Source organism: Asterias rubens, chromosome 16 (assembly GCF_902459465.1).
Source record: "Asterias rubens chromosome 16, eAstRub1.3, whole genome shotgun sequence".
Classification (NCBI taxonomy): Eukaryota; Metazoa; Echinodermata; class Asteroidea; order Forcipulatida; family Asteriidae; genus Asterias; species Asterias rubens.
This window is the reverse complement of record NC_047077.1, coordinates 7,832,477-7,947,144: the sequence shown is the minus strand read 5'-3', so window position 1 is coordinate 7,947,144 and position 114,668 is coordinate 7,832,477. Positions and strand designations below refer to the sequence as shown.

General features: G+C 39.0%; 4 protein-coding genes, 1 long non-coding RNA gene and 1 pseudogene across 10 annotated transcripts; 2 read left to right on the top strand and 4 right to left on the bottom strand.

Moving 5' to 3' along the window:
* Positions 1-6,134: 6,134 nt before the first annotated feature.
* LOC117300785 (MFS-type transporter SLC18B1-like) lies at positions 6,135-24,125 on the bottom strand. Of its 5 annotated transcripts, XM_033784583.1 has the most exons (15): positions 23,963-24,125; positions 17,301-17,438; positions 15,579-15,962; positions 15,122-15,217; positions 14,058-14,131; positions 13,459-13,606; positions 13,198-13,266; positions 11,646-11,733; positions 10,420-10,556; positions 10,014-10,112; positions 9,539-9,630; positions 9,074-9,169; positions 7,368-7,442; positions 6,942-7,085; positions 6,135-6,480 (listed from the first exon to the last, which is right to left on the bottom strand). In XM_033784583.1, the coding sequence occupies exons 2-15, from the start codon at positions 17,343-17,345 to the stop codon at positions 6,414-6,416; spliced, it is 1,614 nt and encodes a 537-aa protein (XP_033640474.1). In that variant the 5' UTR covers positions 17,346-17,438; positions 23,963-24,125; the 3' UTR covers positions 6,135-6,413. The 5 variants fall into 5 exon arrangements, with proteins under 5 accessions (XP_033640474.1, XP_033640477.1, XP_033640476.1 ...); XM_033784586.1 differs by lacking the exon at positions 17,301-17,438; XM_033784585.1 differs by lacking the exon at positions 17,301-17,438 and having other exon boundaries at positions 15,579-15,981; positions 23,963-24,124.
* Positions 24,126-29,474: 5,349 nt separating this feature from the next.
* On the top strand, positions 29,475-36,251 carry LOC117301165. The gene is made up of 3 exons (XR_004520265.1): positions 29,475-29,536; positions 29,628-34,336; positions 35,410-36,251. It is a non-coding gene; the product is annotated as an uncharacterized LOC117301165 (long non-coding RNA).
* A 3,764-nt stretch (positions 36,252-40,015) lies between these two features.
* Positions 40,016-66,524, bottom strand: LOC117300668 (splicing factor 1-like). Of its 2 annotated transcripts, XM_033784379.1 has the most exons (14): positions 66,153-66,524; positions 65,049-65,177; positions 63,236-63,308; positions 59,652-59,804; positions 58,601-58,690; positions 56,671-56,854; positions 53,049-53,167; positions 51,356-51,602; positions 50,276-50,455; positions 48,284-48,680; positions 45,378-45,533; positions 44,545-44,610; positions 42,583-42,633; positions 40,016-42,393 (listed from the first exon to the last, which is right to left on the bottom strand). In XM_033784379.1, exons 1-14 carry the CDS (start codon positions 66,436-66,438, stop codon positions 42,050-42,052), a joined length of 2,475 nt encoding a protein of 824 aa, XP_033640270.1. In that variant the 5' UTR covers positions 66,439-66,524; the 3' UTR covers positions 40,016-42,049. The 2 variants fall into 2 exon arrangements, with proteins under 2 accessions (XP_033640270.1, XP_033640271.1); XM_033784380.1 differs by lacking the exon at positions 44,545-44,610.
* A 9,002-nt stretch (positions 66,525-75,526) lies between these two features.
* Positions 75,527-83,670, bottom strand: LOC117300569. The gene is made up of 3 exons (XM_033784227.1): positions 83,569-83,670; positions 78,521-81,078; positions 75,527-77,866 (listed from the first exon to the last, which is right to left on the bottom strand). Exons 1-3 carry the CDS (start codon positions 83,654-83,656, stop codon positions 76,292-76,294), a joined length of 4,221 nt encoding a protein of 1,406 aa, XP_033640118.1. The 5' UTR covers positions 83,657-83,670; the 3' UTR covers positions 75,527-76,291.
* A 1,300-nt stretch (positions 83,671-84,970) lies between these two features.
* LOC117300570 (protein adenylyltransferase SelO-like) lies at positions 84,971-96,770 on the bottom strand. The gene is made up of 10 exons (XM_033784228.1): positions 96,076-96,770; positions 94,974-95,221; positions 94,417-94,481; positions 93,326-93,481; positions 92,141-92,296; positions 91,301-91,443; positions 90,627-90,840; positions 86,866-86,992; positions 85,846-86,065; positions 84,971-85,197 (listed from the first exon to the last, which is right to left on the bottom strand). The coding sequence occupies exons 1-10, from the start codon at positions 96,404-96,406 to the stop codon at positions 84,995-84,997; spliced, it is 1,863 nt and encodes a 620-aa protein (XP_033640119.1). The 5' UTR covers positions 96,407-96,770; the 3' UTR covers positions 84,971-84,994.
* LOC117300571 lies at positions 85,086-108,244 on the top strand (annotated as a pseudogene).
* The last annotated feature ends 6,424 nt before the right edge of the window (positions 108,245-114,668 follow it).

Genomic DNA, 114,668 nt, shown 5'->3' with positions numbered 1-114,668 from the left:
GAAAGATGACTCTGATGAAGGCAGACTTGTTGTATCAATGAAACAGCATGGCGTGTTTCAAGATGGCGGTGGCACATTGCAGAACATAATCACCAAGGATGTGGTCACGCCTGTGATTCAAGAATCTCTGCTTAGTGCGGAAAAACTCGGACAGGCGCAAATGACAGTCTTTGTAAACAAACGTCTGTGTGAGCCTCCAGAAAGTAACCAGCACCTGGATCTAAAATCACCCATTCAAAAAAATAATGCCAAGACATTTGCCTCGTTGTACGAAGTTGTGAAACCTTCCAAAAGCAAGCAAAACACTATCAAAGTGGACAGGAACATTCTGCAAAGGCTTTTAACAGCTTATAAAGCGGGGCGTGAGGTTAACCTAGAAAACATCCTCCAGCATGAACTTATGACCATCCCACTATCTTTGGCCACAACTAGTGGTAGTCTACATTCTACCAACAAGTCTGTGTTAGCAAACATTCTGACACAACAAGTCCAAACTCCAGCAAATGTTACACTCAATCAGCCCAGCTGCCTGCTTATTGATGGCCAAGCACTGGTAATGGCAGTTGGAAAGCCCCCTGTCATTAGAACGTTTGGAGACTATGCCAACACATTTGCTAACACTGTGTTTAAGATGGGAGCAGAATACCAGAGGATCGACGTAGTCTTCGACAGGTACCAAGGAGAGTCAATCAAAGCAGGTACAAGGACCAAACGGAAGCAGCGCCACCGACCAGTACGCCGTGTAATAGAAAATGAATCTTCAGTTCCTCTCCCGTCAGACTGGTCCAGCTTCATGGCTCTCGAGGAAAATAAAGCAGACCTCGCACAACTACTTTCAAACCACCTGATTGAATACAACCCGACAGATAAACCAGTGGTTGTAGTAGCTGGGGGGTTCGCCGAAGCGACCACTGTCAAGTCATCTGATCCAGATCTTGCAGTTTCCTCTCTGAGAGCTGACCACGAAGAAGCTGATACCCGGCTGATTTTGCATTGCATCCATGCTAATATGAAAACGATAGTTGTGTCAGTACGTGATACAGATGTGCTTCTTTTACTTCTAGCACATTATGACAGAATGGGATGTACATCTCTCTACATGAAAGCCGGGACATCGAAGGCTCCAAAGTATTTCCCAGTTCATGAAATTCGAAATCTGTTATCTCCAGATCTAGTGGACACACTACTTGCATTCCATGCTGTAACCGGCTGTGATAGTGTTTCTCAGTTTAGTTGCCACGGGAAGAAAACAGCCTGGAAAGTGTTCGAGCAGCATCACACTGATCTGGTTGGCCTTGGCAGAGGCCCTCTCACAAAAGAAATCGCTATATCAACCGAAAAATTCATCTGTAAAATATATGGCGTCCCTAAAGTAGATACATGCAACAAAGCACGAGTCAAGTTGTTTTGTATTGGTCATGCACAAGAGACTCTGCCACCAACCTCAGATGCAGCAAAGTTTCACATCATGCGTTCACACTATCAAGCAAGTGTCTGGAATCAAGCACACTTGCCGCATCCTGATCTTCCTCCAGTGACCGAAATGGGATGGATGCACCTGGACGGTCAGTTAGTGCCACGGCTACTCTCTCTGCCACCTATCCCTAAAGCTTGCAGGGAGATCACCTCATGTGGTTGTACAAAGGGGTGCCTTAGCCTGCGCTGCAGCTGCAGGAAAGCTCGCATGAAATGCATCGAGGCGTGCAACTGCAGGAAACTTGATGACAACTGCCGGAACACCCATGACGACCAGGAATGAGTTCACATGTGCACATCTACATCTACCGCAGATATGGTAAGCTCATGTAAATTACTCACAATTAAAGTTTTGCCATTGCTGTCATTTTACAACAAAATTTGCATGTCAAATTTTGGTTTAGGTATAAAGTGTGTGTCAGTGTTACTTGGAGGTTTTCCACTTAAGCCAAATATATGCCCTTTTAACCAAATGGACTGTCGTTTTATTTGTTTTTGCTGTTCAGATGTGCTTCCTGTCAAGCCGTCTATGTTCCTGGTGAGGAAGGAGAACGATGAGCCTTCGGATCTTTGGTCGAAAAATTAACAATCTTTAGAGAACTTTTTGCATTAAATACAACTTTAAACCAGTTTCTCACAATGTTATCTCAAAACTGCTTGTGGCATTGGATTCCCCGTACATGATAACCGTAAAAAGGAAATTTAATTTAATTTTCTACCTTGTTTAGGATTCTTAGGATTAACGTACTGGAGTTTTTTTATTTTATTTTTATTTTATGTAAATGTTTAACAAAAAAACACATTTTTTGGCATTAAATATGAGTTTTAATCAATTTCTTCATATTTTATTGTAAAATTGTTGATTTCATTGGATTCCCCATACATGATAACCTACAGAAGGACATTTTATTTAAGTTTCTACCTTGTTTAGTAAAAAAGATATGCATATTAATGTATTTTAACGTGTCAGTGGCGGCCATCTTGGATTTTGGGATTTTGAGGCATTATGGGACATTTTTTAGCTTGGCATACAGCAAATTCGAGCTCAGCACCCCTCAATACCCCTAAAAAATGTGTATGCCATAAATTAACACAATTTGCCTTCAGCACTTTAAATATGCACATTTTCACAATTTGTACCCAGTCTAAAAGATGTGATCTGTACTGTTGTTTTGTGGACTCGACCAACCACATCCTACTTCTTTTGCTGCAGGAGAGCTCATTGACCATCTTCTGAATTGACTAAAGGCTGTGTGTGACTGTGTGTGTGTGTCTTCATGCTCTTGAGGCCATTTTTGACTGATGACACGTAAATTGGCGATGAAGAGATAAATGTTAATTGCAGAGTGAACTGTGACGCAAGCGTTCTGTCGGCTGTTGGGCTTTGAAAACACCTAAGGTATCGCACGTGCTTCTAAATATGCCTGTGCGTGGCGTCCTGCGGTTGTAGGCTACAATTCTCAGAGAAAGTAGAAGTGTACAAAACAAAAATAACACTGTCCAAACGTCCATTTCAACTGTCTTGAAGAGGTTAAAGCTTCATTTATTCTGGTTACTTAAATCATACAATAATACTTCATAATGCAAAGATTTAAATAATACCAAGGGTTGCAATTGCAAAGATCTAGAGGGTTGTAGTTAACCGCCTCAGTACAGTCAACATGAACAATACCGGAGGCAAACAAGGGTAGATAATAATTGAGTGAAGTAAACTGCAATGTAAGTGTTTTTAAGGGGCCATGAAAATACCAAGTGTGTTATAAAGTTAATACTACCAATTTAAATATTTGAGGAAAAAAATTAAAGGATGGAACTTGTAAATAAAAAATTGTTTGTAAACAAATATATGGAACAAAAAGTGTGACAAGTTTGGATTTATTTTCAGCAAGAGTTAAATTATGTGTACCAACAGTTATTAATGAAACCTTTAAACTCTCACCATAAAATGGGTCAAATAATTACAGATGCTGGTTAGATTGTGAACAATTGTTTTCACACCAACCCGGGAGTTAAATTCACAACATGCATGATATAGCATTCACAAACTAGAATTTGTCACAGGTTTTATATATAGCTGCAGTTTTATCATGGCGCAGTCATCTTTAGATTCTATTCCAACCTGTGGGTGTAGCAGATAGTCTGACCCTTCTTCTAGAGTCTTTTTGTGAACAAGGACTCTGACATGCATGACGTGTTTGCCAAAGTTGGCTGCAGCTTAATAAAAATCAATCGTTTTAATGTTGGCTTTGTGAAGTCATGAGACAGCTTAATACATACAAATTGCCTCTGGCAGTACTGAACCCATTATTAGTCGGGCCCTGAACCACCTGACCACAGTGCCAGTCTACTTACTTGTTAATTTAAATCCAAATTTTGAAGATGCAGAGTTTGCAGAGAATCACATTTAAGTGATCACAATACTTCTTCTTTGATGGCAAGGTTTGAAATGACTTTTCCCCCCACTTAAACTACAAAATGAGACCTATCAGTATATAAATTTAGCATCAGGTTTAACAGATGTACAAATATAGCCTATTATTTATAAAGAATATAAAAGCGAGTTACTGTATACATAGTCCTCTCAATATGGCTTTCTATTAGTCTATCATAACCAATTACAGATACAATCGAATCAAGACAATGTAACCATTGATGGGCTTTATCCATAGAGCTATATCTAGACTCTAGTCTATACCAGGAATAAGAAATGATTGTATTTTTTGTAAAACAGTCATGACAGTCCTCGATCATCATGACCTTGGCAATGTTTCTCTGTTTTGTAACAGAAAAAAAGTCTTACTTTTGTCATGGAGGTCGTCCATGATTTTGTCGAAGTATTTATCAGCACAAATCGGAGTCACTGGTGGGAAGTTTTGGTTGTTATTTCCGATCCCTCGAGGGTGACTGATGGTTGCGGGAGAGGGTCACTGATCCGTGTTGCAACTTCTCGCCATTGCCCTTGTCAATGTCAGACGCCCTACAGACGTAGACGGGCAAACCTAAAAACAGTAATTTTATCGCGAAAAAATGTCGCCTTTGGAGTTTGTCTTTAACTACTATTCACTTTAGCTAAAGATTACCTTAGTTCGTCTATGGCAGAACTATTTATTCTATCAAGCAGCTCTTTCTCGGTCACTCCTGCCACATCCATTTTGCAAACCGATCGATCGTGTACGAACGTTGAACGTTGTTTACTTTTTTGAGCGAGGTGCCAAATTTTTCCCACAGTCCTTTGCGCGCACATGCGCAGTTGTTCAAAATTGCTATCTGCAATAAGGTCTATAGAGCTATATATATTGACTAGAGCGCTAACACCCCGTTATACACGCACTAAGGTTCTGAAGCCGTGTGGGCGCATCCATGTTTATGTACAAACCAATACAAAAGCTTGAAATTCTGTACGGCAATTGTACGGCTATTTGCATGATATATCGTGCGTCTGTTCTTTTTAATGTGACATCGAAGCAAAAAATGCAGTAAATGTGAACGCACAATCTGCTGATCAGCGCACAAACTGGGAGCGTCATGTGCGTCATGATTAAAAGGCGCGTTTACCTTTTTTTAGTACGGCAACCAAGTCGAAGTTACGGTTTTCGTAGCGCGGACGTACGCGAGTGGACAGTTGCGTACGTATACGCACACGCCGAATGTAAAGTAATGGCGGCAATGTGTGTTCTCTTAAAATTCCGAATTCACGCAACACACCAAACATGTCTGCGCCCAGGGTTGCTTCAAAACGCAGAGTAAGTTAGCGCTCTAGTCAATATATATAGCTCTATGGTCTATACCTACCTCGGGGAGCTATTATCGACTAGTCACCCTCAAACCATGCTATATTATAATTTATACTAGTCACCCATAAACCATGATATATTTGTATATTGCTCGACATTGGGAGCTATATAGACACAAGGAAATACTTTGAGATACAAATAATAATATATACAATTATTTATAAAAAACATCTTCACTGGTTAGCAAGTTTAAAATACTTTATTGGAAAACAAACATACCTAAAGTCAGTATGAACCAATGGTGGACATGAATTCAAGCACTTTTGCAATGGAAACACAAAGTGCCTGTGAAGGGAGCCATAAGCGAGTGTAATAATAATGTATGCTAAAAAAATCAAATCTACAAAACAGAATACTTTTGAAATTCGTAAATCCTTCAATAATTCAGTACTAAGTGGACCTTTCAAGTATATATGAGGCAGCACATACCAATGTTGAGACTCGATCTCTCTTATACAACCAATATTTCTTATAAGTTCTTCACCTATCATGTATAATAATTATACAAAGTTATTAATAACGAATACTTGTGATTGTAAGGCGTTGGTAACCGTCAAGAATGACGCTCATATAAAATGCTTAAAAACAAAGGGCGAAACTAACAACACTCAGAGGGGAGAGTGAAATCATTTTACATTTTTAAACTAAGAGATAGCCGCGATCAGGTACTCGGTGATGATGGTGTTTCTCTGTAGTGTACATTTATTGCGGCATTCTTTTTTAATTTTAACACCCTCCCTCTCTCTTAAAAAAAACCCCCAAAACATATAGAGGAGTGTTTGTTTGTTTGTTTGTTTGTTTGTTTGTTTGTTTGTTTGTTTGTTTGTTTGTTTGTTTGTTTGTTTGTTTGTTTGTTTGTTTGTTGGGGTGTTTGTTGTGGTGTCTAATGGCGGGGGGGGGGGGGTATGTTTGTCGGGCTGACTGTCCCTTGGGGTTTGTTTATATGTTGGGGTGTTTGTTTTTGAACCCGTTGATGGAAACAGAAGCAACGGCATGAGGAGAAAACAATCCTAGATCAGCTGAAGAAAGACGAGCACATCAAGAAACACCTGAGCTTAGGACGCTGATTCTGGACCGGGATACGTGGAAGACAACCATCAGAGTTTCCCCGAGAAGATGTTGATCGGCTGAAGATCCTCCCGCTTAACTGGTGAGTAGCACTGTCTCTGATTCTACATCTACGTGTAGACGTGTCGGGGGTACACGCCTCCTAAACAAAAGAAAGTTAGATTTAGAGCTAGTCACAGATAATTTAATTATGGTGTGTTGGTGTAACAAGAATCAGTCCAAACTAATAACAAAATAATAGTAATACAAAATACCTATAAGTAACAAACTTGTAAAACAGTTAATTTCTTTACCCCCACCCCCCAAAAAAAAAAAAAAAAAAAACCGGATTGAAATAAGTTTATAGCCTCTTCCTGAATTAAAAAAAGTGTCACTTTTGAGTAGGCTTGATGAGATTTTGAAGTAGTAGAGCATTTGATCTAGATAGCTGTAACAAATAAAAAACAAAACCAGTTCCAACATTCCTAAAGAAACACAACATTTATTTCGTTCGTAAAAAAAAACAAAAAAAAAAACTGTAGTCTTCAACAGCTTCGTGTAGGAAACAAATTGTTTGAATAAGCAAAAATAATTAAGTGGGTTTATCTAGACAATGTTACTAACCCCTTTCCACAGCGGAATTCCCACAGTCCAAAGAAACATATCACGAGCATGGTTGCTATGTAAACACCGGCAAGGACTGTCCCTGCATTGTCAAATCCAAGATGGTCGGTTAATACGCCCCCTAGGAGTGGACCAAGCATTGTTCTGTCAAATAAACAAAACACATGGTTACCATGGCAACATCCAGCATATTATGTGTTCTAAAAATTGCTTGTACGGGCAAAACTTCACAAAATTTTCTAAAACGTTGTACCTGCTACAGAGATACGAAAAGCGTCCCCTGGAACTATTTGTTTTACTCCAACAACCATCGAGGTATCCTAACTTGATTAGAAAACCATAACAACCAGTGGTTTTACCACCAACGAAAAAAGTTCGTAAACACAACACTCAGATTAAGTTAAATAATAATAATAATATACTTACCCTATTGCGAATGCTGAGACCCAAAGTCCTGATATAACACTTGTGTCTCCCAAACCTTGGGATAGTCCATACCATCTAGAATAGGGGAAAATATATTGTGAGATCAATTTTATAATATTAACTATAGACAGCAAAAAAAGTTACTCGGCTATTGTAAAAGCACTAATAATTTTAAAATGGTTACTCGTATTCTACAAATGAAAGTACCAGGAGACGGAAAATCTAATACGGTGATTTTGACACCTTGTTTGTAACAATCGGTCGAGTATTGTTGTCGCGGTATGTGCTTAAAGGTGTAAAGTGCAAATTTCGATTGTTGCAGTAACTCCTTTTGACAAGAATAGCTTTAAGAGATCAATCATGTCAATAGGAGTTACAATGGAAGTGGGCACTTTTCACCTGGAAGCACATACCGCAACAACAATACTCGACCGATTGTAACAAACAATGTGTCAAAATCACCGTAATAAAATTGTCCGCCTCCTGGTATTTTCATTGTTAGAATATGAGTAACAATTTTAAAATTATAGGTGCTTTAAAGGCAGTGGAAACTATTGGTTATTACTCAAAATAATTATTAGCATAAAACTTCACTTGATAATGAGTAATGGGGAGAGGTTGATAGTATAAAACATTGTGAGAAACGGCTCCCTGCGAAGTGACGTAGTTTTCGAGAAAGAAGTAATTTTCCACGAGTTTGATTTCGAGACCACAAGTTTAGAAATTTAGGTCTCGAAATCAACCATCTAAACGCACACAACTTCGTGTGACAAGGGTGTTTTTTCTTTTATTAATATCTCGCAACTTCGACGACCAATTGAGTTCAAATTTTCACAGTTTTTTTTTATGCATATGATAAGATACACCAAGTGAGAAGACTGATCTTTGTCAATTACCAATAGTGTCCTCTGCCTTTAAAAACAGCCGAGTTAGTTTGTTTGTTGTCTTTATGAAGCAGACTTATAGTTAGCTATAAGAAAGGATGTTTAGTTACATCTCAACCCTTCTCTTACTAGGCTAATTGAGGTGGTTTTGAGTCTCTCTGTTGTCAATTGTATTTTTTGCAAGACTTTTTAGTTTAATAACAATTCATGAAGTGTGAAGCCCGAATTAAATTTACGCCTTGATATACTTATCTGTCAGAAGTTATTTTCACTTTCGGTTTTTTATTTATTTATTTGTTTATTTTTTATTTGCTTATTTTTCTGTTTTATTTTGGGGGGCTGATTCTTTCCAACCTGAAAAGATTGGATGCTATTGGTAATTTCTCAAAACTGGCATACAAAGAGAGAGCTGTATAGAAACATTGTGAGAAATGGCTCCCTCTAAAGTGACGCGGCTTTTTAGGAAAGAGATAGAGGTAAATTCTCACCCAAATAATAAAAGACCTCAGCTGAGCCTTTTTAAAGCATAAAATTGGGCTGACAAAGTAAAGGTGTTTCTCCTTTCATTATTCTCATGTAACTTCAATTGAGCCGAAATTTAACAGGTTTGTCACGTTATGCAAATGTTGAGATGGACCAAGTGAGACTAATGGACTATAACAATTGTCAAAGGTGTCCAGTGCCTTTAATGACTCCTGACTTGAACTCTAACCCAATTATAATACCAGTTTAAATGTTCAAATTTTCATAAAACAAATTGATTGCTGTGGAAAATGTAAACATATAATTTTACTTTTAAAACATTAATTACATTGAACTTACTCAGCCGTAATGAACATATCAACCAGTGTAGGTATAACAAATAATGCAATGGAGGAAGCTCCCAGAGCTATTGCGATACTAGCGAGGTACTTCTGCCTGTATTAATAACAAAAAGTAGTGACACTAAATCACTATAGCAAACAGAAAAAAACTAGTCTCTTTTTACCTCGCGTTAAAACATGGTAAAAATGTGTTTTTCTTCCCGAAACACTCCATGCCAAAAGTCTGAAAATGTGAGATCAAATATTCCTAAGAGAACGTATGTAAAGCAAGTCCATTTATTCGACCTTTCATCCATTAATCGTCAAGAAAACGCTAGCTCAATGAAACCCATCGTCTAATGAACCAATCAGTGGATCTAGCTTGTGTGAAGTGGGCGTGGCTTACAATGAAACTCGGCTTACTTACAAACATAATTGAAAGGCAGCTTGAAAAGAAACATGATATAATGGTCATTACACTTACGGAGTTATATTTAGAAGTGGGGATGGTCCGATGAAAAGGAAAAATATCGCACAACCAAACGCTCCAAGTGCAAGCATGATCCTGGTTGATTTCTGAAATGATAATAAATGTTTATGATCACACATTACGGTACATACCATGGTGAACTGTAATAAAAACATTGCATTGGACGATAGGCCTACTTATTTAAGGCACGGACATCTTGGGCAATTATTGTCAAATACTACCTGAGGTCTCGAATTCCATTCAAATGTTATTTTTATGAGAAATTACCTCTTTCTCGAAAACTACATTATTTCGGAGTGAGCCGTTTATCGCATCGTTTTATAATATCAGCAGCTCTCCACTGCTTGTTACCAGGTACGTTTTTATGCTAACAATTATTTTGAGTAATTACCAATAGTGTTAAGTGCCTTTAAGGGTAGTTCAGAAAAGAAATGAGCTGAATTGATCCACACATTTTGTAGTACCTTACCATTTTATCTGCAATGTAGCCCCACACAAAAGAAGTTAATCCATACACTGCACCAAATACAGTGAAAATTAAGCTGATTTCAACCACATCAAAATGAAGCTGTAAAAGTAACAAAATGAAAGGTAGAGTACATTAATACATCAATGACTCTGAATCTACACTTAAAAAACACTTCCTATTTATTCCTGTGCACACAAAAATGCTGCAGTTTTACAGTGTAAACCCATTAACATAAAACAAACATTTTAAAACAATATTTGTATTTGTTGGTGGTCAAACTGTCTAAAAAGTAGGTTAGCTTTGCAAAAAAGAAAAAAAAAATGTGGGATCAAAGGAACCCAATTTGACCTAATTTAAAGTGATAGAGTGTGGTCAAGAAACACAAATGAGAATAACCCAAACTGACCTCTTTAAGATGAAGTGACAAAGTGGGGTCAATAACCCCAACAGCAACTGACCCAAGTGTAGATACAATCAATAAAAGCCATATCGCTGGAATGGTTAAGACTTGCTTTAATGAACCCATCTCCTCAGTTTTACAACCTGTATGAAAACAAAGAGAGAATTGAAGTAGAAAATCATTTAAAACAAAGTGAATATGAAGTAGAAGTTTTGTTTCACCTTAAGAAACCTGGAAAGTGATGAGATGAGCTGCATTGGCTCGGTTTCCTAAGTCACTAAAATTGTATTGTGACATCACACCTTGCTTGGCAATTATTAGATCGATTCCAATAAAAACCTTTAGTGTATTTACACTGCCATTTAATCAACCGTTAAATGAAGCATTAGTTTTACTCAGCGGGCGATGACTTCTAGAAAATACACGGTGCATGCTCATTGGCTACATTTGGTTAGTTTTGTTAATAATTGGTCGATTCCATTGTTTGGTATGTTGTTGTGTGGCTTGGTGAAAATGGTTTATTCCAACACCAACCAGGGTCATCAGAGAGCTGCCGTTGGTAGGTGAACATAATAGCTCATCCCCTAAGACATAGAGTTTGAGTGTCATGGGCAGGGTTGTTTACTCGCTGGATTGTTTACAACATAGACTTGTCCACTGTATCAAGGATATACAACTGTCTGTCGTTTAGTAATCACAGAGTTTGACACACCTTACCCAACCTATGCAAATCGTAATGGGTCAGCCACCTTTAGAAGACACTGGCCACTATTGGTAATTGTCAAAGGCCAGTCTTCTCACTTGGTGTATCTAAACATATGCATTAAATAACAAACCCTTGGAAATTTGAGCTCAATTGGTCGTCGTAGTTGCGTGATAACAATGAAAGAAAAAACACCCTTGTCACAAGAAGTTGTGTGCTTTCAGATGCTTGATTTCGAGACCTCAAAATTTAAATTCTAATTTATATTCTAATTTAAATTCTAAGTTAAAATTGAATTCTGAGGTCTTGAAATCTAATTCGTGGAGAATTACTTCTCTCTCGAAAACTATACGTTACTTCAGAGGGAGCCATTTCTCATCATGTTTTATACAATCAAGAGCTCCCCATTACTCATCACCAAGTAAGGTTTTGTGCTAATATTTTTTTTTAGTTCGAACCGAAAGTGTCCATTGCCTTTAAGGAAAACACTGTTTTTTCCAAACTGTTTACGTGCCTAGTATAATCTTACCTGGCTGGGGCATTGTGAACAAGTTGAGGGCAACGATCAATAAATCAAAGCCTCCGAGAACATAAAAGGGAAGTCCAAAACCTCCGGCCTGTTGATGGAACATAATTTTGTTATCACATCTAAAGACAATGAATCAAATAATAGCACAGTAGTAGCTAAACGCACCTGTATAAAGTAATACAAAACTGCATTCTAAAGCAAAAAATGTATACATTTGTCTTAAAGCAGATCCCAGAGCGTGGGTTCGAGTCCCAGTCGTGACACTGAAATGCACTGGACAGTTGGTAATCGTCCGAGACCAGTATTCTCACTTGATGTATCTCAACATATGCATAAAAATAAATAACAAACCTGTGAAAAATTTAACTCTTTGTCATCGAAGTTGCGAGAGAACAATGAATGGAAAAACACCCTTGTCACACAAGTTGTGTGATTCAGTGCTTGATTTAGACCTCAGCTGAGGTCTCGAATCAGTTTAAATGTTTTAGTGAGAACTACAAACATAACGTTATTTCAGAGGGAGTCGTTTCTGAAAATATATATTTTTGTTTGACTATCAATAGTTCTCCATTACTCTTTGAATATACCAAGTAAGTTTTTTTGCTAACAATTCTTTTGAGTAATTGTCAAAGACCAGTCTTCTCACTTAGCGTATCCCAACATATCCATGAAATAACAAAGTCAAAGTTTGAGCTCAATTAGTCATCAAATTTGCGAGATAATAATGAAAGAAGAAAAAAACACACCCAATTGTCTTTCCATAGTCACACGAAGTTCAGATGCTTTATTTCGAGACCTCAAATTCTAAATCTGAGGTCTCGAAATAAAATTCGTGGAAAATTACTTCTTTCTCAAAAACTACGTCACTTCACAGCTCCCCATTACTCGTAATCAGAGAGGGTTGTATTATACTAATTATGTTGAGTAATTACCAATAGTGTCCACTGCCTTTAAGCAAGACATTTAGGCATTATTAATTCGTCGGTTGTTGAGTAACGCCACGTTAAAGAACCGAGTGCAATTATCAAAAAGAGAAGGGGTTCACCCCGGTGTTCCTGGCTTGATGTGGCTGCATATTGGTTCACAGCACCGTGTACAACGTGACGGTGCTGTTAAGGATAGACCCATTATACCTTGCAAGAAATACTGTATGTTAAAGCGCCTTGAGCGACCCAAGTAGTTCATTGTTATGACGCCATCATGCAGCTACCCGTTCAACATTTGAACTTTTCTATTTGTTAATTTCAAAGGAAAATAGAGCCCAACATTAACAATTGCCCTGGTGACGCTGGACTTGTCTGATATTTACCTGGTAGGGCTGATATTGACGAGTGTTTCTTTAAACGCTGCAAATTTAATAGCATTGAAAAGCAACACCCAAACATTATGTCTATTGGCAGGGGTCTGGCAGCTGGTTGTACACATTCATAAGATGACAATTTTTATACTTTTGTAAAACCTTGACAGCCCCTGTCCAACTTACACTTATTGTGTACTATGTCTAAAGAGTAAAGTAAATAATACTCAATAAAAATGCATGATGTTTACTCACATTGTATAACAAACCTCCGAGAGCTGGCCCAACTGCGAACCCTATCCCAATCATCATCTCATTAATACTCTGTGGAATAAGACAGTTTCATTCAAGTTATATTTAGTTCGTCTTGTCCAGCAGAGACCACATAAACGACGGCCATTAAAGACCTCATGTCCAATAAAATTATTTTGATAGTTTTCACAATTTTTGTTTTTTAAGTTAAAGCTGAATTTATTTTATAAGATAAGACTTGTAGATCTTTGACTAAAACCTTACCACAACCGTTCCCACATTATCAGGGAACGTATGAGCCAATATGGCGGATGATGACGTCAGACTCGCAGCCGCTCCCAAACCTTCAACAATCCGTAGCAGGAAACAGTAGACTGTAAATGAAGTATCAGTCGGCATGTCGCCAAGCAAACTGTAAAAGTAAACAAAATCTCATCAAGTGAACAGAAAAACATACCGTGATTTCAAATTCTGTATCTAATCTATTTACAGCGCCCGCATCGCCAGTAACAAGAAACGTTCACAACCGTTTATACACTGGTCATAATAAAAGGTATAAATGCCCCCAACGTGACGCGCTCTCCACCAAACTGTCTGAGGTATTTATGAACTGAAATTCATAACTTTACTGAATCTGTGATACCTTAATTTTAAAGTTCAATTGACAAACAGTTGACCTTTCATATTAAATAGTTATTCCTCAAGAATTAAAACACGGATCAATTAAAATACAAAGGTCATTCTTTTATATTGTTTTTATATGATATGCATTAAATTGTACTTTTGTCATTTGTCATGTGGAAATGTTTTTGCGAACATAAATGTGAATTTAATTGAATTGATTTATAAAGATGAAAGCTTACCCAAAGAGAATGTTGGATCCACCAGCCATAAAGGAGCCAGCCAGAAACATAAACCGAGCTCCAATTAAAGGTAGCTGTAAACGAACAAACCAAGAAATATTATCCATTCTACCTATCTTATCAAAGTCTAATATTTAGGTTTTTGGTTGCCATGAATTTGAATACTAAAAGTAATCTACCCCAAAAACGTTCACTTCTGAGTATGGGGCTTGGCATCTTTTTACAGACCAAGCTTCTGCACGTTGGGTTGAATTATTCACTGGTTGGAGTGTGATTCTTATCAGTTGTGTTGTCAGTGGAAATTGGTTGTTTATTTTGGATTCTAAGCATCCACCCTGAAACCCATTTACCCAAAGTAGGCCATAAGCAAGTGACGCTATCGGGACTACTTGCGATGTTAAAAAAACAAAAACAAATCGTTTAGCAGAGAAAAGCAGAGATAATGGGTTTATATTTCTTATAAGATTTCTCTAGATATATTTGGGAGATTGTTATGATTCAAAGTTGCTTTCATACTGATATGTAGCACCTTTTCCAAATACTTTATGAATTAAGAACATGTGAAATTTTGTAGATATTATTTTCATTAACTTTCAATGAGATAAAAGAGAAAACAAAAATGTTGGAAACTTCTCATTCTAAAATTAGTGTGCAGTATTTTCATAGGCAAACTTTGGTACACTTCAACAGTGTGTTGATATTGTCGAGTGTGTTCGATTGATTTGATGTTGTACCCGAATCACCCACTTACAGAATGAAGGTGTATCAATAATAAAATGGAGTATTTTGATGGATGTGGCATTGTGGCCTCATACACTATTCCCTTTTTTTCCCAACATGAGGCAAACACATAAATCTTATCAGAGTCCGAATGTTTTAGTGTTGGGTTGCCATAGAGTGGGTTAGTTTGATGGATTAAGCTTCGTCCCCCAGCCCATTCACTCTGAGCAAATGAGGTCAAGCAAACCATTCACATCCAAAGGGGACAGGGTGGAATGACCGAGGTGTGTTAGGTGGTTCCTGGATTTGCAACATGTTTAAAAGAGGGTATAGAAGAAACTTACAAACTTTCCAAAAATTGGTGAAAATACACTGGATGAGAGAGCATAAATGGTGGAAACCAGCCCGATAACTGTTTGTGACATTCCTTTGGCCTTGGCCTGCCAACAAATAGACAAAATCAAATGAATTTATATAAAAATTAAAAAAAATAGGTGACCACAAGGTCAAACAAACAAGTGTCATGGTAACAGGTGATCCAGGGAACAGATACTTACTTTGAAAATGTAAAAAAATAAATTTAAAAAATGGAGATGATCGGATGCAGCATTGAAGGCAGTGGACACCATTGGTCATTGCTCGAAATATTTGTTAACATAAAAACTTACTTATGAACGAGTAATGGAGAGCTATTGATAGTTAATAATTACTGTGACAAACGGCTCCCTCTAAAGTGACGTAGTTTTTAAGAAAGAAGTATTTTCTAACAGATTAATCAGGACTTTTAAAAAGCGCACTAACCTCTATTGGGAAGAAGACAACCAGAATGGAGAACGACATGAAGTTTGCAATTGATGCTATGGTGATGGCAAAAAGGATCAATTTTTGATCAAAAGTTATTTTAGGTTTTTTCTTTCTCTCGTTTCCGACAGGATCCTCAACAATGTCTGCATTGTTCTGATAACTGTCACGTGATGTGGGCGGTCCTTCAACTTGAGGCTCATTCCATTGGCAGTTGGTTTCCTGTGCATTCTTGTCATCAGTCTTTGGGAGTGACGTTTCTTTGATACTGTTTGCTGATTGGCTCTTGCTATGAGTGACAGGTGATGATGTTGCTAAGATGAGAGAAGACTCTTCAGTCTGATTTGCAGATCCATTTTCCATTTTGTTTTCGTCTTTCAAACTCTGAATGTTGGAATCGAAACTTAGAATTAAACAAAAAGCTCGATTAACAATTATACACTCCTTCAGATGACTAAAACTATGATTGATTGACTGTTTAATTTATTGGATAAAAATACAGCAAGAATAAGCAAAAAATACATACACAATCACGGGTGAAATAATTGATTGGTTGTTTGACTTTATTCGATTCTTTAATCTGATCTTTTAATTGATAAAATGAAATATTTGCATCTATATGTTTCTTTAAAAATGTGATTAATTGTTGAGATATCACTCTACTCCATCTCAGGAGTATGTACAAACGTTAAACAATTTATTAGAATTGCAGGTGGAAACATTCATAATTTGAACCAATCGAGATTTTTGTTCAGTTCATGTAATTGACAACAACATCCACAGTTCACTCAACACTAGTTCCATTTCAAGCAACGTATACATTGTACTGACTGGGGGAAGTCTAATATCAGCCTTTTGAGCACACTGGAAACAGTCGTTTAGGTGCAATGGGTTCCGACAAGGTATAACAAAGGTGGTTTTCTAGCCTTTGAGTGGTAACAGAAGTGAAGGATATACTACGTCGACAGCCATTGTCAGGGAGGGAGGGTTGGACCATTAGAGCATACATATTTTGCACACAAAGTTGAGGGGATCGACCACAGTACATTGGAACCATGATCATAGAGGGTATTCACGTGAGGTGGTATTTATTCACGTGGGGTGGTATTTCGGGGTTGTTTTAACCTAGTTCAGGTACGTCAGCTGAATGGTTTGTGCGTTTAGCTACGAGACCGGGGCCTGACGAGTGGAGTGGGTGCCAAGCACCTTCTATCCGTATTTATAAGTATTACCTTTATTTGGTCAAACATACATAAACTGTTATATCTTTGTCAGTTACAAAATATGTTTATTACACATTAAAGTAATTCATGTTTTCTTTAACAAAATAATGACAAAACAAACCATAAAGGCCTTAAAAGTCCCCCAAACTGTAAAAGGTGATTACAAATCTGCCAAGCCCTTTAGCAGCTCTTATTTGGCACATAAAGGTTGTCACAGTCTCTAATGCAAAAATAAATGGCAACAATAAATCGAACCAAAAAGGAGGCTAAAATGTTTTACAAAACAACCGGAATGTGATGGACAGGATTGAAGTGTATAAAAAGACTGCAGCTCGAAAAAGCCTGTTGATCCATGTCAGATATTAATAGGAGACCAAAAAGACACGTATAAAACACTTGCTATAATGTGTTTATGATATTGTGCTCAGGGTCTAGCTGAAGCTGTATACCAATACATTAGCAGCTAGCTGATCATAATTGAATCTACTTTATTACTTACCGTGAACAGTTTCAGCCCGAACCAGATATGCGGTGGATCAACCATCCAGCAAGTTATTTCTTATCGCATGGGATTGATCGCTCGATGTATTAAAACTTTACTTCGACTTGAACTAGTCCTTCCAGCATTTCACTCTACCTGTTGACACATATTGTACGCAATCCAATGTGCCTTCATTTGATTACAACTCCATTCGGATTAACTTGAGCTTTTACGAAACGGTTGTCCTCTAAATTATAAATGGCAATTCTACTGCTTTCTTTCTTTGTGTGGGATTTGAAACATAGCCTTGATAGGTATCATTAACCCACACCTATGACGTTATGCAATTGTTAAATCGCTCCATTTTGCACGAATGGCGCCATGGGTACAACACCAGTGCAAACGGGTCAAACTTGCCCAATACCACCAATGGTGCCATGGGTACAACACCAGTGCAAACGGGTCAAACTTGCCCAATACCACCAATGGCACCATGGGTACAACACCTGTGCAAACGGGTCAAACTTGCCCAATACCACCAATGGCGCCATGGGTACAACACCTGTGCAAACGGGTCAAACTTGCCCAATACCACCAATGGCGCCATGGGTACAACACCAGTGCAAACAGGTCAAACTTGCCAAATACCACCAATGGCGCCATGGGTACAACACCTGTGCAAACGGGTCAAACTTGCCCAATACCACCAATGGCGCCATGGGTACAACACCTGTGCAAACGGGTCAAACTTGCCCAATACCACCAATGGCGCCATGGGTACAACACCAGTGCAAATGGGTCAAACTTGCCCAATACCACCAATGGCGCCATGAGTACAACACCTGTGCAAACGGGTCAAACTTGCCCAATACCACCAATGGTGCCATGGGTACAACACCTGTGCAAACGGGTCAAACTTGCCCAATACCACCAATGGCGCCATGGGTACAACACCAGTGCAAATGGGTCAAACTTGCCCAATACCACCAATGGCGCCATGGGTACAACACCTGTGCAAACGGGTCAAACTTGCCCAATACCACCAATGGTGCCATGGGTACAACACCAGTGCAAACGGGTCAAACTTTCCCAATACCACCAATGGCGCCATGGGTACAACACCTGTGCAAACGGGTCAAACTTGCCCAATACCACCAATGGTGCCATGGGTACAACACCTGTGCAAACGGGTCAAACTTGCCCAATACCACCAATGGCGCCATGGGTACAACACCTGTGCAAACGGGTCAAACTTGCCCAATACCACCAATGGCGCCATGGGTACAACACCAGTGCAAATGGGTCAAACTTGCCCAATACCACCAATGGCGCCATGAGTACAACACCTGTGCAAACGGGTCAAACTTGCCCAATACCACCAATGGCGCCATGGGTACAACACCAGTGCAAACAGGTCAAACTTGCCAAATACCACCAATGGCGCCATGGGTACAACACCTGTGCAAACGGGTCAAACTTGCCCAATACCACCAATGGCGCCATGGGTACAACACCTGTGCAAACGGGTCAAACTTGCCCAATACCACCAATGGCGCCATGGGTACAACACCAGTGCAAACGGGTCAAACTTGCCCAATACCACCAATGGCGCCATGGGTACAACACCTGTGCAAACGGGTCAAACTTGCCCAATACCACCAATGGCGCCATGGGTACAACACCTGTGCAAACGGGTCAAACTTGCCCAATACCACCAATGGCGCCATGGGTACAACACCTGTGCAAACGGGTCAAACGTGCCCAATACCACCAGTCTTGCAAGATAACAGAGTCACAATGATTAAAGTCATAGACCTTTTTTCAACACAGTCTAGAGCTACGCATGTATTACGAAATGATTGCAATACACAAGTGAGCTTTCGTTATGAGATGTTCAAATTTTGTTTTAGTGAACAACAATCTATAAGCAGGTAAAAAAAAAAAGATAAATCAATTTCATTTTAACCAGTACTTTTTTATTTAATTCTAAAATTTAACTCCCTAAAAAAAATAAGCTCGCAAAGATACTTCAATATCATTATCATTAAATCATATATTACTATCGTCCCTTTGAGTTCTTTCATGGAGACAATAGTTTGCGCATATTTTGTTCCAATGCCTGGCAAAGTTGTCAATTCCTTAAGGGATGCCTTATTTATGTTCATGATTATATTTGGTGTACAATAATCCTTGGGGAAATAGGTAGGGCCTATACAATTATGTAACAAGAAAAGTTGGTATTCAAAGTATGGCTATATTGCCCGTCATTAAGCTATACTGCCAACGCTCCTGTCGCAATGACGCACAACAGGTTGACCTGATTGACAGTATTTTAACTTTGGTGTTTATTTTTTTAAACACGTTTCGCAAAATTTTAATAAATGAAAGCTGACAAATTTTGTTTCGCTGTTCAAAATTAAAAGTACGCACCACGCATGCAGGAATACCAACTTTATATTAATACAGTGTACATGTATATGCAAAAATACAAGACGGAGATACATTATGACTGTAGGCTACAACAATTCCGGCAAAAGCTGAAAATGTTGAAAGCTATAACATACTAAATTTGAGCAGTATACAAGTATATACAAACATACAATTCATTGATATTCCTAAGGTCTGTATGAATGCATAAATACTTCAACAATTTCGGCGAAAGCTGATTATGTTAAAGGCTATATACTAGTTAAGTTCAATGACGTACACAGACTACACAAATTTCGGCGAAAGCTGATTTTCTTGAAGACTATATACTTAAATTTAGTGAGATAGATGTGGTGCTTAACCACCGACAGCTTTCAACCAAAAAGTAGATTGTTGTCGATGTAACTAATGATTTAATGTGCTATTAATAAGAAAAACCTCAAATTGCACAACTCCAAATGTTTTGCACTTGGGAAATAAATTAGTCCCGTGAATTCCTCACAGGTACTTATAATTTAATAATTTAACTACTGATAAATAAATCGCACGCAACTGTTTACGCAACAATTTACCTCGTCGCCAATGTTGTAAGGTCGGTAGTATTGGATCTTACCTAAATCTCAGGCAGAGTCCCGTTGGGCCTGTCGGGCTGAAATGTGAAATCCCACTGGACGCCATTTCGGCAAGTAACTCTTTTGATACAACAATAGATTAGTGCAGATTAGTGCAGACAATTACCGTTTCTATCAATGGAAAACAAAACATTCACTTGCTGAAATGGCGCCCATGCGTATTTCACGTTCCAACAATAGATAAAGCTTCAGTTCCGCATCTTGCGCCTTCGGCGCTCTATAATCTTTGGTCCCAGTACCGACCCCTGGGGGACTCCGCTCCGCTCATTACATCAGTTGAATTGTGTTCCTCAAAGTTATATCGAAAGTATAATCACGTAACACAGGAAGCACACTTTGGTCCCAAAGGTTATGTTCAGTGTCAGTGTTATCTTTGTTGGTCTTTCACCTTCACATTTACTTCGAGTCGGGAACAACAACCTACGCAGTCACTTTCGCTTCGATCCATGATGCCACTGTCGAAGGAACGAGCGTTTTCCCTGTACCGTGTTCACGCACCACCAGAGTGGTGTTCACTGGAGTGACTGCAAGCTTTTGTAATACAATTTGACTTTAAAATTAAACGATATCGCGCCATTCGTGCAAAATAATGGAGCGATTTTAACAATAAACAACAGGTGTGGCATAATTAATGCCCTCTGTGATACGCTATTCGTGGATACGAATGGCGTGCACCTCGGGTAATATCCTATTTAAGTCGCAGGAGACTTGCTCTTTTAAAGGCAGTGAACACTATTGGTAATTACTCAAAATAATTATTAGCATAAAACCTTTCTTTGTGATCAATAGTGGGGAGAGGTTGATGTTATAAAACATTGTGAGAGACGGCTCCCTCTGAAGTGCCATAGTTTTCGAGAAAGAAGTAATTTTCCACGAATTAGATTTCGAGACCTCAGATTTAGAACTTGAGGTCTCGAAATCAACCATCCTATACCTAACGCACACATCTTCGTGTGACAAGGGTGTTTTTTCTTTCATTATTATCTCGCAAGTTCGATGACCGATTGAGCTCAAATTTTCACAGGTTTGTTATTTTATGCATGTGTTGAGATACACCAACTCTGTAGACTAGTCTTTGACAATATACCAAAGTGTCCACTGGCTTACAGAAAGTCTTGCTCGCGTAATCTATAAAATATGACCATTTCGAAAATGTGTGTGGCTCCTCATTAAAGGGAATGTACACGTTTGGTATTTACTCAAATTAACTTAAAATCTGACTTTGTAAGAGCATTGGAGAGCTGTTGATAGTATAAAACATTGTGAGAAACGGCTCCATCTGAAGTACCATAGTTGTGTGAGAAAGAGGATTTTCTCACTAAAATAAAAACAAGACTTCTAGCCAGAAGTCTTTTATCTGAAAGCACACAAACTTCGATGACGAATTTAGCTAAAAATTTCACAGGCTTGTTTTGTTATGCTTATGTTGGGATACACCGTGACAACACTGGTCTTTGACAATTACCAAACGTGTACCTTTAAAGGAAAAGTATATCTTTGGTTTTAGGAACCGTTCTATTGTTTTAGTCCCATATCAATTTGACAATAAATTTAACATGTACACATTTCATTTCAAAAGGTGTTCGCTTTCTTGAGATATCACAAAGAAAGCCGGCTCGAATAATATCAACACAAAAAGAATAATCCCATACACAATCTAAGAAGCGTTACCGCAGTAACGCTATCCAGATTCAAATGTAGAGCCATAAAAACTTGTATCGGCAGCTGCTGAAGGCTTCGAACAAAAGGCTTTTACTGCCTTGATTTTATGAGTCAATTACCAAAAAGCTTTTACCTTTCCTTAAAGGAACACGTTGCCTTGGATCGGTCGAGTTCGTCTTTGAAAAGCGATTGTAACCGCTTGTTATAAAATGCATATTATGGTTAGAAAGATGTTTTACTAGTATAATACAATGATCCAAACACATTTGCCACGAATCTTGTGTGGTTTTCCTTTTACTTCGCGAACTAACACGGTCGGCCATTTATTTGAGTCAAAAATTTGACTCCCATAAATGGCCGACCGTGTTTGTCGACGATGTAAAAGGAAATCCGGGCAATTTCGATTGATACTTGTGTGGATCATTATATTCTACTTTTAAAATATCTTTCTAATCATGTGCATTTGATAACAAACGGTTACATGCACTTCCAAAGACCAACTCGACCGATCCTAGGCAACGTGTTCCTTTAAGGATTAAGGCCGACGGGTAAAAGCCTTGTAGTTCTAGGAGTAGGTTCCAGCCAGACAATCATTCCAGTACAACAAGGCAGAAGAATCCCGGGTACTTTGTACATACATCAGGCCGATTGGCAGTCGTACAGTCACTTATTTCTTGTATTTTGACGAAAGAACCGAGATTGCAGCTGAAACAATCCTTATCATTCAGAGGAATCTTATATACATGTACTATTAGTATAAGAACCCAGAACAGCTGTACCATTGTTGGCAAGGACTATATAGGGTTTTCTCAAGACCCGCAATCCAACTTCAAAGTCAACATGAATTTCCAGGAACACCAAAAGTTGCTTTCTATTAGTCAAGACCCGATTAATATTTCAAGCCGAGGCTGGGGCTCGGTCGCGTAAAATGTACCGTGCGGGTTTGTTTGTTTGTTTGTCTGTATGTGTGTTTTGTTTGTTTGTTGGGGTGTTTGTTTGTTTGCTGGGGTGTTTGTTTGTTTGTTTGTTTGTTTGTTTGTTTGTTTGTTTGTTTGTTTGTTTGTTTGTTTGTTTGTTTGTTTGTTTGTTTGTTTGTTTGTTTGTTTGTTTGTTTGTTTGTTTGTTTGTTTGTTTGTTTGTTTGTTTGTTTGTTTGTTTGTTTGTTTGTTTGTTTGTTTGTTTGTTGTTTGTTTGTTTGTTTGTTTGTTTGTTTGTTTGTTTGTTTGTTTGTTTGTTTGTTTGTTTGTTTGTTTGTTTGTTTGTTTGTTTGTTTGTTGTTTGTTTGTTTGTTTGTTTGTTTGTTTGTTTGTTTGTTTGTTTGTTTGTTTGTTTGTTTGTTTGTTTGTTTGTTTGTTTGTTTGTTTGTTTGTTTGTTTGTTTGTTGTTTGTTTGTTTGTTTGTTTGTTTGTTTGTTTGTTTGTTTGTTTGTTGTTTGTTTTTTTGTTTGTTTGTTTGTTTGTTTGTTTGTTTGTTTGTTTGTTTGTTTGTTTGTTTGTTTGTTGTTTGTTTGTTTGTTTGTTTGTTTGTTTGTTTGTTTGTTTGTTTGTTTGTTTGTTTGTTTGTTTGTTTGTTTGTTTGTTTGTTTGTTTGTTTGTTTGTTTGTTTGTTTGTTTGTTTGTTTGTTTGTTTGTTTGTTTGTTTGTTTGTTTGTTTGTTTGTTTGTTTGTTTGTTTGTTTGTTTGTTTGTTTGTTTTCCATACATACAACAAATAATTTAAATTAATAAAAAGATGGCGATAAAAATCCTAAACCAAGTTATTATTATACACAGTCATGTTGAGTCACATATTGAATAAATACATGTAGGAATGTCTTTCGAGAGAAAGACAAAACCTCCGTAGTGGAACACCTAAGACTGCTGTCAAATTACAAATACAATACCAGTGACCTATAGTAACACATAATCTAAGAATAAATGGTTTAATTCTAGGGCGGCTTAAGCCCAACACAGACACTCACCACCTTCGTACTCCGTACAGCCACCTTTATAATGAACCAGACACCCACCGTCTACTTCATTCCATCTAGCTGCCCTACCACTTTGAGCATGAACATAATAATGATTCGGATTTCATGACTTCAAGGCTCGTAAAGAATCAAAACGTGGTACAAAAGATCATGGGCGCCCATGAAAACAAGTCACCCTTGACCTCGCGTATAAGCTACTTATATCACTCGTCAGGTTTTTTATTATTTATCTGCAGCCTAGATTTATCAAGTTGGGTTTTGAATTTCTTGTTGCATTGTATTGTACATTATTATTATTAGTAGGGCAGTCACGCACACGTCTAGTATTGATGCCAGACGTTGTTATTCACTATTGCGACCCCCGCTCCACTTCTCCGGGCCACGCACTATATGGGGGTATAGCGGGGCTGTTGAAAAACAGTCAGATCACCCAAAGCACGACACTCTAAACTTAACCAAATCAACCAGAATGTCTTGCATCACGGCTAGCACAAAGTGGATCGTTGTTTTGAAACCAAATAAATCAAGCAAAAAAATAAAATATTTTAAGAGATTGTTGAAGAAAATAAAATAGTCAGCCGTCGGGGAGTTCATGAACTGTGAAAAACGCAATACCTACCTCCGGCAGAGGGACTATTTATAAATCTGGTTGTTCTAAAACCCACTCGACCCCCACGACCCACGACCCACGACCCCCTCGACCCTCGACTTTTGTCGGCGGACGTCGAGGGGTCGTGGGTCGTGGGTCGTGGGGGTCGAGGGGTTCGAGGGGTTTTTAGAACAACCCCTATAAATCATACTGCCCTATAGTTTGTGTTAAACATTTTTGTGCACTAGTAGTCTTTATATAGCTCCATGGCTAGACACAGACAACTGTGTCAATGAGACTGTGAACATTGAGTTACACAGCTTTAATTTCTGATTAAAGATTTTTTGCATGTAGTTTGGGGAAGGGCACACATTGCGTATATTTAGAACTAAGAACGTTTTAGGAAAGGTATATAAATGGAAACGTGGCATGCCGAAGTTCTTTCAGAGAGAATAACTGCAGAATCGGGTTGTTTTTATATGTAGACTTGTGAGATAGTCAAAGTTGTGGCAGTGCTCGCGTGAGATCACTGCTCTCGCGCGAACTGCTGGTTGCCGACTTCTTCTCCCCATTTAATGGGACGGTAGTCTCGCGGGGTCAGCAGTCTCGCGATAATACTGCGGGAATCGCGGGGAGATTCGGAACGAGTCGGAATGCTATCACCGCGACAGACATTATTAACGACTTGTACACAAGTCTACTTTAAATGAAGATAAGATCATTAGCCATTCATATTCTTTTAATAATAACTTCTAATTAATAATAATATTTCATTGATATTCTTTATCCAGGCCGATGCAAATGTACTCATCAGCCATGTTTGAAAACTTTCTAAGCAACTTTGGGATCAAACGACTCTTCCGAATCATCACAACTTTTTCCCCCATTTTTTTTATTTGATAATTTTTTCGTTGGAACTGAAGATACCAAGAGCGTCTTATAATTTCCTTTACTATGGATCGATGGAAAGAAAACAAAGTTGAAAACTGGTTATGAAAGTTGAGCGAGACCCCAGAGGACCAATCATCCCAGTTATATTGATTTATTAATATATTATTATTATTATTATTATTATTATTTTTTTTTATTCATTAGACAATTCAATTATTATAACACCCAGAGTCCGTCCAGTGAATAGCAAATGAATGTAAAACAAACAAAAATCTTTAAAAAAATGTTTCCTCCTCGCAACCATGCTCATTTTATTAAAAGAATAAACATCATTTCCGACCCAAGAGTTTTAAGAGCTAGGGAAAGAGGCTACAACACAAGGCTCTGTGGGCTACTAGAGTGTATTGGCAAGAACGGCAGTTTCATGGGTCTGCTTACCGTTAGCAAAGAATCGGCGCTTACGGAAGCAGTGCATCCTGCGCTTACGTTAAACGCATTTGACAGGGAAGTAGCAGGGAGTTTTGGGCTGTGCAAGTGTACTCCACGTTGTTTTCTAGGCTACTAGGCATTATTTGCATACAAAACTAGCGCATACTAATTCGGTGCTTGCCTTGCAGGTGGAGAATGGTGATCGTTAGCGCATACTTCGGCGGTAAGCAGAGCGATGAATTTGGGCTCCAGCCAAAAAGCTCGGGCACAGATTACGTAACTGTATTTGCAGATTGATTCCAATGCAAATTGATGGCAAACTATTGGGGACCCTTGGAATAAGACGGCGGTAACCATGCGTAACTGATAGAAGAGCAATTCAAAGGAGATTCCACATTTCTATAGATTCCCCCTTTTTGTTCTACATTGTTGTGCAGATAAAGAGTTTCAGCCACGTTTTCAAAGTACTAAAATAGGCTGTGAACATGGCCATTTGTACATTGTTGAGGGCTTGAGGGCAAGTAAAGAGTTTTCTGCACCATTTCCAAGGTACTCAATGAGTGAACACAGCATGGCCATTGTATATCTGGACCAGTGCAGACAGACTTCAGCGGCACTGGGATTCGGAAGACGCATTTTATGAACGTTGCAGGTAAATTTACCCCATCTTGTGCTATGTTTTCTGATGTTTTTGTTTGTGATCTACCTCTTTTAATTGACTCCTTCTTCGAATCCCAACCGAGAAAGGACTCGAGAAAGTACTGAGTATACAGTGCTACATACATCGGTGTATGCGTAAAAAATAAAATAATATAGTGTTCTTTATCCTCGTTGCAAATTTAACATCTATTATTAAATCATTTTGCTTAACAGGTTTCTGCCAAGAATCATTCCAAGAACTGCTAATAGTAATATGAGAGAACTGGCTGCTAATTAACAACATTGTAAGAAATGTTTGTTACCATACCGAGTTGAGAATCTATGGATTGTGCGGAAGGAGTGTGTGTTGGTTGTCTATGGATCTTGACGTAGAGTCGCCAATGGATCAAGGTAGGGGCAAAATGCTTTATCCGACCTCCACTTTTTAAGGAAGCTAGAGTGCGATCCATATCCTTGATGAATTTTTGTCTTCATTTCCATAAAAAAGCACTTGAGCAGCTGAATCAAACCTGTTCAGATAGACAAATAAACGAAACCTTATCAGATTGTAGATTAAAGAGACCTTTTCAGGTTGAACATTCAATGGATAGGATGGTCTAATATCATTATTAAAACAACAATACTTTCATTGATGCTTCTTCAAAATGCTCCGCAAAATATTAAACAGAGTGTCTGGTTGTCAAAGGCAGCCTGATTTCCAAATGCAGTTAATTATAAAATAAGGGCACTGCGTTAACTGTTTACCTCTCTAGAAGAAACAAAAAATAAATAAAAATGTTGACACCAAAATAAATGAGGTCGGATACCGCAATTTTGTCAAAGGAGACAAGACAGAGAAGCAAGTGAGAAGACTGCAAAAGGTAGCAACGATCTAACCCGTTCTCTTGTAGAGTCCCACCCCTTTTGTAACGCCCCACTTTGTCCACTACAAGACGTTCGACCAACTTGTTGATGTTGTCCCAATGAATAGCTTTTAAGGTGACGTCACTCTTGTCTCAGGCTTTTTCCTGATGTGCATATTGGTCGAAGCCAATGATGCTTTTTAGTTCGAAAACTATACACTTTTCTGGAAATTTCTTTGGGGTTGAAATCTTGAAGTCATCAGTTGTCATAATTAATTGTAATTGTAGTAATTTAGTAGTTCAAGCATGAGGTTAAGTGCCAAATACCACTATAAATTACAAAATGATTACTTTGTGTATCCATCTAAAAATGTTAAAAATGTTGGAGTAAATAAGTAAAACATAAAATATAGTCGAATTAGTTAATTATGCACTTCCCCTAAGAATACAATACTATTGTGTGCCGTTTTGAATATACGACACCCAAAACCAGGCACTAAAAATCTATTTTTATTTAGAAAAAAAAAAAAAAAAATACAAATTCAACTTATTCCTGTCAATCAGTGTTCATTACTTTGATTATATGTTTTGATATAGGAGTACTTAAAAACATAATTTAGACAAGCTAAATTAATATTTATATGCTCCAAATATCAACGTAGAATCAATGTAAGCGCATTTTAATCTAATTAATAAAGTCCTTGTAATTCTAAAATTAATTATTCTTACAATACAAAGCTCTATAGAAGTAAATATCCCATTGCTTCCAGTCAAAAGGTTTCCTGTGTGATCTCGTTTCAATTGATATTTAATGTTTTGATTAAGGAATATTATTAAATACACAATTTAGACAGAGGTTAAATTCGTATTTACATGCTCCTCAATCAGCATTAAATCAATTCTGAATGTAGCTGAATTTAGCATAAACAAAAACATGTCCTTTAAATATTCTTAAATGTGAGTAATTTCCGCCAGAGTCCATTTTGTTTGCGTTGTGACTAACGAAAAAAAAGAGAAATATAAAGAAAGGAAAATGAAAAGAAAAAAGACAAGAAAAGCTGGACAGAAGGCGAGAAAAATGAGAGCAAGTAAACTCCTTCTTGAAGAAGCAGAGAGAATCCGCCATCCATGAGACAGTCGACACCAGTGATATTGACCAGACCAACAGCGGACGAGCCGCCAATTACAAGAAAGGATAATACACAATTAAAAATATTCATATAGCTTATAAAAAAATAATATGTATTGTACAAGGTAAACAATTAAAATAGTAACATCTTAGAAATAATATTGGAGCATACATTGAATATTAAATAAAATAAAATTGGGAACAGAAACAAATAAGCATGAATCAAAATATACTAAAATTATATTATAAAAACATATGCCTATATACATTTAATTATTAAAGAGAATAAACTATAAAAGACAAGGGAAATAAAATAACAAAAAAATAATACGAATAATTATAATAGGTTTGTATGAAAGGTAACAGAGTACAGGTCTAGAGTAAGATAGTCTCGGCCTAGATATATCTTACATCCACTCTTCTAACAGGTCCTTGGCTACTAGCTTAAAGGCAGAACTTAAATGTCTAGAGTAAGATAGTTTCGGCCTAGATATATCTAACCTTCAACTCTTCTAACATAATGGTTCTTGGCAACTAGCTTAACGGTAAAACTTAAAGGTCTAGAGTAAGATAGTTTCGGCCTAGATATATCTAACCTTCAACTCTTCTAACATAATGATTCTTGGCAACTAGCTTAACGGTAAAACTTAAAGGTCTAGAGTAAGATAGTCTCGGCCTAGATATATCTAACCCTCAACTCTGCTAACGGGTTGTCGGCAACTAGCTTAACGGTAAAACTTAAAGGTCTAGAGTAAGATAGTTTCGGCCTAGATATATCTAACCTTCAACTCTTCTAACATAATGATTCTTGGCAACTAGCTTAACGGTAAAACTTAAAGGTCTAGAGTAAGATAGTCTCGGCCTAGATATATCTAACCCTCAACTCTGCTAACGGGTTGTCGGCAACTAGCTTAACGGTAAAACTTAAAGGTCTAGAGTAAGATAGTCTCGGCCTAGATATATCTAACCTTCAACTCTTCTAACATAATGATTCTTGGCAACTAGCTTAACGGTAACACTTAAAGGTCTAGAGTAAGATAGTCTCGGCCTAGATATATCTAACCCTTAACTCTGCTAACGGGTTGTCGGCAACTAGCTTAACGGTAAAACTTAAAGGTCTAGAGTAAGATAGTCTCGGCCTAGATATATCTAACCTTCAACTATTCTAACATAATGATTCTTGGCAACTAGCTTAACGGTAAAACTTAAAGGTCTAGAGTAAGATAGTCTCGGCCTAGATATATCTAACCCTCAACTCTGCTAACGGGTTGTCGGCAACTAGCTTAACGGTAAAACTTAAAGGTCTAGAGTAAGATAGTCTCGGCCTAGATATATCTAACCTTCAACTCTTCTAACATAATGATTCTTGGCAACTAGCTTAACGGTAACACTTAAAGGTCTAGAGTAAGATAGTCTCGGCCTAGATATATCTAACCCTCAACTCTGCTAACGGGTTGTCGGCAACTAGCTTAACGGTAAAACTTAAAGGTCTAGAGTAAGATAGTCTTGGCCTAGATATATCTAACCTTCAACTCTTCTAGAAGGTTCTTGGCAACTAGCTTGAAGGTAAAACTTAAAGGTCTAGAGTAAGATAGTCTTGGCCTAGCCTTCAACTCTTCTAGTAGGTTGTTGGCAACTAGCTTGAAGGCAGACCTTAAATGTCTAGAGTAAGATAGTCTTGGCCTATCTAACCTTCCACTCTTCTAGAAGGTTCTTGGCAACTAGCTTGAAGGTAAAACTTAAAGGTCTAATGTAAGATAGTCTTGGCCTAGCCTTCAACTCTTCTAGTAGGTTGTTGGCAACTAGCTTAAAGGCAGAACTTAAAGGTCTAGAGTAAGATAGTCTTGGCCTAGATATATCTAACCTTCCACTCTTCTAGAAGGTTCTTGGCAACTAGCTTAAAGGTAAAACTTAAAGGTCTAGAGTAAGATAGTCTTGGCCTAGTCTTCAACTCTTCTAGTAGGTTGTTGGCAACTAGCTTGAAGGCAGAACTTAAACGTCTAGAGTAAGATAGTCTTGGCCTAGCCTTCAACTCTTCTAGTAGGTTGTTGGCAACTAGCTTGAATGCAGAACTTAAAGGTCTAGAGTAAGATAGTCTTGGTCTAGCCTTCAACTCTTCTAGTAGGTTGTTGGCAACTAGCTTAAAGGCAGAACTTAAAGGTCTAGAGTAAGATAGTCATGGCCTAGATATATCTAACCTTCCACTCTTCTAGAAGGTTCTTGGCAACTAGCTTGAAGGTAAAACTTAAAGGTCTAGAGTAAGATAGTCTTGGCCTGACCTTCAACTCTTCTAGTAGGTTGTTGGCAACTAGCTTGAAGGCAGAACTTAAAGGTCTAGAGTAAGATAGTCTTGGCCAAGCCTTCAACTCTTCTAGAAGGTTCTTGGCAACTAGCTTGAAGGCAGAACTTAAAGGTCTAGAGTAAGATAGTCTTGGCCTAGCCTTCAACTCTTCTAGTAGGTTGTTGGCAACTAGCTTGAAGGCAGACCTTAAACGTCTAGAGTAAGATAGTCTTGGCCTAGATATATCTAACCTTCCACTCTTCTAGAAGATTATTGGCAACTAGCTTGAAGGCAGAACTTAAAGGTCTAGAGTAAGATAGTCTTGGCCTAGCCTTCAACTCTTCTAGTAGGTTGTTGGCAACTAGCTTGAAGGCAGACCTTAAATGTTTAGAGTAAGATAGTCTTGGCCTATCTAACCTTCAACTCTTCTAGAAGGTTCTTGGCAACTAGCTTGAAGGTAAAACTTAAAGGTCTAGAGTAAGATAGTCTTGGCCTAGCCTTCAACTCTTCTAGTAGGTTGTTGGCAACTAGCTTGAAGGCAGACCTTAAATGTCTAGAGTAAGATAGTCTTGGCCTATCTAACCTTCCACTCTTCTAGAAGGTTCTTGGCAACTAGCTTGAAGGTAAAACTTAAAGGTCTAGAGTAAGATAGTCTTGGCCTAGATATATCTAACCTTCCACTCTTCTAGAAGGTTCTTGGCAACTAGCTTAAAGGTAAAACTTAAAGGTCTAGAGTAAGATAGTCTTGGCCTAGTCTTCAACTCTTCTAGTAGGTTGTTGGCAACTAGCTTGAAGGCAGAACTTAAACGTCTAGAGTAAGATAGTCTTGGCCTAGCCTTCAACTCTTCTAGTAGGTTGTTGGCAACTAGCTTGAAGGCAGAACTTAAACGTCTAGGTTAAGATAGTCTTGGCCTAGCCTTCAACTCTTCTAGTAGGTTGTTGGCAACTAGCTTAAAGGCAGAACTTAAAGGTCTAGAGTAAGATAGTCATGGCCTAGATATATCTTACCTTCCACTCTTCTAGAAGGTTCTTGGCAACTAGCTTGAAGGCAGAACTTAAAGGTCTAGAGTAAGATAGTCTTGGCCTAGCCTTCAACTCTTCTAGTAGGTTGTTGGCAACTAGCTTGAAGGTAAAACTTAAAGGTCTAGAGTAAGATAGTCTCGGCCTGACCTTCAACTCTTCTAGTAGGTTGTTGGCAACTAGCTTGAAGGCAGAACTTAAAGGTCTAGAGTAAGATAGTCTTGGCCAAGCCTTCAACTCTTCTAGAAGGTTCTTGGCAACTAGCTTGAAGGCAGAACTTAAAGGTCTAGAGTAAGATAGTCTTGGCCTAGCCTTCAACTCTTCTAGTAGGTTGTTGGCAACTAGCTTGAAGGCAGACCTTAAACGTCTAGAGTAAGATAGTCTTGGCCTAGATATATCTAACCTTCCACTCTTCTAGAAGGTTCTTGGCAACTAGCTTGAAGGTAAAACTTAAAGGTCTAGAGTAAGATAGTCTTGGCCTAGCCTTCAACTCTTCTAGTAGGTTGTTGGCAACTAGCTTGAAGGCAGAACTTAAAGGTCTAGAGTAAGATAGTCTTGGCCTAGATATATCTAACCTTCCACTCTTCTAGAAGGTTCTTGGCAACTAGCTTAAAGGTGAAACTTAAAGGTCTAAAGTAAGAGAGCCTTGCCCTAGATCTTACCTTTAACTCTTCTAGTAGGTTCTTGGCAACTTACTTGAAGGCAGAATTTACAGGTCTAGAGTAAGATAGTCTTGGCCTAGATATATCTTACCTTCAACTCTTCTAGTAGATTCTTGGCAACTAGCCTAAAGGCAGAACTGGAGCCGATGAAGACAAGGCTTCCTTTGATGAGATTGATGCGTGACCCGAGGCCAGAAAGGTATAGTGTGTTTGCAGCTGAGTTGAGGTACAAGATCAGGTAAAGTACGTGCAGCCAATTTCACGAAACTTTACGCAACTGCGTACAATTTCGGGAAATCTGCTGCAGGTAAGTGAAGGAAAACAAACTCTTTACTCCACAACCAATTTTCTTGCAGCTTCTCACAGTCATTGTTCCCACGTATTTTATAATGTGGTTTTGTTTTTCTACAGTCTGCATCAGTCTACGTGTGGCAGTCGATTGTGTACTGGAACCCGGAGGCTCCACTCTCATAATGTAAAAGATTGAAAAAACACTCCTTGAAGAGCCATTATGAAGGACAACTCTTTTTTGAGTGGTCTTCCACTCTTTTAGATTGAAGTTTGCATCTTTTTGAGTGATATTTCACTCTGTCCTGGAGTGAAACCCCTCTTAAAGAGTAAAATAACCACCATTTTTTTTGAAGAGCCATATGAGGGACAGCTCGAAATGTAAAGAGTGGTGTTTTTCACTCTTTTACATTTAGAGAGTAGGTGACAGGTAAAGGTTGTCAAGGTAATTTCATAATAAATCCCAGTTTGACTTGATGTGATTTCAAATGCTCACCTTTTAATATTATTTTCTTCTCCAAGTATCATAAGCAGATTGTGTTTTCCTCTGAAGATGATGAGCAAGTTTGTGAACTGAACTACTTGTACATGCGGGGCTAGATATTGAGTATTTTGGAGGAAACTTTCTCCATTTGATGTCCCTGGTGAGAGAGCAGAGGTCAGAAAGTTCAAATACTTGCAGCAAAGGTCAAGTATCAGGTAAAGGTATCAGTGGTGGATTTCACAAAGAGTTAAGAGTTAAGAATAGTCCTAACTTAGGGGTAGTCCTGGGCTGGGAGAAATTGAAACTTAAGGCTAGTCCTAAGTTAGGACGAGTACTTCTTCCTAACTCGAGATGAGACAAGTCTTAACTCTTTTTGAAATCCACCCCTGGTAAGTGAACGCAAATAACATTTCATTCAAAGGCTAAAAAACACGAATTTGTTTCAAACCAGTTTGGCATTTTTTATAATTTGTTTAATTATTTTTATTTATTTATGCCGATGTATTAGGAACTTCCCTGGGACACCTATGACAGTTTTGTTTAAACAAAATAAAAGGTGACAAGTGGTTGACCTCAGTTGATCCTAATGGCCCGAATAATAAAACAAAATATTATAATAACGACTCTAAGAGCGCAATTCCAGAAAGTAAATTGCATTTATCGAACCCATTATTACACCTCAACACTAAGTAGGCCGTTGTTTAAATCTTTTAAACTACATCCGCTCCCTGTACCACATTTGCTGTCAAGTATGTAGCGCACTGAGCTAAATCAATCACAAGAACCAATTCTTCACTGAATGGCACACATTGATCCCTGGTTGGCGAGAAGCAAATCGTATCTGTATGCAAGTTTCTTGCTTGTGAACACGTCATGACCGGGATTCGAACCCACCCCGTGATGGTTTATAATCAATGACTATAGTCCAATGCATTCAAATGGTAGATCATTACAAACACTTTCTTTTTGTCTTTCAATCTTTGCAGTGAACATAATGCGTTTCTTCTGAAGTTGATGGACTAATCTTTGAACTGAAATATTCACCATAGATGATCTTACTGCAGGGACTGAGATCATGCACAAAAAATTGGTTTGTATCAAGTCATGTAAGACATGAATAGCAAGAGTCTACATACCTAATGGGACAATCACATAATTTTCACGTTTTACAGGATCATGGACAAAATTTGATAACTTCCTCTGTGTTATGTTTGAAAATATATTATGAAAAAACATTGGCCGTTTTCATTAACTGTTGATTTTCTCAAAACAATTTCTAAAACATTTGGATAATGTTCCAGTTGTGATTCAAGGACAGCATTCAAGCACACTAGCCAACGGAGTTAAAGGAGAAAATGTTTTACACTGTATCCATTATTGACAGATTAACTCTCAAAGAAAAGGGACCAGACTATTTCTCCTTTCAGCTTCAGTTTGGTTACATTGGTTGAAATGGAAGAAAAATGGCTGCACGTTTTCAAAGTTAAAATACTATGACTAATAAAATAAAAACTATAGGGTGTATTCGATTAGCTTCCCTAGGTCGACCCCGCGGTGATTAATCAAACGATCAACCACCCTCTCGTAGTGACGTCATGAATGCACCTGGGACCAACCCCAAGTGACCCACTCCACAAGCAGGGCACGTGGGGCTGACTTTGACAGGGAAGTTATTTTATTTTTACAGAATTCTATTTGAATAAATCTTGTTTACATCGTCTGATGCATAACTATATGGACGCTATTGGTAATTACTCAAAATAATTATTAGCATAAAACCTTACTTGGTAACGAGTAATTGAGAGCTTCTGATGGTATAACACATTGTGGGATTGCTCACTCTGAAGTAACGTAGTTTTCGAGAAAGAAGTAACTTTCCACGAATTTGATTTCAAGACCTCAGATTTATAATGTTTATAATGTAAGCATCTGAAAGCACACAACTTCATCTGACATTAGGGTTTATTTCTTTCATAGTTATCTCGCAACTTCGACGACCAATCGAGCTCAAATTTGCACAAATCGGGTTTGTTTAATGTATTATGTTGAGATACACCAAGTGAGAAGACTGGTCTTTGACAATGACCAATAGTGTCCAGTGTCTTTAAGACAGTTTAAAAACCTATAACTTTTTGTGACAACATTTCTTTTTTTCTCCTGCAGCTTGAGACGCTTTGATGTTGAGTCTTACAGTGCTGGAAGGAATGACGTAATGGGCTTGGCCAAATTTCAAAGAGCTGCTAAGCACACAAATCTGCTCAGCATGAAATTTCTTCCTTTAAAATAGGATTACCAACCAAATTTTTATTTGTTGTGTATTGCTTGTTATTCAGCTGTTAATTGCTTGCATATCCTGAAAATCACGTGGGAATTATTTGGTTGGTAATCTTGTTTTTATCAAAGAAGAAATTTCATGCTAAGCAAAATCTTTGTGTTTGGCAGCTCCATGAAATTGGGCCCTGATCTGTTTAAGGAAACCTTTCTCAAGGAAGACTTTCTATAGTGCAGCTCGATGATTCTCCACAACGACGAGGGACTGTCTCAAGTTTAGCCAAAGCCAATGTTATAGAGCTGCTTAAACAGACAAGTTGATTAACAATGGTTTGCTTAGCAGAACTGAGCATAATTTTAATTTTTTTAAATATACAGTTGACATTGTAGGTAGGTTGGTAACCTTTTTCTGGGGAGCATAATTTTGTTGTTTTTATTTTGCTTGAGCAGCTCTTTGAAAATGAGTCCAGATGATTCACTTCAAAATGTTTGTTCGTCGAGTCCTGGAATTCGTTAAAATTTACATCACCCCAATGCCCATTTTAATTTAGAGCTGCCAAAGCACAAAGGTAATTAAAACAAATCTAATATTAATGATTGTCTAAAAAAGATTACCAACCAAGTTTAGCATGTTACGTGTACCAATGGGCACTGGTTTAGTTTAGTAGAAATGATTGTTCTGCTTAAAGGCAGTGGACACTATTGGTAATTACTCAAAATAATTTTTAGCATAAAACCTTTCTTGGTGAAGAGTAATGGGGAGAGGTTGGTGGTATAAAACATTGTGAGCAACGGCTCCCTCTGAAGTGCCATTCTTTTTCGAGAAAGAAGTAATTTTCCACGAATATGATTTCGAGACCTCAGATTTAGAATTTGAGGTCTCGAAATCAACCATCTAAATGCACACAACTTCGTGTGACAAGGGTGTTTTTCTTTCATTATATTATCTCGCAACTTCGACGACCAATTTAGCTGAAATTTTCAAAGGTTGGTGATTTTGTGCATATGTTGAGATACACAAAGTGAGAAGACTGGTCTTTGACAATTACCAATAGTGTCCACTGTCGTTAATAAGGGACTTCAGTGGAAAGTTAAGTTTTGTGAAAGGATATGCCTCAAGAAAAAACCTGTGCGAAAATTAATGTCAATGTCTGAGTGAATGTTTAGTCAAATTAAAAAAAACGTTCGATGCCTTCATTTAAAAAAAAATGCAGTTATACAGAAAAGTTATTAAATTATTGACTGCGATGATATTCAATCCAAACATCATCGGTTTCTGTATGCAATGTACAACCCCAGTTATTGTTGATGTCCGATGACGTCATGTGCCAAATTCGGCTCTAAGTTAGTGTAAAATATAATGACATTGTGCACCATTTTGCACCAGTTGGGTTACAGAAACTTAAAATTAAATCCCACTTTCATATGAACTGCCTTACACGAGTATGTTGAACATTTAGAGTAATTAGAAATACAACTTAAAGGCACTGGACACCATTGGTAATTACTATGAAAAAAAAGAAGCATTAAAACTTATTTGGTAACATGCAATGAATAACTGTTGATATTACATTGTGAAAACGCGCCCTCTCTTTAAGTGATATATTTTTTGAGAAAGAGGTAATTTCTCAACAACACAACAAGACTTCAGGCTTTAAGCTGTTTATATTGGCACCTCAAAGCACACAGATTCTGTGCAACATCGGTGTTTGTTTGATGACACACTGAGTCCAAAATGTTAACTGGTTTAACAGTTTTGCATATATGTTGGGATACACCGAATGAAAACAATGATCTAAGACAATTACCAAACGTGTACAGTGTCTTTATATGATTCAACTTTTCTGAATGACAGCATAGCTAACGTCATGCACGTAAATCCGGGGGCGTTGGTTCAAATTCCGTTAAGGGTAATTTTTTTTCAATCTAAAATAATTGTAACAGAGTTTACCCAGTCAGTTTGCCTGGTGGTTTTACATTAGATATCTGAATAATTAATAGGAAATTTAAAAGTTTCGAATAGACAGAATGCCTGTTTTGAAAGAGCCCGAAAGCAAGCACTTATCACATTCACTTCCAGTATAATTTTAGCCCAAGTTCTAACCCAAACCATTACATAACTACACAAAATAAAACATTCACTCACCTCACCTTAGCACATCCACCAATCCATGCGCTTTAATAAAAAAAATTCAAAAATTGATAAACACCACAAGGGTAAATCCGGTGTTTTGATCAAACTTTGGTCAAAAATTTCAATAAAAAACACCCAGCGCTTTTATCGAATTTTTGTGAAATATTTCGAAAGACCACACGGCTTAATCTGGAGTTTTGATAATTTTTTTCTCAAACAAATTATAAAAAAACACAAAGGTAAGCCTTTTGAAAAATGTCTGGTAAATAATTGATAAAGACCGCAGGGGGTAGGTTGAATTTGTTTTTTAACCACAAGAAATAAGCGTTTTGATCAGAGTTTTGTCAAGAATTGAAATTTTGATCAAAAATAATTTGTGTCAAACATTTATAAAAATCACAAATGGTATGCCCAGCGCTTTTAACAAATTTTAGTCAAAAGTTGAAAATCCCCACAAAGGATGTCGAGTGTTTTGATCAAACTTTTGTTAAAAGTTTATAAAAACCACAAGGAGCAAGTCCAGTGTTTTGATCAAATTTTGTTCAAAACTTGTAAAAAACCACAAGGGGGTAAGTCCAGCGTTTTGATCAAATTTTGGTCGAAAATTTACAAAAATCAAAAGGAATAAGCGTTTTGAGCAAATTGTTGTCAAGAATCGAGTGTTTTCATCAATTTTGGTCAAACATTTTAAAAATCCAAAGGGGGTAAGTCCATCTGAATTTTGGTCAACAATTTTAAAAATTACAAGGGGTAAGTCCAGCGTTTTTATCAAATTTTGGTAGAAAATTTACAAAAATCAAATGGAATGAGCGTTTTGAGCAAATTGTTGTCAAGAATCGAGTGTTTCCATCAATTTTTTGGGGTCAAAAGTTGATACAAATGAAAAGGGGGTAAGTCCAGTGTTTTGAACAAATTTTTGTCAAAAATTTATGAAAATCACACGGGGTATGTCAAGCATTTTGATCAAATTTTTGTCAAACATTTTAAAAACCGCAAGGGGTAAACGTCAGCGTTTTATATATTGTGTCAAAAACCACAAGCAATAAGCGTTTTGATAAAATTGTGGTCAAACTTTTATATGTTGATCACATTTTTATCAAGAATTTATATTTTTATCAAGATTAATTTTTTTCAAAAGTTTATAAAAATCACATTGGGCCCCATTGTTTTGATCAAATTTTGGTCAAAAACTGTTGAAAACTACAAAGGGTAAGTCCTGTGTTTTTATCAAATTTGTGTCAAACTTTAATAAAAACCACAAGGGTTAAGTCCAGCGTTTTGACCAAGTTTTGGTCAAAACTTGATAACAACCACAAGGGGTAAGTCCAGCGTTTTTACAAGATCAAATTGGGGTAAGCCCAGTATTTTGATCAAAATTATGCCAAACAATTATGAAAACCACAAGGAATAAGCGTTTTTATAAATTTTTGGTCGAAAATCTTATAATTCGATCAAATTTTTATAAAAAATTGTATGTCAAAAGATTTAAAAAAATCACAAGGGGTATGCCCAATGTTTCAATAAAATACCACAAGGGGTAAGTCAAGCGTTTTTATCAAACTATGGTCAAAGATTTATAAAAATCACAAGGGGTAAGCCCAGTGTTTTGAAAACAATTTGGTTAATAACTGATAAAGACCGCAGAGGGAAAGTCCGGCGTTTTAATCAAACTTTTGCCAAAATAAAGCTATAAAAACAAGGAATTAGCAATTTTCAAATTTTTGTCAAGAATTAATTTTTTGTCAAAAATTGATAAAAATAACAAGGGGTAAGTCCAGCATTTTGATCAAATTTTCGTAAAAAAGTTATAAATAAAACCAGCTTTTAGATCAATTTTTGGTCAAAAATTTATAAAAACCGCAAGGGGTTGGGTCAGCGTTTTAATCAAATTTATTTCAAAAACCACAAGAAATGAGCGTTTTCATCAAATTTTGGTCAAGAATTGATGTTTTTATCAAAAAAAAAATTGTCAAGAGTTTTGAAAACAATTTGGTTAATAATTGATAAAGACCGCAGGGGGAAAGTCCAGCGTTTTAATCAAACTTTTGCCCACAAATTATAAAAACCACAAGGAATAAGCTTTTTGATCAAATTTTGGTCAAAAACCGATTCTGATCAAAACAATTCTTTTTTCAAAAGGGGTATGCCCAATGTTTTGATCAATTTTTCGCCAAAAATTGATAAACGGTCAGCGTCTTGTTAATTTTGTTTGTCACAATTTGATACAAATAACAAGTCCAGCGTTTTAATCTATGAAATTGGGCCAGGCTATGAGGGATAGGGAGCCACTGAATCTCAGAAGGCAATTGACAGACAGAATTTTCTAGACAGTGTCAACAAACGAGTAGATAGTGGATACAGATTTGTTTTGTTCCCAGTATGGTCGAATTTATTGACAGTTCTTTTTCACAGTATAAGGGGATAATTACAATGTATATAGGGCGTACACGGAGTGATTTAGCCACATTTTATTTAACATTTAGAAAATATTTCCTTATTGATGGAAATTGCGCAAATATCATAAAAGTGATGCATACTTTCCTGATTGAATTGAACTGCACGGATATGGCTGAACAGTAAAGCTACATTGTATTCAGCCAAGTAAGAATTAAGTCCCAGATAGTATTTTAGCAATACATGTACGGCAATCCCACCATTAAGTCAGCCAATTAAGAATAAGTCCAAATTGATGCTTTAGCAATACGGCCACAGCTGTTCATGTACATTACAGCCAGCCCAGCCAAGTACATGTAACATTTAGCTATGGCTGTCGCTACAATGATTAAAGCCAGCCGAGTAAGAAAATTCCAATTAAGAAAAAAATGAAAGAGAAACAAATGAAAAATTAACAGATATATAAGAAAATTTCAAAAGCAAATGTCTGAATAAAAGTCGCTGATATTTTACATAAGAAGCAAACACGGAAATCAAATTTATTTAAATAAAAAAGGGTCAACATAGTCTTCGAGGGAATGGAACACATTATTATCAATAATCATTCAAACATTCCAAACAATTCAACAATTGAGTTTGTAGACTTAACATGTACACTGGAGACCTCAATGAAACTAATCCAAGGGTTGGTTTTTTTTCACTTGGAATAAGTAATAAGTAATTTTAATTATAATGATTAACACAAAGACATATCATTTGCATTGACACTTCCTTTTATGACATGTTTTACTGACTAGTTATAATCAACAAATATTTCCCCTCCTTAGTAATTCATCTGAAATCCATCACTTCATTCTTAAAGATGAAACTTCAAGTCAATATAAAAAGACAACTTCTTTTAAAATATTGTATGTACATTCAAATAATAACACAACCAATGTGAAAGGGGCAATGACCAGGGGTAATGACAAAGGGCAAAGACAAAGGGCAACTACAAGGGGCACAAAACAAGTGCAATGACCAGGGGCATAACCTAGAGGCACTGGCAAGGGGGTAATGACAAAGAGGGCAGCGACCAGGCCTCAGGGGCAACAAGGGGAAACATTGTCAGGGGCAATGGTCAAAAGAAATGACCAGGGGCAACTACCTGCAGAACTTATCATGGTGCCATCATCTCAAACCAAAGTAATACCAAAACCCCAGTAAAAGGAAAAAATAATAAGTCTGGCAACTTGCCAGTACAATGAAAATCTATGCTTAATAATGCTAATGACATAGATGGGGCCAGACTAAATATGATATCATCATGATAATGACACAGTGCTAACACACATTGGTGTTTATGGGTAAAACCAAAACTGATATTCATTATCATGGAGCAAGTTCAGGGGCCAATTTCATAGAGCTACTTAAGCAAACAAATTGCTTAGGCACGAAAATAGCTTGATAATTATTTACACATGTTACTGGCCCAAACTTTATGCCATATACATCGCTTGTGACTGGTAGCTGCTGTTTACTTCGCATAGCAATTGAGTGGAGTCTTGGCAGATACTCTGATTTTAAAGGCAATGATTTGTTAAGCATAAGCAAATTTTCTGCTTAAGCAGCTCTATGAAATTGGGCCCTGGTGAGCAACTACACTTGACCTGAAACTGTGACGTGTAGTTCTGGAATTGATAATAGTCGACCATGCTCAAGTGCTTGGTTCGATATAGTCAATATCCCTGTGCTCCAGACGTGTAGTTCTGGAATTGATAATAGTCGACCATGCTCAAGTGCTTGGTTCGATATAGTCAATATCCCTGTGCTCCAGACGTGTAGTTCTGGAATTGATAATAGTCGACCATGCTCAAGTGCTTGGTTGGTATAGTCAATATCCCTGTGCTCCATGGTTTCTGTTAGTCTAATCCGCCTCTAGTCACCACCCGACTTGCTCCCCGATGCAAATGTCCGTCTATTAAATCATGATAATGGCCTAAATAATGTCTCAATATTGAGACTTTAACTAGATGGGGGAGGAGGTGGAGGAGGTTGTCCAAGACCAGGGATTTGAGACAGAGGGGGTGGGGGCTGACCGTAAGGCATTATCCCAGGCATAGGGGGTGGCGGACCCTGTGGGATTGGAGGCTGAAACTGGGGGAGAGGGGCTCCTTGGGGAGGCATAGCCATTGGGGGCGGAGACTGCATTGGAGGAGGGGGAGGTGCCCATTGAAGCGGAGGGGGTGGCACACTCAGAGATGCCTGGGTACCAGTTACTGGAGTGGTAACCGTGGAAACTTGCTGCTGCTGTAGAAGTTGTTGCCATGGTAACATTGATGATCCAATATTGGCTGTTGTTAATGCCACTATAAATAAAAAGACAAAAGACAACATGAATGACGACGATGATCTGGCAATTTACAAACTATTGAACAGAACTACATGTAAAGACAGTGTATTAATCAGGAGGGTTTTAAAAAGTAAACTATCATTAATGCCATTGCAGACAAAAACAAATAACTAACAAAAAGTATCCTGAAAGAGAAGTAGGTTACCTGCAGCTTGTTGCCATGGGAGACTTGCAGCCGAAACATTGACACCACCCTCTGAAATGGAAGGAGAACAGTTTCAAGATAACAGCAAAGTCTATCCATTGAAAGACTGGACTATCTGACTATCTACAATGAGAACAGTTTCAAGATAACAGCAAAGTCTATCCATTGAAAGACTGGACTATCTGACTATCTACAATGAGAACAGTTTCAAGATAACAGCAAAGTCTATCCATTGAAAGACTGGACTATCTGACTATCTACAATGAGAACAGTTTCAAGATAACAGCAAAGTCTATCCATTGAAAGACTGGACTATCTGACTAGAGAACAGTTTCAAGATAACAGCAAAGTCTATCCATTGAAAGACTGCACTTTCTGACTATCTACAATGAGAACAGTTTCAAGATAACAGCAAAGTCTATCCATTGAAAGACTGGACTATCTGACTATCTACAATGAGAACAGTTTCAAGATAACAGCAAAGTCTATCCATTGAAAGACTGGACTATCTGACTAGAGAACAGTTTCAAGATAACAGCAAAGTCTATCCATTGAAAGACTGCACTTTCTGACTATCTACAATGAGAACAGTTTCAAGATAACAGCAAAGTCTATCCATTGAAAGACTGGACTATCTGACTATCTACAATGAGAACAGTTTCAAGATAACAGCAAAGTGAAGTCTATCCATTGAAAGACTGGACTATCTGACTATCTACAATGAGAACAGTTTCAAGATAACAGCAAAGTCTATCCATTGAAAGACTGGACTATCTGACTATCTACATTGACACCACCCTGCGGCTGTTGCTATGAGTGTTGCTCTAAGTGTTGCTAAGAGCCTCCTACTATACACATATTGACTGGCAGTGAGGTAACTAGTGTATGTCTATTCCCCGAGGGACTTTTAGTGACCAGAAGAGCGACCTATTTCCCAAGGCCCAAGGCCGATGGAATCAGGTCCCTCTTCTGGTCACTCACAGGCCCAGGGGAACAGACGTACACTAGCTACTGCAGTATGCCATTTAATATGTGTTTTATAACACAGTTCGGTCTTAAATGTGAAATAAGAACAGAAATCTGGGAAAAAAAGGAAGTTTTGTAGTTGCTGTTCACGGTTAAAGTCAAGAGAGGGTGCTGTAGCCAGGCAACATTTTCAAAGACCATGCGCGTGCGATCACTAGACAATATTAGTTCATCCCACGTGACCGTGTTTTAGTCAACCAGAATACAGACAAGCAAGAGGTGTGTTATAAATTGTAATATATGCCAACATGGCGATGTAGCCACAGACACAGATGATAATTCATTCACAGTCTTGCCATCTAGACCTATGTCTGAGAATCAACAAATCTTTTATGATACATGATCGCTAGTCAATGGATAAAACACAAGTAGAAGTTTATTAATCCTTTAGAGCTTTTTGGGGAAAACAAATTAACAGTATAAATGTCTTGAAAAATCATTTCAGCACATGTATGTTGGACTACAAATCCAACAAGGAAGCAATAAATTATGATTGGAAAACAAATTGAACAAAACATCATTAGTATCATTTTGATGAGTTTTGAAACAGCAGGCCTGGAATTACATCTTTGAAAGAGCCATTTTTTTTTTTCAAACGGCAATTCTATAGGGAAAAAAACCTTTATAAGGGAAACTTTTCATAGGCCAACACAAGGGCAAAAGACACAATTGCCTCTGTGGCTTTTTTAGTAAGTCCAGGCCTGAAACAGAATAAAAGTTATCCATTAACTTGCAAAGAAATAACATTTAAACAAATTAAAGATACAGCAAATAAAACATAATCCAAAAAACAATAACATCTTGTTCATTAAGCTCCCTGTGACAGGAGACAATTTTAACAGGGAATTCTTCAATGCATTAAACAAAATGAGCAGATTCAGATTGGTAAGAAACAGGTTAGAGGCAGGCACATGCATTTCACTAAACATGAGATACCTTGTGTGAAGCGTTGCCATGGTGGCGTGGTGACAGAGCCGGTACTCGTGGCCACCGGTCTCCCACCTAGGAAAGACATAAGCTCAATTAAACCGCTCTACTGGGTAATCATTAAGAATACACTTGAAGGATTTGGTTCCGCTTCTCCCAACATGGCTCAGGCATAACATTTATACCACAGTCCAAAACACAAGAGTTTGGAGTTTGGAGTATTACAACAGCCGAGTGCTAAGGCTGCTTTTGGATATTGCCGAGAGAGCTAGGGTTTGCGACAAAACTTACACTCCTCACAAAGCAAATGAAATTGTTACACTTAGACGTATCGTACAGGATTGATAAAACTGACAAAATAGTTTTCCGTTGTATGTAACCAACCATATACACGCAAAGGCTTTATCGGTAAACAATGTAAAAGTACAGTTGACTCTCGCTATAACAAGCAGAAATGAGATGTGGGACTTCAGAATCTTCTTTGTGATTTTGTTTACTTTTTATAGCATTTCTTTGTTTTCTTCGGTTGTTTGCCTGTAGTTGTGCTTGTCCCTTGTCTTTTGGTTTTTGATGTGTAAACAAGGGTCCCCATTTAGTGGGCCTGTGTGCCTGTTCAGGGTTTCCCTTTGCACCAATGTCATTTTTTATGTATTTGTGCAATGAAGGTAATAAAATAAATAAAATAAAATAATAAAATAAGAACCTATAACAACAGCGAGAGCCAACTGTAGGTCTAAAGTGTGACAACATTTGGGCATCAGATTAAACCTACAAGAATAACACAAGAGTACTACCAGTGCCAACTTGTTTCTCAATCGGTCTTATAAGCTTGGAAGTCTTACCTGCACTTGTCTGTATCTGCCAGGGTGCAGTCGATGGTAATGGGGGTGGTGGTGGGTCACTACTAGGGGGTGGTGGAGGGGGGGCAGCCAGGAGAGAGGTAGGGGGTGGAGGTACCGGCATAGCCAAGGCCTGCATGTTGGCCAATGATTGGAGAGCTGTAGCATCAAACAAAAACAAAGTTCAAACATCAAACTTAAGTTTAGAATCATGACAAAATTAGTTTCACTTTTCTCTCCATTAAGGCGCCTTGTCAAACCTCCCGGGCGTTCCTCCGCTGACAGTCTGCGGACTGGACAGCAAATACCGCCGTTGCTAAGGACCTCGGACAGTCCGCGGAAGAACGGCCATGTGCGTTGAAGCGCAGCGAAGTTAATGAGCTATCCCTGCCGGGCGCTATTGTTAGTATAACAATAAGTCGCATGAATAAACAAGTTGTATTTTCAGGTCATGAATATCATTGGCTTGGACGCCGACCGGCCGTGCTCTTCCAGAACAATACATTTTCTACTCACGAATACCATCCTCCTGGAAGCGGACAGGCCGCACCGACAAGACAATTACACCATCCAGCGCATGTGATAATCAGGGAACGATTTCGCCTGTATCACATCGCAATTTGTGATGCAATTTTGATGATTTGCTATGCAATTGTAAAAAGTGCATCGCAAATGTTGCGATCCAATTTGCGAAGCATAATTTGCAACATTTATGCTTGATACAAAAATATCGATTTTTAACTTGAAACCATTCACATTTAATCAATTTTCCCGCAAGAAAAACGATGCTAAATTAATAAGAAATCCGCGACTACTAAACGTTTTCTTCCATGATGTTGATCACAATATGCTGCTCTGGCAGTAGGGCAAAATCGACCAATGAAAACATTCGTTACGCGCTATATTGAAATTCAACAGCCAATAGAAACACCGGTCTCTGAAACTGTGGCTTCCTCCCCCTTAGACATTGGACAAACCAGACTATCTGGTTGTTTTGACATGGAGACACACTCGCACAGGTGTGTATATTTGTTTATTGGTGACGGTGACTTGGGATTTTATAAATAAGAAACTAATGTTTTCTGCTTGGAAAGTAAGAACGAACAGTTAAAATTGTCCCCTGGATACTCTGACCCACTTGGAACGGAGTTTGCACGTAGCCTGGAACTTTTGTCAGTCGAAGCCGGGAATAAAGACAACCATTTTTAAAATTCATGTTTTGGTTATGTAGGCCCAATCAAGTCTTAAAAATCACACATTGGAGGAAATGGATTTTAGTTACACATCCACCCTTACTTTGCTTTTTAATCTGCAAAGGTAAAACCATTGTTAACCACCTACGTTCCTCCGCGGTTCCGCCGGTCAGCTCATAAGCTGGACATTACAATGGCCGACCGGTCGCTCCGCGGAGCCCCCGGAATATTCATGTTTATTGACATGTAAATGAGCCGTCGTGGCCGTGGACATGCCCGGTTGCTACGGGTTCTTTTGTTACAAAAATCCGCAGACTCCCACAGAATGCACGCGGAATGGAACGGCTTGGAGGTTTTGACAAGGAGCCTAATAATCTATAAAGCAAATGTCCAAATGAAGTTAGCCGTTGCAAATAATAATAATATATTATTATAAACAAGTTTCAAACAAAATATGTTCAGATGCGCATTTCACTAGTAGAAAATACACATTTCAATGTAAAAAATACTAGCTAGAGTTAGGGGTGAAGATCATGAAAACAATTCCCTTTAAAGCCACGGAGTGACCAGGGCCCAATTGTATGGCTACAGGTAGCAGGGAATTCCAGACGTCATGAGCATTTTACATGGTTGGCAGCTTTCCTGCAGCAAGTCCAATACTCAATGTTACTGGGCGTTTTTGCTAAGACAGCTTCAATAAAGCACAAAAATTCAGCTCTTGCACAGGAAGCAGAGAATGGTAACCGTTCAGAATTGGGCAGTAAGCAGGCCATGAAAATGGGCTCTGCTATAATCATGAAGACAGTTTACTTAAGGCATGATTTTTGGTCTGGGAGAAATAGTAGGACAAATTATTTGAGTACAAGGGCTGACCTACAATGTACAGTTATGATTAAAGGTAGTTATCAAAACGGGGAACGAGTACCTGCGAGTCACTCTGCAAAACTTGTTACAATAACAAGGGAGTACAAGTGAGTTCAAACGGGTTCGAGCGCTAACGTCCGATTACAAGAGGGAGCTAGTGGGTTGGGGGAGTACCCCATCTACCATGTTGAATGAGGGCTAACGAAGAGCATTCATGCGTAAATAATGACCTGAAGAGAATCCTTCAGCGGTGCCCGTTTGAGGACGGATCTGAGTGTAGTTAATGTGTAAATATGGTCCATAAAGTATTCTGCCGACCACACAAAGCACAACTGACTTGTGCTGACCACACAAAGCACTGTCAGAAAATCCTTTGTGGTCTGGTGACGGTTCCAGCAGTACGGCCATCTTATCTATCTTTTTAATAATTATCCCGTCTTCAGACTTTGGAGTATGTTTTATGCAGAGAATGTCCAAACTTTTGTCCATCTTATTGTTAAAAATAATTGTCGTTGAGGGACATTTGCAGTTGGATAACAATTTTGTTTAAGTGGAAAAAAGAACGCCCATATACTCCGTCTTTTACATGATGATCCCGTTCAGAGACTGTTGGGTCAGAAACCTGGAGACCGTTGGAGTATAAATGTACTTTGCTCATGTTTTAGATTGAGAATGTCGGAAATCCCATCTTTTTAAAAACATAGTGTGTACATAGTGTGTATGCTTTCATAATTTTCAATATGTACCTGGGTAGACTCTTCAGGCTACATAGGCAAACAATTTTATTTTTTCCAAAGGCAAACAGATGGTCAATCATCGTAAAGAAGGAAGAATATCATGCCTGTTACTTACATGGTGTAATGGTAACCGGTGTTTCAGCTGCAGAATGTTGTGATGCTGGTGGAGGGGGTGGCATCGCCCATGGTGGGTTCCCTCCACCCATACCACCCATACCAGGAGGGGGCATTGGGACGTTCATCATATTAGGAGGAGGTTGCATCATAGGGGGCGGTAACAACCCAGGAGGAGGTTGGTTCATATTGAACTGACCTGGTGGGCCAGGGGGTGGGGGGCCAGGGAAGTTGTTTTGTGGATGGCCTGGACCTGGTGGTCCGCTACCACCACCACCCCCAGGGGGGCCGCGATGGTGTGGAGGAGGGGGCATACCGAGGAGACTAGGGGGCTTGTTCTGCATTGGGGGTCCATGGTGATCTTTGTTCATCCATGGAGGCTGGAAATTGGGACCCATCTGAAATACAATGAGAGAATGAAATGAAAAGATTATTTTTGTTCAAGTATTTCGAGCGATGTGGCTTGGATGTACAGTCGACTCCCGTTATTACGAGCTCGCATGTTACGAGGTTCCGGTTGATACAAGGTTTTTTGCCGGTCCCGAACGGCCCCATGCGTGTTTCAATGCATTAAAATACTGATTATACGAGCACAGTAGTAGCGAGAACACGGTTATAACGAGGTAATTTGGGAGACCCATTACGAGCAAATCATTGTTTAAAACCCTTCTATAACGAGAACAATTCAAAAACCAACAAAGGAAATACCTGTACAGCTGGTAAAGTCGATATTTGTGGCTTTTAAGACATACAATAGAGGTGTTAAGTGGATGCTACCGCTAGCAACACTAATCCGAAATCGGGAGTCACGAGTCAGCAAGCAAGGTTGTTAATTCCAAACTCCGGACAATGGTGGGATTAGGAGGTTTGCATGGTTCAAACATTGGAGAAATCTTAAGAAAAGATACTGATCCACTGAGTTTATAAGCGCATTAAAAATTTTCAGAAGAAACAAAAACACCCGCAACTTACAATCAAAACTAGTTGCGTGATCAATATTATTGAATGCAAAAGCAAGATTTTACCTGGTATCCCACATTGGCAATGAACCATCTAACATGACACAGTGTTTACCAATGAAAATCAAGATTCTATTTTTTGTTGCTGCGACGAGTGTATTGCACATGCACACACATGCACAGAACATCTTCCCTGGTATCTCGCGTTAGCAATGAACCTTCTATTATTACACTAGTGGTTACCAATGAAAATCCAGCTTTTATTTTATTGACTGAAAATTTTCACAGTGTGTGCAGTATGCATTGCAACAGTAAGATTTCCCCTGGTGTCTCGCAGCAGCAATGAACCATCCAGCGTTAAACAGGTGGTTACCAATGAAAACCAAGACTCTATTTATTGCATTGGCAATAAACTGCCGGCGACCAAAGTTTTGTAAGAGAAACTTCCAAAAACATGAACGCAAGTTAAAATCTTACACTTTTTATCAATCTTGTAAAATGTAAATTGATTTTAAAATTGAATTTAAAACTAAACCAACTTAGTTAAAACAGTTTTATAATCCCCGCGTTGTGCCTGTTTGTGCAGTACATCGCACATACTACTCTATGCACACAGTAGTATTAGTCAATTGCAGCTCTGCCATGCATCTGTGTGTACACACGTGCAGCCATTATGTCATGTATATGCAAGTACATGTACACTGCGTTTAAGACGAGATTCGGATAATACGAGGAAAATGGGCCAGTCCGGCGGACCTCGTTATAACGGGAGTCGACTGTATCTTGTGGTCAAGTTCATAACATAATCAGGCTTGTAAACCTAAATCTATCAATGATGAGACTGGCTGATTGTTCTCCCTTGGCAGTAGTCTGCTGGCGAACGCTCAAATGCCAATTAAAAGAAACGAGGACCAGTCACAATTTACTCCAACTGGTTCATTTTAAATAAGGAATAGTTTTCAGTCACAAAGTGAAGACTCAATATTTCAAACAAACAAACCAGTGAATGCTATAATGACAAGAGAATGACTTACCAGAGGTGGTGGATGATGCGGATGGTTCTGATTGCCTTGACCACCAGGAGGTGTCGATAGTAGAGGTCTAGGTCCCATATGATGCATTACAGCATGACCATGACTAGATGGTGGCATTCCAGCAACTTTAGGATCAGACATTGGTGGTCCTTCTCCCAACTCTGCCATTAGGGACATGTACTACAACACAAGAAAACAGAAGAAAGGTAAATAAACATATGCAACCAAACTGTACACCATTGGAAAGATGAAACAATTCCCTTAAAGGGAAGGTACACGTTTTGTAATTACTCAAAACAAATATTAACGTAAAAACTGACTTGGTAACAAGCATTGGAGAGCTGTTGATAGTATAAAACATTGTGAGAAACGGCTCCCTCTGAAGTAGCATAGGTTTTGAAATAGAGGTAATTTCCTACTAAAATAATAAAAGACTTCTAGCTAGAAGTCTTTTATTCCTATCTGGAGCACACAAATGCTTTCATAATTTTCTCCCAACTCTGATGACCAATTGAGCTAAAATTTTCACAGATTTGTTATTTTATGCATATGTTGAGATACACCAAGTGAGAAGACTAGTCTTTGACAATTACCAATAGTGTATCTTCCCTTTAACTGTGATAAACATTTTGTCATGTTCCCTCTCTCTCTCAACAGTCACTGCTATCAATTACTAGAGCTTCTTCCATTTGGTATGGCCATAGATATTTTTCACATGCTGCACCGTTTCTTTGGAATAGTCTTCCTGTGTATATTTGCCAGGCTAGTTCTTTACAATGTTTTAAGTCTCCGTTAAAAACTCACTTGTTTGCAGCTGGTTATTTGTAATCTGCTTATTTACAACTTGTATTTTCTCATTGTATATTTTATTGTTCCTTTTTATGCGCTTAGAGGCTTTTTGCATCAGGCACTTTACAAATATCTCTACTATTATTATTAATATACAGGCTTTCCAGTAGTTAGGCACTAACAGTGTTTGTGTGTTCCACAAAAAAAAAACTGTATTTAGGCAAATATGAGTTGAGAAAATATGTTATTTGCTAAACATCTTTAAGAAGCCTAATAACTGAAATTTCATACCTCAGAGTCCATCTTGGCTTTCTCTGCTGCACTAGGACCTTGCATCCTAGGAGGAGGTCCATTAGGTCCACCCATCGGTCCTCCACCCATGGGGCCACCGGGTCCTCCACCACCCATTGGATTCTGACGACAGTCCTGGGCAATATGGCCAGTGCCTCCACATATTGAACACTGTATGGTGCCTGTGATGTTTTGCTTCTCTGGGCATTGCCATGTACGATGAGTCAGGGCACCACAGTTAGAACATCTTGAAAGGAAAACAAATTGAGTTGTATTTGAAACTTTGCCCTCCCTCGGATGAAATTCCAGTGTTTGATAACAGTAAAGAATGATATTTTAACCATGCATAATCACCAATGACCAGGATTATAAATTAAAGAAGGTACAATTCAGTTTTGTGATACACTCCTTTTCCAAAAGAAAGTATTATTAGATATGAGTTACTACATGTCTTATGAAGGTACACACAAAAATAAAAAATAATGAGTTTCCAACATCACATGAAAATGTTATGCAACTGTTTTTATATCTTTCCATGGCACTTTTTGTCAAAAATATGGTCTACACCATGTACACATTGTTGTACAAGTTTGTTGTTCATTCCTGAATGTTTGTATTATTCAATCAAAACAACATGGAATTTTTATCTTTCGGTTTTTGTTTTTGATGTCCGATTACACCATGTTGAAGGTTTGCTTTAAAAGTGTAGAATAAATGCGATTTATACCATTTAAACGTGAGGTTAGTAAAATGTAATTTCTTCCGCACTTTCATGAAGACTTTATCTATTGTACACTGAGTGGATTACAAAACTCAATTCGACCTTATAGAGCCTCTTTAAATTTTGCAGCAACATTTATAACGTTTGAAAGGCAGTCACACTTAAGCAGAATACAAAATCTACCTTTTAAACATAATGCATTACATTTGAGATCACATGATGCTGTTTATCCAACAATTTTCTGTTATCATGAGCCTTTTTGCATGCCTCTGCTTCACGCAAAGAGCAAAGATCTGGCTTATGAAAACAGATAATTCTGTAAAATGTATTTCGCCCATTAGCAAGGAATTTTAGCAGGTGCGTGTCCGACTCCATGTAACTAGGCATTCTTCGCTGCCACAGCAAGCGCAGATTTTGACACTTGCCCTATAAGCAAAGAACGGTAACTGCAAACACAAAATTCGGCGGTATGCAGAGACATGAAATTGGGCCCTGGTCTTAATGCGCCTCATAGGCAGAAAATATAACTTAACATTTCTGCTAAGCGAAATTTGCATGAAACCAATCAAGAACAATATACAATGGAAACATCTAGTTGGCAAACTGATTCTGCTTAAAAGGCATTGGACACTATTGGCAACTGCTCAAAACAATTGTTAGCATAAAAACTTACTTGGTAACTAGCAATGGAGAACTGTTGCTGGTATAAAACATAGTGACAAACGGCTCCCTTTGAATAATGTGCTTTTTGAGAAAAAATGTAATTTGTCTCGCTCTAATTAGGAGTCTAATAATGAAAGACTTCAACCTGAGGCCTTTTTTAATGCATCTGGAAGCACACAAATTTGTGCGACAAGTTTTTTTTCTTTCATTAATACTGGTCTTTGACAATTACCAAACATGTCCAGTACATTTTTGTCCAGTAATGACATTCTTTGTGCTTAGCAAATTGAGCAAGATACTTAAACAAACCTTGTGGTATCTTCATCTCTTAGTGTACCATTAAGACGAGCCAATTCTCGCAGCTGCATCCGTCTCAGATCGTTCTGACCTTCTGGTGTCTCAATCCCCTGTTTGATTATTTCACGGATCTACAACACAATCACCACGACGACGACAACACAAAGACCGGGTAACAACACCAGAGGGCAGCAAACAACATCCACATAGGAGGAGGCGGGGGGAGAATGGTGCGAGAAAAAGAAAAGAAAAAAGGGGCACTATATAAGTACGCAAGCACAAACATTGACTTTGTATTTTAATTGACACCCAAGTACCTTGAGATATCAGCATCGCGGAGCGTACCGTTTAGAGAAGCAAGCTCGCGCAGTTGTGATCGTTTGAGCTCGTTGTGACCTTCAGGTGCTTGGATGCCATTGAAGACAATTTGTCGTATCTAGTGAGATATGGTCGACAAGGGGCGGAGTTACTGCGGAGGCAAAGGGGTTAGTACACGGCTGGGGTTGTGTATTATAGGTCATTGTGTATACAGTATGAAAACAAATGAAGCTGTTTCTATTGATCTTCTAAGGATTGATCCAGAGAGTCGCAGAGAATTAAATGGTTCATATTGAACCAAATCACTTTTTGTTGTCATTCTATCATCAATCTGACTCACAGAGAAAAATTTGGTTTACATTAATCAAGGCCATCTGACATCATCATTCCATGAATCTCACTCTTATGGCATTTTCATTTCAAGTGTACTACAGTGCAGAACAATGTTAAGGCAAGGCGTGTGTGCCGAGACTTGCGCCAGGGCCAAATTTCATAGAGCTGCTAAAGCAGAAAATATTGCTTACAAATTTTCTGCTAAGCAAAATTAGCAGGATACCAGTCAGAAACGGTGCATGTAACATGGTATTTAGGCTGGTAAATGCATTCTGGTAAACCTGATTTTATTGTGCTAAGCTATTGTTCATGCTTAAGCAGCTCTATGAAATTGGGCCAAATGTCTTTACATGCATTTTGACTTGCAGATTATGAGCAGACAGTAGCCGTGTGTGAGGTCAGTGCAAGAGGTCAATGCACTGAGCTGCACAAAATTGCTGGACGTATTCGTTCCCTGCAATGTGATGAAGACATGGTGCAAACACACAATGATCTTGGCTTTAATAGAGGCATGATAGAAACAAGCAGTGATTTGGGCCTATAGAGGGGTTTCGCATGCGAACGGATACGGCTAGTGCGACAGACATGTCATCATTATGACGTCATACGCTACTCGCTATACGCTTTATGTGCAGACGACACTGATATCCTGCTTGCTACACGTAAGTAGGTTATGGATAGCTAACTGTATGCATATCCATTCACGTGCTCATGAAAGTCAAGGAACACTTTTATTGAAGTTCAAGACCAGATTTGTGACTGCAATTCATCTCAACTTTGAACATCTCCAACAGCAGAACAAAGATTTCTTACATTAAAAAAAGCTTCTGTATAATAACAACTGACAAGATTGAGGAATGAAGAGTTTTAATAATGGAAATAGTGAATCCGCACCAACAGGTCGACCAAGGCAGATGACGAATAACTCTGTGATGAAGCTGACGCTGAGCTAGACCATTTGAGACATATTAGTCACTGAATGTTTATGATCTGAGATCAACTATATGATGTTAAAACAATTGGCATCAGTCACCATCAGAAAAATTATTTTGCAAGAGCAGAAACATTCCTACTTCTGCAATGCATTCACAACGGCCAGGGATTGATCTAATGCCCGTGTAAGCTTGCACATAAACACCTACTGCTGTTAACATCAAAAGCTTTTTTTAGCAACTGGTCTTTGTTCATGGATGACACGAGCATAGCTTTGCTGGGGGCAACTCTTGTTCCACAATATTCACATGATTTCTCTGTTATAACTATATTTAATTGTGACCTAAGTGCTATTTTTCTGCTTGATCTCGATGGTTCTGCCACAGCACAAGCAAAATGCACATCGTAGGTAAAATAAATATGGAGGAGTTTCAACCTATAGTTCGTTTAAGATCAACATACATAGAATTGTCCATTTAAACCTTCTGGGTCTGGCTTATATTTGACACTGGCTGGCCAATTTATACAAATTTGAATTGAATAGTAAACAAAATATGCTGGATGAAAGTACAGCAGTGAAAATACAATACAACGCTAAATAAAAAATGGTGCAGAAATGCTTGTTAGTAAAATGGTTTCAAATGGTTGGTTAACTTACTAGACAATAGTACAAAGAGTGGGAGGGTTATGAGATGAGATTTAGATGAGATTAGTACATGAGGTTTATTACATCAGTGCAAAGCTGCCAACATTTGTGTCTTGCCATCTGGAAGATTTTGAACAACACTCAGGGAGATATTTAAAATTACATTTAAAGGTAGGGAAAAGGTTTCAATCATCAGGAACATCTTAGAATGTGTTCATCAGAACATGGAAAGAGTGCTTTACTTTGAAGAAAACTTTCTGAAGAATCAGGGAGAGTTGCATCTCTATCAGTGTGACAACTCATTTAAAGAATAAAGAATAAGATGTGAATAACCATGCAATATGATATTCTTGCCTGTATAGAATGGAATGAGAGATCATGCACAACAATGGTGAACTTTGAATCAAATCAGTGCAAAGCACATAGCCTTTTTGAGGTATGGTGGCCACTATAGGAGTGCACTGTGTGGTTTGAGGTATGGTGGCCACTATAGGAGTGCACTGTGTGGTTTGAGGTATGGTGGCCACTATAGGAGTGCACTGTGTGGTTTGAGGTATGGTGGCCACTATAGGAGTGCACTGTGTGGTTTGAGGTATGGTGGCCACTATAGGAGTGCACTGTGTGGTTTAATGTATGGTGGACACTATAGGAGTGCACTGTGTGGTTTGAGGTATGGTGGACACTATAGGAGTGCAATGTGTGGTTTGAGGTATGGTGGCCACTATACATGTAGGAGTGCACTGTGTGGTTTGAGGTATGGTGGCCACTATAGGAGTGCACTGTGTGGTTTGAGGTATGGTGGCCACTATAGGAGTGCACTGTGTGGTTTGGGTGTACATGTACACTGACAGATTTGCCCAAATCTTACAGTGTTTAGTAATCTGTCCAACACACAAGTATCTCAAAATGGCTTCTGCATACAGTGACAAGGACATTCAGTTTGAGCTTATATTATTGCTATATACTTATGTTAATCCCAACATGTCATGAAACCCTACTGCTTGCTTTGTTTGATTGATTATGTTCGAATGAGGACAGCACACGTACTGGACTAGCTTTTGGGATCAGTGGTAAAAACCAGAATCCATCAGTTTTGGTGTTGAGTATTACCATATATTGTTTGTTTTTTTCCTTACACATGTGTGTAAGCACTGTATACTCGGTACTTTCCCCCCAAGCTCTGTTAAAAAAATTCACCTGGACATTTATGACTCAAGTGGGATTAACCCATCCGTACTTGAGATAAGACTAGTCTTAAATCTTTATGAAATCCACCCTATGTATCTACAATATGAGCCATGCACAAGGTTTTAGCCAGCATTTGGTAAAAGGGTGTCAAAAATTGCTGGAAATTTAAAAACTGAACCACAGACACCCCTAACACTACAGCCAATCAACCCCTACCTGATCAACAGCTTTCTTAACAGCTTCTGATGTATTAGCAGTCACCAATGCATGAAGAGGTTCATCTTCACCAGGTAATGGCTGACCATCTTTACGTCCAACTTTCCCTTCCTTGACAGAACCCTTGCCTCTAATCATCACCTTAGTGCCTGTATCTTTCTCTAGCTTCTTCAAGGTGTTTCCACTGAAAAACATAAATAAGCAAAGCTGATATTAACACCAAACACCCTAAACATACCTGCCAACATTCGAAACCCAGAAATAGGGACAAGCCTGGCCGGGGTCCAGGGGTCACCAAGGCGGGGTACTGTGAATGAGTGTTTTCTTCCAGGGGGCTCTGCATTGCAGGGGACAGTGCCCCCTTGAAGCTAACAGAACTACACAGCTTCCAGAGTCATTTGGGGGCTAAACATTAACATAAAGTAAATTAACTTTGAATGTGGAACTACTCCATAAAAACAATACATTAGTTCATTATTATTTGATAACACAGCTTTTCACCACCTTTCTATTGGTGTAGACCTTTGTATGTGGATTGTTTTGCTTGTTTTAGGAGGGCTGGACTGTATTTTGTGTCGAAGCAAGTTTCCCTCTTTGGCAGTTTTTAGGTGGGCCCCGTCCACCGTGAGCAATACTCACATCGGTTCTACATATGCCACAGAAAGCGTGATGCATACTTTTGGTTGAGCTTTTAATGCACAAGAAATCTGTGGCGTAATTATCGTTAAAAACGCAGGATCTATTCGATTTACTGCCACTCATTTTGAAAATCAACTTACGGTTTTAACAAAATGGCGACCGCAACACCCTTCGTACCACGACGTCGTCGACGAAGCAAATACATGTGCATATCGTATTATGTATGTACACACGCACACATTCACGCACCGCATGTATTGGCTTGACACAATAAACTTGGTACAAGTCCTCTCCACGAATCTCTCTACGCGTACAATGTTGTTGCACGGACTAAACAGACACTTTTTGAGGGAGCGCATGTTTCAACAAGTCTATGATACAACTAAACTCTTCATCGGTCGTTTACAACATTTGTTTTTATTGATATACACACACACGCACACACCACATGCTTGACAAATGATTTAATAAACTTGATACAAGTCCTCCACACGAATCTCCCTCTACACGTGCGTACTTGTTCACTCACACGGCTACTTTGGGATGAAATGCACGTTCGCTCAGCAAGTCTAAAATACATCTAGTCTTGTTCTCAGCCGTTCATCATCAATTTTTTTACTTTTTAATAATAAAATCGTGAAATCTGAGAAACCGGGACAGTCCCGATTTTAGGCGTCTTTGAAACTCAGAAACCGGGACTGTCCCAGGAAAATCGGGACAGTTGGCAGATATGCCTAAATCAATACAAGTATACAGTGCCAGCTGAACTTCCCAATTGAGCAATCTCAAGAATAGTGCAAACTCAAGAATGGAGAAATGAGCAAACTAAATAATTGAGCAAACTAATAGGAATTTAGCAAACTTAGGAACTGAACAAACTCAAGATTTGAACAGGATTAAGAACTGAGACAACTCATAAATTGAACAGACTAAGGAATTGAGCAATCTCAAGAATTGAGAAAAAATCAAGGATTGAGCAAACTCAAATTTAAGCTAATTCTAAGTACTCGCTGAGACTACTTGTGAGATTTGCGACTGGTCCTCAGGTGTTTTAATTGGTATTTGGTCAACAGACCACTATAAATGGTGAGCACTGATGACATTTCAACCCCAGCCGAGTAGTTCTCTTTTTGTTTTTGAGAAAGACTCTGCTAAGATCAAAACGTTACGTCATTAAGTAAGCAATTTGCTTAGTTAATTCTATTTTCTCAAATGACATCACGCGCATAACAGCAATGTGATTGAAAGTGAAGGCTAAGAGTTTTTAGACTGGAGCAGAAAGTGAGTTTACCGAGGTCCGATGAGGAGTCCAACAAAGTTGATATCTGGGTGATCATCTTGTGGTATCATGACTCGGTCACTCACTCGCTGAATAGGTGGCCTGTCAAGAAAGAATAACAACAATATCTAGTCAAAATTGCATTTATGAACAGATATGGTTAGTGCGATGGACGTCGTCATTATGAGGTCATACGCTAGTACTCCTTTTCCGCTATCACGCAGACGACACTGATATCCCGCTCGGATAGCTAAACGTATGAGTATCAGTAACCTACCTACGCCCCTATTAATAATAACATTGGCTTGTTATAAAGCACTCGTATCCATTACTCAGTGACGCTCAAGGCGCTTCAACATTTAGTATTTTCCTAAGGTATATGTAGGGCTACATTTATTAAAGTAAGAGAGCTACTCCATTGACATAGCACCATGTAATGGTTTACACGGTGCTGAATGGCACAATATGCAACAAACTTCATTTATTGAAGTAAGAGAGCTACTCCATTGACATAGCACCATGTAATGGTTTACAAGGTGCTGAATGGCACAATATGCAACAAACTTCATTTATTGAAGTAAGAGAGCTACTCCATTGACATAGCACCATGTAATGGTTTACAAGGTGCTGAATGGCACAATATGCAACAAATCAAACTGGGAACACCTGAGCAAACCCTTTTTCTTTTCGATATATGCACTTTGTTCTTTTACGTATGTTTTTCCCAAACCCACAAAGGCTTTTCTGCCCATCTGATGGACTAAGCAATCATGGTTGTGTCTTGCTTAATGACACAAGTGTCACGACCAACACTTTGCTCATCAGAAACAACATAAATATAGTCATCAATTTACATGAAAGCTCAATCCCAGCTACTGACCTGTTTTTAACAGATATTTCATGTCTACTATAATAACTTTCATGTTTCTATTTTTTTGGTTATTCTGTGTAGTTTAACAAAGCGTTTGTTTTGAAAAAGTAAAACAAAAAAAAACAGTCAATCAATCAGTCTTGATAATGTACTGTAATCATTCCTGCATTATTGATATAACCCATTCCTTACTTGTAGTCAGCAGGAGGCTTATACTCTGGGTTGACCAACATAGCGTCTTGAATGAGTATATGACGTTGCTCTTCTAGCTTCTTGCGAGTACGATACTCACGAGTATTGAGCCTCTTTCCTTCATGGTTATACACTGGCTCAGGAGACGGAGACCTGAGAGATAGATAATAAGAAGAACTTAACGTCAGATTAAGTGATTAATGTCTCAAGTCAAAGCTTAAAGCCTGGTTCATACTTTCTGCGAATGCGACACCAATGTTGACGTTACAAATTCGCAAGAATAATTTGCATCAGTTGAGCTGTGTTCGACTCTTGCGAGTATTCGCAGCGAAAACAGAGTTGTGACGTCAAATTCACGTCAAATTTGCATTGCATTCGCATGAAGTATGAACCTTGCTTCAGTCTTAATACTGCCACTTCTTACATCAAATGCCTGGTTCTACAGTTTATAAACAAGGAAGACAGAAAGGCAAAAGAATGCCTTCCATTTCCAATCTTCCTCAATCCTTCACCAAATGTATTATTTCACAAATCATAAAGACACAACACCCAAGCATATCTGTAATAAAGAGACCAGCCAATTGAGCTAGCTGGAAACTTGTCTCGTAGCACCTCAATATCCCACCAACTACTACACTATCAGAAGTAGTTTAGATATCCAATAAAATGTTGCTTTACTTCCACAACATCAGAAGTTAAGAAACAAAAGCCACCTAAAGTTTCTTGAAGTCAATATTTTAATACCCAACAACAAACAAAAGCCAAAAGTTAGAATATTAATATCTGCCTTATGTTTAAGAAGGGTACACCCATACCCTTAAAACAAACTAATATTTATTTGACGATAAACTCTTTGACTGAGAACAGCGTGGCCCAATTTCATGGCACTGTAGACTTCAAATCACAGTAGCTAAGCTGACACATGTACACGTAGTATGACTATATTGCATTTTGTGCTTAGTGAACCATTCAGGGCAACATTTCATAAAGCCCGTAAGCATGAAAGCCTGCTTAACAGAAAATGGTTATCAGACAAAATTGAAATTGGGCCCTGGTTAATAATGCTACATGTATGCATTCAAAATTACAGCAATAGCCCTTGCAGTAGAAACTATGTAAGAGAGTTTTTTCAGTCCATGTTTTGGCCCTTGGTCTAATTTAGTACAGCTCCTAAGCAAACAATATTTGCTTAGCATTTTTCCTTGCTAAGCAGATTATTTGCAGGGAATCGGTGTACAATAATGTTAACTTTAAGAAATTTTGGCGGGTTTAAAGGTGCCCAGCCAATGTTTTTGCTTACCAGCTTGATCATTTTTTAACCTGTATCAGACGTCATTAGTCACTAAAAATACATGTTCGACCTGATAAATATTGAACGAGACAAGCCTACACTACTTATTAAGGCAATTTTGTTGTGCTTAAAAAAGTTCCACTTCACACTTTTTTTTATGAATTTTGTTCAAAGATTTGATAGCAACTTCTTTCACTCAAAGTGAGTTGCCTCAAAGTAAAAAAAATGTTACTGGAATTCAGGAGAAAAATGGGTTAGACTTTCTCACCACTGTCCATGCCGCCCTTAAAAAACAACGGTTAATTCTTGTATGGAGGTAAAAATTGGTTATTTCAGTTTTTGGTGGAGTCTGCTCTGTTGCAAAAGCTGCAGAACCACACAAACCTTGGTGGGAAAAAAAGTCAATTAGGAACTCTGAATCGTGGAAAATATATCGTTAAATTGATGAGGAGAGAAGGTGGTCATTTAAAACATCTGATGTTATAATACCAACCTCTTTCTTTGTCTGGGGAAAACAGTTTTGTGAGAGATTTATAGCTTTCTCTTTTGGGGAACAGACCTTAGATGCACATAGTTGTATTGAACTTAAAGTTACATGTATGCTTACAGGAATCTAACATTTTGATGAAACTTTCAACAAAAATTACATCTGAAAAATTTAATCTTGGCAATTATGTTAAAGGTTTTTTTTCTGCAACAAGTGATAATATAATGTGGCAGGGCTGTATGCTTCGTTTTTAAAAGGGCAAGGGCACCAAGGCATTTTCTTTTTGGTAAAGGGCACCCTATGATGAAATTGCAAATTTCTACTGTAGCATTTCAAGGGCACCGAGGCAATTACCAGGGGACATGGAGGCAATCGCCTTCGTTGCCTCCGTGAAGTATCAGGCCTGATGTGGATTTTGTGTTGTAGCATGATATCATTTTCTTTGACATTTCTTTAAATATATATATTCATCTTAAAGACACTGTACACTATTGGTAATTGTCAAAGACGAGTCTTCACAGTTGGTGTATCTTAAGTAGTGTATCTCAATATATGCATAAAATAACAAACCTGTGAAAATTTGAGCTCAATCGGTCGTCGAAGTTGCGAGATAATAATAGAAAAAACACCTTGTCACACGGAGTTGTGCGCTTTCAGATGCTTGATTTCGGGACCTCAAATTCTAAACTTGAGGTCTCGAAATCAAATTCGTGGAAAATTACTTCTTTCTCGAAAACTACTCCACTTCAGAGGGAGTCATTTCTCACAATGCTTTATACCAACCTCTCTCTATTACTTGATACCAAGTAAGGTTTTATGCTAATAATTATTTTGAGCAATTGCCAATAGTGTCGACTGCCTTTGTTTCTCTTTGGTGATACTCCTAAAACTATGACCATAAATTTGACTTGGTAAGAAGGCCTGCAGGTATTCAATAATCATTTTCTAAGACATTTCTTATTAATAGAGGGCCAAAAATCTTGATTTGTAAGAAGGCCTGCAGGTGTTCAATAATCATTTCCTATGACATTTCTTCTTAATAGAGGGCCAAAAATCTTGATTTGTAAGAAGGCCTGCAGGTGTTCAATAATCATTTTCTATGACATTTCTTCTTAATAGAGGGCCAAAAATCTTGATTTGTAAGAAGGCCTGCAGGTGTTCAATAATCATTTTCTATGACATTTCTTCTAAATAGAGGGCCAAAAATCTTACTTTGTAAGGCGGCCTGCAGGTGTTGATAATACATAACACTTTAGGAAAAGATTCCCTTCTAAGGTCTATGGAATGTGGTTTTAGAGAGAGGGATTACAAAACAAACTTCAAGTTGAGTAATGTTTCATGCAGAAATGTTCTGCTTGGACCCGACATAACTGCTTCACAAAAACAAAAGTTTACTTTAATTAAGTCAAATTAGCAGGGTAATCAAACAGAGGACAATTTCCCTAGTATAGCAAAGTAATATGCTACACAAAATGTTTCAGTTGCTACTAAAAACGAATACATGTACATGTAGTTTGCAACTCAATGTTATCATTTATTGTGCACCAAAACAAGTTCAATCTGCTCTGCAGAGATTAATAGTGCAGGACAAAGTTGTTCCCTGTTACATGTACATACAACATGTACAATACTTTATAAAAAACATTTTTCCAACAGAGCTCTGAAAATATGGTCAAAGCTCTGTTAAAACAACAAGTTAAGCAAATTGACTGATGCATTAAATTCAGCCATAGCGACAACACCAAAAAATGGCCGAATTAAAATGTGAGAAGGAAAAATAATTGGTTACGCTTTGGTTAGACAAACCTATCCTCTTGCGTTGGAATCCCAAGGTCACCTGATCGCAGCTGTCTGCCTATCTCTTCGATCTGCAAGTGCACTGTGGAGGTTTGAATAAGGTTAGAAAAGGGAAATACACAAACAAGTCATCAAAATGCAAACTTCATCATAAATTTTGAAAAAAAAAAAATTTAAAACAAATAACAGGAGATTAATTAGATGCAGATTTCTGCCCCCTAAGCTTTTGCAAAACTGTGGGGCATTCCAGAATAATTTTGCAAGTTTTGACAAAGCCTGCAAATTTTTGATTAGTTTCTCGGAATGTTCAACTTCTTTTTGGTTCATAATAGTCTCAGTGTGCAGTATGCAGTATTTTAAATGGTTTTCATGATGTGTCGAGTTAGCTCTTAATATAAAAAATAAACACAATATTTTGCGTGTTACTTTATTTGTTCGTATTGGGGTTTGTTGCGGGGCCTATGTTGTTTTACAGTCAAGAACATTGGCATGATATGCTACATGTAGCTTGGGGGAAAACCCAGGGAAGGGTTTGTTAGTTTTTGAACCCAACTGTCCTTATGAAAAGACACATGTGTCTTAAGTCAATGTGTCATTTCCACAACCAATAAATCTTCCTGGCAAGCACGTCAACAGAAAATCATGGCCCAAGAATAGGGCCCAATAACCAAATGATAGAATTCATGGCATTTATTTCACTCACAAATCATCCTTTGCAATTGGAAGAAAGTAAGAACATTAATGTGAGGGAAAAGTTATTGAAGTTGCTTTAAAATTAAGTTATCTTCGTCCATAAATGCACAGTTGAAAAAATTCATGACAATTATAAAAGAACTTATGGAAGATTTATTTTTTTATAAACTAGAGTTCAGCAGCTGTTATTGATTAACATATCAATGTACAATTTCAAGTTATTTCGTGCTACAAATGATTTCAACGTGGACAAATGAGCAAATTTACCTTTAAAATATTCATTGCAAAATAAAAAATTATACAACATCGTGAATGCAGCACAACAAACATGTCAAACAGAAGTTAAGAGTTTTATGAGAAGAAAATACAATATACAAGACACAAATGAAAATACTATGGCCAAGGTTTGACAAAAATTGCTGTTTACCAATTAAAGGGCCGGTCTTTTGAAGATGGTTAAGATGAGGTCAAGTGAGGTCAAGAGAGATCAAGTTAGGCCAATTAGGCCCCTTAGCCTCCTAGTAATTGTTGCACTCATCATGCTACACACTCTGATCTCTTAATGGATTGTGTGTATTCAGCAGAATGCCTGTAAAATGCCTGTTAGGTTAAGTGGTTAGCATTATTTTACAATATTGAAGCATAAACCTCAACATACAAGTACATTTAAGTTGGCACAAACAGAAAACAATCTTATTTCACCACTTGTAGCATACAGATCAATTTACCTAAACCTTTATTGCCTTCAACCTGTTAAAATCCAACTCCATTTTATAATTGAACTGAGGACTGCATCAGCAAACTGGTTACACATGGTATCACACAACAAGTATCCACAAACAAGACAACACAGTCCCGGCCTGATACTTCAGAGGCAACGAAGGCGATTGCCTCCATGCCCCCTGGTCATTGCCTTCGTACCCTTGAACAGCTCAAGAAGACATTTACAATTTCCTCATAGGGTGCCCTTTACCAAGGAGAAAATGCATTAGTACCCTTGCCCTTTCGAAAAACAAAGAAAAAAGGCCAGACAGTCCAAAAGCTACTTAATGGTGTCAGATTTTGAGTGGCGAAGGATCCTAGAAGACCGCTGAGGGGTATTGATTGATGATTTTTCAGCGTTACTTACTTAAGACTTGTTTCTCTTGGTCTTTATTGAGTCCTGATGGAATAACAGATGCCACTCCAACCGTCTTGGTTTCCTCTCCACCCCAACGACTTCTCTTTCGCTTCTTGTCTGGAGGCCAATTGGATGAATCTACATTCGTATAGACATATAAAACGATTGCTATAACCAACTCTTGTGTAAACTTTATTGTTTTTACTTTTCCCAGATCAAGGCAAGAATCACTCATTTTTAATACGCAATTTAATAACTAAGTAGCTAGCCCACCCCAGTGCTTTATATATAAGAATGCTTCATCTAACATATTCTTTTTTTAAGTGCAAACTGAATTATCGGCCTTTAATGTCCAAATGGTAGAAAACTCAAGCAATTGGTAACAAAATTTGACACTTTAGAAAGGTTAAAAATTGGTTATAAAATTAGTGCTGATTAACCAGGTAGACAGTGATTGACACACAGCCACAGATAAATCATGCAAGCAAAGCAAAACAAGATGACTTGGGTATGGTGGATTACGAAATGACTTTGGTACGAAATGACTTGTTTGGGTATGTCAACTTTTGAGCAAGGACCCAAGTACAAATCCACCGAACCCGACATAGGTATTTTGGCCTAGCTAGCACTAGTATTTTTTAGTAATCAACAGTTTTCCATCAAAACAAAATAATCCATGGGGTCATGAGATTGAGAGCATGACGGTGACCCTATGTCCCAACTACGTAGTTGAATATTTGGTTTATTATCGTTATTAGGGATAACTTTCCGTATGGCGCCACCACTTTTTCACTCATTTTTACAAAAAGGGATATCTCATTGAGGTAAATTAATTAGATACTATATTATTTCATATCGAGTGAAAAAGTTGTGGCGCCATACGGAAACTTTTCCGTTATTAGTATTACCAAAGTTTAGGCCTATTTATTTGGCTTTCTTTTTGCATTTCGTGTTTCGTTCAATATATTTTGCACTTGCTTAATTAAAACTCATTTATTTTTATTAAAATAATTTATCATTTATAATAATGCAAATTTTGAAATATATGATAACTTATTAATTAAATAATGTCGTGTACACGACGAGAGCTCCTCCATCCTCCATCCAACCTACCCATGGACTTGGCTGCATTTCCTGCATTTGGTGGTGCGGGTCTCTTCCCCATGATGTTTGCCGTCACTCGTGCCGCTGCCTCCCTCGCAGCATTCAGCATGGCGCTTTCACCGCCACCACCGCCACCCATTGGACCCATTGGCATCTGCTGCTGCATCGGCATCGGCATTGGCATCGACATTTGCATACCAATCGGTCCAGTTATACCCCCTCCTGGCACCTTCTGCCCTCGCAAAATAGGATGAAGGGCTCCAAGGGGTATACTGTTTGCTCCTGTACCTGCCATGTTTGTTAATGTCAAGTTGATAAATGGAATTAAATGGTCGAAAGACGACTTCACAATTTCAGCTTTTGTGTGGATGAATCAACAAAATGGCCGGCGCATATGACCTGCGCTTGGTACCCGTCCGTGCACAAAGGGCGTTTGTTGTGTAGACTGGGACCAGCGACATCATTAATCTACCAAGTTCTCCCCGTTGGTCAACTCGACCGCAGCACCTTGGACAAGTCTTCATGATCCAAGACTCGAACAAATAATATGGAGAGCCAAATGGGGAAAAATAATTATAACAAAAAAATTATTATGCTAATAAATGTAAATAAAATGTCTTACCAAATAAATATATTCAGAGTAAACAAAAAAAAGAAAGTCCTGAAAAGTAACAACAATATTTTCAACTATTATTTTGCAGAAAATATCTTCTTTTTTTTTTTTTTAAAGTAGAATCGTTTGAAAATTAATGTTATGGACCAAAATAAAAATCGGTGCAAAAATAGAAGTGCACATAAATAATTAACCACGGAAATCTATTTCAAATAAAACGAATTTTTACGTAATTATTTTTCTCACCTGGCTTGGCCAAAAACAGATAAAAAGTCTCCGAGATTTGTTAAGAAAAAACAATAATTTGGCAGAGACAAACTTCCTGAAGTTCTCTTCATTGAAATTGTGATAAGATTGCCACTGATACGTCTTTCTTTTTATATTATTATTATTAAAAAAAAATCGGGGCATTTATTCAATCAGCCCGGTTGCCACCATAGGCCTACCACGTTATGAGTGGCACTTACATTGGATCCGTTATCTCACCCTCACTTCAAACATTACCTTTTGTTAGCGCTCCATCGCTTGATTCAGTATGAAGGCAGATTGTGTTTCTTCCTCGGTAGATTTCATGCCTACCTGCCGGCTGTCGTGAAAGTTGTCTTTAGATTCAAGATTTTCACTTTAATTTAGCACAGCATTTATTTATATACATCATCACCAGAGAAAAAGTACATGCACAGTCAAATGAAAAGTGTGGCTTACTGGCTTGTAAAGAAACCTACAACGAGAACTAAAACAAACCAACAACTTTATACAATAAACATTTATTAACTTTGGATTTTTTTTTTTACTATAGTTTTGCATGATTCTTCTCGTAATACATCGATTGCCGGGATCTTCGAATCAATCGCGATTTTAGTTTTTATATAAATCACAAAGAAAATCACATTAAAACCATTGGACACTTTCGGTAAACAGTATTGTCCAAAGGCCCACACTTGGTGTATCACAACTTATATATAAAATAACAAACCTGTGAAAATTTAGCCTCAATCGGTCATCGAAGTCGGGAGAAAATAACGGGAAAACCCACCCTTGTCATGACATGTGTTTAAAATAAATCCGTAATTCTCAATATCGAGAATTGATAATTGTTTTAATGTTTTCTCAAAAAGTAAAACGTTTCATGGAACAATATTTCAAGAGAAGTCTTTCACCATTACCTTCTGTAAACCCTGTAAGTTTTTTGTAAATCTGTGAACTTTTTGTATAATGGCTTTATTTAGATAATTTTAAAAAGGGTAATTTTTGTTTCGTAGTTGAGCTGTTTTTATAAGGTGTTGGATAGTTCAGTATTGTTTCATTCACGTAACTGAATGGTGACTTTCAGCTATTTTGCTAAACTGACGAAGTAAAACATCGTGCATAATGGGATTTTCCTTATTTTTGAGAAGGCCTATCTTTTAGTTCTTAAAATTGATTTGTCAAAGAAAAATCCAACCCGTTTCCTTAATACGCAAAATTTATAATGTTTATTCCCGAAGAACGGGCGCGTCACTTTTATTCCTTTGATCTTGTTCTAAGGTATACTTCTTATACTGACGTCGTATTATTTACGAAATGAAAACAACGAGATTATGAGATGTTACTTCTTGCCAAACCTATAGAATTACCGAACCCATAGGCCTAAAATAAAAGTCATTACTACCTCAGACAGTTTCGCTATTCCTATTGGTGGAGAGCGCGTCACGTGGGTGTGTATAAACCTTTATCTATGACCAGTAAGAGTGTTGAAACATGGGCGTGACACGCCAGCTTGCACCTGTGCTTATAAGACACTTTGTTCATTCACATTGGTAGAGAGCCACGGCCGGGACAGTTGTGCCACATCACGCGATACATGCGACGTGCACAGCATTCCCTTATGAGGAGTTGTTTACCCGAGGGCCTTACCATTTCATAACTGGAGGGGTGTTCTGTTGAAATAAATCATTTAACAATTATTATTTTTGCATTTATTTTACTTTTTGACCAAGGTGTTCATGTTTCTTGACCGAAAAGGTATTTATGAATGGGAATTAAAGTGTGTTGAATCGGTCGTCTCGGTAAAATTATCAAGAACCAGGCCTCGTTGGGTTTAAACCACTAGCTGAAAACCCCTTCACCACACATTGATTCCCTTATTTTAATTTGCGTATTAAAATACGCAAATTATTTGGACTGCATTCCATTCATCAGCTATTATTTTTTATATAACACCCAAGCCGATCCTTGCCATTTGATTGGAGGATTGTCCGTCACGTGATAGCAAATAAAAGTACCATTGCACGCTGAGTCACTCACCGTGCTTTTTCGTTCCATCCGAAAAGTACTATTGCACGCTGCCAGCGTGCAATGGTACTTTTTGGATGGAATGAAAAAGACGAGTAAAAACATCACTGCGTGCGCGTGTCTTTGTAACACGGTGTTACTGCAAGGAATAATATTAGTAAAATTACTAATACTAGCATTCGGATTCTACAATTAAAAATTGTAGGCCTACGCTTTGTTTGTTTTGAAAGTTGTATCTTTCAATAAAAATGACAAATATCTACTTGGATGTTATATATATAAAACAACTAATGAATGTTTTTCATTCGTGCAATGGTGCGAATATGTTCATGAGTTGAAAGCTGGAATGTTCCATTCAACTCGGCTCCGCCTCGTTGAATAGAACATTCCATCTTTCAACTCATGAACATATTCGCACCATTGCACTCATAAACATTCATTATGTGTATATTCTATCCCACTGTTAATCACCCCGCCTTTGAGATTAGGTCTGCTTCCATTCACATGTATCAAAGAAAAAAGTAAAGGCCATGTCCAGATTTGGAATGTCCCATCGTGTCCTATGTTGTATCGAGTCCTGATTTCTTAAAAACTAAACGAATAATGTTTGCATGTTTATTAAAGATGATATTTCAGGTTTTTGGCCGATTTTACCCCAACATTTTGATTTAAAATTCAATAGGTATTATGATGTGGTCAAGAAAGTTACAAGCTTTCATTTGAGCCATTGCTCGAAAAAGTCTGCCAATTATTAGTAGCAGTGAAATAAAGTGCACAGAATTAGTTTTTGTCGGCCAATTTTTATGTGTTTTAAAGGAAACGTTTTAAATTTTTGTCATGGTTCCTGATCATTAAATGTAAAAGTTAAACTACTTTTCGTTAGAGCGGGTGATACTCTTTGAAATACCATTCAATCAAAAAAGTCTATTTTTTAATGTTTTGGGCTAAAAATCTGACATAGTATCTTTAAAAGGAAATGTTAGCAATGGGCATTGTGATGATTATTCTGAAATAAAGGGTTTGTAGTTATCAGAATACAATATTAGATAATTTTGACTTGAAGGCTTTGCTATGTTTAGTTTGTCACGGGAATCAGATTCATCTCTGGAACGTCTTCGAAACAAGTTCCTGTTGAGCTGTTGAAAAAACAACATTATACATCAGTGTTATAATATCAAAGAATAGTGGCTTCTTAATGCAACTGATTGTGGAACAATACGTTTTTGAAATATAATTACCAATTCCTTTACAGTTAAATATGGTTTACAATAGTGTGGCGCAACAGCAGACTATCAAACCAGGAACACTTGGGTGAACCCTTGCACTTTTCGATAAGTGCACTGGGATTTTTACGTGCATTACAACACACGGGACCAACTGCTTTACGTCCCATCCGAAGGACGAAGCAATAATGGTCAAGTGTTTTGCGTGGACTTTGTGTCACGACCGGACTCGAACCCCAACTCTGCCGCAGAAACACTTAAGCCCGAGTCCCGCTGCCGCTCTCGTATCCGCTCAGCCCGGACATGCCAAATTGGAACAGCTAGGTCACTTGTAGAGTCTTCCAAGTACCAATCTGTACTCGTCAGTAATAGAAAATTAATAGCAAGACAAGTTCTCAAAATAACAAAATATACCACGAAAGTAAATACAAGCATTATACATTACATTGTCTTACTGCACACCAACAGTGATACGGCCTGTCTGTTCAACTTACTTCAAGAAGTTGAGCAGATAACTCTTGCTGCATTCTGACCATCCTAACGTCTCCATATTGTCTTGCATGTGATAACACATCAACAAACCTTCCTCTGGACATGTGTTGCCATGGTGACCATCATGACGCATACCGAGACTGAAAACGAAGTTGTTGTCGAGAAAGATGTTGTGTGAAAATGTGTGAAATTGTATGTTGGAACTTTTCACAGAATGTTTTAAGCGTCTTTCACTAGTTTTTTTTTTATTTGTTTTGTTGTTGATGTTTTATGATCCGATAACAAATCTTCTGCAAATCAATCTGAGCACTACCGGGGAAAGGTATTGTTGTAAACATTTCTTATTGCATATCAAAATGTCAGTAACGCTGTAAACAATTCAACCAAAAATTAATGTCTTAATAACTGCTATTGCCCCCGGCTTCTCTATTTTTCGTCTATTCGGGTATTTACCTTAATGATTACATGTTACTGACCCATGACCTATCTCATGAGCTGTGGCGGAGATGGCGTCCAGGTTCAGGAATTCCACCAATGAACCTTGCATCTCTCTCGTACATGCTTGACCAGGTGCATTAGGTTTTACCCACGTAAGCAGCACTGTATACTTTACTTTCCATAGCTCTGCGAACAAATCACAGGCATGTATTATATTATATTCAGCTGTGATTTGAGCCCACGACCTTTGTAATTCTAAAGCAGTGTCGTTTACCAACTAAAACCATACAGTGCTAACACACTATTATATGTTTATGGTTAGTATCCAAATCTATTAAATCGTAGGTCTAGGTGCCTTGCCCATGAGCCTCTAGAAACCTACAACTTACTATTCCGTTACATGCAGTGACACCACGGACTGTGTGTGTCCATCCAGCGTGCCTCGGTAATAACAGTCCGTACGAACACGTTGTTTCCCCCCGGTAAAATCACTCAGCGGCCCGCTGATAATAATCTACCTCGAGATCATCGGAAATGAACGAAGAGTCTCGAGAAACCTACGGTTTATGTGAAAATAAAAAGTTACACTAAGAATACTTAAGGATTTAAAATAGTTATAATTCATCCCTCCTGTATTTAATTCTAGCAATGGGGGTCCTGGCCATTATCGTACCCGCATTGGCGTCAATCAGGGGGACATGTCCCTTCCCCCGCTCCCTATCTTGGAGGGTTGGGGTCTCCCTCCCCCCCTCCCTCCCCCCTCCCCCCCATCTTTTTGACCACCTTTATCATGAAGCCCAAGTTTTGCACTGTGTAGAACCGACCCCTGTGTCCCGCATGGGCAATCCTGGGGGCAAAGGGTGACACCAATCTTAGAAGGGTGGTGGACACTAAATATATCAAATGCCCCTCCCCCCCCCCCCCTCAAAATTGGCGGCCCTAGATTGCATCACAGAGCACCTTACGGGCCCGGACCGACCCCACACGCCGTAAAGGCTATTCACGCCCATGATCCATCGTTGGCACATTTGCAGCTCCCCCTTGTCCACACCCCACCCCATTTTCGAAGGTTGGGGGACACAATGTTCCCTTGACCACCTTTATCATGAAACTCATGTCTTGCACTGTGAGACCTGCTTGAACGAAAATGTCAAGTCGTGAACTTTGCTGAATTCCACTTAAAATGTTTTCGATGAATAAGGAAATCGAGTCATATGATTATAAATAGGTTTTAATTGTGTAAAAAAACAATCATTTTGTATGCCCTTGTCCAGAGCTTTTCTGCGAGATTTGCGAAAAGCCCCGTTACGTAATCACTCTCAAAACGTCATAAGTAGATAAAGCCGCTTTGTTGCAGCGTGGATGTATAACATTTAAAGCAAACTCCCACAAATGACGTCAGCGGCATTGTCCTTTGACTCCCGCTCTCAACGACAGAAGTGTTTTTAGTTTTCCAAAAAACCTTTAGGTAGGGGCCTGATTTTTTACTCGATAATTACGAAAAGTTCAGAAGTGTACACATATCGAAATTACATTAAAATGGTGAACAAGTGCATTATAAACAAGTAAAAATACCATTTCTGTTGAAAACATTCCGCTCAGGTAGCTGTTTAAGACCAAATCCTGTGCCCCAAACGCTGTGTCCCGTCATTGCCATCAGTCCAGTGGGGGGGGGGGGGGGGGCACGACACACGATGTTCCCCATCCCCGGGGTTGTTAACTCTTGTGTCTTATAAGGGCACGTACGTACGTCACCTCCATACCTTTAGTTCTCAATTGTATACGGTGACTCGCTGTCTCTGTCATTACCGTTCTGCGGCCTCTATGGCTATAGTCTCTATGGCTAGTTCGAGCGATATGTTGTTATTAACTCGGTTCCATTTTACACCACATTCAATTGAGACGTTTCTGAGATTGTTTTCTTTTCCCGCAAACCTTGCGTACAAACATTGATAACAATCCCCTATCATAGGGGCCTACCCATCTTGTTCATCAAAATCCGAAAAGGAAGGCTTATTGTTCTGTTTCGTTTGCCATTGGGTCTTTAAATGGCCAAAGATTACACCACATAGCATCTAGAATACAAACAAATTTCGGGTCCTTACGCGGGCCCGGACCCATGCCGTAAAGGATTCACACTCGCACGCTCACTCTTTGACAATAATTTGCCCCCTAAAACTTGTGTCATAGATTCGCACCTGAACTTGATGCTGTTAACTCATAAGGTTCTACCGCCGCCTGCTCACACTTTAAAGACATGTTCTGTTCCATTCTTTTTGCCTATTATTGTCCTGCAAATTCTAGATTGCACCACATCATCTAGTTTGCACAATTTTCCCGGACCCTCAAGGTCCGAAGACCGTATAGTGTACGCATCACCAATGCCACATGTGGTAATTATAGATGTACCCTGATAACATAATTACTACATTTTTAGCATCTTACCCTGATATCGAACTGTTCTCCAAATGCAGTAAGAGCCAGCTGAAGATCCTTCCTGGATATCGCGGCTCTGGAAGTGACCTTTGACCTTTCTGGACTCGTATATAACTCAGGATAGATGACCCCATAATCAGTTCCTAAGCCCCGCCCTAACAAATAGTATTGTTGATCGATAGTATTATGATTGATGGTTGGCGAATCGACAGTTTTTATTAATCAATTATCGTTTTATTTCTGAAGCAGTATGAGTCACAGGTAAACATTGTTTGAGCTATGATATTCTGGAAGAACTGAAATATTTTTACACAATTTAAATCCGCTTGTCAGGACACGTTTGGTAATTGTCCTTCTCACTTGGTGTATCCAATCCCAACATGCATACAAGAAAATGTGAAAATCTCGGCTCAATTTGTCATCAATTTTGCATTTAGATTATTGAAAGAAAAACACCCTTGTTACATTCCTTTGTTTGCTTTCAGATGCATAATGAGTTATTACCAATAGTGTCAAGTGCCTTTAAAACATTATTTTGCTCATGCCATTTTTGATCAGATTTTAATTATAGGCCAACGGCAACACTTCCGCCCCAACCAAACAAATTGTCTCGAACTGTACTTTAACAATATTTTAAGCTCAAAATGTATTGTTATGAAAGTTGTTTAACAACTAAAAGTGCAACTAATCATAATAAATATTCAAGTCTGAAATGAAGATAATTCACAGAAACTTTCTTTTTAATTAGCAGGTGGTTTTTCTTGTTTAAATACACATATGAACATACTTGCATTAATTAACCGCAACCATAAAATAGGTTAGCACAATTTACACTGAGTATTATCTTGTTATCCTAGTATACTATATAGACCAAAAAACCCACAATAACCATCTAATTTTAAGTTAACATGATTAGCTTACGTTGTTCCTGTGAGTTCACTCCATATCTTTCCCTCGCCTCCATCGTTATTATTCCAAAGAAGGAAAACAAAATGAGAGATTTGAAATATTTCATCATTGATGCCATCCCTATTAAAGGAATATTGTACTCTTCGTTTAAAAGAGTCATGTGATACTTTTCTGGCAGTCAGTATTAACTTGTTATAAAGACACATAGGTGTTTAAAAGCCAACCATCTACAAACTCAATTAATTTGATAACTAGATTACATTGTTTTTGTAAAGTTGCTGGTTGCAAATTACCAGCTATTCAATTCTGGTTGTAATTGCATTGACCGTGAGGAGACGGAAAATGGCTTTGTGATAAGTGTTAATTAGTGCGAAGGATGTTTCCAAATATAACATTATTAGAAAGGTTGGTTTTAAAGGGACACGATGCCTTTAATCGGGTGAGTTGGTCTATGAAAAGCGTTTGAAAGCCGATTGTTTTGAAATACATGGTTGGACAGATGTATTAAAAGTAGAATATGCTTCGAATTTTGCATGATTTTCCTTATACGTCGTGCATTAGCACGGTCGGCCATTTTGTGGAGTCAAGTTTTGGACTCCATAAAATGGCCGACCGTGTTAGTTCGCGACGTAAAGGGAAAACCACACAATTTTGAGACATGTATGGGGATGATTATATTCTACTTTTAAAGCATCTTTCCAACCATGCATTTCATTACAAACGGTCTTCAAACGCTTTTCAGTGACCAACTCGCCCGATTCAAGGCAATACAACGTGTTCCTTTAACAACAGAAGAGCTACGCGTCGACCTAATAATCTGGGCCCAATTTCATGGCTCTGCTTACCGCCGAATTCTGCGCTTACGATGACGATTCCCCCCGCTTACGTGCAAGCGCCGAATTTCTGCGCTAACCTTGTAAGCGTAGAATGCCTAGTAACGTGGAGTACGCACGCGCAGAAGCCAAAATTCGCTGCTAACCCGTGAAATACGCTTGCCGTAAGCACAGAATTCCCTGCTTCCGTAAGCGCCGATTCTGTGCTTACGGTAAGCAGAGCCATGAAATTGGGCCCCGTTCAGTACTGCACACAAACTACATTATCGGGATATCAATGGTGCAGGCGCGTGGAGTACATGGAATAACAACATTTAAATGATTACTCAGTTTGGTTATACCTAAATACACCGACAAATTTATTTTAATAGCAAAGTGTACTCAGTACTTTCCCGAGTTTAATATTCACGGGAATATCGGGTGGGATTCGAACCAACGACCTTTGCAATTTTGAGCAGTGTCTGCCCACCCGAGTAGGCGCCTGATATACAGTGTTTTTTCTGTTAACTAGAGCAATTTATAAAATCACCGGACGGTTTCCACTAAAACCACCTGGGCGTAATTTCATAGAGCTGCTTAGCGGCCGATTTTGTGCTTACTGTGCGATTTCCGTTTCATAGCGCTGCTAACCGTAAAGGACACGAAAAGGTATGCTAACATTCCGGTGCTTACCGCGAGAAAATAAATGACGTCACAATGCAAATTCATGGTAAACGCAGCCCAATTTTTCTGCTAACCTGTGCTTACCTGTGAAAGCAAATTTTACTGCTACAGTGAGCACGAAAATTTGCTTATCGTTAGGCAGCGGTATAAAATAAGGCAAAGACACCATAAGTTTAGAGAAACTTACTGATTATTTTATACTCGTTCCAAGATAATTTATACTGTTCAAATACGTGCGAAACTTTGTGCGGGGTTGTATGCAACGATCTACTTCGATTTTAGCATTGATTGGCCTTCGATCTGACCAATGACGTCATGCCATCCCGATTCGTCACGTGACTCATGAGTATTTCTGGGTTTTGGTCTTGGAGGAGGAGGTTGTTTCACAGACGGCAAAGTATTCTGGGTTGGGTTCATGTTGGTATCCGTCTTGATATCAGGAGTCTCGACAAGGTTTGGGTTACCAGTGGGTGTGCTGGCAGAGTCATCCCTCTTTGGAAAAGAGCTAAATAGAGGAAGAACAGGCACCTTGTAGCGAGACGCGTTCATTGTGACTTCTAGCTTAGAATGATCTCCATTGGTAGATTCTTGCAGTTGTGGCTTCGGGGTCATCAAAGGGGGCTTTGGGGTCAGAGAGGGCTTTGGGTTCAGAGGGGGCTTTGGGTTCAGAGAGGGCTTTGGTGTCAAAAGGGGTAGAGGATTTGTACAAGAGGACTTTGCATGATTGATTGGATTGAGGTAAGATCTTTCCTTGGTCTGGGCATTTCCTGTCTTACATTGCAGATTACTATGAGGGGTAATAGGCGGCTTATCTAAACGAACTTTGCAGTTCGCTTCTGTTTCGGGCTCTTTCTCTAAGCTATGTATTGGACGTCGAGATGGTAACTGTTTTACTGGGATTGTTGCATCTTCATCGACATTCTTAACAGGATGAACACAATGGTTATTGTTCTGTGAAACAGACGTCTTTGAGTGCCTGGGAATTTTGAATGGCAGAAGTGGGATCTTGGGAAGTTGTATTTCTGTTCCTGTACCATGGGGATGGACTTCACTTTTGCTTTTTGATGCATCTTCAGTTGACTTTGAAGACGTAGGACCGTCTTGTGTGTGGTCTGCTCGAAGACATCTTCCGGGTATCACTTCTTCATATGCTGAGGATGCACGGTATCGGGAAGGACCAGCTAAGGAACCTGTAGGACCGTCGTTGGCCGTCCTTACATTTTCAGCTGTTTTCAAAGACGGAGTGGTAGGTTTTGGAGGATGAAGACTTAATTTATGCCAAAATCTTGTCTTGTCATCTCTTTTTTTGAGACATCTTCCAGGTATCACCTCTTCATATTCCGATGATGCACGAAAGGCGGGAGAAAATGGTAAGGAGCCTTGGACATCTTCCTTAACTGGTATTGGAGGTTTTGTTTGTCTCTTGTCTGTGTCTTGCTCAGAGGGCTGAGTATACTTCTCTTTGAGGCGTCTAAGGGCCATCTTGAATCTTGAAGACGTCTCGGAAGATGTTTCATAGTTGTTGTTGTTCGACGTCGAAGTACTCTGGTAATCATTAGAGCTTGAGACATCACTGAGAGCGATCCCTGCACTGATGGTAGAGGTTGTGGTTCTGTTCATACCTCTGCTTGCCAAGACGCTTGTCTTATTAATCATTGAGTCCCGGATCGGTATTAACTTCTTCTTCCAAAGCTCCTTTACTTGATAATTGAAAGTGAAGGAGAGGAAGATGAAGAATCCTTGGAGTGAGTTAAGGATGATGAAGAGATACCAAAGAGCCTCTGCTCCTGAGAAGGCCGCAGAAAAACCAAACACCCAAGTGAATCCCATCAGACTGGCCATCTAAGAAAAGATAATAAGAGTCATTTTTAACCCTTTTTTTATTGTTAACCTATACACCGATGTGGGTGAGCACATACTCAGTGCCAGCCAGAGGTATGTATAAGCAAACCTCTCAGGTATATTACTCGGATGAGATTCAAAATCACGACCGTTGCCAATCTTATTAACTAGACCACCGATATTGAGATTGTCCGATAGAGGCAATTCGAATCCAATATTTCAGCAATCCTATAATCTGCCCAATATCTGGCCATCTTTTTAAAATGCAATTCAACGTGAACTTGTACTTTGACTCTTTGTTTTTTAACACTGTTTTTATTTGAGTACATACATTATTTTCAATGAAGCTATAAATTCTGATACCGAATTATGTAGCACCCCATATGGGTCAATACAATGTGTTACGGCGCATTCAGCAGCCAGTGCCAGGAACAACAGGGCGAACCCATTCTCTTAGCTTTACGTGTGATTGGGATCTTCTACATGCGTTACACAACGCACGGGATCAACGGCTCTACGTCCCATCAGAAGGGTAAAGTCCGTCCAATGTCTCTGAGAGGTTTTTGGGATAGCAAGTTATTTATTTATTTTTTTTTTACTTATTTTTTCAAAAGTCACTAAAAATGTAGGATTTGTGTAAGAACTGTGACTTACCCTGACGTAAATGAAGAGCTCTTTGCTTCTCCGTTTCAGAAATGACGTATCACGACCTTGATTAAACTGTGCTGCTGATCTACGATGTGATGAACGGATTGCCCAGACGGTCCGTGTAAAGAGAATGATGTTGATGACAAGAAACAGCGCCATAGGAGCTCCAAATACGACCAGATTGATTGGCCCAGACTGAATCCAACAGTGCGCATCGTTGTTATACACCACTGCAATATCGGTGCAAGAGCAGAAGTGAATGATCAAACAAACTATCACTATAGCCAATGGAATACCAAGAGCATATGAACAGCTTAAGATGTTGATCTTGCTAGTAACAGCAATCTTGCTACTTGAAGGGGATGGGTTCTTGGTAGCGAAGGTATGCCATAACAAGAAGGCAAGCACGTTGGTCCAAGTAAGACTCGCCAGCCATAGGAAATGTCCAGTCACTGCAACGGCCATACAAGCTTTGCCATTCGCTGCTGCAACACCACCGAGGAGTAAAAGAGTTTGGGCGGCAATGAGTGACGTCACCATCCCCATGATTGCTTTCCTGGTTCGGCCATGAAGACTTGGAAAAACGAGATAAGTGACGAGCGAGACGCTTCCAGCAGCAACTGAAATGATGAAACCAACCGTACTGAGAATGTTTTGAGCGTTGTTAAAGTTAAAAAAACGAGTTCCGTTCTGAGGTAGTTTAGAGGCGCAGATACTTATTTGCCCGTCTTCGGTTCTTGTGAACTCATCAGGTCCAAGAATCTCCTCTGTTTGAAGAAAGATCAAGCTGCCGTTTGCATAATTCTCAAAGTCTTCTGTATCTTCATCAACCAGCGAGAATTGTGATTCATTCAGCTTGATGAAGGCTGGGCATGAGTTATTAGGAGCCCTGCTACATAGACCGATCTCAAGTCTCAGTTTCGTGAAGACAGATCCATGTTTGCTGTACTGGATACGTAGATTGTATTCCTGTAGTTTGTACCACGCATTGTGACTAGCATCGAATGCCCATACCGTCTGGTTGTTCACTCTGACTTGTGTTTCATTTTCCAGAGGAAGCCAGTCCGCGTGAGAGCTAGAGCACAGTGTGACTCCATAAGGAGTCCCCTCTTTCCCATTACAGTACTGGACGAGTTGTAGACTTTGAAGTCCACATTGAGACTCGTCTGTCTCTACTGACTCAAGTTTAGTCTCGATGTCTTCGACAAGATAACCAATTGCCTGCCGTCGTGAGATGCTGGTGTCAATCTCAGTGTTATTTGTTTGTAGTTTAACCAAAATCTTGAAAGCAAATTGACTTGAGTTGCCCGAGTAAGGATCATCATCTTCCTGAACAGAGGTCAAGTTTACACCCAGAAGGTCACGAATGCATCGTTTCTTGTTCTCGTATCCTGTTTCTGTGTTGGGTGAGTTACTAGTCAGGTTTGTAGTCTCCGATGAAGTCGTGATCATTAAGAGGATACCAGGGCCTTGGTGACTGTCACCTATGCAAAGGAACGAGTTATCATTAGCCGGCTTTGACTGAGGCTGATTATTGAGAGGTTCACATCGCTGCTCAGTTGCTACATACTCAAGCCCCTCCTCACACTGTGGACTAAGGCAGGTTTGGCTGAAGGGGTCGAAAAAGTCACCCTCTGAACATTGATCTGGGCTCCCGTCGGTTGGGTTGAAGTTGAGTATGACAGACAGTGAGACACTGAAATGAGTGAAACGAGGAAAAAAAGCACTAACCGGTATTAAATCATCAGAAGTTTTAGGTACTATTTGTATAAACGTAGGGAATATCTGGTCACTACTCAATTGAGAAGCCGATGTTGGACATTCTAGGGAGTAGTTGTGTGATGAACCTTTACACGCGGCAAAGCATGCTGGATTTCTGTACAGTGATCCATCATCACGGAACTTAACAACAGCCGTGAAGTTCTGACATGAAGATAGGAGGCTCTGGGAATGAGGATGATGTTGTTGACAGGTTGTAATTAGAGAAGGGATACATGGTCTTCGTGTTGCAGGACCGCTAACATCCACTGCTGGCAGCTCCAAATAGTGATCGCATTCATTCCAAACCTTCCTGAGGAATACTGCGTACGAGGTATTCTGGTGAATAGGCTTCGGGCAGGTTGCTTTCAGTTCCCAGGGAACGAGGTTGCTTGTAGAGCGGCCATGACAGAGGGCGCAATAGATGTTTCTGAATGTGATACCACTTGCATCAGTTACCGGTATCAAAGTCAGCGGGTTGGTGTTATCTGTGGACTCACAGTTCTCGTGAGTCTGCGCGTAAGTTGGCGAGACTTCAGCAGCATATGGACAATGGCTCACCATCCATAAGTCACGTGTTACAGAGATGCACTCAAACTGTGGTTTCTTTAGAGAGTCCAATACATCAGAACTATCTATAGAACATACCGAAGCAATATCCAGGCAACAGTCGTCGAAAAACTCGCATGCCCAGTCGCATTGACATACGCTGTTCTTAATCCAACTAGTTCCACATCCAATGTTCTGGCAAAGATGGAGGTCTCGGCAAAGTGTAACCGTAACATTGTCAGCTACTTCAAAGTTCTCTGTGGGGAGAATAAGTAAATTTCTGTTAGGTTTCACAACATGCCGTTGGTGTTCGTGCACCTCTTGTTTTTGTTCTGGGTTTGTCCGTCTCCATCTCTTCTCTATACTGACATTTGATTTAAAGATTATCTAAAATAACGTTGAACTAGAAACAAAAAACGACTGTCTTACAATATTAGGTGACATTATCATTTGGACGAATTTTACTTGAATTATAATTGAATGAAACTAAAAAAAAAAAAAAAACATTAAGCCCGTTTCATACTTCCTGCGAATGCGAAGGCGAAGAGAATGTTGACGTCACAAATTTGCAACGAATATTTTTTGCTTTTGACCAACTTTGACGATGTTCAATGTTGTTCACGTGGGTCCATAACGCACATGTTGAACTATACATGTACATGTGGTTGTATTAAAGCTATTACACATGCGTACGATGCGAAATTATATAGTGCGCATCAAGGATAGTCTTTCTAAATTTGAGGTCCCGAAATCAAGCATTAAATTTGAAAGCACACAACTTCGTGTGACAAGGATGTTTTTTCTTCCATTATTATCTTGCAACTTCGACGACCAATTGAGTTCAAAATGTTCCCAGGTTTGTTATTTTCTGCATTATGTTGAAATGCACCAAATGAGAAGACTGACCTTTGACAACTACCAATAGTGTCCAGTCTTTAAACAAATCTTAGTTAACGACACGTTGGATTGTTAAATCTTGTATCGTATAGGAATATTATGACCCAATTTGAATATTACATTTAATATTTGAAACAAAATTACAACAATCGCACCACATGATGCATTTGTATCACTTTTGGCGCTATCAGAAAGAGCTCAAAATACTTTTTAAAAAGAATACGTTAGAGAGCATGATCTCATTTTGACCTTAAAAAGAATACGTTAGAGAGCATGATCTCATTTTGACCTTTAATCTCTGTATTTGAAGCTAAAGTAATTAGAAAGTGTGTACCAACTTAAGAAACGGAACACAACATATGACCCAATTAAATTTACATTAACAAAATACCAACAACAAATAGTAAATGGGCTGACGTTTCGACCATAGCAGGGTCTTCATCGAAGGCTGAAAATTCATTCTGTTGTGTTATTGGTTGCGTTTTTGAGATATCGCCGACATTCAGGGTCGAATGTCCACGCAGGAAGAACAAGTCTTATTATGAATACACGATCTGAGAAGCTTTACTGTGGTAAAGCTTCTCAGATTCTAATTTAGTGCTTAAACAAAAATATTTCTTTTTACAAAACCACATGCATTGACTCAAACCATTTCCTTCAAAGGCTATAGTGAACTTTTTCACTAAAATAATTTCCTTACTTGTGGAACATACAAGAATTTTCTCTCTTTAAAGCCATTGGACATCACTTTCGGAACAGAACAAAACAAATAAAAGTTCACAGATTTACAAATAACTTACAGGGTTTACAGAAGGTAATGGTGAAAGACTTCTCTTGAAATATTATTCCATGCAATGCTTTACTTTTTGAGAAAACATTAAAACAATTATCAATTCTCGACATCGAGAATTACGGATTTTTTTAAACACATGTCATGACACGGCGAAACGTGTGGAAACAAGGTTGGGTTTTCCCGTTATTTTCTCCCGACTCCGATGACCGATTGAGCCTAAATTGTCACAGTTTTTTATTATATTATATACATGATACACGAAGTTTGGGCCTTGGACAATACTATTTTCGGAAAGTGTCCAATGGCTTTAAAGAAAATGTATTCTTTTTACAAACCACATGCATTACTTCGAAGTACACCACCATTTCCTTCAAAAGCTACAGTGAACTTTTCCACTAACATTAATGTTTTCCATACTGATGTGGAACACACAAGAATTTTCTCTCTTTAAACTTTTCTTTTGATACCTATAAACGCAAAATAAAATGACATGTAGGAAGTTTAGCCAGGGAGGAAGGAAGAGAAGGAGCTCGAACGAAGGGACTAAAGTCGAAACCGTGGTACCGCGGTCGTTTAACGACACATCGTTACTCTGCGGTTTGGCGGGCCGTTCGAGCTTCTTCTCTTCTTTCCTCCATGGTGTAGCCAAGGCGTATAGGCCTACAGTCTAAAAACGCGTCATGTGGTAGAATCATCGTGGATTCAAGGTCTAAAAAGACACATTTCAGGGCCAGACTTACACGGAAACTGGTAAAAACAAATATAGGAGTTTCGGACAAGTTTCCGCCAGATTTTGCATCAGTTTGACAGATATTCCCGGCCATACTGACCGCAAAAATAGTCACTAGTCAGACCATCATGGGACCTTGGAAAAGTTAATTAATGTGTAGACCATATCATTCAAATATTCACAAGTACTGTACAAAGACACTGAATAACGACTTGTGATAATATTATTACATTATAAATCTAAGATTCCAAATCTTCTTGAGTACGATGGTTTGGATACTATACCGACAACCTGAAGCGAAAGGCATTGGTAGCCTTTTGAACTTACTAGTATGCCGAGAAGCGGATAATTCACCATAGAGACAAAGAGACACTACACATAACATCATCAGTCTCATTGTGAACAAATAAGTCATCTTAGTAGGGCGATAATTAAAAAGTCGCCAAAAACACTCGAATAAGAGCAGGAATGCAGATTTAGAGTTCGTCTGTGACGCAGTAGTGAAACTTGTTACTTCCGTCTCAGCATTAATATTGGGTGTTTAACCAACTGGATATCACTACGCAGCAAAGACTTAAAGTAGTCGAGTCATCTATGGTATATTATTGGAATTTATTAATTTTTCTTGATCTTTGCACTGCTGGAAAACAACAATGGGGGATCGTTTTTATTGGAGCAAGCGCCATGAGCACTTTTTTTGTGGAAACCGGCGCTATAGAAGACGTCATTATTAGTATTATTATCTGGCACCAAGCGACGGACAATCCAAAACCGTCAAAATATTATGTTTTGCATACAAATGTAACTGAGTTACATGAGCATGGACCTGTTCTTTTCTTCAGAATATCTTGATATCCGTTTACGTGTACTAAACCCAAAACCTTCGAGAGAACAATCAACTGATCGATCAATCAATCATAATACGTTTATTCAATGTTGCACAAATTATTAATACAAAGTGAATAATACAGAATACTTAAATATGGTCAAAATGAAAGTAAATTCATCTTATAAAAGTGATAAAAAGGAACGCTAAACAAAAGGCAACATCTACGTCCCAGGAAAAGCAACAGCTTTTGTTCCCCAGCCTATGGACGAACAGACACGAAAAAGACAGGACATAACAGGTGTAAGAAAAAAAGCCATTGTTTTTTCCATAATGTACAAAAAGCACATACAGTATTTTAGCATTGATTTAAAAAACGAATTATTATTTTTTTAGTAAAAATAAAAATCAGACCGGATCTATATTTTTCTTACGCCTCGAACCACTTCACCTCTTTCCATGAAGCTGCTATTTTATGCTCTGAACCGTCGATAGCCAGGTAACACAGTGCGAGCATAATAAGCTATAACAATGAACAGGGACTTTCCCGAAGTTTTCCTGCATAACCAAACAAATGAAATAAAACAAGCTTGACTAAAGAAGCTGTATGGTGCACCGCTGTCTGCCTCTGAAATAAAAGCATAACCTTGACAAAGGTTGTTTGCTCAAAATACTTCATACTCTCAAATTATAGTGCAGCAGAGTTCGTAGCTACATGCAGACATACAAGGCATAAAGTTCACTGTAAATGTGGGTTAAAAAAAAATCCAGGGACCGTTAAACCACTAGCTTGAACAACTAGCCCACTGTGGAGGTCGTTGACCCGCAGCAAACAGCGCCCTCTGTGCTTCATCCTGTCCTGAAGGGGTCTGGAAGATAGCATGTAGTAATTCTAGTGTTGAGTTATATTCTTGTCTTAATAAACCACTAGCTCGAACAGCTGACCCGGATCTTATTGGCCCACTGTGGAGGTCGTTGAGCAAACAGCGCCATCTCTGCTTCATCCTGTACTTTATATGGAGTCTTGAGAACAGTTTGAAGTAAGTGTAGTTTTGAATAATCTCCTCCTTCTGCTTTCTGGATGGCTTCATGTGCCATCCAGTTCCTCAGGATGTAGCGTGGATTCACAGCTGTGTTTAAAGGGAGAATAAAAAATAATAAGATGTATTTCACAATGAGAAAAAGCAATTAACCCTCCTTGGGTTCTTGGGACACTTTCTTGAAGAACCAGAAGTATTACTTCAATGAATTGTGAATTAGTTCATTGAGTCTTCCAACTTTCGAGTTTACTTTTAACATTTGACTTATATGTACACAAGTACATGTCAATTTCGAGTGTGCACCATCTAAGGTTGACTATCTCGACTCGAACCCAAGCTGGTCGACCATTGGTTGACTATTGTGGTCGACCATTTAGAACCCCAGCCTCAAGACCATGGTTTCTTCCATGGTCCCGATAGCCCGTTCCATGCTAACATTATGTAAAGTGCTGAAAGGAACCAGTGACAATACAGCGAAAACGTAGAAGGCATGAGAACGAGTCGTTCGAGTGAGTTCCAAAGGTGGGCCAAACCTCATCTTGGTAGCACCAAAGTAAAGCATATCCAATTCCAAAACTTGAAACAAATTTGGAGCTAAAAATCTGAAGATGAGTGTTCACAACTGTAAACACATTACCTGATAAAAGCGGTGTCCATTTTAAAATAGTTTCCAAAAGAATTTCAAAAGTATAGAATTTGTTTTTTTAAAGCGTAATTTCAATACAAACAAATATTTACCATTCATGATTTCTTCTCTATTTGTAAGTCTAGTCTCTCCTCCAGCCCTCCTAGCACGATCAGTATAGTCTTGTGTCCAGTCTGAAAATCTCTCATGTTGTTGTAGATCTTTTAAGGCCCACAGTGACTCTGGAATCTCGTTCTTGTAAAGGTTGTCAAGTGACAGCACCCCCAACTGGTGGAATGTCATTGTGAAGTCTGCACTGGTGTCTTGCATGAGCTGAAGAGTGAAATGAAAGTCAGTTGCTAATAGATGCTAAGAAGGAGTTGCTCAAGTATAGCGTCCATTATCCTTGGCTTTAGGTTATTATTTTTACCAAAATCGTAGTTTTTCTTTCTTCCTAGATCACCGGTCAAGTGGTTACAATCAGTGTTGTTTTTAAGATCCAAGGCAAGTTAACCACTGATTTCTCAATGAATAACAATGTTTTTTCAAGCTACTGAAACATGTATGTACAGTTTAAAATCATAGACATGAAACCAAGAGTTTTGCCCAGTTCCCTTGTTGGGAAGAACATCTATTAACACAATACATAGGATTCGAACTGCCTCTACATCAGCAATCTCAGTGGTCTAGTAGGTCAGACACTTCTCTAGAATTGCAAGGGTCATGGGTTCGAACCCCAACCGAGTAAAATGCCTGTAATTTAATTTTACAGGACTTGGGAAAGTACCGGTTTAAGGGTAAATCAAAATTATTATTATTTGTCCCGATGCAAATTTAACATGTATTATAACACACGAAATAACAACTCTTTCTGTGGCAAACCAGACATTTTCATCGGAAGGGGGATTGGTGATGCCGTGGTCAAGCAGTCATGTGTACATTTCTTTCTTTATCATTTTGTGGGAGGAAGAGGGAAGGGGTAAGGGTAGATGTACCCCCCGTCCCCCCTGGTGTTTATGGCACATATCAATTTGTCTACAATTATTACAAGTATTACAAACAGGCTTTTGCTTTGTTTTTGGTGATCAATTTTTCCCGAACGTCGTTGCAATGTCGTCTCATTGAATCCTTACCCTCAGGAGGAAACCAATGATGTATTCATCCACTTCTTCAACTCCAGTTAATCCAAGTTTTTTACGAAATAGTTGCATGAAACGAGTCTTGTAGATTCCTTGATATCCTTCTAGAATGTAACCCAGTCTGGAGAAGAGAAGAGAGGTTATTGACAGGTTTTTTTGTGTATTAATCAAGGTTCTAGCAAGACCAGTTTTAGTGGTGGGCATTAAATCAAATGTTGTTTCACCAATGATGAGCGGATCAACACAATTATTCATACTAAGAAAAACTATAAATAAATAGTAAACTTGCGGGTACAACAGTTCTGCTCGTCTTTAGGAGAGGACATATATACGAGCAGAGCCGCTGTTCAAAACGTCCAGACCACACCGGCTCCTCTCAGAGCCAACACTCACACAAAAGATATTAACACATGGTCGTACCTGCAAGTTTACTATTTATTTATAGTTTCTTGCTATTTCTGCACAACATGCAAAGCTTCAAACAATACTTGAAATTAGTCATGTTTAACCATGGGGCCATATTGACTATTGACTGTTTGTGTTATGGGGCCATGCAATAAGTTGACTGGCTGTTTGACTGTGTTCTTTCTCCGTGATAATTGATACTCCTTATATCATGAGCTGTGTCTCAGATCAATGCACAGTGGACAATATTTTAAAATCTGTGCTTGGCAGCACAATGAATTTTGCTCAGAATGCTGGGCAAACATTAAGAGTCCTGGGCAAGCCCGCCCGCCCAGCACCTACACTGCTAAAAATGGTATTTTTGAAACAAGAAAAACATCTTATTTTGAGAAAAGAACTATTTTCTCAAAATAAGAATGTTTTTCTTGTACCACCATGGCTACAACACTAGCATTGATCTCTTGCGTTCACGTCACAAACGGCCTTGCCTTGCTAACCATTTGGGGGTCATTGATCTCTTGCGTTCACGTCACAAACGGCCTTGCCTTGCTAACCATTTGGGGGTCATTGATCTCTTGCGTTCACGTCACAAACGGCCTTGCCTTGCTAACCATTTGGGGGTCATTGATCTCTTGCGTTCACGTCACAAACGGCCTTGCCTTGCTAACCATTTGGGGGTCATTGATCTCTTGCGTTCACGTCACAAACGGCCTTGCCTTGCTAACCATTTGGGGGTCATTGATCTCTTGCGTTCACGTCACAAACGGCCTTGCCTTGCTAACCATTTGGGGGTCATTGATCTCTTGCGTTCACGTCACAAACGGCCTTGCCTTGCTAACCATTTGGGGGTCATTGATCTCTTGCGTTCACGTCACAAACGGCCTTGCCTTGCTCACCATTTGGGGGTCATTGATCTCTTGCGTCCACGTCACAAACGGCCTTGCCTTGCTAACCATTTGGGGGTCATTGATCTCTTGCGTCCACGTCACAAACGGCCTTGCCTTGCTAACCATTTGGGGGTCATTGATCTCTTGCGTCCACGTCACAAACGGCCTTGCCTTGCTAACCATTTGGGGGTCATTGATCTCTTGCGTCCACGTCACAAACGGCCTTGCCTTGCTCACCATTTGGGGGTCATTGATCTCTTGCGTTCACGTCACAAACGGCCTTGCCTTGCTAACCATTTGGGGGTCATTGATCTCTTGCGTTCACGTCACAAACGGCCTTGCCTTGCTCACCATTTGGGGGTCATTGATCTCTTGCGTTCACGTCACAAACGGCCTTGCCTTGCTAACCATTTGGGGGTCATTGATCTCTTGCGTTCACGTCACAAACGGCCTTGCCTTGCTCACCATTTGGGGGTCATTGATCTCTTGCGTCCACGTCACAAACGGCCTTGCCTTGCTAACCATTTGGGGGTCATTGATCTCTTGCGTTCACGTCACAAACGGCCTTGCCTTGCTAACCATTTGGGGGTCATTGATCTCTTGCGTCCACGTCACAAACGGCCTTGCCTTGCTCACCATTTGGGGGTCATTGATCTCTTGCGTCCACGTCACAAACGGCCTTGCCTTGCTCACCATTTGGGGGTCATTGATCTCTTGCGTTCACGTCACAAACGGCCTTGCCTTGCTAACCATTTGGGGGTCATTGATCTCTTGCGTTCACGTCACAAACGGCCTTGCCTTGCTAACCATTTGGGGGTCATTGATCTCTTGCGTCCACGTCACAAACGGCCTTGCCTTGCTCACCATTTGGGGGTCATTGATCTCTTGCGTCCACGTCACAAACGGCCTTGCCTTGCTAACCATTTGGGGGTCATTGATCTCTTGCGTCCACGTCACAAACGGCCTTGCCTTGCTCACCATTTGGGGGTCATTGATCTCTTGCGTCCACGTCACAAACGGCCTTGCCTTGCTAACCATTTGGGGGTCATTGATCTCTTGCGTCCACGTCACAAACGGCCTTGCCTTGCTAACCATTTGGGGGTCATTGATCTCTTGCGTCCACGTCACAAACGGCCTTGCCTTGCTCACCATTTGGGGGTCATTGATCTCTTGCGTCCACGTCACAAACGGCCTTGCCTTGCTAACCATTTGGGGGTCATTGATCTCTTGCGTTCACGTCACAAACGGCCTTGCCTTGCTCACCATTTGGGGGTCATTGATCTCTTGCGTTCACGTCACAAACGGCCTTGCCTTGCTCACCATTTGGGGGTCATTGATCTCTTGCGTCCACGTCACAAACGGCCTTGCCTTGCTCACCATTTGGGGGTCATTGATCTCTTGCGTCCACGTCACAAACGGCCTTGCCTTGCTAACCATTTGGGGGTCATTGATCTCTTGCGTCCACGTCACAAACGGCCTTGCCTTGCTCACCATTTGGGGGTCATTGATCTCTTGCGTTCACGTCACAAACGGCCTTGCCTTGCTAACCATTTGGGGGTCATTGATCTCTTGCGTCCACGTCACAAACGGCCTTGCCTTGCTAACCATTTGGGGGTCATTGATCTCTTGCGTCCACGTCACAAACGGCCTTGCCTTGCTAACCATTTGGGGGTCATTGATCTCTTGCGTCCACGTCACAAACGGCCTTGCCTTGCTAACCATTTGGGGGTCATTGATCTCTTGCGTCCACGTCACAAACGGCCTTGCCTTGCTAACCATTTGGGGGTCATTGATTTCTTGCGTCCACGTCACAAACGGCCTTGCCTTGCTCACCATTTGGGGGTCATTGATCTCTTGCGTTCACGTCACAAACGGCCTTGCCTTGCTAACCATTTGGGGGTCATTGATCTCTTGCGTCCACGTCACAAACGGCCTTGCCTTGCTAACCATTTGGGGGTCATTGATCTCTTGCGTCCACGTCACAAACGGCCTTGCCTTGCTAACCATTTGGGGGTCATTGATCTCTTGCGTTCACGTCACAAACGGCCTTGCCTTGCTAACCATTTGGGGGTCATTGATCTCTTGCGTTCACGTCACAAACGGCCTTGCCTTGCTAACCATTTGGGGGTCATTGATCTCTTGCGTTCACGTCACAAACGGCCTTGCCTTGCTAACCATTTGGGGGTCATTGATCTCTTGCGTTCACGTCACAAACGGCCTTGCCTTGCTAACCATTTGGGGGTCATTGATCTCTTGCGTTCACGTCACAAACGGCCTTGCCTTGCTAACCATTTGGGGGTCATTGATCTCTTGCGTTCACGTCACAAACGGCCTTGCCTTGCTAACCATTTGGGGGTCATTGATCTCTTGCGTTCACGTCACAAACGGCCTTGCCTTGCTAACCATTTGGGGGTCATTGCATAAGTCTAACTAAATATTTCAAAGCGTAATTGTTAAACTCACTGTGATGACTGTTGCTTAGTAACCAGTGGTAATAGCGCAATTCTGAGTTTATTTAAATTGAAGTAAGCAACATCTGGTTGTTTCTCATAGCTGTAAAGTGCTTCATCGTCTGATGTGTTGGGAACAAACTCTGGTATGTAGGAATCCAGAAATCCAAATGGACCGTAGTCGATGGTAATAGAAAGTAAACTGAAGTTATCCGTGTTCATAACTCCTGGAAAATGAAGTGAAATTGTGTAAAATGACATTGTATCATTTATGACAAATTCGGACTTTGAGAATTGTGTTTTTGAGAAAAGCAGAAAGTTTAGTTTTTAAAGGCATGGGCACTAACTGCAAATACTCAAATATTTGATCATCATAGAGATAAAGCTCTATGGTAAGCATACAAACAGTGAGCAATGGCAAGCTGTTGAATGAATAAAACATTATGATGAAAAACCAAGTATCTGAAAGCACACAACTTTGTGTGACAAGGGTGGTTTTTTCTTCCATTATTATCTCCCAACTTCGATGACCAATAATGTTCAAATTTTCACAGGTTCATTATTTTATCCATTGATCTCAACTTTCTACAGATCTGTCAGTTTATGTACATGTATAATGTTGGATTACATAAAGTCATTACAATAAGACATTTGTTTCTTAAACCACTCCGCCTTATGTAATCTTACCGTGTGCAAATCCAACAGACATCCATTTTGCAATCATACTAGCAGTCTCTGACACAACCTCAGCAAAGAAAGCTAAGTATCGATCAGCATCACTCATGTGAACTTCAGCAAAGTATTGCGCAATCAAAAAATCTGTTAACTTCCTAAAGAAAAACAATAAAGGACAAAGAACTGGTAAATCATAAAAAAAAAAAAAAAAAAAATGAAATTTTAGGACACGTTTTAGGTGTGGGAAGAAAAACCCAATGGGTAACAATCAGGTCAACCTGAAAATCAACAGGCAAAACTCAGGTCTGATGATGTGGGAATCGAACTGAGTAAATCACTCAAAATCTATTTATTTATTTTATTTATCAATTTCAGCGCAAGCGCTCATAACAGGTTGGTGATTTTAATACAAGAAGGAATGCTTATTTTGGTTGCATGAAGTGGGAGAAAAAACCCCAAACTGGGAAAACCCATGCAGGGCCCAATTTCATAGAGCTGCTCAAGCAGAAAATAATGCTAAGCAAAAATGATAAAAAAATAACTCCAATAACGGGGTGAATTGGAAACGAGGAAAATTGTTTAGTTTAAGATGTGAGAAAACCCCAATGGGGGAAACCAGGTACATGTAAGATCTGAATAGCAAATCAACAGACAAAACCCCTGTCCGTTGTCAACATAAAATAAGATGTTTTTTTGCATTATTTTGGCATTTAACATTTTTTTTTTCAGTGTCAGTCTGTTTTGTCTTGTTCATCCACAATGGTTTTTCCAATAAACGATTCATTTACTTGATTGCATCACAATTATCTTACATGTTAACTATTCCTTGTTTATAACCAATTGAAGACTTACCTGAGAAGAGCAATCTCTTGATTCTTTGCCAAAATCTCTAAGGAACCAATACGGAACCAAGATGGCGCCAGTCTCAAGACAACTGCTGCCTTCTCTTGCTTGGGATGACCGTCATAGAACTGATCTCTCCAGACAGGATCCGAACTTACAGATAGACTGAGTCAAGAAAAAACAAAAATTTAATTGATAGTTGTATTAGTTGCCAAAGTCCATATCTCACTAAAGTTATTGAATAGGTTTTTGTATTTTATTTGTAGGGTGTCGTGGCCGAGCGGATAAGAGCCCTGACCTTAAACTTTGGTATTTCTGTAATAATAATAATAATAATAATAATAATAATAACCGTATTTTTAACGCGCATTTTTGCCAAAGGATACAAAGCGCCAGGTATTATTACTGCAAGGAGTGGGGCGAAATTTGAGATATAAGACCTAATCCTTAAGCACCATGTAATGGTTTACAAGGTGCTGTGGCGCAATATGCTGCCAATCCAGCCAGGAACACCGGGGCGAACCCCTTCTCTTTTCGATAAGTGCACTGGGTTCTTTTACATGCGTTTACACAACACATGGGACCAACGGCTTTACGTCCCATCCGAAGGACGAAGGAATGGTTATGTGTCTTGCTTAAGGACACAAGTGTCACGGTTGGGGATTCGAACCCACACTCTGCTGATCAGAAACACCAGAGTTTGAATTCGGTGCTCTTAACCGCTCGGCCACGACACTCCCACAGCAGTGTATGTTCGAGTCCCGGTCATGACACTTGTGTCCTCGAGCAAGACACTTAAATATAATTTCTTTGCTTCTCTCCACCAAGGGGTAAATGGGAACCTGTGAGGGCAGACTGAGTAGCTCATATTTGTTGCACAGGTTGTATACTCGCCAGGGAGCTGAGATGGCCCAGCGACCAGCAGTAATTATGTTAAAGACGCTTTGGCGACATCTGCGCATGCGCTGGCTTTGATGACGGTTGTCCATCAATTTTTACTACAGTTCTTTGGATGAATCTGCATTGCGCTGAAAACCACAACGTCTGGCTGAAAAGTAACCGTCGCAGAACCAAACGTCTGGCTGAAAAGTAACCGTCGCAGAACCATCCGTCATCGAAAACCAAAACTCTCTAATGATGATTTGTACCTACACAACACTAGATATCAACCATTTGGAACTTAGGTACATGTACCTTACTACTCGAGACGTTGGAATCCCAAGATGGTACATGGCTTCCGAACATAAGAATTCTCTGATTGATGATCTGAGAACTGCTCTACCATCACCACGTCTTGAGTATGGAGTAAGTCCAGAACCCTTCAACTGTAACTCCCATCTATCACCTTTACTGTAGAAATAATAAGTAAAGAGCTTTTGTAATCAACATTTATTATTAAAATTTGTTAATTACAAAACTTGTTTATAGCGGCCAGCAGGTTTAATTACAAGGGAAACAAATAAACATTATATCAATGTATTTACTGTATGCGAGCATTTGAATTACCCTTTATTGGATCTAATAAAGATTGATTGAATTGAAATTAATTAAATATAAATTGGCCATTAAAAGCAGTGGACGCTATTGGTAATAACTCAAAATAATTATTAGCATAAAACCTTTCTTGGTGACGATTATTGGGGAGAGGTTGATGGTATAAAACATTGTGAGAAACGGCTCCCTCTGATGAAGTGCCATAGTTTTCGAGAAAGAAGAATTTTTCCAAGAATTTGATTTCGAGACCTCAGATTTAGAACTTGAGGTCTCAAAATCAACCATCTAAACGCACACAACTTCGTGTGACAAGGGTGTTTTCTTCGTTCAATTATTATCTTGCAACTTTGATGACCGATTGAGCTCAAATTTTCACAGGTTTGTTATTTTATGCACATGTTGAGATACACTAACTGTGAAGGCTAGTCTTTGACAATTACCAATAGTGTCCACTGCCTTTAAGATTGCAATATAGACACTCACAAATAACTGCTCCAGAAGAGACTTCGCTAAACACATCATGCTCAATACTAAATAAAGCTTCTTGAAAGGGTTTCAAAAGGCCTTGGAATAAAACATGTTACAAAATTATTGAACAGCAAGTTTCCTACCCCTATAATGGTCTCAGTATCAATGAGGGTGACCCCACCATAAAAAAATCAAAAATAAAATAATAATAAATAAATAAATAAATAATACCATCCTTGATCCTCATAGGAGTGTGAAATCCTTGAGCAGCTTTTAAAAGAGTTTGCAAAATGAATGATAGAACCCATTTTTTCTAACTTTACCTATTGACATATTCTCCCAGCAATACTGCTCTACCATCCCCAAGCTGTCCGGACCAACTTCCAAACTGTAAGAAAAGCATGTCAAGGTCAAGAACAATTCGTTATGGAGACCGTGCTTTCGCCAAAGCTGCTCCTGCCCTATGGAACAAGCTCCCTGTCTCACTAGGCCAAACCACATCACTCAACAACTTTAAGAGGGAACTTAAAACACACTTGTTCACTTAGACTTTCATTGGGTTTCATATAAGTTAAATTATGTTTATTCTTCATTTTCTATTGTATGTTTTTATTTTGTGTAGGCGCCTTGATCGGTTTTCTGGAGAAGTGCGCATTATAAATCCATATTATCATAATTATTATCAATAAATATCAATTTGTTGTGTAAACTTTTCAGTGACAAAGGCCAGAGGGCCAATCAAAGCAAAAGAGAATACTTCATGTACTGTATGCAAGAAGGCAGCTGAGACAAAAATATACACCCTAGGGAGTTCTTCAGAAAGGGCACAAACATTGTTAATAAAAACAATGAGGAAAGTATAAACTTGAATTATACTGACCTGGTGACCTCCATAACGATGAGACAGCGGAACAGAGTTAGATAGGAAAGTGTTTCCAGTCACAAAGGCTGTGAAGAATTCTGAGTTGCAAGCATCTGGATGTAGATCTAAGATGCCGCCAGCTACTTCTTCAGACAATGCGATAAGATGTGATCTTGTTTTCATTGGACTTGGGAAAACTTTAGAGAAGACAACATTTCTCACTTGCCGAACGTAGTTCTCCTCAATGTCATCTAATGGCAATGTTTCTAATAACAAAATATAGTAAAAAAGTGTGAGACAAAAACAAGTTGGAGGTCAGGTGGCGGGGATCTAGTTTCATAGTTGCGATAACGTACATGTAATCCTCATCCCGACATCATAGGAAGGAGGGTGACAATATTACAACTTATTTCATAAAGCCTGTGGTAAATAATTAAGTTGCTTTTAAAACAGGAACTGGGCCTAATTTCATCACTCTGGTAATGTCAAAGTCTGCGTTTACAATCACAGTTCTCTGTGTACTGTAATCAAAGAATGCCTTTGAATGGAGTAGTGTGGAGTATGCACGCATACAAACCGAAATTGGGCCCTGGTTACTATAAAGTTTACATTAAGTTTACATTAATGTTACAACTGGAGGCCTCACAATCAATCATCTAAAACTAATAATATTATGAGATTGGGCTCAAGGCCTAAGTTTCATATAGTTACTTTGCTACTATTTAGAATTTCTTTAAGTTTAGATTTGTTTTCAATTAATTCCATGTAACTTTAAGTTTTTCCTTCGCATATTACTGACTTGCTAATTTGCCGAGTACACAACGTAGAATTATAGAAGTATTGCGGGGGGGGGGGGGGGGTATACAATACATGAACATACAATTACAAGAAAACACTGACTCAGAGACAGACTGATCTGCTAATTAAAATGTTATCATTGTTTTTATTGATAAAATTAAAACTAAACATGCTAAACTTCTAATCTAAAGGGATTGGACTTTTATTTGGACAACTACTTATTAAAATTAATTAATGTTTTTAATTATTTAAAGGCCCACTAACAAAATAGTTGTTTGCATGCAATGCAAAAGACTGATAGTTGCAAACACCAACTTCTTACCAATAAGGAGCTGTCTTTCATCGAAGTGCCAATCACTAAATGTTGACACAAGAGCTACCCTTTGTTGTTGATTGGCTTTGCTGATATCATCGATGTCGTCTTCGTCGTGGTTTGCGTTTCTTGAAGACGATAGTTCACACGGCGTTTTTGAACTTGTTTCATGTGATACTTTCGTATTGGGCTCATTTCTAGAATATTTGTCCTTTTCGTGTAAGTACTCATCGGTTTTACAATCCTCATGACGCGTACTAGTTACTGAAAATGCAATAAATATAACCCAAAAATACGTTTGTTTTGTGCCACAGTGTGTTGATTTCATGGGCGCCGCCATTTTAAACTAGTCTGACTAGTTCATACATGCTCACAGAACATCGAGCAGTCTGGATACAAGACATTTTAATTATTCCAGTCCACGGTGATGAGGGCGCAATTTTCTCCGAGATCTGCCATCTTGCATCTTGCATTGTTGTTCTCTCCCATAAGCTTTGCTGCTGTCCTGGAGAGGGTGGGTTGCAATTTACAAGTTGTGCACTGTGCTTGTGCTTTCAAGATAGTGCTTATAAGATGGTGATAAAGTCAATTTGTCCTAAGAGGGATTGGTAGCTCAATCCCTCTTATAGCTGGCAGTGCTTCTCTTTGATGGAAACCGTTCAGATTGGCTGCAGTGACTGCAGCCACTGGTAGCCTGCCCGAAATGTGCGTTCGTTGAACCATGGAGGAATAAATTTATTCCTCCATGGTTGAACCTCCCTGGGTCGACCGCGGTTGCCCGGTGCGTTCGAATAGCTTTGACGTCATTCCAGGGGCAGCCCCAGTGCCCTGTGGAGTGGGTCACTTGGGGGTGACCCGAGACGCATGTCGTTACCACGAGAGGGTGAGTGTGAATCGTCAGGGGCTCAACCGAGTGAGCACCGCGGGGATGACCGACCCAGGGGCCGGAGCTAATCGAACGCACCCGTTTAAATGTCTTCGCTATTATTTTTTACAGGATTGTTTTATCCCAAAGACACTTTGTCTACAGTTTATTTTGTTCTACCGCATTTTAAAATGTCCCGATCAAGTTAAGTTAAACAATTTATACGGTTGGGTCTGACATTTATTTGTGATGACAGTTAATTATTAACTGTCATCACAAATAAATGTCGGACCCAACCGTATTTTTGTAATAATTGCTGGTGCGTTCATTCGCTTCCCGGCCCGTGTCGACCCCGCGGTGATCATTTTGGTGAGCCCCCGACAAGAGCTAATCGAACAATCACTTACCCTCTCCACCCAAGTGATCCACTCTTAAATGACATGGGCACTTGGGGCTGATTCGACCCGCGTCGGCCCCTGGATTCCGGAATGATGTCAAAGCTGATTGTGTTTTATTATTGCTCTCGTGTATAAATAATAATTATTGTGTTGTAAATAGGGAGATTTGTAAATAAATGTAAATAGTTTCATTCGTAAATGAATTGGTGGATATTGCGTGTGATTGACCCTCTCCTGGGGGTCGACCCATCAGGGAAGCTAATCGAACGCACCCTGTAAGAACACACAAACAAAGACATGTTGATCGCACGTTTCCAGCTCGACCGTTCAAAACCGCCCGACCCAAGTATTTTTTTAATGACCTTTCGAATGCTCTTTTTAGCTGCCATTTTTTTGCAAAGTTTATAGGTTTTGAAAGATGTTTAAAGAAAGTTTTGATCTATGTTGGAAAAGAAAGGACAGAATCTTCAAAATGTTTTCTTTTTTGAGCTAGGCCTATTATAGGCCTTCACTGAATGTCATTCATAGGAGTTAAATTTGTTTGACTTAACAATTGAAAACATCAATACAAACCCTCTGTTTTATAGTGATTGTGATGTTTTCTTTATTTCATATTAATTTGACCTTGTCAACAACACTATTAAAACAAGTTAAGTATTAAAATCAAATGTTGTTGGATATAATTTACAAGTTAATTCGGCCTTTTTGATCGGTCGTGATGACTTTTGAAATATTTTGTATTAACCACTGCTGAACCATCTAACCCTGACATGTCTATAAACTCACGGGCAGGCACACACTGTGCTCTCACAGGGTAAGCTTCATTTGAAACTGCGAGCGGCATGTAGTAGTGCTACACACATCGTCTTGTGTGTATTGCAGCACATTAGCGAAGGCCACTTCACTTTAGGACAATGTGAAATCCAGCCATTGTAGCATGTATTGAATTATAGTCAATTGTTTGCCACCTATGACAATTTGTTAAATAAACACATTGAGCGCAGCTGTTGAAATTCACTGGTGTTTAATATACATGTATGTGCAACTCCTACCTTCTAATACAAACAAAATACACATGCTTCGGTTATCAGCAGTGGAGCTAGATTTTGCTGGTAGATGTAAGCTGGCTGGGATCAAAGGTTCTTTGAAAGAAAGAATACTGAGTAGACTACAGTCGGTGTCCTGTAGAATCCTCAGTCATTGTGAATGGTGGTAGTCTCCAATGCACTGCACCTGGTGAGACCACACTAATACCGGACGTCTGAGCTCTCTTAAAAAAGCTGTCGATCAAAACGTGTGTGCGGTAGGGTTTTATTATATTACCTCTTGATTCACTCGTGGCCCTACAGTACTAGACGTAACATTGTTATAATACTATTACTATAATTATAAGTAGCATCATTTTTAGGAATAGGAACGATATTATACTAGGGGTCAATGGATGGATATGGTATGTTCTTTTAGCGTTTATATAGCAACTGACTTTAGTTGAACGAACTCAAGAAATATTCAAGGACAGAGCCCTTAATTGTTCATGTACCATGATTGTACGTTGTACGGGATGCGACACTTCTCATGAAGTTTCCATTGCCTCTGACTCGGGAGGATCCTTAAAGGAACACGTTTGCCTTGGATCGGACGAGTTGGTGTATAAAAAGCGTTTGTAACCGTTTGTTATGAAATGCATGGTTAGAAAGATGTTGTAAAAGTAGAAAACAATGATCCACCGGTTGCTTCGAAATATTGCGTGGTTTTCATTTTACTTTGCGAACTAACACGGTCGGCCATTTATGGGAGTCAAAAATTTGACTACCATAAATGGCCACTTATAGTCGACGAGGTTAAAGAAAAACCGTCCTGACCAGCGAGGGCTTGTATCGTGTGAGAACTAAGGCCCGACAATGTGTACTTAGTTTGTGTGTAAAGTAAACAAAAACACAGATAGCATTCTCTTTTGCTTGTTTTTTATTTTGTCTGGTTTTTTGTGCATGATCATCAGACAGCAAATAACACATTTTACAGAAAACGATCTTTGAGTTGGAAGTTATTAATACAGACATCTATTTAAATAGGTCTAGCTTATGTCGCCTGATGCGTTTAAAGGTAAAAACAAATTGCGGAGGAAACGTTAGTTGTAATTAGGCTGTAAAAGCAATTCATTCTCAGGTTTAGAGATCATTTTAAACTTTAGGTATTCAAACAAACTGTCTATGGTTGTAATATTTTATGCCAAAATTGAATGGTATAATATTTCTGAATCTACAAAAATAACTAATGGCCTGCTGAATGGACCTAATATTAGAGAGTCTTTCTCTTGGCCTTTGATCGAGAAAGACCCCGCTATGGTCGAAACGCCAGGTCATTTAATACTGTTTATAACATCGGGCCTTTATTGGTAAGCAGTCAGCTATTATTCCATTTTCTTCACTTCTGAAATTCTTAATGACTTTAACATCTTTTGACACAATGGGCGCTACCGAGATTTTATCAAATCTCCTTCATATCATCAACAAAGATGGACTGCGATAACGTTTTAATTATTAATTTATTGGGTGGTTTTGTTTACTCGGGGACCAGATTTATGAATCCACTGTTCCCCACCCTATAGGGCCAATGAGACATGACAAACGTCGACAATAAAAGAGATAACAAACTAAATGTCTATAAACTTTAGCCAAACACTACTGTACCCCAAAGTTATATTGAACTAATTAGGGAGTTATAACTTAAATAAATACAAAACATTACTTCCAAGTTCGTTATATATCGTAAAAGGTTTTGGGGATAAGACACTGGACACGTTTGGTAATTGTCAAAGACCAGTCTTCTCACTTGGTCTCAACATATGCACAAAATAACAAACCTGTGAAAATTTGAGCTCAATTATCGTCGAAGTTGCGAGATAAAAAATAAAGAAAAAACACCCTTGTCAAACGAAGTTTCGGCTTTCAGATGCTTGATTTCGAGACCTCAAAAGCTAATTCTGAGGTATCGGATTCAAATTCGTGGAAATTACTTCACGTTACTTACTTCAGAGGGAGCAGTTTCTCACAATTTGTTATGCTATCAACAGCTCCCCATCTTTACCAAGTAAGGTTTTGTGCTAAAATAACTGTTTTGAGTAATTACCAATAGTGTACACTGCCTTTAAGTGATGATTTATCTTTTACAATACTTCAGATCTGTTTTGGTTTGGAAAGATAGTCTTCAACAACAACAACGACAATGGGATGGAAATTAGCAGTCAGTGTTCTACTGATTGGTGTATTAGCTGCCTACATGAGTGGCATCTTCAGCTCACCACCAAGTCCCCCTGAGATAGGGGATGGGTGGTGGGGACGAGGTGAAAGACCAACAACCAAAGAGGATACATCCATCAGAAAGTTCAAGATCAATGTTACTGATAAAGACATGGACGATTTGAAAGGTGGGTTAGGGTCAAGTCACACTGCAGCGATAACGAAAATGATAACGAAAACGACGCACAGAGAACTCATTCTATTGGTTGAATTGCTCCGCACAGAATACGCACATCCACTCATTCAACCAATCGAGGGCGTGCATTTTTAACGTTCTCATTTTTGTTCTCGTTTTCGTTCTCGTTATCGGGGCCTGTGTGACCGGGCCTTTATAATGATGAGCAATCTATCCTTTGTACTGTATCGAGCTCATCTTAGCATATTTTTTAGTAGAGCAAAATAATTACCTTACGTTTCGACCCTGGCAGATCTTTCATTTTACCTCAAACTTTATAAATATGTTGCCCTTCTATCCTTATTCAGATCGTTTGAGAAAGACCCGATGGTTTGAGAGTGTTGAAGAAACCAAGTTTCATTTTGGTATCAAACCAGAATACATGAAGTCAATACAGGAATACTGGCTCAACGAATACGAGTAAGTTTAATATCTCCAATCTATCAAGAACAGTTATCTATAAGCCGTAGATTGAAAACCTCCGTATGACCTCTATGGTATGACAATGGTATAAGCCTGGGAGGCCTTTACCCCTCCCCCACCCCCTTCCCTTATGCATTATGTTGGGATACACCCTCTCTATGGTATGACAATGGTATAAGCCTGGGAGGCCTTTACCCCTCCCCCACCCCCTCCCCTTATGCATTATGTTGGGATACACCCTCTATGGTATGACAATGGTATAAGCCTGGGAGGCCTTTACCCCTCCCCCACCCCCTTCCCTTATGCATTATGTTGGGATACACCAAGTGTAGACTGGTCTTTGACAATTATTACCAAAGGTGTCCAGTGATAACAAGACAAGTAGTACTTGCACCTTGTTGGCATTACAGGGGGAAATCAATTCTCGCTCAAAAACATGGTATAAGACACAATTTAAATAACTTAATTGGTCTATTTTCAAACAAACAGTTGGCGTAAACAAGAGAAGGTTCTGAACAAGTATCCACAGTTTAAGACAAATATTGAAGGAATTGATATCCACTTTGTACGAGCCACACCTAGTAAGCTGAAACCTGGACAGAAAGCAAAACCAATACTAATGGTGCATGGATGGCCAGGATCGTTCTACGAATTCAGTAAAGTATGTCTCTCATCGTTTTCATTCAGAAATGTTTTTCACGACCACAGAGTGGGCATGTTCCTTAAGTTTTAACGTAATTTCACGCCCAATATGCAGATTCAGAAGTGTTTGTTTTAAAACAGCATCATCTGTCAAAATTAGTTCTTAGAAACATTCTAAATAAAATCTTTCGGCAAATCATTGGCACATGATTAAAAAACAGCATAATGTTTATTTTTTGTATACTATTTGACTTGTAAGTAATGGTCGAAGTAGTCGAAATAAACGAGACGCCGCCACCAATTTACCACAACGAGGGCGCCCTTGCAATCAATCTCCGTTATGACGTCACATCACTGGGATTCTTGTCACATGTTATTCTGTATCAATCTGTCTTACCGCGTGTATTTTTTTGCATCTCAGATCATTCCAATGTTAATCGACCCGACTAATCATGGTGGGACGGATGCGGACGTCTTTGAAGTCATCTGCCCGTCTCTTCCCGGTTATGGCTTCTCTGAGGCTGCGCATAAGAAAGGTTTAATGTTGTATCTTATCATTGTCTGGTCTCAATTATTTAAAGGGAACGCAGGATTGGGCGATTAAAAAGTATAATATAAATACTTACATGCTTCGAAAGAGTGTGGCTTTCCTTTACTACGTGAACTAACACGAAGTCACTTAATAGGGCTAAAACTGCTCCCCAAAATGGCGGACCGTGTTTTAGGCTGTGTCTGCGACATCGGCTACAGCTATGGCTAGATCGTGTGCGTTTGCCTAAAACTAACACTGGCAGATGCGCAAGATCTATAGTTGTAGCTCTAGCCGAAGTCATTCTGGACTCGACCTAAGTCACAAGTAAGAAGAGAATGACTTAAATTCGAGCATATCAACTGTGTGGATCATAAATTAAATTCTACTTTAAAAAAAGACCTTTCCAACCATTAATTCACAAGCGTGTTTTTATCACTGTAACGTGTCCCTTTAAAATCTATTAGACGCTTTATATACTCCATCTGAGACAAATTTATTCATTCCAATTCTCTGTAATAATGGTAAATGTAAATATTGTTTGAATATTGTTATGTAATGTGCCCTATAGGCTTATCATTTCTCGTTGTTGGGTGGTTTGTAGATAGCTTTTTGATAAGGGAAATATCCAAAACGGGAACATTGTTTGTGTCATTCAGGCCTAATTCATCCAAAAAGTTATTTCAAATTGATGTCACCTTGCAAACTATACCATCCCAGATATTAGGCCAGAGGCTATCTGCTAATGTTTCCATTTGTTTTTCGTTTGTCTTAAAAACCCCATTCCTCTAAAACCAGCTAAAGAGTTCCAGAGACTTCAATAGAGGGGGTATAGCCTACTACATATACACTGCATCTTATCAAGCACCAAATTTTGCAATGCACAGAAGTATATGGCATATTCTTCCATGTTTGTATCTGCTTAGATTTATGATTTGGGATTCAACGAGGAATTCAAAATTAGTTGAGTTTAAACCAACAACCTCAGTTTTACTTGCGGCGTCATACCAACTGAGCTATCTACCCCTTTGTTGGCGCGGACTCTGACATTGTCTGTCGCTGTTCTGCGTCCCTGTGCAGTTGATTTTCTGATATCTGCTCGGATTTAAAGAGTTTTATTCTATTGCACATTAGGTCTGAACGCGAAGGAAATTGGACGTATATTCCACAAGTTGATGACTCGATTGGAGTTTGACAATTACTACATTCAAGGAGGTGACTGGGGCGGTCTAATTGTTGACCTTATGGCTGGTATGTTTCCAAGGTAACGAGTAAACAAATACTTATCTAGTTCAAGTTATGTTGGTTAAGTCATGTGAGTGTGGGTTCGAATCCCGATACTCTAATTGCTTCTCTTCACCCAGGGGTGGATTTCACAAAGGTAGTCCTAACTTAGGACTAGTCCTATATAGGCAATGCTAAGAGATAGGACCAGTCCTAATTTAGGATGAGTTACTGGTCCTAACTTAGGACCAGTCCTATCTCTTAGCATTGCCTAGGACTAGTTTTGTGAAATCCACCCCAGGGCGTATAAAATGGGTACCTGCGAGGGTAGAGGTTCGATATTGCGTATAAAACCACCGGGGCGCCATACGGTTGGCCGGGTTTACTGCCCAGGGTACTAATGTAAAGAGCATTGAGACGGTTACTGTCAAATGCACTCTTATTATCAGAACTAGTTATTCTTATCTGAACAACTAATTTGCCAAAAATAATTTATGAACTGACATTTCGACGCTGGCAAAGTTGTTCACGAAAGGTAGTTGACAAGACAACACAGAGAATGAGAAAACACAGGGGAAAAAAGAAGGAAAAACCATTATTGGGGAGACCAATAATTGTTGGTAAAATTTACGTAATGGATAAACCAAACTTAGTATAATACATGTACTCATCTAGCGTTTTATAGAGAATCACGTGCTTGATATCAGCGTTTTGATTAAACATTGCTCGTTATAAGAAAGTACTCATATCAGTATCGTTTCAAAGATTTAAATCATTATTTCTCAACTTGGAAACTATCTTGTATGATCGTCTGGACAAATGCAGTTAAACACATGATGGGACCAGCCAAATTTAATGTCTAAATAGTCCTGACGGATAGACCTTTCACTAAACACAAACCACTTCATATCAGTTTAAAGGCAGTGGACACTATTGGTAATTACTCAAAATAAATATTAGTATAAAACTTTACCCAGTAATGAGTAATGGGGAGAGGTTGATGGTATAAAACATTGTGAGAAACGGCTCCCTCTGAAGTGACATAGTTTTTGAGAAAGAAGTATTTTTCCACGAATTTGATTTCGAGACCTCAAGTTTAGAATTTGAGGTCTCGAAATCAACCATCTAAAAGCACACAACTTCGTGTGACAAGGGTGTTTTTGTTCCATTATTATCTCGCAACTTCGACGACCGATTGAGCTCAAATTGGCACAGGTTTGTTATTTTATGCATATGTTGAGATACACCAAGTGAGAAGACTGGTCTTTGACAATTACCAATAGTGTCCACTGTCTTTAAGTATATACGTCCCATAAATAAGGGAATCAATGTGTGGTGAAGAGGTTTTCAACTAGTGGTTAAAACTTGCCGAGGCCTGGTTCTTGATAATTTTACCGAAACGAAGTCGAGGTAAATTATCAAGAACCAGGCCTCGGCGGGTTTAAATCACTAGTTGAAAACCGATTCAACACACTTTGATTCCCATTCATGAATACCTTTTCGGTCAAAAAACTACACACTTTTTGTAAAAAAAAAATAAATACAAACATTATAATTGTTCAATGATTTTTTTCAACACAACACCCCTCCAGCTACATGAAATGGTAAGGCCCTCGGGTAAACAACTCCTTATAAGGAGATTGCTGTGCGCGTCGCGCGTATCGCGTGATGTGGCACTACTGCCCCGGCCGTTGCTCTCGACCAATAGGAATGAAGAAACTGTCTTATAAGCACAGGTGCAAGCTCGCGTGTCACGCCCATGTTTCAACACTTTTTACTGGTCATTATCAAAGGTTTAAACACCCCCACGTGACGGGCTCTCCACCAATAGGAGTAGCGAAACTGTCTTAGGTATTTATGAATAATACTTTAACAAAACAACCGTGTTAGTCTGAAAGATAAAACACTCCAGGGAATGTGCAAAATCTATAGGATGTTAAATTGAATCTTCTTGGTATACTTAATTATTTGCCAACACCAACATGGAATTATTTATTCCCATTACTATAATTATCGTTGGTGACATTAACACCGTGTCGATGTTGTCGCATGCTGATACCAAGAAAATCAATTTAACACCCCATTTTTTGCAGTGTGGTAGCATTAACTGCTCCTTTTGATGCAACAACTACTTCATTAGATGCAATGAAGGGGACAAGCCAATACCATTATTATACAAGAAAGTAACGGGTGAACGAATCCGATTAACAAGAGAGGTGACAATGTTGAAGAAAAAAAAACTAGAACAAATATTGACAGTGTGAAATTAAGATGGACTAGTAAACAACTTATTGCCCCAATTTCATAAAGGACTACTTGATGTAAGCACAAAATGTGCTTACAAGAATTACCATCCAAACTGTACATTTTGTTACTGGTATCCTGCTCATTTCTGCTACGCAGAACATTCTTAAGCAACATTTCCTGCTTAAGCAGCTCTATGAAATTGGGTCTGGTCCTGCTGGCTAGTCACTAAAGACGTTAAAGTCAAACCTTAATGATGAGTGTTTTGTTTCATTTCTTTCTTTTATTAATAGTCATATCAGAGGAATGCATAGTAACTTCATCACAGTGCAGCCGAGTTTAAGTCAGATGATCCTAGTCAAGATATTTCCCTCTATCGTGCTAGATGATGAAGCATACGCAAGGGCTTTGCCAAGTTTTGAAAATCTTGGTTTTGGTTGCAGGAGACGGGATACCTGCATATCCAGGCCACCAAACCTGATACTGTTGGTAAGAAGTTTAAACCATTCAAATTTTAATTTGGGTTTTACTATAACGGTCGGCCATTTATGGGAGTCAAATTTTGATATGACGGGGTAAAAAGAAAACCACGCAATTTCGAGGCATATTTGTGTAGATCGTTGTATTCTACTTTTACATCATCTTTCTAACCATATGCATTTTATAACAAACGGTCACAAAACGCTTTTCAAAGACCAACTCGACCGATCCAAAGCAACGTGTTCCTTTAAATCATTCACACAATTTTAACATTGACCTATATTCAGGACACGCCCTCACCGACTCCCCAGTTGGGCTCGCTGCTTACATCATTGAGAAGTTTTCTGTTTGGACCAATTACGATTGGATTGACTTAGACGACGGTGGACTGGATGGCTATTGGTCCAAAGATGATCTGCTAAACAACGTCATGATCTATTGGGTGTCGGGATGCATTACGTCATCATTGCGCCTGTACAAAGAGACCATTTCCAAGTCTTTTGAATTGGCCAAGTGAGTTGATATGATAGTTAATAAATAGTTAACTGCATGATGGGGGCTGTGTCGTCATGATCAAAGCAGGCTTTTGGTTGTATAAGGATTAATATGTACTCCCTTCACATACCATAATAACAATACAAATGGCCGATTGTGAGACTTCTGAACGCTAGGTGGCAGCAGACTTACTAGGTAAACTGTCATTGTATAAGTAATTCTGAGCATGTACACATCCAAGAACAATGGATTAACCTGGAAAGTCTGCTGCCACCTAGCGTCCCAAACATCTACCGTTCATTCAGCTTCTGATAATTCGGGTTGTTTATAAGATGGAGTTTACATTTGCAAGTCAGGTGCATTACTGCATGGAAGACCGTAGCTCAGGTTATTTATTGAGTCTGATAGGCTGTAATCGGTGTAGACTAAAAAGGAAATAATGTTCTTATACTTTTATTTATTTGCAGTTTCATAAACACAGTTCCCGTTGGTTTAGCGGATGTACCCAATGAGTTGGGTAGATGTCAGCGTAATTGGGCGGCAACTCACTACACTGATATCGTTTCGTATAAGACGTACGTACGAGGTGGTCACTTTGCTGCCCTCGAGGTGCCGGAACTACTTGCCGAAGACATCCGACAGTTTGTTCAGCAAGTGGAGATACGTCCGCCGAAACAGACAAAGTAGCAAGGCCAATCGTACTTCACGTGAAATTAGTTTAGTTTGCTTTCAAATTGTACTGAGCAAGGTTGCTGTAATTGTATAACAAATAATGTAATGCTCAGTAGACATTGGAGTGTGAAACTTTTCAGTGACCAATACAAGTATCATCACTCTTGATTTAATTGAAGTTGAATATTTCTGCTGTAGGTATGGATCCCATGTGACATTCATTCAATCTAGCATACCTTGCTGAACGATGGTCACAGTTTCCACTCCCTAAAAGGCAGCGTATACACCCGCATGTATAGGCGTACATTTGCAAAACACATCGTTTCCAACGGTAGTCAGAATTTCCGCTAGTCTTTGGGGCACAAGAGACGGATGCATTTCTTTATGTTGAACTAGTAGTAGCAATGGTGGTGGTGGTGGCGGTATGAGGGGCGGCGGAAGAGCGAGTAAACACAACCTATCCATTGCCAAGTCATCTATGATCAATCTATTGATTGCTAACATACACCAAGGCGTACACCATTTCAATTACATCATCAATTCAGTTCAGGAGATCTTCCTTCCATTCTTAAACGTTTCTATCTTAACATGTTTAACCACGGGGTTAGGCTAAAGTTATCAATAAATAAATCCACTTAGCCCCCCCCCCCACATTTACCAATAACTGGGCGGTATGTAACTCAGTGAGAAACATCATTGCTGCTTCCCCCTCTTCTACATCCAGGCTTGATCCGATTCCAACATGGTTTTTGAAGATGTGTTTAGGCGAGCTCGTTCCTATCATCACGAATATCGTCAATCATTATCTGCTGCATGGTCATTTCCCAGAAGCAATGAAACATGCCCACATCACTCCCTTGCTTAAGAAACCTAACCTGGACACAGAACAACTCAAGAACTACAGGCCCATTGCAAACCTGTCGTTTCTGTCAAAGACAATAGAACGTGCAGCCGCTGCCCAACTTCAAAATTACCTCACCGACAACAATCTTCATGGACACTTCCAGTCCGCTTACAGAAAACATCATAGTGTTGAGACTGCCCTTCTACGTGTTCAAAACGACCTACTCCTGGATGCCGATAAGGGGCAAGAAGCTATTCTTGTCCTCCTTGAGTATTCATCTGCCTTCGACACGATCGACCTTAACAGCATGCTTCAGCGTCTTACGAACAGATACAGCGTGTCCGGTCACGCTATCGGTTGGTTTGAATCCTATCTAGAAAATCGCACCCAGAGTGTCGTCATCAATGGTGCTCTTTCGAACCCTCAAGTGCCATTCTGCGGTGTTCCTCAAGGATCTGTTTCTGGACCGTTATGTTTCACTCTCTACACATCCCCCTCGAAGACATCATCGAGGGCCATGATATCAATAGAATGTTGTACGCCGACGACACCCAGGTATACGTCATCACTAACGTCATCAACAAACTAAAATTGAATGAAGAGAAGACCGAGGTCATTCACATTACATCTCGCTTCAGAAGCTATGCCACACTTTCACCTATCTTAATTGGCAGTTTTCCAATAGAACCGGTTCAGAGAGTACAAGATCTCGGTGTCACTTTTCAGAACGATCTTCGAACGGACATCCATGTGAAAAATATCTGCAAAACTTCGTACCTCGCATTACACAAAATTGGACAAATTCGCAATCTTCTTGACAAATCCACAAAGTTCATTGTTCATTATTTAGAACTGGGCGTACGCCAAGTGGAATAATTAGTAACCATGTGACATTTATCAGGTGGCGGCCTGCTGCACACTCATGGACGTTATTTTTAGGTTTCCGTACGTCCCTTACGTTTACGTTATGGTATATACCGACTGAGACGAAAGCTGTTTTCGTGACATGTTTCAACTCATTTTTCAAAAACTGCAGCACTAGTACCTCGGCAAGTAGTATTTAAAGGGAAACATTCGACCACCACTATCTTCAAACCGCGTAAGTTTAATGTAAATCTGTGGACATTGTGTTTTGTGTACCCGCAGTCTTTAATGGAAAAAAATGGAAGATTTGAAATTTTGTGAAGATTGCACCTTCAGTTTTAATCCACTTTTTGTGTGTATTTTGTTATGGGAGGGAACACGACGCTTGTTCGTCTGATACTTTCTTTATAAAACGGCAATTATCATAGAAAGTCATGACTGAAGTAAATTTAATTTCTTTCTAGAATTTCCTGCAACATTGAAGGACATTCTATTCTTAGCATTGTCAATTTATTTTGAGACTCATCTGCACAGTTTCAGGTGGAGAGAATATTTCTGTATATTAATGACAGTAAATTGGATGTAAATTATTTTCTACATATTTGGACCAAACAAAACTTTCTGATTTTTTAAAGATAAAAATAAAAGAACAATACTCTGAATATCTATTGGTTTTGTTTGTATTATAAGCCAACAACATGGCGCTTTAATATGGCACGTAGAAAGATGGATCGAGTCCCAATGGAGATATAGTTTGAATACTTTAGATCAGTAGGAAAGGTTGAATATCAACTGAATAATTGATAATTGGGCACAACGCGTCAATCAATATTGATCATCCCAGCTTGAGGGCAGTGGAAACTATAGGTAAATACTCTAAATAATTATTAGCATAAAACCTTACGTGGTAACGAGTAATGGGAAGTAACGTAGTTTTCCGGAATGAAGTAATATTCCAAGATTTCGATTTCGAGACCTCTGAATCTGAAAGCACATCCGTGTGACAAGGGTATTTTTGTTCTTCCATTATTACCTCGCAACTTCGACGACCAATCGAGTTAAAATTTTCACGGGTGTCATATATTATTTAATGCATATGAGACACACCAAGTGAGAAGACTGGTCTTTGACAATTACCTATAGTGCCCAGTGTCTTTCAATCTGTATTTGTGTAGTGTTGCTCCACAACATGACAATATTAAAAGAACCGCTTATGTAAACTGCACTGGGGAGCTGTTGTTAGGATCGACCTCTTTAAAGGAGTTTAGCTTCAGAGAAAGAGGGAACTGTTCAACACAAACTCAAATAATTTTCGAACGACAAAAGTGCGGCAATTAAAATGAGTCGGTGACAAACGTCGAATTTATTGATAATAGTTTGCAGCACTTTAAGCATTTCAAAATGACAACGCTAGAAAACCGTTGCTAAAGAATAATGTATAATAATAACTTGCTTAGTCACTATGTACAACTTGCATTTGAATTCCTCAGGTGCTATCCAATGGATTGGGGCAAGCCTTTGCATAGAAACCACCAGATGAACAAACCCTGGTAGCATTGTGCCATACATATCCATTCAAAATGGTGTATGGGTGTTCACCTCTTCCGTAAATCGCAAAAGCTTGCCCGTGGTCCTGTGACATAGCAACTGTCTTGATAAAAATTCAAATTTAAGTGGTTACTTGTGATCAAGCACGTGCTTGTATTAGACAGACAATATTTAAAGACCCTGGACACTTCTGGCAAAGACTAGTATTCTCACTCGGTGCATCTCAACATGCACAAAATAACAAACCTGCGAAAATGTTAACTAAGTTGGTTGTTGCGAAGATAGTAATGCAAGACAAACACGCTTGTTACACGAAGTTGTGTGCTTTCAAATGCTTTCGGGACCTCATAATCTAATTCTGTGATCTCGAACTCAAATTCAAATAAAATTATTTTAATGGAAAATTACTTCTTTATTCAAAACTACGTAACTTTAGAGGGAGCAATTTCTCTGATTATTTAGTGTCCATACAGTGCCTTTAAATATAACTCCCAAAATGACGTGTATGTGATCTTCGCAATATTGAGCTTACGATTGAGGTCGCCCATTATGTAGCAGAGCTTCCCCTCATTGGTATCCTTTCAAGGCAATACATCTGTTTTAAAGTCACCAAGCGGGGTACCAGGAGATTATCAAAGATCAGTTACAAACGCTGAATTTCAAGTTGCTTATAAACATGGCTTCCCAGACCGCCGGGTCTTTGAAGACTCTTTATTTCTCTAGAGAAATGTACTTATTGGAAATTAGATAGACTTCAATGGGTGAACAAGTTGGTAAGTTTTCATAGGTAGATAACCTCGACTCATAACACTCACTAGATATAAAGACCACATCAGCCCAGTCCTTCATTCCTTGCATTGGCTGCCCATTGAATCTTGTATCATATTTAAAATATTGTTGTTTGTCTTTCATTGTGTCCACGGTTCTGCCCCTGAATATAATATCAGTCTCATTCAACGCTATGTTCCCTCCAGGCGTCTCCATTCTTTGGATTCCGGCTTACTTGCAGTGCCCAAAACGCGCACTAACTGGGGGGACAGGTCCTTTGTGCACGCTGGACCATTCCTATGGAATCAGTTGCCAAAACACATTCGGGATAGTGGCACCGTGGACACATTTAAAGACAAATTGAAATTTCATTTGTTTCAAACAGCTTTTCAGTAGTTTATTTCTTTTGTTTTCCTAATGTTCCCTCTTCCCTCTGTTGATTTGTTTCTGCTTTCTTCTTTTCATGCGCTTTGAGCACCTTTTTAGGTGGATACATGCGCAATATAAATTGTCCTTTTTATTATTATTATTATTATTATTATTATTATTATTATTATTATTATACGATCGAGGGGCTTCTATAAACCACGTTTAAGTAATAACATCAGTATGTATTTGTTATACTTTCTGTGAACGGTTCATTGAAAGTACAAACTCTAGTCATGTATAATTTATGTGACAACAGGAAAAATCCTTGGATATTTTTTTTCTTTTTCCACTTTGTTGTGAACGTCAATTTGGTTAATGGTTCTTTTGACTAATTTGGTTAATGGTTCTTTTGATTGTTCAGTTGACGAATCCCACTTTAAGGGAACATTACAGAATTGGTTTTTGCTAATAAAACAGTTGCTGGCAGTATGAGCACTTTATGTAATCCACCATAATATACAAAACTGACAAACTTGTAGAAGTTTGAGATCGATCGGCCATCTGGGTCACGAAAGAAAAGTGAAGAACCGATTACAAGTTTTGCATTGCATCGATGCCAAAATAAAAATGAATAAAACGCTCACTGAGAAATATTTCAAGGGATGTTTCAACTATCATAATCACTAGACCATGGAGGAATAAATTATTCCTAATTATTCTAATTTATTCCTCCATGATTAGACCGTATAACTTTTACGTAAATCTTTGTTTCTTACCAATTCTTTAACGTTCCTTTAAAACTAAACCAATAATACAGGTTTCTTGCTGTAGAGTCCAATCTGTTCACTGTGCTTTACTCAGCGTAGACCCATTTCTATAATTGGTGCTGAATATGGGTCACAATGCTACTGATAGTCAATTCCTCGCTACCAGAATAAATTATGCCAAAGTATGTGGCCAGGTGTACGTTGTGTTTTTTTTTTCTCACTTCTTTTATTCTCACTGATGCATGACGACAGCTGGGGTACAAGTACCTAACTTCACAGCAGATTGACGATCAGCTCTTGTCCAACACGTACAACTGTATTCACACATTCATGGAGGAAGGAAGAGAAGGAGCTCGAACGATCCGCAAAACCGCAGAGTAACAAAATAATACCCTGACAATGCCCCTGTCTGACCAGTGGAAAAAGATAGGAGACCTCCAGCTGGACGGCCTAATAACGAGCAGGATTACCTCTCTTTGTACAGAACGTGCGGTACCGCCGCTCTGCACCGTTGCCTTCGTGTAAAGTTGAATCATTGGAGACAAGAATTGTGAATATACATGTTTTCAATTACCGTTTGTGGTGTTTCACTGAAACATCGTGGCATATTTTTACATTTTTTTTTTACTTTCCGGTCACTAGCGGTGGTTCAAAATTTTGGTATTAGCATACGAGGGTGATTGGTATTCAATTGAGTTTTTCGATTTGGTGGGCACAAGTGTACACAAATTTTATCAGGTCTCAAAAAAGTTGTTTTTCTGTATTATATCCATACGACATACGACACGTAGTTGAGTGAAAAACCAAGTGCGCACGCGCAAACTCACATACGTGAGGTCGCCTATTGTCTGTATAAGGTATGTGGGTGATTACGAGGTGTCGTTAAACGACCGCGGTACCACGGGTTCGACTTTTGAAGTCCCTTCGTTCGAGCTCCATCTCTTCTTCCTCCATGGTTAAAGGCAGTGGACACTAATTACTCAAAATAATTATTAGCATAAAGCCTTACTTGGTAACGAGTAATGGGGAGAGGTTGATAGTATAAAGCATTCTTAGAAACGGCTCCCTTTGAAGTGACGTAGTTTTCGAGAAAGAAGTAATTTTCCACGAATTTGATTTCGAGACCTCAAGTTTAGAATATGAGGTCTCGAAATCAAGCATCAGAGAGCACAGAACTTTGTGTGACAAGGGTGTTTTTTCTTTCATTGTTATCTCGCAAATTCGACAACCGGTTGAGCTCAAATTTTCACAGGTTTGTTATTTTATGCATAATGTTGAGATACATTAAAGGAACACGTTGCCTTGGATCGGTCGAGTTAGTATTTGAAAATCGTTCTGTAACCGTTTGTTGTAAAATGTATATGGTTAGAACTACACAAATATGCCTCGAAATTGCGTAGTTTTCTTTTTACCCTGTCGACTAACACGGTCGGCCATTTATGGGAGTCAACATTTTGACTCCCATAAATGGCCGACCATAGTTCGCGACGTAAAAAGAAAACCGTGCAGTTTCGAGTGATACTTGTGTGGATCATTATATTTGATGAGAAAAACTATGTCGGTAACTGAACATGGATGGCACTGCTGGAGCTCCGTGGCTATAGCACGCACATTTAATTTTGAGCATTCTGTTGGACATAATTTTGTTATTTCCTTGTCCCTAAAGAACCTCCCCATAGACTCTGTAGACAATATTCCTTAGAGCACACCAGTTAGATTTCCCCTCTTCGGAAATCTTTAATTTTGTTTTCCCTTTTTGGTTTTGTTCTCGCGGTCCTCATGTAGTGATAAATCAAATTTGATATTAGAATCGACATACACATACTTGGGTTATGACAAGCTTGTCTGATAGTGATCGATGTGGTATACTCCGCTACTTACGAATTCATTGTATAGTGGGAAGGTACGCAATGTGGTGTTAGTGTCACCGATCTCAGCTCTCAGCTCTCAGCTCAGTGGATTTCAAATTGGAGTAACTACTGGAGTCTGGGCTCGC

Coding starts and splice junctions, on each gene's coding strand:
- LOC117300570 (XM_033784228.1), bottom strand. CDS start 96,406: ATGGCGGCGCCCATGAAATCAACACACTGTGGCACAAAACAAACGTAT. Junction 94,482..94,973: donor ATCGTTATGGAGGTCACCAG/GTCAGTATAATT, acceptor CTTTTCTTACAG/TTTGGAAGTTGGTCCGGACA. Junction 92,297..93,325: donor CCAACGTCTCGAGTAGTAAG/GTACATGTACCT, acceptor TTCTTGACTCAG/TCTATCTGTAAGTTCGGATC.
- LOC117300569 (XM_033784227.1), bottom strand. CDS start 83,656: ATGACTTATTTGTTCACAATGAGACTGATGATGTTATGTGTAGTGTCT. Junction 81,079..83,568: donor ATCCGCTTCTCGGCATACTA/GTAAGTTCAAAA, acceptor TTCTCCCCACAG/AGAACTTTGAAGTAGCTGAC. Junction 77,867..78,520: donor AGCTCTTCATTTACGTCAGG/GTAAGTCACAGT, acceptor ATCTTTTCTTAG/ATGGCCAGTCTGATGGGATT.
- LOC117300668 (XM_033784379.1), bottom strand. CDS start 66,438: ATGGCAGGTACAGGAGCAAACAGTATACCCCTTGGAGCCCTTCATCCT. Junction 50,456..51,355: donor AAGCCAAGATGGACTCTGAG/GTATGAAATTTC, acceptor CTTGTGTTGTAG/TACATGTCCCTAATGGCAGA. Junction 42,634..44,544: donor ATGGCAACGCTTCACACAAG/GTATCTCATGTT, acceptor CTTCCATTTCAG/AGGGTGGTGTCAATGTTTCG.
- LOC117300785 (XM_033784581.1), bottom strand. CDS start 20,789: ATGGATCGAAGCGAAAGTGACTGCGTAGGTTGTTGTTCCCGACTCGAA. Junction 14,132..15,121: donor CACCAATTTTTGGAAAGTTT/GTAAGTTTCTTC, acceptor GTTCGTTTACAG/CTACCTTTAATTGGAGCTCG. Junction 6,481..6,941: donor GAATTCCGCTGTGGAAAGGG/GTTAGTAACATT, acceptor TCTTTTGTTTAG/GAGGCGTGTACCCCCGACAC.